Source organism: Diceros bicornis, unplaced genomic scaffold (genome assembly GCF_020826845.1).
Source record: "Diceros bicornis minor isolate mBicDic1 unplaced genomic scaffold, mDicBic1.mat.cur scaffold_55_ctg1, whole genome shotgun sequence".
Lineage (NCBI taxonomy): Eukaryota > Metazoa > Chordata > Mammalia > Perissodactyla > Rhinocerotidae > Diceros > Diceros bicornis.
Genome location: NW_026691429.1, coordinates 897301 through 1041000, shown reverse-complemented (window position 1 = coordinate 1041000; position 143700 = coordinate 897301). Strand labels below are relative to the sequence as shown.

The window sequence follows — 143700 nt, the reverse complement described above, 5'->3', positions numbered from 1 at the left end:
GCCCCTTCTAGCATCTTCTTACTGAGACACTGAAGCTTCCCAATGGGAGGTTCACTTTGCTGCAGCACATTAATAAACCTAACACTTTGGACATCATATGCATTCCTGGTGGTCCGCAGGCACTGGGATTTATTAATACTTACCCGTGCATTCTTCCTCTTCACGTGTGAAGTTTGACTTTCCCTTACTTGGAGCCAAACCAGGTTGAGGGGTACGAAGGTAGCTTCCAATTGGATAGGTCCAATAATTTTGGGGTGGTCAGTCAGTGGCATTCATCCTCATCTGTGGAATGGAGCAAACAGTTCATAATCAAACCAGCTGAATGTATACGCTCCACCTATCCATTGGTAGTGGTGCCCAAGACGTTTCTGTGGACTCACAGCATCAGAAATATTTAGAGATAATTGTTGAAAATATAAATCCCAAAGTAAATCTCAGACCCAGTAAAATGAATTTCAGAGAAGTTGGGACTCAGAATCTGATGTTTTCAGAAAAACGCTGGGTGATTTCATTCAGCATACAGGTTTGGGAGCCACTGATAAGGACAGCTGGACTGAAGAGATAAGAGATTTTCCTAAGATATTAAGAGCTTAAAAATTATCCGAGTGTATGTTCTTTGGGAGAATTCTTAGCAGTAACAGCCTGCTGTGCACAGAGGCAATAATTCTCCAGTATCATAGAGAGAATCAAAATGGGAATAGAAGACTAACCTGTTCATACAATGTCCACATCTAGGACAGGGACTGGATAAATGGGAAAAGTCAACTGTTATGCTGTTACAATTCCCATTTGTTTCCTGGGTTTTAATTTGATAATGTGCACAGGCTTCTCTATCTGCTTAGTAACGTTTCCAACTATGGATGGCCTTGGGCTTTGATTGAAAACCCTGGTCTATTAGGCTGTTATTGCAGAATGAGTTAAGACTCTAAGGTGTGGACTACTTTCAACATTCACTGTTATTTTTTTAAAGCAACCAATAAAAGAGAAAAATCAATTGTAGGCCTGGTGTCACGTTTCGGTTCTATGACCTGTTTTCTTCCTGGCATCTTTGCTCACTTCGGTAGGTTTTCTCTAGAATTTCACGTCATATTCTAAGGAACTGGTTCAATTTTGCTGCAACTACCTCTGTTCTGATTTTCGAAGGCTGTTACTCTATTTGGACTTACCATTGCAATCTTCTGTGCCATTTGTAAAATTCTCCCTTCCAGGACATGATATAAATCCTGTGTCAGTGGTAGATTCATAACCCTTTGTGATGTTATTGCACGTTGCATTTGGGGGACAAGTAGTGGAGACATTTTCACAGTCACAACAACCGTTAGAGTGGAGGAGAGGATAGGAACTCTGTTTAGACCCTGGGCTGCCTCAAGTCAACTTGAGTCTTGGTTACTTGAATCCTTTTATGTGCTGAGTGTGACACTCGGCAAGTGGTACTCACTTTGTAAACATTTGTTCAATGGATGATCAATGAACATGATTGGTGTTGCCAGCTTATGTTACTAGAAAAAAAAATTTTTCTTTCAGCAGGGACTCAAACTCTTTTGGAAAACATTGGAGCAATCCTCTTGAACTGTCCTACTCAAGGTGTGGTCTCTGGACCAGCAGCATCAGCATCACCCGGGAGCTTGTTACAAATGCAAATTTCCTGGCTCCACCCAAGCCCTACTGAATCTAAGTCTGGGTCCTGGGCTAGGAATCTGTTTGAACAAGCTCCCCAGGGGATGACGATGATGCTCAGGCTTGAGAACCTCTGCATCTCAGCTGCTTCTAGAATAAAAGAGTTCTCTGATGAAAACCCTAAGAATTTTTAATAAGACTTGATTTAGAATTTCTTGACCTTTATTTCATTCTTTTACATCAACTCAGTGAGGTGTCATGAGTCACCCTGTCACTATTTAAAGCCATGGTTTTCCATCAGCCAAAATTCCCAGGTTTATATTGGACTTCTTACACCTCAGATTGTTTTCAACACCAGTTCTATTTCTAGTTCTTCCTTCTTTATCACCTCACCAAACCTATGACTCATTTTCTCTCTCCTCATGAAGCTTTCTCTCTAATCCCCTCCATCTCCTCTCCTTTTCCCAAGATCCAAGTCCCTTTCATATCTTCTTATCCATTGTCCTATCTCACACCCTTTCTCCATGATGTCTGGAAGCAGATGGCTATGATTCAGGGGGCAGATTTATTTGTATAAGATTTAATTTTTAAATTATTTTTAATTTCATTAGTTGTGATATTGAAACTTTTGTATTTAATCCAAATGAGATAAAATTATAAAGAAAGAGATTCATCCTCTAACATATGATAAAGTAAATACAAATTTTTAAAAATGTGTGCCAAAACATGCATCTAAATTGTTCACCTGGGAGATTATGTACTCATTTAAATAAAATCACTCCATCTAATATCTTTTAATTCTTTTCTCTTCATTTTATTTTCCTTTTTATTTTTCTGGTCTTCTTCCTTTTTTCCTCCCTCTTCACACCTATACAATTTGTCCTTGGACTTTATTACTGAGAAAGACAAGAAAATTCACTTCATTTTCACTTTTTCTTCCAAATAGTATTTTTGAAAAGAAATAAAAGACATATCATCTTCAACTGAAGAAGAAACAACACTTTGAATACCATTTTGTATGATTTCTGACATTTCACTTTGACCAACCACCTGGGGAAAGGATGAAATGATCTGAATCCATTGAGCCCCTATGTAAGCCCTGAGTCCTGAACTCACTAATGCATTGCTTCTGCAGGCCTCTGAAGAAGTGTTCTTCATTGCTGGTGTGCAATAGAGAAGTCATCTTATTTCCAACATTATGATCAGTGTTTGAGTCGGAGGAAATAGAAACAACACTTATTGTGCACTTATTCTGCCGAGTACTGAAATAGGCAGTTTACTGGAGTTATCTTACTTAATCATTGAAGCTGGCCTCTTCATACAGTAACTCTTAAAGCCATTTTAGTGACCAGGAAAATGAGGTTCAAAGAAGGGAAGTCACTTGCCCCTGGTCTCCCAGCTGGTAGATTGCAGGACGGATAGAGTCTGGCATACTAGGGAAAAACCTTCATGGAGGCTATTACAGCACCATGTTTCAATGTGCACGCGCATGATTGTGGACACACAACAGCAGTTGTAATGGGGTCTCATTTTAGGTTTTCCCAGGAGAAACTACTGATGGATAATTCTGGTCTTTAGATTCCATGTAATTTTCAAATTATATACAAATATTTTGCACCCTCTTATCTTCCTTAACAGCTATAAATCCATATCCTTTCTGAATCTAAATCAGCTTCCATTTTAGCGAGTAATGGAATACTCAAATGCAAATACCGTAGATTTACTTTCCAATGAAAACCTATACATGCTCATTTGATTAAGGTGTTATTTTTAGGGAAAAAAAGAAGTATATTCAAGTAGACAAAAGAGCCATATATATTCTGCAAAATATTGCAAAAATGTTACCTATTGTAGCTGCCCCTCTATGGCCGCAGGAAGTGAGGAAACAGTGAGATTCCTCTCTTCTGGTTATAAAGAGTGAGTATCAGAAGCATTTGAAGGGTCATGATTTTTACATAATGGAAACAACGGACAAAATGCCATTTTGCATTATTTTGTAATAAAGTTATTTATTAATAAAGGAGTGAAGCAATGTGCCTTCTCTCATTTTGCCATTAAGAATCTAGTTAAATGAAGCTTTGATTAAAATAACGCCTATCACTACTAAGCATTTATCACACATAAGGCATCCCACAAAATGACATTCAGATGTTCTATTTATTTTATTGCATTTCCTCAAAATAGCCATAGCATGTAAATATTATCATTCCCATAGCAAGTTGAGGAAGAAGCAACCTAGAGAGGTTCTATATTTTCCCCAGGTCATCTCTTGGTATCTATGGGAGCAGAGGTTCAAACTCACGATTGTCTACCTGTAGATCAAATAGCATTGGCCTCCATTCTCTGTGTGATATTCTCTTCATTACTTAAGAAGCTCACTTACCATCTCTATGCCACACTTTCTCCATCGGAAACAGGTTGAGGACAATGTTTGTCTTTCTTACCTCCAAATGGTTGTAGGATAATATAAAATCACACACAGGGACTGTGTTGAAAACCCAGTGCTGTAGAACTGCAAGAGATACTAACCACTTCCTTCACCATCAACAAACCTTGGGTTGAACACTTTTGAATCTCAATGAAAGCAAGAAAGCAGTAGAGTCCTGAGAGAGAACAAAGATAATTTAGGTTAATAGCTGGCATCCACAAATGCCTTCTGGGTCTTGGAGTCGGCCTGGGGTTGACCTTTTTTGCCATCCTGCGCATTGCAGAGTTCAGTACTGTCTCTTAGTTTCCGCCAAACCAGGTGCAGAAGGTCAATTAGGGAAATACAGTGTGCCACTGGCATAACTCCAAGATTTCCACTCTAGCCAACGGCCTTTCACATTTTTGATCGTGGAGAGACCATTATAAGAGTGGATAATTGGCCCTTGGAAATCAGATTCGATGTTTATTAAGGGACTGTTTCCTAGGAGTTTCATTCTTTAGAAAATAAAGTATTGCCAAAAAAAAAGCAAAACACGAAAGTTGGACAGAAACTCAAGAGTGAAACAGAGTCAACAATTAGAGGTGTATTCTTATTTAGTTGGGATTGTCACCAATGTCACATTTTAATGACACAGGATTTTAAGGTGCATGTAAGATTAAGTCTGGTGGCTAGTACTTGTGAAGTCTCAATTTTATGATGCCATCTTTGCCATTATTATTTCCTTGACCTTTTCCCTCCCCTCACCTTTACCTCGACACAAACACATACACACACACACAACCACCACCACCATCAACAACAGGGGCGCATGGATGACACAGGATGGATAAGGCGATGCTGCAGCTTAGCAGACTAAAAGAAGATGAGATGATAACAGTGATCTGAAGACAACTGTCTTTTAGGTTCAGCAGTTTATCTGCAGGCTTGAACTGCACGTTAGATCATTTTCTCCTTGGAGAGGGAATAAGCTGTTTAAGCCCTTACCCCAGAAAAGCAGCACTCCTCTTGTAGCCAGAGATTTGAGCGCTGTTTCCTGACAAAAGTCAGAGACACACTTGATCCCTTATTTCTCCCACCTGTTTCATAGAATCTTCAGCGATGATGGTCTAGTCATGTAAAACAATACACAATTTTCCTTATTACCAAAATTGCATGATCATTTTAGCGAAAATCAGGTAAGCAAAGAGAAAAAAAAATGAAAACTGAGTCAACTGTAAGTTCATCTTTCAAAGATATTCCCTATTCATATTTTGGTGCTTTGTCTTCCAGCCAATTTTCCTCTTATGTAGATAAACATAAAAATTGCATTTCACAACGTTGGTATCCTATAATAGCTAAACTTAGTTTTTGCTCAAAAAATAGACTCCGATTTGATTTTTAATGTCTAGAGTACTTAATTTGAATTTATTATAATAGCTTTAACCAGCATCCTATTAACAGACACTTAAGAGTTTGGAAAATTTTCAATATTATAAATCAGCTTACATGGAAGTTCTTCTTTGGTTCATCATGAATTGGACAAGGTCCCATTTTTCTCAGACAACAGTGGGGAAGGGCAAGTCGGACCTGATTCCAATAACCTTGTGACGGCCTTTTCCCCGGTTAAGGACTCTTGAATCACAAATATCTCCAAAATTTCCAGCATAATAGTTAGAGCTCCGCATACCACTATCTCTGTCTCCTCAAACAGCCCAACATCTTCACCAGCTCCTGTGGCCCCAGAAAAACCACAGTGACACCAGGGACCTCTGCTACAGCAACCAGTTTTTCTGGAAACCACTCCAACCTGGAAGGAAGAGAATAAATCCCCCTTTTTCTGCCTCTGTTTTATGTTTCCTGTGTGACATGAGCTCTGCCATTTATACTTGTATGACTTTCCAGGGCTGCTGTAACAAAATAGCACAAAGTGGGTGACTTAAAACAAAAGAAATTCAATCTCTCCCAGTTCTGAGGCCTAGAAATCTGATATCAAAGTAGCAGCAGGCGCTTCCTTGACTCCCCCAGCTTGCGGTGGTGGCCGCTAATCATTGGTGTTCATTGGCTGCAGCTGCAACAGTCCAATCTCTGCCTCTGTCATGAAATGCTGTTTCCTCTCCAACCAGTCATATTGGATTAGAGTCCACACTAAGGACCTCATCTTAACTTGATCTCATCTGCAAAGACCCTCTTCCCAAATAAGGTCACATTCACAGCTTCCAGGGATTAGAACATCAGCATATCTTTTGGGAGACACAATTCAACCCATAGCAATAGCCTTGTTCCAAGTCAGGAGAGGTGGGTTTGAGTGTGGGAGACAATAAGTTTAAGAGGTGGTTGCAAAACCTAGAAGACTCTGCCTCAGCCAGAGTCTTGTGTGTGTGTGTAGTTGTGCATCTTGCAATTCCCAAGTCAGTAGCCATGTAAGCCTTTCATTTTTTTATCTTAATATATTTTATTTAACCCAACATCTCCAAAGAATTATCATCTCAACATGTAGTTAATATATAATTATCATTGAGGTATTATACATTCACATTTTTATATAAAAGCTTTGAAACCCATTGTGTATTTTACACTTACAGCACATCTCAATTTGGACTAGCCCCATTTTAAATGCTCGATGGTGACATGCAGCTAGAGTCTACCAGATAGGAAAATATGGTTTAAAAAAATAGATTTTATTTCTTATAACGTTTTACAGTTATAGGTTTATCATTTTAGGTTTACAGAAAAATTAAGTGGAAATTATAGAGAGTTCCTATATATACCCTAATCCCCCCCAACATAGTTTCCCTATTATTAACATCTCATTAGTAATCTATATAACTTATATAACATTATTACTGTAACATTATTAACTACAAATTATTAACTTTAGTGTGGTACATTTGTTATAATTCCTGAACCAGTCCAGATACCTTATAATTAATGAAAGTCCATAGTTGGAATTAGGGTCACTCTTTGTGTTGTACATTCTACGGGTTTTGACAAATGCATAGTAATATGTATCCGCCATTACAGAATCATATAGAACTATGGTTTCACTGCCCTAAAATCCCCTTTGCTCCAGGGCCATAGAGGTGTGTAAGTGTGACCTTTGTCTTAGTCATAGATGTTTGGGGTGATGGGGAATACAGGGGCTCCTTCCAGCTAGTATCCTCAGCTTTAGGGTGAGGAAAGGGAGGAATTTCTCACAACAGCATTAATAATGGAGGAAACCAATGTTGAGGGTGCAGAAGTGGATCATCACAACATATTGATTCCGGAATTAACATGGTTAAAAGAACTGAGGAAAAGGAAAGGAGGTCAATTTTTAGAAAATCAAAATGCAACATTATTTCTGCATTGATCTTGAGTTACTGATTTGGAATCTTATAAATTCAGCATGACTATTGATTCCCCAGGCAGGGACTCATGGATTTGTGGTGTTTCTGCACTCATGATTGGTGTGCAGCCATGCATGGGTCACACACAGAATGTTCTGTGGCTGCCCTGGGCCCTGGGTGTGTGAGTCTGTCCCTCCCTATCTTGCACTTTGGAGGCATTGATGCTGGATTGTTCTTGTCTGAGCCCTGAGTGGCATGGGCCCTGTCTGTCACCTTCACCTTACACCTGACATCGCCTCCTCTGATGCAGTTCATTTGCATCACTGCAGAGGTTGTTCATGCAAATGGCTTGTTGACTCAGGCTTGGGACCCAATCTAGCCAAGAGCAGATGGTCCCTGGAACCTTGTTATCAATGGACATGGATGAAATCATAGAGTTTAGGGATACCAAATAAAGGAAATGTGCATACCTCACTAAGACTCTATACACTCGTCCTTGGAGATTACATCCTGTGAGAGATGCATAAACACAGTCTCCTCCTTTCTTCCTTTTCAGGCACCTGAGAATGGCATCAAAGTAGACATGGTTTCATGTCTCCCCATCCCACACAGCCTTACCTGTGGAAATTTGTACAGTTCCAGCAGTGTTCCAATCTGGGCAGAAATTGCACATGTTGTTCCAGTAAGGGCTGCTAGAGACTTGCTCTCTCTCCTACAGGTGTAATTTGGGATGTCGTTGCCCAGCCCTGAAAGCCAACTGAGTGAACTCTCCAATGTCCTCTGTTCATAGTGCAGGACATTATAGAGATCAACTCCCAAAGATATGTTGGGTAAAAAATGGTGGTTTCTGTTGATTTCCTCAATGGCAAAAACCAAGGCCACAACATACTTATAGTTCTTGTACTGAAACCTGCTGAGACGGATGGGGCTCCTTAGGGAAAAGACTCAAACCACAATTATCTTCAAATCCAATGTAATCACTTAATTAAGGAAGAATGCCAAGCCAACTCATTCCATCTGTGGCAACAGCTCTCCTGAAGCCTTAGAATTTATAGCTAAATCAAGTAACATCACCTGGGCTCTGGAACATCCTTACTGAATTCCACACACATGGAGAAAAGTGATGAAGTTTATGAGAAAAGTTTAATGAATGGAAAAGCAGATCACATTCAGAGTGCGTTTTGTAAATGGTTCTTTGGTTCAGGATCCAAAATGCTTGTTCATTTGAACACATCATCAAATGCTTCAGAGAACAGCAATAATATCAACATGAGATTGGAGATAGCCCTGGGGAGGAAGAGTAATTACAACTGAAGGCTCTGGGACAAGCAGAGAAGCACGGCATCTGTGGGTTGAGAATGGTGCAGCAGAAGGCTGGCAATCAAACTGCCTAAACTTCTGCCCCATGAAACTCGTGTATCTGCCACTGTCAACAACAAGGCAGCTAGGAAGAGCTTCAGAGCTCCCATGAAGAAGGAATCACCGTAAGGCAGGAACATCTGGGAGAAGTTTGAAGGAGTTAAAACTGAAAACACTTAGGAGTCTAAGAGACACAGCCTTGTACAGTTTAAAAATTGAAAATGTGATTACCAAAACTGACTCAAATAGAAAATAAAGAGAGAATATTATACAAATGTGGCCATGTGGTTTCAAGAGAACATTTGAGAAAAAAATTCCAAATATCCACCAGGCCTGGAAGAATTTACATGGGTCGTTGCCTGCACGCCAACTTGGCCAGGAACAAGGTCTCCTGAGCTGGTGTGAATGGAGAGCAGAGGGCGAGAAGAAAAGCATTCAGCCTTTCGTCCTGCAATGAGAACAAGCTCTCCCTCCAGCATCCAGGTGCCTGAAGCTGCGGGGACACATGAGTTGAGCTTGACTTCTGCCCCCAGGAGACTTACCCCAGACCTTCCCTGACAACACACGTGTCATTATAAATAACATGTCAGTACATTTGAACATTTAGATGAAATTGACAAATTGCCAGGAAAATGAAAGTTACCAAAACTGTCTCAAGAAGAAATGAGAAATCTGAATAGTCCCGTATCGAAAGAAGAAACTGAATCCATAGTTTAAAACATTCCCACATTTCATCGTGGCCAACACCGCTGCCGGCAAATTCCACCAAACATTCAGGAGAGAAATAATACACATTGACTCTAGCTCTTCCACAGAACAGGAAAAATGGAAAAACTTTTTGATTTATTTTATGAGAATAGCTTAACTTTGCTACAAAAATCTTACAAGGTCATTACAGGAAAGGAAATTTACAAGCCTCTTTTTTTCTGGAACTAAACTCATGTATTCCTAAAAAAAATTAACCTTCCAAATCCAGCTACATATTTGAAGAAGGCCACATCATGACCAAATTTGCTTTAAGCATTGCCATTCAGTGTGCTACTTCCTGAAAAAGGAGAAATAATAATCTGGGTAACTGCGGTTATTATCTATTATATACATCATGTATAATCTACTATAAACAGAACTGGTCATGTTCTGTTTGTTGGCCTGGGTGGTGTTAACACATGTGTACACTTTTTGATAACTTATCAGTCTTTACACTTGGGTTTGTGCTCTATTCTGATTGCATGTCATATTTCAACATATATGTTTATTAAAAAGAGAAAATGAAAGCACAACAACGAATGAAAACCATAACAGTTATCCAATTGAGAAGTGTCCAGAGGACTAACCAGAAAGTTGGGGGAAAACAAACCGAAACAGACCTAACAAGTTAAAATGCAGAGTTATTTAGAGTCAATACAAACCGGAAATTTACCTTATTGAAGGTGAAATTGTAGAGATATACACATGTGCATGTGAGTATTCTATCATGTATACATACATGTATGTGATATACATAGATACATGCATTATATATATGTATGAGTGTTTGTGGACACACACGCACATATGCTTCTCTCTATATATAGAACTTATAGGGGGAATATTTATCTGTGTGTGTGTGTATCTATACATATACATATGGCTGCTCTGGAGACGGAGGGAGGGACAGATGTTTACTGACCACCTACAAGGTTTCTCAAACTTAATTTTTCCAACATTTGAAATGTCATTTTTTAAAACTTAATATATGTTTCAATAATACATTTGTATTTTAATGTGTTATACCAGTATAATCCCAGCATTTTTAATTTGTTCATTAATGGCAGAATTCTCCAGCTTGTATGCATTCTCTTGATGCTGTGATGTAATAGGCTGGGCGCTGACAGCCTCCCTTTTGTATTCCACAAACCTCAAGTTTGTGGTCTCTCTCTGGCCTGCGGATTTGGACCAAGTTTCTGCACGTGCTCACTAGCTGTCCTCCAAAATTCACTCTAACCACCACTGTTGGGAGCATACACAGGGAAGAAGCCCTAGGGTGGAGGCGTGTGTATGTGAGGCACGCAGAGCACTGGGGGTGCCTAAGGGCCAGCTGGGGAGATGCATGGGTGAGGCATACCCCACAAGTCGTGGGAGACTTCTTGATGGAGTGCTCAGTGCAGTTACAGGATCCACATCCTTTAAAGCCCTCTAAGAGTACCTAGCTGCCAATGCCCCCAAACTCTTCAACCCATCCACACTCATATTTTTGTGCTCCAACAGAGGGCTGGAACTTCTCTTCTTGAAACCTGGACTTCCACAAAGGCCCTCTCCTCTGTGTGTCATGATATAAGACAGTGTTTTCAGGGGTTTCCATGCAGCAGCTGAAAGGAGCTTGAGCTGGTTCACGGGCCACTGCAGGGTCCAGAGCTGGGAACGAGGTCTGTCTGCCTATTACCAGATGCATGGCTGGGTGAGACTCCCTCTGTGTCCCTTGGCATATGGTGCTGGATCCCACTTCTCCCACAAAGGCACTTTTGTCTATGGATGGATGCCAAAGCATTGTTAGTGCAGGAGTAGAAAAACAGGAGGTATCTTATTCCACCATGATGCTGATATCACTCTCCTTTGAATTACAGAGATTCAAATTTGACTCAGTTTTTCAGGAGCCTGCTATTTGCCTACAATTCTCTACAACCTCAGACCCTCCCAGATCCACTCTATGAAGGACATAGAAAGAATGTTCTCAGATCTACTTACAAGGGCCAGGCAAATAAAAGCCAACAAATTGGTTCTGGTCATTCTGCTGGGAACAGAGGGCAGTGGACGTCTCATACATTCTGGTTTGGAAGCAAGACTTCTTGTTCTCTGTGGATGAATAAACAACAAGAAAAGAGAGCTTGTGGTAGGTAAATACATGCTTGATTCATCTGAAAAGTTCATTTCCTCCCCTTCAACTTGAAGGTTAGTGTAGGGCGAGAGCACGGGTAGTTTCCACTGTTCACCTTCTCCCTTAATATTCGGAACAGATAATCAGTTTTATTTTGGGTGGCAATTCAACAAACTAAAAGATAAAATTCCTAACCTTCTTGCAGATAAGAGTGACCAGACCAAATTCAGGCCAATGATGTGTGACAAAAAGTATGGAGTGGGGGTTTGTGGAAGCTGCACAGATGGAACAGACATAGATGGGAGGGCCTGCATTAGACACATGTGACACCAGCCCACAGGTGTTGTAGGTATTGCCTCATATACACCTGACGATGTTCCTAGAAAGCTGTTTTTAGCACCATCCCCACTGTGCAGGTTGGGAGACTGGGGAGATCTTGAGAGGCACAGTGGCTTTTCCAGGACACAGAACTGGTAGGATAAAAGAGGTGTGACTTCAGCTCTGTCTCCTCAAAGCTGGCCACTGGTTCCACTCCCAAGGAGCTGTGGGGAGGGTGGTGATGGATATTTGTGTACAGTGATGGAGATGACATGGGCAAGGAGGGAGAGTAGCCAACAGCCTAGCGGGGGATTGGGTGGGTCTGATTGAAGGAAGGGGCCAAGTAATAGAACCTTCAAGAAGTGACCTCACTTCCTTGGTGACAGCCCCCAACAGAACTTAGAACTCTGGTTACCAGGCACCCACACTGTAACCACAGCCTCCTGTCCAGTTCATTTGAGTGGAGACACTCGACACAGCAGGATGTTCTCGTGTTGTCCCGTGACTTTCCGAGGCTCTGGCCTCCAGAAAGCCAAGAATGAGAGCATATTAAGTCGCTTTAGACATTGGCTCAGCCCTCACCTCGAATGTCTGTGGCCTTTTGGCAGGAGGAACCATCAGGTAACAGCGTAGCCCAGGGCAGGCCACTCTAGGTCAGGCCACAACTGTGATCCCAAATGGACAGCCCCACACCCCTTGACCCTCACTGTGTGTGTGTGTGTGTGTGTGTGTGTGTATGTGGGAGGTGGAGTTAGAGAAGGTAGTATGAGGAGGAACCACCCTGAGCAGGAGCAGGTAGCTAAATGGTGGAGATCTGGTTGTGTGTCATGTTCACACTGAAGATCTTGGCTGCAGGAGAGGATGGTGAGTGCTGGGGACCAAGCTCTTCTACCCACATGTGAATCCCAGGCCATTGAGGTGTTCACATTCCTTCCCTGATGGAGACTATGCAGATGCCCCTCTGTGCCTGAACTGTGGTGGGGTTTCCCTCTGTGGCGAAGTCCAGGCAGGCCCCTGATGCCTCCTGGCCTGACTTCTGGGCACTGTCACTGCAGAGCTGCACCCAAGTGATAGTTGAGGAGCTGGTAGATGGTTTCCAGTTCGCCATCTCCCTGGAGAGGACACAGGTGCACCAGTCCATCAATGAAGAGGGCTGGTCTGAGGTGAGTGTGGGTGCAGAGGGGTCTTCATACCCAGGACTCTGAGATGACCAAGGCACTACTAGAATGCAGACTCAAATCTGAGTCTCCCCTGGAACCCCCCAGGGTTTTCTCATTAGAGTGCTCCACAGTCCCACTCCCAAAGGAATCTGGACCCCGACTCCTTCCCACCAGCTACACAGGAGGGTAGAAAGTCACCTCAATCCTCCCGCTGGTTCACCATGATGTCATTGAGTGTATGTCCCTCCTCCTCTCCCTCAGTGTGAGGATGAGTCCACCGTGAATTTAAATGAGGCCGGCAGGATGCGGGCCCTCCAGACAGGCATGATGGAGAAGCTGACAGAGTCCATCGCACCAGCTTTCCTGAGTAGGAACATCTCTAGCTTCACCACCTTCATGGTCAACTACTCGGCCTTAGACACATCCCACCAGGTCCTGGACCAGCTGTTTACTAGGTGAGTGGCCACTCCCTCCTCAGCACAGTGGTGACTCTGACACCTGCCAGCTGTGTGTCCTGGGAGTGTCAGCAAATCTCTCTGAGCCTCAGTTTGCTCCTCTGAAAAGTAGGGTGGGAAAGGAAAAATTTCATGGGGATCTTGTAGGAACTCATGGGATCAGCCATGGCGGGTGCTTACCTGGTGCCTGGCTCTGCAGAGAGGGCTGTGGACGTGCTGTGGTTGTTCATGGTGTTTATTTCTCTCTTCCCCGTGAAAAGTAGTCTGCCTCACCCATCTCTGAGATGCGGCCTTTCTGAGTTTGGAAAAGCACATGGAAACCACCCTGTCAAGGAGTTGGAGATTCCATCCTGCTGGTCCTGGTCCTTTTCCTTGGGGTAGCCAATCAAGGATCTCTGGGGCAGCAGAGAGGCCCTAGGCCCACTCAGGTGTCTGGGATGGTTCTGGGTGGACTACATTCATTCAACCATGTAGATTAAGCACCTACTGCATGCAGGACATTTGGAGACAGTAAACTCAGTGAAAGAAGGAGACACAATGCGTGGCCTCAATTTCCGTCTGAGAGTCAGACATTGACATTAGACATCATTCGCAGGTCTTGTCATCCACCGTCCATCCCAAGGGATGCCCTCATAGCCTCCTTTACATCTGGAGGCATCTCCCCTTATTCCAGCCAGGAGGGCAGAGCGCAGGACCACCTAAAAAAGTGAGTGGTCTTTGGGTCCAGAAGGACGGCCTCCTGTCTCTAAAGAACAAGCTGTGGGGGGAGAGATGGAGGCTGTGGCTGAGGGGAGCCTGTCAGAAGCTGCATCTCACGCATCTTTTGATTCCCATGGGAAGGCAGAGGCCCGGTGGCTTCCAGTCCAGGAGGACAGGAGTCAAAGAGCTATGGATGGGTGCCAGGACCCCTGGGAACCAGAGGGGTGGCTGGGCTGCGTTCTCCCCTAGAAACCCATTCCCACTACAGACCCATTTTAACCTGCCTCCCCTTCTCCACATCTACCTCTTCTGACCACCGCCTCCAGGCCCAGAACAGGAGGTGTGTGAGCAACCTGGTCACAAATCGGTCTCAGTGCTCAATCCAGTTGCACAAGTGCATGGAGGGCCGGGGTGGGCTGTGTCCCAGACCTTCAGGAGAAGAGTGTCAGTGGGAAGAGAGTCACAACAGACTCTGTGTCAACCTGCTGGATAAGCAGGCCTGCCACTGCCAGGACAGCCTCACAGGGGTCAGGGCTGCCATGTGGCTCTCACCTGGATGGAGAGGGGCAGGCATAGGGTCCAGTCCCAAGCCAGGGTGTCTTGGGTGAGAAGTGTGGAGGGAAAGGCCAGGCCTCTGACTCTGTTGCCCAATTGCCTCCCCCAGTGCCATCTCTTCTCTGGTGGGAACCTGCCTGGACCCAGGGCAGGATTTCTGGGAGCTCCTGCACTATCCCTGCTTCAGCATGAAGCTGGCCTCTCTGCATCTCAGCTTGCCTGGCACGGGGCTGCAGGGCCACTCCTACCTTCTCCAGGTGCAGCTGGAGCATCCACGGCCCATTGAGGCAGAGCTGGAAGGTGAGGCGACTGCAGTCTGGGATGACAATTTGCAGAGTGTTCGGAGGCTTGGTTCACTTCAAGGCAGTGGGGTCTTCCCTGGCTTTGACAGGCACAGGGGAAGTCAGCTACTTGAGTGACACTGTTTCTTTCTCCTGCTGCAGTACCATCTCCAGAGCTCCCTCCAGCTCCAGCACCAGAGCAAGGGCCAGCTCCCTGGCTAGATCCAGCTCCAGCTCTAGTTCCACCACCTGTGCTAGAGCTGGAGTTAGTGTCACCTCCATCAGTCCCTCCAGGGCCAGAGCCACCACCAACATCAGCTCCAGCCCCAGTGCCAGCTCCTGAGCTGGAGCCAGCTGGACCATTGGCTCCAGGGAGAATCCTCCCTCCACCTGGAGAGATAACAGCAGAGCCAGATCCAGTCCCAGAGCCCACCTGCCCCTGGGACGTGACCACCAAGAACCTGCTGAGGGAGGAGAAGCCTGACTTCTTGGAGTTCCCTCCCCGGCTGGTGGCAGAGCAGTTGACACTGATGGATGTGGTGAGCAGCGGGGCTCTCAGGGCAGTTGGGGCCGGCCTTCCCTGTGCCGTGAGCTGCCCCAGACCTGCCATTTCCTGATCCAGAATCCCATGATCTCGGTCCAACCTCTTGCTTCCCCACTTACCCTCATGTGACCTGAGCAGCCTTCTTAACTCCCAAGCCTTTGCTGTCCTCATGTGGACAGTAGGGATGGACTTTGAGAGCAGCTGCCATGCAGAGTGGCTGTGCAGATGGATGAGGTGGAGCAGAGAGGAAGTTGGGCAGAGTCTGCGCTTTGGTGGGGGAGGGGAGCACACTGAAGCGCTGTCTCGTCCTTGGGTAGTTCACTCATTTGCCCAGGAGGCCTCAACAGCCTCAACACTAATTAGGCACTTAATGTGTACATGACTACAAGGCAGACAAACAAAGCCCGTGGTTGTTGCTGCCTTGGGGGAATGTGCATCTGAAAGAGGAGTCAGACCCCAGGATGGTCAGAATGGGTGGAAGATGCCCCTAGAGATGGTCATGCAGGAGCTGAGTTCTGGTGCTTGGAGGAAGTGAGACTGGGCGACGAGCAAATGCCACTTCCCTGCGCCACAGTATCGGTTCCTGGGTCATCCTGTGCTGGGTGCCCTCAGGGGACACAGGCAACACCCAGGGACTCCCACAAGCCTCAGGTCGCATTCTCAGATTCCTGAGCTCCAGCTCTCACCACTGACCTGGCCTGGGACTGGGGGCTGTGGATGCTGAGCTGGGCTGTGGCAGGGCTGGGTGACAATCCCTGTCCTCCCCAGGAGCTCTTCAAGACAGTGAGGCCCGACGACTTCCTGGACTCCATCTGGTCCCAGTGTGACAACAGGGGCAATGAGCACCTGGCACCGACCATCCATGCCACCGTGACCCACTTTAACAGAGTGGTCGAATGTATCATCACCACCTGCATTGGGGACCCGAGCATGACGGCCCAGGACAGGGCCAGGGTGGTGGAGTTCTGGATCCAGGTGGCCAAGGTAAGATGTGGGAGGCCCTGGGAGCCCCTCTCTGGAGTCGGGGGAACTGCCCCTTCTCCTTTATCAGCTCTCATGTTTGAAGTCCGTGGTCTGAGCCTTTGCACAATCCTTAGGCCCCTCCTGCCAGGCCTCGATGACCTGACTCCTGGTCCCAGTGGTAGGAAGCTCACCCCTTCCTGGGCTCCTTTCTTGGCTTGAGCTGAAATCCTCCTACCTGGAAGTATTCCTCATCAGGTTCCAGCTATGCCTTTCCCGGGTTCCCTGAGCTGCTGTCTCATCCAGGACAGGAGACGTCAATGAGGCGACAGAAGCCAGAGGAAGCAGGGCTCCAGCTCCCCCTCACAGCTCATTCTCTTCCCTTCCCCAGGAATGCCAAGGCCTGAGGAACCTTTCTGCTCTCCATGCGATCCTCTGGGCTCTGGAGGGCCCCTCCATTCAACGTTTAAAAGAGATGTTGAGACAGGTGTCCAGGTGGGTAGGCCTCTCTCCATGCGAGCACCACCTGGGTGGACCAGACACCCCCCACAGGGCTGGCATTGCCCTTCAGTCAGTTGGGACCTCCTGGGAGACAGCAAAGCCTGGGGATAGGGTCTGACCTGGTTGGCAGGCTTGAAGTCTTTCTGAAAACTTAGGCCAGTGGTTCTGCTTCAGGAATCAGTTTCCCTAAGTGACAGATCATGGCTTGAACCAAATTGAAGATTTTCAAGTGTTTGCAGCAACAGAACTCTCTGTCCACGTGAAATTAAGACTGTTTAAAACACATCTGCTGAGAAAATAAGAGAATGGAGGCCCCAGGTGACAACAGGAGAGCCCCCTTCCCAGTCCCAGACACCTCAGGGCTCAGACAACACAGTGAAAATGCTCATCCAGGCTGTCTGGACCTTCTGGGTTTTCAAACAAAAGGGATTTACCCTCAAACCACTCCACAGTGTTTCTTTCCTTTTTTCCCTCCTCAGGAAGAACTGGCAAATACTGAAAAACATCATCGAAACATGCCACCAGGAGAGCAGGAAGCTTCTCAAGGAGGTGAGTGGAGGCTGGAGATCTGGAAGGACGGGAGGTGAGGTGGGGAGGGACCAGGCAGGATGTGCTTTGGTAAGTTTTTCACTTAAGGTTCCCCGAGAAATAACGGTCTGTCTTGTCCAGCTGGACAGGAAGCGGGGGGTGTGAGCTGCAGGGGCAGGTGGGGACTGTTTGGGGCAGGAGGCCTTGGTCACGGGATACAGTGGTGTCACCTGGACTGTTCCAAGAGGTGAGGAGCTGGCAGAATGAGCAGGTGTCTGGCTTCCATGCGGACCCATCGGCTGGCCCTCATCATCCTCCAGGCTGGCGGGTGGATGGAGTGGGTGGGGGTTCCTTTCTTCCTAAAGCAGCCCAGTCTGTCCTCAGGAAGCCAGGCCCCTGCTGCTCCTTCTGTCTTCACTGCACCTCGCAGGGGAGGGCACTCTGCCTGTCCCAGGGATGGGCACTGTGAGGTCACACAGGCCTTGTGGACACAGGGGCTGCCCAGCCTTGGGCCAAATGGTGGATCTGGGACAGAACTGTGTGCTCTCTGGGACTGTGCAGTCTAGCCCGATAGTGGTCACTGCTGACAAACCAGTGAGTCTCCCCCGGTGCCTTGTCGACAAGGATACGCCCCAGATGGCAATGAGAATTATCGAGGAACCTACAGATTCTTAATGGACCTTCCTGACAGATACTTAATGGCCTCCATCGAGGCCCTGGCAGGAGGTGCCTAAGGATTGTGCAAAGGCTCAGACCACAGACTTCAAACATGAGACCTGAGAAAAGAGAAGGGACATTAGAAGTTTCCAAGTGAAAAAGGATGCAAATGTCACCATTACACAGTGCCGTGTTCAACTCCTACACTGTCACTCAGATGTGGCACACGGGGGTTCCCTTCCTGAGTGAGTGAAGGAGGAGTTCTGTGCAGGGACCATCCTGAGGGGATCCTAGGGAGCTGAGGACTTTGGCATGGCCTCAGGTCCAGCCTGGTGTCAGAGAATCCCAGGGGGCTGGAAAACACAGCAGCCACTTGCATGGGACCCCAAGACACCTTGTGCCTCTCCATCCATGGCTCAGGTTGACCGAGGGCCTCAACACACCCCGAGAGTCCAGAGGACAGGACCTTGGTCCGAGGTGTGTCTGGAGGAGGAGTGAAGGCCAGGGGCCAGGGCCTCTGGCTGGGAGGGGGAGCGGTCTCCTCTGTGGGCCCCTGAGCAAGTAACTGCCCCTCTGTGGGCCTCGGTCTCCTCATCTGGGAAATGGAGGGAGATGATCTGTGGTGCAGGCCTCACAGGGGTGATGAGGTACAAGGGGGAGAGGAATGTGCAGGAGCTTTGTGCTCCTCCTCCTCGAGGGGGGAGGGGACAGCACTGGTGACAGTCAGATGATACTGAGTCCTCAGGGGACCCTGGGATGCATGGGGAGTCCTCCTCACACTTTCCTGATGAGGAGAGAGGCTTAGGGGCCTGGGGAGGCCTGAGGGCACAGAGAAGGGAGTGTTGGAGCTGGGAGTGATCTAGAATCAGGGCACCCTGGAATGGGAGCAGCCATAGACACCAGATGTCCAGGGTCCAAGATCAGGGGCCTGGGAGACATGGGGAAGGGAACATGGCCTCCCTGAGCCTGTCCTTGACCCTGCAGGAGGTGTCATCTGTGAGGGCCACCCTGCAGATGGACCCCCAGGGAGCCCAGGAGAGACAGCAGCAGGTGAGGTGGCCTGAGGGGGAGGGTCTAGGTGTCAGAGGAGGGGTCACTCACCTCACGGCTGGAGGCCTCCCTAAGAGAGGGGTCCCTCCTCCTCCAGCCCAGCTCCAGGAGCCCAAGAGCCTGAAATGCCTGCCCTGGAAGTGACCAGGAGGAGGCCTGGAAGGGCTGGGCCCAGGATGGGTTAGGGAGGGGAGGGGCAGGGACCACATACCCTGGGATTTGCCAAAAGCCGCCCCTGGGAGGTGACTGGGGAAGTTGGGTGGTCCTGGAGGGGGCAACTGGGGGGAGGCCGCTGAGGGTCCTAGGCTGTTCTCTGCGGGAGTCTGTGGTGGGCAGGAGGCTGGGGTGAAGGGATTTGGGGGAGGGTCCATGGGGGCACCTGAGAGGTGAGACTCATCTCACCACTCCCACCCTGATTTCACAGGGTGTCGTCCCCTTCCTGGGCATGTTCCTCTATCACCTGAAGCTGCTGGACATTGGGATGGAGGATGATCTGGAAGTGAGTGAGCCTGGAGGTGGGGCCAGAGAGCAGGATCCTGAGGTTTGGGAGGCGAGAGCCCTGCACTGGGACCTGAGCTCTCAGTACCTGGCAAACCTCCTCTCATGAGAGCCCCATGGCCACCCCTGGGAGTTGGGGAGTCAGGCCCATCTTAGCAATGCGTGAATAGACGCTCCGCATAAGCCCCCCACCAGTCTACCTGGGCTGGTGAAGCTCATAGCTGCCTGCCTGCAGAGCTGCAGGAGGCTGTGTCTGAGATGGATTCAGCCTCCCCCTCGGGTCCTGCCCCTGGGGGAGTGCCATCAGCCCCTGCAAGTGAGGAAGCACTTCTGTGTTCCAGCTGTCCCTTCCTCCCTGAGGCCTCAGTCTCCCCGTCTGTCATCAGAGAGGGTGTGCTACATAAGGTCTCTGGCCTCAGCTCCCCTGTCCCTCCTGCTCTGGAGCCCAGAGCCTGGCCCAGTGTCAAGTTCTCTTTGTGGAAGGTCTGCCCTCTGCTGGGCCCTGACATTCCTGCAGCCTGAGAAGGGGTGGGATGGGGGTTGGTTCTGGGCTTAGGGGGCTGTTTCTGATGGACATTGGCTGTCTCCCTTCCAGGGAAATCGGGTCAACTTTCAGAAATGGTGTGACGTGAGCAGCTATGGGGAGGGTGGGGATGTGGAAATCAGAGGCCTCGCCTGGCAAGACTTTCTCTTCCTCATCCCTTGGGTCTTACATTTATTGGGAGAGTCAGATCCACAAAGCTGGGCATCCCATCACGTTGGCGGGTGCGGGAGGGGCTGGCATCAAGGACACCTTCCTGGATGAGGAAGTAATTCAAGCCAACTGTGAGGACAGGCAAGTCCTGAATGGAGTGGGAAGGAAGGAGGGTTCCCGAGTGAGCACAGACCCCAGACCAGATCCTCACTCCGCACAAGTCCCTGGCAGCGTTCCCCATCCAAGCCCTGTCTGCATCCTGTCCTTCCTCCCAGAAATACAAACTCATCAGGAGGATCCAGCTGCTCCAGCAGGCTGCAAATGCATATGACCTGGAGCCCGACGAGCGATTTGGGGCCTGGTTCCAGGCCATGGAGCCCATCAGTGTCCATGAGAGGTGAGGAGGACAGGAGTTGGGTGAGGGCAGGCCAGACTCTCTCTGATGGCCAGCTCCAGAGCCTGTGGCCTGGCTCGCTGATCAGCCACGGAACTCGTAGCGTGGTGACCCATGGGGCACCAGGACTCAGCTGCTGGCAGGCTCTGGGAGGGGCACCTGAGGTGTGGCTCCTGGTAGCTCACAGGTCCACTCTTTCCTGTAGCTACTGGGTCTCCTGCCAGCTGGAGCCCGCACACCAGAAGGCGAGCAAAATGCGGCTCTTCAGGAGAAAGAGGAACCGGACATCCTCCAGTTCAGGGCCGAGTGAGTGTTGGGACCAGGAGCGACTGAATCCAGGGGCTCAGTACAGCTTCGGGCTAAGCATGGGCCTCGATCCCAGCTCCACTGCTGAGCAGGCCTGGGACAGGCCGCTCCCCTCTCCTCTCTGGGATTCAGTTGCATCCTCTGAAATGGGTGATGCTAAATGATGCCTCCTGCATCAGGGACAAAGGAGGTGCTGTTGATGGACTGAGCACTCGGTACAGGGTTTGGATCAGAGTGCAGGGGAACAGGGAGTTGTGCCATGAAGCTCAGGAAGGATCCCCAAAATAGTCTGTTTCTTCTCTTCAGCCACCATGCCCTTGGTGATGAGCCGTCACACTCTGGAGACCACAACTGCAGCTCCTCCTGACCAGCAGGGACACTGGCGCCCTCGGGGTGCACCGGGCCAGCTCTTCCCACCTTGAGTGAACGAGGACATCCTAAGACTTTCCCTGGTTTCCCCTAAATCCCGAGAGGGAGGGCACCACCCCCTCCCTCTCCCTGACATCATGACGCCAGCCACTGTTAACCCATTGGGGAGGAGTGATATTATTTCTTTAATAGTAAATGGTAGATTTGACTCTTACATTATATCCTGTTTCTTTCACAGCCTGGGTGTTGTGGTGTGGTTCTTTCACTTCTTATGCTCATGTAAATGAGACACAGAATCTCACTTTCCTCCTTGAATGAAGAACTTGTGTATGGTCACAGCTTATTGTATGTGGGAGAATGGAGGAGGGCCAGCCTCCTCCCTGGCTACTGAATGAAACCCTTAAGTCCCCCTTCCTCAGAGGACAGGTGCATTTCAGTGTGTTTCACCTGGGCCAGGAGCAGAGACAGCCCCTCAGATCTCCCTGGATCTAGAGGTTGGAGGGACTTTCCCAGGCAGAGCAACAACCACTGAAATGTGGGTGTCTTTCAAATAGCACTTACCAGGACCATGTCCTTCCCCAGGACAGCGGCTGTCTTTCTACAGCTTTCCAGGAAGAAGGAATGTTTTTTGCTTCTCTTGTTGATGTTTCTTTGATCAGATATTGGAAATTGCCGTTTTCTAACCAGTCTCTGGATTTGCATCAACACTAAATGAGGAAAAATGTAAAAAGATAAAAGTTTGCATGTGGAACAGACAAAGCCAAAGGAACACCATGTGCAGATGGACTAAGGGCCAACAGGACATCCCCATCAGGCCGCCTCTAGTCCTCCCTGTTCACCCTTCGCCTAGACTGGAAACCTGGGATCCTGGCCCATGCCCTAGGAACTCCTTTTCCCGCTTGTTTCATATCCAGAGGGAAAGATTCATGATGCAGCTTTCAAAGCTACAACAGGACTTTGTTCCGTAAACCTCACTGCTCCCTGTGAACTAGGATTTCCAGCATCCCCGCACATCCTTGTATGATTCTTTTTGGGCAGAAATTCCCTAGAAGGCCCCCACCCTCTCTGTCAGGTACATCGTGGCCATTCCTCCCTGGCTGGGCCTGATGGATCAGTGGTGAGCTCTGGCTTGCCAGGACAATAGACCTTAATCCTGTCCACTGAATGACCCACACCGTCCCTTGCTGCCCCGGGTGACATCTGGGCCCATGTGGTTCTGAGGTCCATGGTCTTAGACAATCACTCGTTTACATACTCAGTCGTGTTGTTACTGACTTGTCCCAAAGTGGCAGCTGGGCCTGAGCGAATAGAGCACTTAGTCCCTGGGACTGCTGTGTTCTTTTCCCCAGTCTGTGCTGAGGATATGTGGATTTGTGTTACAGGGATGTGAAACTTTCCTGTTGGGAGTTTTGAAAGATGAGGCAGGAGAGGGGCAGGTATAGAAGTGGGTCCAGCAGGGGAATGCCACCAATCTCAGACACCACAGACACAACAGACACAACCTTACCAATTAAAATACTGAAATGCTCCCCACGTGGGTGGTGAACAGACACAGCTCAGAGCTCATGCTGAGAATCCACCCAACGACGTGGAGCTAAAGTCTTAGCACCTGGCATTTTGAACATCATGCCCTGGAAATACCCTGTAAGACAAGGGCCATTGTCTTGAATTCCTTGGTACTTCTTCCCCCTCCTTTCTGAAGGCTGCAAGTGTCACCCACGGATGCCTTTTCAGTTCAGCCTGAAGCAGAGTAGAAATCCTGGTTCCCACAGCCCAGGTCCTTCCTTTCAGGACACTGCCATCCAGGAAAGAAAGAGTTCACGCATCGGTGTAGACACACAAACACACACACTCATATCCCACCCAAATCCCCAGATGCATGAACTACTAAGAGATTAAAAGTGACTTCAGAAACAGATCAACCAATTGCAAAAGAAGGGTTTCATGAAGATCCTGACTCAAATAAAATGTAAAACCAGGAAATAACCTTGACAAAACTGGGAGACTTGGGATACTGACTGGACAGTTGATTATCCGAATGACATTTTTATTTTTGTGTGTGATAATATTATTGTGTTTGTGTTCCAAAATCCCTCATCTGTAAGAGAAACGGAAATATTTACAGCTGAAATGATGTGCTCTCAGCCATCTCTTCTGGTTAATTCTTGGGGACTTGGTGTGAGGATAAACAAAGCCAGATGGTATACGAGTTGACAATCTTTGAAGCAAGTAACAGGTTCACAGAGATTGATTTTTCTCTACTCTGAGATTTAGAGATTTTTGAAAACCTTCAGAACACAATTTTGATAAATGTAGTATAGTTGTTTTTCATATTACAATGTTACAAATTAAAACCTCACAAATATAAAGGAATGCTTCTCCTTCCTGACCTAAGGAAGCTCTCTCTCAGTCTGGCTTCTGTGAATGACCTGATGATCCCACCAGTTATTCACTTATCACGTGTTTGTTGAGTAATTCCTTTGTGCTCTGTGCTGTGTGCAAGGCGAACCCATTTCCACGACTCTGGATCTAGTGTGGGAAGGAAGGCAAGGAGCCTGCTGCAAGCTTCTCTTAAGTGGAGAATAATGCCCCCAGGGGGTATGCTCATTTTTAATATTCCAAAATCAAAGCTACACAAGTTTGCCAGGTAACAGATAAGAGATACTTAATTCATGATATTGAAATCACCTATGTCTGAATTACCATGTGACAATGAAGAGAAGATTGATGGATTTTATGTTATAATTAGATGCACCATCATAGTGCTGGCCCCTGGCCAGGTGGTTAAAGTTTGGCATGTTCTGCTTTGGTGGCCCAGGTTCAGTTACCAGGCACGGACCTACAATAATCATTAGCAGCCATGCCGTGACGGTGACCCACACACAAAGTAGAGGAAGATTGGCAACAGATGTTAGCTCACGGTGAATCTTTCTCAGCAAAAAAAAAAAACAAATTAGATGCAAAATCATAATAAACATTTATGGCATCGGGTTTAATATACATTAAAAGACAAATCTCATTCAAGTAGGTATCATCTCTTCATTGAGTGTCAGTTCTAGACCAAACAAATCTAAGTTCAAAACACTAATTCCTCAGCTACAATTATCCTATCAATTTTAATATAAAAAGGAGAAAACTCATGGTAAATAAAAATTGAGGTTTAACACGAAACGTCAAGATCACGATGGATGTTACAAAGAGATGCTGTGAGAGTCAAGCCTGTCTCATGCGGAATTTCTCAACAGCACCACTCTCCTTTTCTTCAGCACCGATGTTGCCTTCCTCACTGTGTTTTCAGGATGCCTTTCTTGGCTCCTTGCTCTCTCTGGCTCCCCGGCAATCTCGTCTGTCCTCGAGGCCACAGTCAGTCTCTCCCATGCTTTTCTTCACTTTCTGTGTCTGTCTCCTGATATCTCTAGAAGATGCCCGTTGCCTGCAGAGGGGCTGTGAGTGGCCCAGACCCATCCCTGGACTCATCTCTGCCCAATATGGACAGTGGCCCTGGTGGGCTCAGGGCTGGTGTGCAGATCCCTCGGCCCCAGCATGGTCCAGAGATTCACATGGACCAGCCTGTGCGACTGTTTCAAAGGTATTTGCGACTCCAAAGAACTTAAGAGTTCTCCTTCACTGCTGCAGGCCTGGAGTCCCTGCAGTCGACTGTATCCACAGACTTGCTGGGGCTTCTCCAAGGTCTCCTCCCACTGACTGCATCTGACCTCACTGCCAGGATGGGAAGTTAGTCCAGTAACTGGCCTCTGGAATATGCAGCTACTTAGGATTCAGGGTGCGTAGAACTTTAGTTTTCTGATTGGGTTTATTTTCTTGGTCTTACTGTTTCCACTATGAAGTCTGGGCATATTTTTTGAGCTTTCTCTTTCAGAACAAAATAAAATGTGAAATTTGAACAAAATGGAGGATGAAGACTACCATCCACAGAGAACGTTCTCAGCTCACGTGGATATTCCACCCTCCTTCTCTCCCTGGACACATGTGTCTCAAATTGCACTGTGCATCACAATCATTGGAGGGTTTTTAAAACTCAGAGTGCTGGACCTCAACCCAAGTAGGACTGGGGAAGAAACGGAGAATCGTCATTTCTAAGAGGTGATGTTGATGCTGCTGGTACAGGGACCACACGTGGAGAACAGGATTCAGTGACACCATCAAGCTGATGTGAGACAAGGACAGAAAGCTCAAGGTCATTATCCAGTGTCAAATCCAGACCAACTTCCCTCCACCATCTTGCTTCAGGATGTTCCTCTCCTCCTCTCTCTGTCATGGTCAAATACACACATGCCGGTGCCCCACAGCCCACTGTTATTGGGACACAGAGTTCCAAGGACTCCACAGCTCCTTTACGGCTTCATCTCTAATGAAATTATTCACTATTCCATCCTTAGTCATTCACTTCCACACCCTGATCCTATCTTCACCCAAAATTCTCCTGCTCCCAAATCAGTAACTCAGAAACACCATATTCCCACCACAAATTTCCACATTTCCACTTTTGACACAAAGAACTCCCCTCTAAGTAACCGTTCTTCGAGAAAGTATATTACTCCAGTAAGCATATCTTCACAACCCTCTTGCTTCTCTTCTCCTACTCCTCTCTATTAATCCTGCATTCCACAGTCCATCATTTCAATCATCCACTGACCATACTCGCAGATTCCTTATTGCCATTATATCTGCATTGCAAGCCGCCCACTTCAGATGATTCCAAATACCTGCCATGCCATGTTGACACTTGCACTGAAGAGAGAATGCACCAGGAGCCTGTGGATCCCAACAGAGAATCACAGCCACCAATGGACCTATATGCATTTCTCTAATGCTTCCTGAATGCTCTGTCAATTTCTTTCCATTTCTTGAGTTCCATAAATCTCTATTTTCTCCTGACCTACTCTATATTTCACACATAACTTGTTAACCATCAAACAAGAACTATTTCACTCTCTAGTCATCAGATCTACAAATATTCCTCATAAGGAATTGATTTATCACACGTTTTCTGTTGCTATATCCAACGAAATTTCTTTCTTGCGGAAACCACTCTGATTTTTATCTCATTCTTCAATTTCAGTGACATTATGCCCTCCACATTTGTTGCACTTTCCATCACTTCCCTACTGCAATCATCCCTCAGGTTTCAAATATGCACAAATCTCTACCATCTACAAACCAATCCCTCATCCAGCATTCCTAACAGTCCTCACCCCCCATGCCCCTCCTCTTGTCCTCCTGCCAGGGATCCGCTGTGAAAAGTTCACATATATCCAAATGCCTCTGTTTGCACAGTGCACACTCAAGCCCATTCCCATTCTGTGGATTTTTCTCTTGCTAACCTCACAAGCCATGTCTCTTACCAATCCACTGGGGACTTTTCATGATTTGTCTGACATGCTCTGCAGTAGCATGTGACCTTGTGGACTTCAACGTCATTTTAAAAGCCTATTTGTCCTTGGGATCCACCACCCTACACTGTCCTGCTCTTGCCTGTCTGAACTTCCTGAGGCACTTTTTGGCTTCTCTTTATGACCACCCCACAATGACTGATCCTTCCCGGAAGTCAGCCCTGCTCAGACACCTGTTGCCCATCTGCACCCTCCTGGGGCAACACCATACATTTCCCTTGCTTCAAATACCACTAATGAGCCAAATATGTCCAAAGAATCAGCAGAAACCTAACTCTGACCCCCAGACCCATTTATCTACCTGCACACTCACGGCATCAGTGATGACTCAACTCACAATGACCAGGTCCCAAGTTGAGCAAATCACTTCCCCAAAATAATTTGCTTCTCTCTCAGTGTTCCCAAACTCACTTGTTTGTGCTAATAATGCGTCTAGCCCTGGGTGTCACTCTGGACACCCTGGCACCCCACACTCACATATCAATGAACTACCCATCCACCCTCCTGAATCTACCTACAGGTTATCCACTTTTGAATTATTTCTAATCATCTTTCAGATTTCATACAAAATATCATTTCCACACAGTGAACTCTCCTACTCTACTAAGCCAATTTATAAAACTCCATTTTTCCTCTTTGTTGATTTTTTTTTCTATTTTAGTTATATGTGCATTATTATCTATTTCTTTCAAGATTTAGTTCTTTCTCACTAAACTGGATACTCCATGAAGACAAGACCAATATGGATTTTCCAAATTTTCCCACAAGAGTGTTCACATATGGCTTTGCACACATAAAGGGCTCACATATATTATGTGTACAATATATATTTTATATTTATATACATATAAAATTGAAACATTAAAAATTCACTTCCTGAAATATTTTAAATCCATCCACTTAACTACTCTTATGCAAAGACACCACCTTTAGAGTGGTACACTGCAGTAAATTAGCAAGAATAGTTTAAGATTCCAAATCCTTTCTCCTCGTAATAAAATCATGAGATTCTAGTCACAGTGATCTGTTTAAAATGCAAAAGTGATCAGTTCATCTTAACTTTTAAATCCCCCATTTCTGTCTTCAGCACATATTTCTCCTGTTGTCTTATCATAATTATTAATACTACCCTTTTCATTCCCTGATATGTTTCAGTTTGGAGGGAAAACTATTTGGTCATTCTATTTTTAGAGCACTTACTACATGCAAACCTTTGGTATGAAACCTGTGATCTACAAAATAACTAAACAGACAGACTGCTCCTGTTTGATTTAGTCTTAGTGGGAGGAAAGAGATAATAAATGGCAAAGGATGTATAACATGCCATGTAGAAATCACTGCTGTGATAAACAATAAGGCAGAGAGTGAAAGTTTGAGCTTGAGCACATTTTCAAATTACTTGTGTTTGTGTGTGTGTGTGTGTGTGTGTGTGAGCGCTCATGTGTGTTGCCTGGATGGGAAGAGTTGCTTCCTCCCGCGGGGTTGGAGGAGCCTCCTATGCCTTGGGAAATGTCCTCCATGTGCACTTAATATGCACTTTGTTATCCATGTGTATTAGTCAGGATTCTCTAGAGAAATAGAACCATAGAATATATATAAACATATAGAAGTGGAGATTTATTGTAGGAATTGGCTCACAAGGTTATGGAGTTGAGAAGTCCCACAATCTGCCATCTGCAAGCTGGAGAACAAGAAAAACCAGTGATATAATTCAGTCAAAGTCTGAAGGCCTGACAACCAGGACCTCTGATGTCCAAGTGCAGGAAAAGATGGATATCCCAGGTCAGGAAGAGACAGTGGACTCAGCCTTTCTTTGCTTTTTGTTCTATTGAGCCCTCAACAGATTAGATGATGCCCACCCACACTAGTGAGGGTGGGTTTGTTTAGGTAGACCATGGAATCAAATGCTAATCTCTTCCAGAAACCTCCTCACAGACACACCCAGAAATAATGCTTCACAGTCCAGCTGGGCACCCCTGCAGCCAGTCAAGCTGACACCTAAAATTAACCATCACATCATGGCTTTATCCAACCAAGACCAACAGAGATATCACAATGTGACCTATGTCATTTCAATTTTCCAGAACACATGTTAAAGAAAGTAAATACAAACAGATGAAACTGGATTTTATAACATTTTTATTTAACCCAAGAAATCTAAATATTATCATTTCAAAAGGTAGTCCACATCAGTACAAAGAACAAGATACTCAGGTTTTATGCTCCCTCTGTCTTACTGTTGAATTTCAATGAATACTGGCTACTCATACAACTTAATATGATCCAATTTATAATTTTCTCCTATCTATTTTAGCTTTATTGTATCAAAAGGAAATCATTTTCTCCTTATTGTCAAACTGCTCTGCTAGCTCTTTTTTAAAAAATTAAAGCTGTATATTGTGTTTATGTTAGAAATGAAATTAAAAAATTAAGTAATTAAGAAGGATTTGATTCCAGCAAAAGGCTGGTTTACTAAAACGGAAGACTGTTCAAGAGCAAATCTTCCAAGAAAACCACAGGGTCAATGACATTGGAAAATTCAGGGTAGAATTAGAATACACATGGGATGTGATTAAAAGGGGAGTAGTGAGAATGTGGAGAGGAATTGATATCAGAAGTGAAAATACACAAGCATGTTCCAAGTTGATGAAAGACATCAATCTACAGATTCAATTAATTCAACATTCCCTAAGCAGAGTGCATACACAGGAAATATTAATGAACTGAACTATGGTCTAAAAACCAAAGTTAACGTAAAGGATTTTAGGGACTATAGATGCCAAATAAGCAAGAAAAAGGCCAACTGGTGATTTCTAACCATAAATAAAATAAGATAGACATCAACAGAGCAGTATTTTTTAAATGCTAAAAGAAATCTCATGTCAAACCAGAATTCTACACCCAGCAGCAACAGTGCCCCAAATAAAGATGTCCTAGAAAAACTTAAAGTGAAACTTTTGATTGTCAGCAGCCTTGAATTAGACAAAATACTGGAGTGAGTTATCACACCCAAAGGAATATAATCTCAGGTAGAAAACCAGGAACGGAGGAAGGACTGAAGAGGAAAGGAAAGGATAATTTATAGATAAATATAAATGAATTTTATTTTGTGAAGTAATTCTAGAAATCTCTCATGGAGATTAAAATATATGTAGAATAAAATGCATGAAAACAGTAATACAAATGTCAGGAAGGTTAAAAATAGAATTGAAAGTGTTTAAGTTATTAGCATTTGAGGGAGGTGGTAAAAGTAATTATTCTCATTAGACTGTATTAAAGATTCAGGATTTAGCCATTAGTGCAATTACACAAAGATTTCTATATGATTTCAACTAATAAGTTTATAGACAAAATAACGGAATAATAAAAGAGTTAAGTCAACATCAGTGAAGTAAAGAGAGTAAAGGAACGTTAATTATTCAGGTCAAAGGGAAGGGAAAGAGTAAGACGGTTGAAATAATTACAAGTTTACTGGTAATTACCTGAGATGTAAATGCACAAAGTACTAATTTATTTTTAATGGCTGTGTGATCTATTCTAGAGACTTATTAATAAATATTTTGGACATTCTTTTATTGATAAATGTTTACACATTCTCTATTTTTTCCTATTAAAACATATGTTGTATGGACATTTTTGTACATATAAACTTCCATTCCTATTTTTACAGAAAATATCTATAGTGGAAGACAAAGGAAATATTAAAATGTTGATAGAAACTGCAAATACCACCTCCCCACACAACTGTATTAAATTTTTTCATCTACCAACAGTATCTGACAGTGTCAATAACCGCACATTTCTCTGTTTATGTATAAAGCTTTAGGAATCGCTCAAATCCCATCGATAAGAGACAGGAAGTCTCCTCTGGATTATCCACTGATTGGATTATCCACTCCCTCCATAAAAGGGGAATCAGAGGCAGAACTCACTGAATTTTCCAGCAATCCACGGGCTGTCTGCACATCAGGAGTGGGGTCAGCAGGACAACTCTGCAGCCATGGAGGAACCTGCATCGGCCTATTTTCCAAGCCAGCCTGTTCTGGTGAGTGTGGAATCCATAGGGACAGCAAGAGTGTCCATTTATACACTTGGTCCTTCTGTGAAACCTCTTTAAGTGAGCAGGCAGTAGCTGTTACTACAAGAAGATACCTTATTGAAAGTTGTTTCCCAGGTGTCAATGTTTGTTAAGTAATGTTCAAGGTATTGTACTTATTTGTATAGAGAGCTTTCTTGGGATAATAGGCCAGACCTTTGTTTTGTTTTGTTTTTACCCAACAACATCACTGGGAAGTGGAAGTAGTATTCGGCTCTGCACTGTTTACATTGTTCCCTTCTCTGGAAAAATTTTTACCCACAATGTGATTGGTCTTTTTTAAAAAATATTCAGTTCTGTGCTCAAATATCACCTCATCAGTTAGTCCTTCCCTAACCTCTTCATCATCAATAATTGTAGGTGGGCCGGGCCCGTGGTGTAGGGGTTAAGTTCACGCACTTTGCTGCTGGTGGCCTGGGTTTGGATCCCGGGCGCGCACCAAGGCCCCACTTGCCAGGCCATGCTGTGGCGGCGTCCCATATAAAGTTGAGGAAGATGGGCACAGATGATGGCACAGGGCTAGTCTTCCTCAGCAAAAAAAAAAAAAAAAAGAGAGAGAGAGAAGGATTGGCATGGATCTTAGCTCAGGGATGATCTTCCTCACAAAAAAATAAATTAATAAAATAATTGTAGATAATTTCCTTCCCCTTTATCCCTCCTTACCGTTCTTCCTCCATCTCTCCCTCTGTCTCTCTATCTCTGTGTAGCCCTTACTGTTTATCACAGGATCTAATTATACCTAACACTATATTAGACATTCATTAGTCTCTTTATTAACTCATTCCTCTCACCAAGATTAAAATAAACAGAGGCAGTCATGTTTTTAAGTTAAATTCTGGATCATGGGTTTTAGTACATAACTTGGCTTATAATAGGTGCTCTATAAATGGGAGGATCAAATAATTTTCCCTCCAAACTGGGACTTGTTGGAGAATGAAAGGGATCGTATTAATAATTATGGCAGGACAATAGGAATGAAGTGAGATTTATGACTTCACTTTTAAAAAGGATCTGAAGACAGAAATGAGTGATTGTAAAGGAAAGGTGCACTGATTAGGTTTACATTTCAAATAGATTATTGTGACTAGAGTTTTATAATGGATTACAGAGAGAAAGGATTTGCAATCGTAGTGATAATTTATTGCAGTATATCACAAAAGAGATTATATGCTTGTATAATTGTAGTTGAGGGAATTTGTTTGAAAACTTTAGAAAGTATCTTTTGGAGTTTGAATAATTTCTTTCGATAAATATATTGAGCGTCTTCTAAGGGCAAAGCAATGAGTGAATACGGCAGTGTAACACATTACAGTCCACATTAGTCTTCAGTTCATGGAGTATCCAATTTAGTGAGAAAAACACTATGAGAGAAATAGATGATAATACACATACAATTAAAAAATTTAAAAATTAACACAGAGAAAATGTGACATTAATTTTGATGGCTGGATCAGGAAAAGTCACTCTGTGGAAATGTATTTTGTAGGAATCTGAAAGGTGCTCAGGAATTATTCAAAAGGGGAGAATATTTAGCTGGATTTAGTAGGGTGGATGGATGGTTCATTGATGTACGAGTGTTGGGTGGCAGGGTGTCCAGAATGACGCTCAGGTGTAGACAGGATATTAGCACCAACAAGTGAGATTAGGGGACCCTGAGATATGGGTGATTATTTGGAGAACTGCTTGGATCAACTTGGTACCTGCTCATTGCAAGCTGGTCATCGAGTTATCACTGATATGGTGAGTGGGCAGATGGGTATTTGGGTCTCAGCGTTCAAGCCAGATCTGTCTGATTCTATGGGCATTTCGAGTTCATTAATGGTATGTGAAGCCAGGGAAATTGATGGGCTGGCCTAGAAGAGGGTGTGGATGTGTAACAAATGTGAGAGCAGGACTGACTTCTAAGAAGCATCAATTGTGTTAAGTCAGATGGTGGAGCCCAGATTAACAGGGAGGAGTAGGAGGAGAGAGGAAGAGTCAGGGGAGGAAAAATGGTTACTTACAGTGGATAGAACTATGTGATGGGAATATGGCGTGTGTGAGCTATTTACGTATGTACAGGAGAATATTTGAGTGAAGATGGGACATGGGTGTGCAAGTGAAGTGAGCATCAAATTGTTGAGAGGAACGTGATTTCATTAGAGATGAGGCACTGAATTACTATGCTCTGGGCACACAAGCATCTAAAAATAGTCCTTTCTGTCCGTGACTCATATCAGTTTGGCGTCCCAGAATCTAGTTCTCAGTGTGAGGTGCCTGTGCCGGCAGCATCAGCATCATGCGGGAACACTTAGAAGTGCAAATTCTTGGCCCTCCGCAGGCCTACTTGGGTTGAGGTCCAGCAATCTGTGTTTTAACAACCCTCCAGATGATTGTGATGCACAGGGCAGTTTGAGAGATATTTCTCCAGGATACAGGAGGGTGGAAGACCCAAATGAGGTGAGAAAATTCATGACTGGCAGTCTGCATCCCACATTTTATTCAAATTTCACATTTCATTTTGTTTTCAAAGGGAAAGCACAAAAGAAATATGATTCCCCAGACTGCAGAGAAGAAAAGACAGGTCCATTTAGCCAAGACCAAGCGGAGACATCGGGAAAGGTCTACACTTCCTATAAGACTCACCAGCTGCATTTTCAAGAGGCCAGTTACAAGGATAACTTCCCACCCTGGCAATGAGGTCAGGTACAGTCAACGGGAGGAGACCTTGCAGAAGCCCCAGCAAATCTGTGCATACAGGAGACTGCAGGGTCTCCAGGCCCACAGCAGTGAAGGAGAACTTTTAAGTACTTTTGATATCACAAATACCTTAAATATAATTGCACCAGGTGGTCCAGGTCAATCCCTGGGCTGTGTTGGTGCTGGGTCTCTAGACCCCAGCCTCAAGCCCACTGCCACACAGTCTTCAGACTGGGCGGAGATGATCCCAGGAGTGGGTCTCGGTCTCCCCCACCCACTCTACAGACAGCCCGTAACCTATGGAGACATCCGCAGACAGAGTCAGAAAGTGAAAAAAGCAAGGGAGAGACTGGCTGAGGCCCTGAGGGCAGACAGTTTTGCCAGGGAGGTAGAGAGAGCAAGGAGCCAAGAAGGATGTTCTGAGACCTGATGGAAAATAGGAGAAGGTCATGTGGAAGAAGCCAAGAAGTGTGGCCCTGGGGAAGTGGTTCCCCATGAACAGCCCCCAGTTTCACTCGCCTCATTTAATGTCAACCCCACTTCTTGCTCTGGACTGTGATGCTTTGTCATTTTATAATTGTACTTCATTAAACTCTTTTGAGAGACATAAATGTGAAGAGTAGACTGTTGTGTGGGTGAGAGATTGTGTTTCATGTGACAGGAAAGAAGATCTTTACTTGTCCTGGTTTACTGCAATTTCTGCTTACCATGATTTTTATTCACTTCTATATTAAAGGTAATTTGGCCTAAGGGATCATTTAGTGTTTTTACTTATATTTTTTTAGAATACTTGCACTCAGGAAAAGAGAATACCTACTGTAAAGAGCTTATTTTTTAACGTTAAATTAATTTGATTCCATAAAAGTCTTACTTTACTAAGCTTGATTTTATATCTCATTCTAACATAAGTTGTATCCTTTTTTTTTCCAAATACTAACTCAAATATAAGACATTTTTATATAATTTAAGTAGCCCTTAGACTACCTGTTACAGCCTTATCTGTTACCTAAAATGACCTCGGTGATTTTTTAAAATAGAGTTCACCTTAGATTCCTAACAAGGAAAATGCTGTCTGGGAGCATTTAGCGCTGAGAGAATCTTGGCAGCAGGCTTGCTGCCTTCGCCTTGACACTAGGTCCTGAGTCAACGAAACTTGTCCACCTGCTCACAGAGTCGGGCACATCGTAATTATTCAACAAATATGTGATGAACAATATTTGGTGGAAAAAAGGGTCAAGTTACAGTAGTCTGATGGTAGGACTCTTACTGGGTCAGGAGGGGAAAGGACTGATGTGGTTTTGGAAGGATCTGGAATTTTCTGGACTTTCTTGAAGAGCTTTGATAGAGCAGTCTTAGCAGTCATGGGCAAGGAAGCCTATTTCAGAGGGTCAAAGAGTGACTGAGAAACAGAAGGGCAGAGAGGGAGTGGAGGTGGACAGCTGTGCCTTGTGCCTCCTGACAATGGCCTCTGGATTTAACACAGTGATGGCTTCCTCCCAGAGCACACAGCTTGGTGTGGGGCTGACTCCTCCCTAGGACTAGGGTGTTCTAATTCCTCAGTGTGAGCTACTCTGCATATTCCAAACCCCCGATGTCCTAGGACAGGGGGTGTCAAATGGCCCTCTCTGACCCTACAGGATCCAGGCACAGGACCCTTTATGGAACAGGAAGAGGATCCGGGTATACACGGGGTTCTTACCTGCCAGACCTGGAGTTATGGGGAGTGGAGCTGAGTGAGGTCACAGCGTAGGAGCCGCTGACAGGGTCTGAGTCCACCTGGGAGGAGAACAGAGTAAGAGTGGCTGAGGGGGATGGTCAGGACAAGACCTGCCCCCTCATTTGTATGCTGCATCTCTGTGCTTGGTCACAATCTACTCCTCAAGTCTCATTAACATGAGCTGATCTCTTCCCTCATTGCATCATTTCTTCCCTCGTACATTCTGTTAAATTGTTTTAGGTTAACGTCAGTTGGGTTTTTGCTCCAATATCTTTAAATTATTCCTGACGAATTCGTAGATGTAGACCATGATTTCAATGAGTTACATTGAAAAATGAAGGTGTTCACATGTGATAATTGCAGACCTGAGAAATTTAAATGATGGCATCGGGTGTGGTCCATGAACCACAGGACATCCATATGAGCCACGTGACAATCAGAATTTTTAAGACAAGGGACCATTAGGTTTTGATGGTTTGAGTGAGAACAAAGGGGAGCCCTACAATTGCTTCACAGTTTATCAGCAGCAGAGAACCCTCCCTCACCTCTTCCAGCTCCTGGGGGTTCCTGCTTCCCTGTCTGGTGGCAGCAGATCTCCAATCTCTGCCTACGTTTTTCACGTAATCTTCTTCCCTCCATGTCTCTGGGTCCTCTCTTCTTCTTATAAAGACACCAGTCGTTGAATTGAGGGCCCCCCCTAAATCCAGGATGAGTTCATCTGCGGATCTTTAATCACATCTGCAAAGACTCTGTTTCCAAATAAGGTCACATTCTAAGGTTCTGGGTGAACTTGAATCTTTGGGAGACATTATTCAACCGACTACATCACCTACCCTCAAGTTGAGGTTGGGAGCTGGCTCAGGCAGATCTGAACATTAACAATATTAAAGGAGTTGTTTTCACCAACAATATTGGAGTTGTTTTCCTCAAAAGTACTTGATTCAATGTAATAAACTTAAAAATCATAATTATTTGAAATCGTGATGGTGATTCTTAAATCATATGCAAGAGAAAGTTTACAAAATGAAAGAAGAATTTTTGAGAACCAACCACCAAACAAAATAAACAAGATTGAGAAAAAGGACAAAGTGACATATCAAAACATTTCCCCAGTTCCGTTAAGAAAATCAGCAAATTAACGTACTCACAGAACCAGTCTCTCCACTGAAGCAACCATTCAGTTGAATCAAGTGTTTCAGAAATCGGAAATATAATAAAAAACTTACAGCATCCAGAGGAGTGATTAATGAAGGAAAATGGGGCTGGATTTGGGTAAGAAAGCACTGTGGTGTTTTTGGTTAATGCCTACCCGCTGACATTCTCTGGGACAGCGGAGGATGTGAAGATGGGAGCCAGAATCCTTGCACGGCTCCCTCATGCCAGGAGACAAATACTAACCTGCTTCTTCAAATAGGGTGATTCTGTGACTGGGTGGTAGTGATCTGTCTTTTGGGTCCCTGAGGGACCAGCACAGAAGTTGACAGGTATTTCTCCCCCTCAGGGTGGAGGGACTTTCCAAGTGTTGTCATTGTTTGATGAAAGACTTAAAGATCTATGCTACCGGTAGATGCCTGCGCCAATGGCTGGGGGAGGAGACAGACATAAAAATCTGGAAAGGAGGCATCTGAGGAGGAAGTTTTTTGGGGAATGAAAGCTTAGAAGGGCCACTGCATCTACCAGGGAAGCTGGAGTGCAATGTGCACGCCCAGGATTGGACGTGTGCTCAGACAAGACCTGAGAAGACCTGGGGTTGCACCTCTGGCAGATTTGTGGGCTCCATGCAGGTAGGGGGTGAAGTCTAAGGTAGAGCTACAGGGGACCAGCTGCAAACACTGGAGAAATTTTAATTTTTTCTTTTTTTAAAATGTGTTCTTTTGGATACTTGCATTTAAAGACATCTCTGTCAGTTCACTTGCTGATTGTTAAGATAACTGAAAAGAGATTTCAGTGACCACACACATCAAAAAACATAGTTTTTGTAAAAATAGTTTGAAAAGTCACTAAACAAAAGGATGACTGCAGCTCATAAAAAGCCACAACAGCAAAACCTGGAGAGCGAGGAGAATCTGATTCTCACAACGACAACACTGTAATACGGAAAATGTCCAGTTACCACTACAAAATTACAAATGATATGAAGCTACAGGAAAGTATAGCCGGTTCATATGGAATAGAAGGAATTTGACAGAAGTTTTTCCTGAGGAAGCCCAGGCATCGGGCTCATGAGACAAGGACTTTAAAACAACTCTCTTATATATGCTCAAAGGGCTAAAGGAAAGTAGGGATAAAGGACCAAGGAAAATGAAAAGAATGATGTCTCAATTCAGAGAGAATATCAATAAAGAGATAGAAATTGTAAAAAGAGCCAAATAGAAATAATTGAGTATTACCCCTGCACTTCTCCCACCTCCAACCTTAAACAACCACGAATTTACTTGCCTGTATTTGACATTCCATGTAAATGGAATCATATAATAAGTAGTCTTCTTTGACTAGATGCTTTCACTTCGCAGAAGGTCTTCAAGGTGCATCCCTGGTCTAGCACGTGTCCTTCATATCTTTATGGCTGAAGAACATGCAATGTACAGAAACACGGATCACATTGTGTTTATACATTCATCAGATGATGGATATTTGGGTTGCTCTGGTCCAGCTTTTGCTGGTCCCACTCTCACCTTCAGTGGCCCAACATCAGTGTCTTGGCATTTGTGTTGGAAGTGGGGAGACGGTCAGGAGGGGCCCACAGTTCGCATTCCAGCCTCCGTCTAGGATGGGGGCCTCTTCCCAGACCCCCGGTCATCCGGCGCGGTCACTGCCCCCCAGCGGCTTCCCCAGGGGCTGGGTCCGCGGGCTCAGCGCGGGTCAGAGGCTGCACCCCCGGGGTCAGTCCCCGCGCGGACACCGGCGCCAGACTCCACGCGGCCATCACGTCCGGAGGACGCAGCCGCGGGGACACGCGCGTCCTCGTCGTGGGCGGAGGACACGCCGCTGTCCGGCCAGAGCGCCCCGCGCCGTGGGCAGCGGCGGGGCCGGAGGAGCGGGGAGGAGGGCAGTGGGGACCGGGTCCACGACCCTCCGTGGGGGCGCTCGGGGCGGCTCGTGCGCGTGGAAGGCTCCGGACTTTACATCCAGGGCCCCATGCAGCGCGGTCCCCTTCATCGTCGCCGGCCTCGCCTCCGCTTCCTTCTGAGGCGCCAACCGCCTGTTCTCGCTTCACCGCCCACGACCTGTCAGCTCTTCCCCGCGGCCCCGGGGCTCGGCTCTCTCCGCCGCCTCTCGCCGCTTTTCGGCTGGGCTCGGCTCCTCTAACCAGGCGTCGGGCCCTTCCGCCTGGCCTCCGCTGTGTCTTCACATCTTCGGCTCTTTCCGTTTATCTTCGTCTCTCTCCGCCTGGTTTCGGCTCCCTCCGCCTGTCCCCGCCGCTCCTCGGCTCAGTGGTTCGGGTTCGTCTCTCTCCGTCTGGTTTCGGCTTTCTCCGATTTCACTGCCACAGTTCGGCTCTTTCCGTCTCTCCCCGCCAAGTCCCGGGCTTCGCTGGTTGTTCAAGTTCACCCCGTCTTCACTGTGCTGTCGGAGTGTCACTTTCTCTACATCCTAATAGATCAACATATTAAACAAACAGTAAGTGTTCCTAATCTGATAAATAAAAACAAGAATTTTGGTGTTTTACTTATCTTTCCTTTGGTGGGCGAAGTTGAGAATCGTCTCTTATACTGAGAGCATTCTCTATTTTCTGTGAACTGTTCTTCGCCATTTGTCCATTTCTCCAACGGATTCTTGGGCTTTTTTGGTTGGTAAGAGTTCCTTAATATTAAAAAATTAGCTTTTTGTGATGAGTTGCCAACATCCTCCTCTTTTCCTTTTTTTGTTTTTGCCTCTAGTTGTTGCTGCCATGCAGATTTTTTGAAAGGAAATCAAACGTGTTAATTTCGGTTCTTGTTTTGTTATAGTTTTAAAAGACCATCTCTTCTCTGAGATTATATATAAAATACTTATCCTTTGGTTTTTTATAGGACTTTCACAGCTTTAATCTGTACCTTTAAATCTATGATAATCCCTATTCCACAGAACAACTGGGGGTTCCAACATGATTTTTTTGTTAACAATTCATTTTTTTCTTTCCTGCCTTAGCACACCACCTGCACCCACTTTATTAGGAAAAATGTTCAGGCAGGGAGATAATTTGAAAGAGTTTTGCAGTGAACAGTCACGTTATGGACAGAATTCTGTCCCCTCAACAGTCATGTGTTGAAGCCCAAATCCCTAGTACCTCTTATTGTAACTTTATTTGGAGCTTGTGACTTAAAGAAAGTAACTGAGATAAAATAGGGCCATTAGGGTGGACCCTAATCCAATTTGACCAGTGTCCTTATAAGATGAGATTAGGACACACAGACCAAGAGACGCCAGGGGCACGCATGCACAGAGGGATGACAACGTGAAGAGGCAGCTAGACGATGGTCATCTGGAAGCCAAAGAGAGAGGACTTAGGGGAAACCAATCCTGCAGGCACCTTGATCTTGGACTTCCAGCCTCCAGAATTATGAGAAAGTAAATTTCTGCTGTTTAAGCCACCCTGTCTGTGGTACTTTACTACAGCAGCCCTAATGAAGACAGTCCACCACCTAGATTCCATCAGTTACAATTTACTATGTTTACTTTGCCACCTCCATCCATTTATCACCCAAGAATCCATCTCTGTTTAATGCATTTTGAAGTACGTTGCAAACAACAGTAGACTTCACTCCTAAACATGTTAGCATACATAGTCATTAAAGTTCAAAATTTGGCTGAGGCTGGAAGATCTTCCCAGGTGGCTCACTGAATGGTGAGCACTTGGTGCTGGCAAGTTGGTTCCTCTCCACGTGGACCTCCCCACAGGGCTACTGGAGCATCCTCATGGCATGGTGGATGGCTTCCCCTAGAGAGGGAGCAATCTAAGAGACCAAGGAGGCAGCTTCAGTGTGGTTTATGATGTAGCCTCAGATGTCAGACACTGTCATTTCTGCAGCACTGTATTGACCACTTGTGTTCATGACAATTCACGGCTAATCGAATGTAGGAGGGGGCTGCACAGGGCATAAACATAGGTGGAAGTTACCATTGGTGGCTATCTTGGCTGCTAGCCTACACACCCCCCTTTCCTCCAGGCCCCCTCTCCTCATAAGCCCAGAATTCCTTTTCTTCTGCTCCTGCTCACCCCTGAGAACCTGGTTTGATTGGAGCTGTTTGGGGCCTCTGGAATTCATGGCTGTGTTTGGGACAACATGGAAGGTCTCATCTTTCCCTTTACTCTTACTCCTCTCCCCTCTCTATCCTTCTCAGCCTCTCCCCCAGCTCCAGCCTTTCTTGGCTCCTAGTGACTCTTTTAGCAGTAGAAGTTATTCTGAAGGTCAGCAGGATGTGCAACAGATAAGAGGGGTTTGGTGGAGCAGGAAATGTTGGGGGAAAGTTTGTTTCCTGGGCTCCTGTCACCTTCTGTAGAAGGGGAGCTTGGGGGTTGTTGGTGGCTTGTCAGGACAACTACTGTGTTTCTTATTCTGAGACTGGGTCCTCAACATTCCCCAGGGCAGGGGATTTTAGGTTGAATGGGGTTCTATCTATCCACTACAGTTGGGGACAGAGACATTTACACAGCAAGAGGAAGCTGACGAGTTGCCAGCTGGGGCTCAGAATGTTCCTTGTGTTTGGGATTAGGGAGGATTCCCCACAGGGGCAGTCATCTCCTGTTGGGAGGGACTTGAGGGACTTGCATTGTGGTCTCCTCTCATTTGTGTTGAGTACTGCTTGCTGATGCTTCTATAGACTCTTATCTTTTGATAATGGGAAGAGAGGGAGTTTTCTGAGGATCTGTTTGACACTTACACTGGAGAACCTGGTGTGTTGCCTAGTGAGACTCTGGTCATTGCTTTTCTGGGGGGAGACTGGGTTACTCCTTGCTGGGTATACTCATATCTAGTCTTAGTAGTCAAGAGGCGAGCTGGGCTTTGTGTTGGGTGAAAATGGTGTGGTATTGGTTGGGGCTCCTTTCTTCTTGGTGTAGAGGGGGTTGTAAGTTGGTTTTTGGGGTTTCCAACATCTCTAATCTTGCAGGAATATGAGGGAGCACTTGCTGAAGCTTCCGTCATTTGATGGAGCCCTCGTTATTTTGGGGATAACTGGGAGGCATGAGACTGAGGTTCCTGTTGTATCTGGTGCTTGGAGACTGGAGGACCACTGCTTGTACGAGGATCCCACCTTTCAAGTGTTGGGGTGACAGGGAGGGGTCACTTCATGGAGGGCCATTGTCTCTAATTCAGGGAGAGGATTGGGTTAATTGCATGAGATTCCATGTATCTTTAGTCAGGGGGCTCTGGAGAGGTCTTTATAGAACTTTTTTCTAGTGTTGGGGGAGATCGGAAGTCTACTTTCCGGGTCTGCCCTTGTCTGTACTGTTGGCATAGACTGGGTGGGTCACTGGGCTGGGCCTTCCCATTGTCTAGTGTTGAGGAGCAGCTAAGGGTGTTACTTATGGGACTGCTGTCATTTCTAGAATTGGAAGTGACTAGGGGGTGCTTGCTGGAGTCCCATAATTTCTAGTTTTGGGGGAATGGAGGTGTTGATGCTCAGACTCCAGCATTTGTGTTTGTGGATGACAGTTGTTATCTGAGGTCTGGTTGCCTCTAATTTTGGAAGGAACTGGTGATGTCTCTCTAGGGCTTCTGTCACATCTGCTGTTGGATGCAGATTGTGAGCACCATTTGCTGGGGCTTCATAATCTGTAGTCTTGCGAGGTGGAGTGAAGATTTTCTTGGAGGTGCTTCCATCATCGCTATTTTTTGGGTATCAGTTCAACATGTTTTTAAAAGCATTATATTTTGAAAATGTTTAAACTTACATAAAAGTTGTAAAAGTATACAGGGTTATTTTATTCAGTCAATATTCATTATATTTACATACATTTCCTTCCTGCTGATGATCATTCCTAACATTATGTGTCTTTGTGTGGAATTCTTTTCCTTCAGCCTGAAAATTCTCTTTAGAGTTTCTTGAATTTCAGTTCTGCTGCTGTTTAATTGTTCTAGCTTGTTTTTTTAAACCCCATTTGAAAAATATCTTTAATTTGTCTGCATTTTTGAAGAATATTTTACTTAAGTCAGAGAATTTTAAATTGGCAGCTTTTTTCCCCCCTCCCATTCAACCCTTTAGCTGTCAGATGTCATTCATGTCTTCTGCTTCCAAAGTTTCTTTTGAAAAGTTTCCAGACTTACTATTGCTCTTTTGAAAGAAACATGTCCTTTTTCTTTGGTTGCTGTAAAGATTTCTAGTTTGTCTTTCATTTTCTACAATTGTTCATGTTTCTTTCCTTTTATTCATAGTTATTTTGAAGTCCTTGTCTGCTAACTCAGGTATCTGGATTGTCTCTGGGTCTGCTTCTACTGATTTATATATTCATAATTGAGAGCATTTTCCTGCTGCTCTGCGTGTCTATTAAGCTTTTATTGTGTGCTGGATCTTGTGAACAATACCTCGTAGAAGGTCTTAATCATGTTGCCTTCCTCTAATGATTAGGTTTCTAGTACGAATGGATCACCCTGAGCCTCTGAAGCCTAGGTTTTAGACCCTAAAAGGACATATATATTTCAGTTTTGCACTGACTCCCAAGATGTAGTCCTTACTCTTAGTGTGTGGCACTGACTCTCAGGCTGTGACATTTCTAGGGTCATAATTGAAAGCTAGGGCTTTTTTTTCTTTTATCAAGGTCATTCCACTCCAGATGAATCCAAAAGCCAACCTCCCACTCCTGACATGTGTGATCTCCGAAATTTCTGCACAATATTCCGTTTTCAGTGGCTTTTCTCTTCTAAGTCTCCTAGATTCGTTCCCTGCACGTGCGCAAGTTAGGTGTTATTCAAGGACCTGAAGGGGGATTTTTAGTCAGATTTTGGGGGTTTCCTTTTGTGAATCTTTATTTTACACTAGAATATCCTTCAGAGATATTTCAGGGTCAGGTTGTGTTTCCTCTACCATAGCCCTGGAATCCAGTATTCCTCAAGAGAGCCCTGGTTCCTTCCTTTTTCTTTAGAATAGTATCTTAGTAACCAATTTCTGGGTGGTTGATAGGTATTCTCATTATTACTGGTGTATCGTTCTTCTAGGCCTTCTGAGCTGTCAGGCCTTGGAAAAATATGAATCTATACTGTCCTCTACATACATACATTAACTATCTATCTCTCTATCTATCTATGTATCTATGTATCTATCTATTATCTGTCTATGTATCTATCTATCTATCTATCTACCCATCCATCCGTGAAAAGCATGAACTGATAATGGTAGCTCTTATTCCAATCCAACACCTCAGTTGGATTGGAATAAGAGCCAGCCTTCTCTCTTTCCTTGTTTATAACATCTTTCTTTGACTGTGATACACTGGCTCTCATCATCTACAATATATTTACTTAGTTGTTCATGTCTAGTGTATGCATAAATTAGTTTCAGAATTGCTAACTGATATCCTTCTGAGAAACATTTTTTATGAACTAGACTGCAGGATTTCTGGTCAGTTCTTTTGATCCAGGCTTACAGCATCTGGTAAAACATAAGTTTCCAAAGTAATTTTGGTTTCCTTTTCATAGCCTTCATTGTGGCTATGTTATTCATTTGCAATACATTTAGATTCATTTGTTATAGCTTGTTTTCCATTTTATGTTCCCTTCACTAGCTGGTGCATTAATTTTTTTAACCTACAGTAATATCCACTCTGGGATGTACTGTTCTATGGGTCTTGGCAAATGCATAGAGTTGTGTATCCGTCAACACAGTCATGATCTAACATGATACACACATGAACAGTCTTGATAGGACAGTTCCATCACTCCCAAATTCCTTTGTGCTGTCCCTTTGTAGTCATCCCCCTCTCTTACTCTTTGCCCCACAAACCATTGATTTCTTGTCCTTCCCTACAGTTTTGCCTTTCCCCAAATGGCGTACAATGGAATTTACAATAAATGGCTTTTCATCTCTGGCTTCTTTCACTTAGGAAAATGAATCTGATTTTAATGGAGGCATATGTTACACATAGCACAAAGCATAGATCTTAGGTGTAGAACTGAATGCATTTTGACAAATGCATACACCTATATAACCTATACTCCTTTCAAGATATAGAACATTCTCCTCAACCCATAAAGTTCCTCCATGTCCTTTCTCAGTCAATCCTTGCTCCTGCCTCACCCCTTCTCCACAATCGGAGGTTAGATGCAACCACTGTTCTGATTATTTTTCCTACCACAGATTATTTTTTGACTGTTCTTGGAATTCATACAAATAGAATCATACAATATTTACTCTTTTTTGTGTGTGGCTCATTTTGCTCAGTATAATCCTGCAATGGATTTTAATTAATTCACAATAAAAGATGAAATATATAATGTTTCCTATATACTGGGAGTCTCATAAATGTTTTACATATATTAGCTGATTGAATCCTTAATACAAGTCTGTGAAGTAGTCAATCTCATTGTTCTCATTATACAGATGAAGAAACTTTGGCATAAAAAGTTTGTTACTTGCTTGAGGTAACCATCTCTAAAGAAGAGAACTGAGATTAGGCAGAAGAAATTGAACTGTGATAAGTTAAAAATGGAGACCACAGTTGATCCCAATGGGAGCACTGGAGCTGAGGTGGCCCTTCTGGAGTCTCTCAAATTGAGGCAAAGGAATTGGGCCTTTGTATCCACCCCTCTCCCCCCATGAACCAGTGATTGGAAGCGGGCTGCTATTCGGAGTGGTCACAATCTTAGGTGTGGCACTTTCCTTTGGCCCAAGGAAATTCCCAGAGAGGTTGGCAGTATGAGCCCTTAGAATAATTTCTGCAGCTACAAGAGCGAGTGACTTAGTCCTGAAATAAGAATCTAGAAAATATACCACTGCCTCCATTATGGTCCACCACTTATGCCACTCAGATGCACTTGCTTCTTACAGTCAGTGCACTAGGATTCTGGTTGGTCTTCTTGACTGGGGAAACTTAGAACAGGAAGATCAGTGGGACAAATTACAGACAGCTCTTGACTGCACCTTTTATTCATGCTACAATTGATACTTACAATCCCACTTCTCCTACTGTCCCATTTAGATTCCCCTCACCCTTGACATGCACCTCTGGTGGTCTGGGTGGCTTACCTGGAGAGAGGATCCAGATCCTCATCCCTGAGTCATCTGAACACCTGATAACCACATCCTTCACAGGATAGAGCTCCTACACTTAATTATTGGGGAAAGAATATCAAAAGACATCCCAATGGATTACTTGAAGGCCAAATGTCTTCTTTGCCCTCACTGTATAACAGAAGCCCCTTGTCCTCTGGATGAATTACTTGTGCCAGAGGCCATAGTGACTTCTTTCATTCTGTTGGCGTCATAAGCAGTAGTAAAGTTCAATGGGACTCTGACTTTGTCTCCTGGTAGAAGTGTCCACCTCTGGGAACCAGGACCTGTTGGTTAATTATGGTTTGCAATTCTTCCCAAGAACCTCATAACCCATCTTACATGAAGAACACCTGCAATGGCAACTATTTTAGACTACACATGGGAATATCAATGCTTGGATTGCACCTAGGACAGGACAGTAGCTGATGGGATTCCTGGGCAGGGGTATGAACTTCCCACCCAGGTGATTGACAAGAGTACATTCTCAGGCAAAAAAGGGCTGCACAGTTCAGAATATCTTCCATTTGCCCCAGTAGATCCACCTTCTCTATCTTGCTGTACCCAGGAAGGTTAGTGAAGATGAACTACGTCAGCGGGCTTTCTTGCTTTATGGCTTTTGGCTGGGTTTGGTCAATGGGGAGCCTAGATATGAAATCAGAAGGATGAAAGAGAGTGACATCTGTTCCTGGCTATTTCTTGCAGGAGAACCTGGGGCTGGATGCTACCCCTGACCTCCTTTCAGCTTCTGGAATGCATTACCTCATCTCTTGTTTCTAGAATTGATAATTTTTCACTATCCTTACGCCTTCAGGCTTAGGGGTGTTAGTAGAGCCCTACACTTACCATCTCACTGGGTACCAACCACCTTTTGTGGTCTTCTTACATCCTGTCTGCAACTCCGAGAAGCCCCTTTATGAAAACTCTACTTGAATCATCCTAGTCTCAGTGTGTCCTTTGTTTCCTGCTGAGATTCCAACTGATATGTCAACTCATTGATAGCAGAAGGAAAAGACCTAATAGTGAACCATAAAACCCAACAACATCAGGACCGACCAAGTCTCTGACCACATCACCTTCTACCACTCCCTCACTGTCCCCAACTTGATCTACTCCAGTCACACTGGCCTCTGTCTTCCAGACCTTTGCATGAATATATTGCTTTAGTCACACAAATTCGTATGACTCACTGTCCCAACTTGTTATGCTATCTGTTCAAGTGCTCCTTAACTAAGAGTTTATCCCTTCCTATTCTATGCAAATAAGCAAGATCTCAATCCCTCTTAACTATCTTAAAATGCTTTCTACATTTTCTACATGACACTTATAATAACATGTTTTCTTGATTTCTCTCTAGTCTGTCTTTCCCCAATTAGAACCTAAGCGCTCCAATAGCAAAAGTGGAATTTCATTCAATGCTACAGACACCAGTGTCTCCAAAAGTGCTAGACATATAGAATGTACTCAAGGAATATGCTGGTGGTTAAGAGTGTCTACTGTCTGGGCTCAAATTCAGGCTGTACCATTTTCTAGCCAAAGAGCTCAGGCAAGTAACATGCCAGTTTTCTCACATCTGAAGTGGGAATGATAGTACTGGACACTTCTTAAGTTTATATTTAGTACTCTGTAAGTTAATATTCATAAGGCATTTAGAAGAGTGGTCTATCAGAAAAAATGTTTGATCATTTATTAATGTAGTGAAATACTTCGCTATGAAAAAATAAGACCCCTTCATGAAAAGGAACAATTCACAAGAAAAGACCTAATCCTGTATGTACTTATTTACATTACACCCAAATATATAACGAAAAAATGACAGAATAACAAATAAGAATCTGTTTCTCTATAACCGTAGTAGAAGACTTCAGTACACCTCTATCACTAGATAAGTTTGAGAAAATAATCTGAATGTAACACTATATTCAAAAACAAAATTAGCTTGAGTTTATGAGAAAGTAGTGTCCTAAGGATAGAGCAGTCAGCCGGGTCAAATGATGCTGCGTGCTGAAGTAAAAAAAAAGAGTAAAGAATGACCACTGGATTGGGCCTCGTAGAAGCTGCTGATGTTCTTGACGAGAACAGATTGAGTGACATACGTGGACAGACCTGATTGAAGTGAGTTGAAAAGAATGGGAATTGAGGAAGAGGAATATTTGAATACTAACAACACTTGCAAATGTTTGCCTTGAAGATTAGCAGAGAAATGGCAAAAGAGTTGTTGAGAGAGACTTTGGGTTTAGGAGAGACAGACTTTAAATGGAATGTACTGGAACATGTAGTAACTAAGTACTGGAGTCCTAGCACAGGACATAGGTCTAAGGAAGAGGTTAGGTGTAAATATATGTGAATTTAGACTTCATTTCATGGGAAACTGATATGAACTGGATAATGGATATCCATTTCCTGAACTGTGCATGAGACCAGTTCTTCAGACATTGGTCAGATAGACCTAAGGGTGAGGTTGGTGATATAGGCTGTAAATTACCATTGAGGCTTACCCAAGGCATGGTCAGTGACCTCATCCTTGGGTATCACAGGAATCATGCTGGGCTATTTTTGCCGATTGCAATACCAGCCCTTTCTGATGTTGTGTTTTGATGGTTGCAACACCACTCAGTCAATTGCAAGAAACAGAATGTTTGCCTGGGAAAGAAAAAATCCAATCTCAGAATGGGGTAGTTCCCAGAGCCTTGCTGACCCCCATCCCTGATGAAATCTCTGGCACCTTCAGTGGAAGATGTTGCCCAAACGTATTTTTCACCTTTGTCTTTACCAGGGCACAGCGTGCCAGGTGCAGAGCCCCAGGGCAGGGAGGACCCCAGAGCTCCTTACTGAGAGCAGTGAGCAGTTAGGCCTGGACTGGGGGAGTGACAGAAAGAGGACACCGGAAGCAACTCTGACCCACAGTGACATTGAGGGAAGATCTGAGCCAGTATATATTGCTCTTGAAAATGCCCTAGTTCTGATTAATAACAAATCTTCTTTCCATGGTCTTGAATGGCAGAGCACTTTTAGACACGTGTACCATGCACAGGAGTAAAATTTCCCTGCAGAAGGCTACACTGCAGGTCTGTTTCCATCTCTGCGCCCTCAGTCACCACTGACTAGAGGCCTTGCCTCAAACTGTTAAGTCAGCTGAGATGTTCTTTCTGCTTCTTCTGCCCCTCCTTGGGAAATTTCCACATTCCATGTGCCTGATGAGTTATTCGAGCGGCTTTGATTACATAAGGCCCAGTGTCTACAAGGAAGGGAACTTGGTGGTCAGTGGGTTTTCCCCCTTCTATACATTGACCCAGGATTCAGAAATGCAATGGAAATTTCTTTGTGACTTGTCCAAGCAAAGATGTCACATTTTGCGTGTAAGTTCCTGTGTGTGTGTGAATCCCTCTGACAGTTATGAAAGTTGAATATAAAAGCTGTGTTGAGATTCTCCCGTAAACTATGAATCATCAGCTCCTTTCTTTTCCTTCAATAATTATTTGTGGCATCCTTTCTTTTTCCCTTCTGGAATATTTTTCTTCCAAACAGAAGACAGAAATAAGCATCTTTTATTTTCCCCTGCCTTGGAATAATCTCCATTAGTGATTATTTTCTGAAAGCCTAAAGGATGCAAATTGTAGGGAAAAAACACCAAGATCCTACTGCAGTGATCCACAAGCCACCCTGCTCCTGACCCATATTGTGGGAGGGGAGGGAATCTTTGGGCAAACCATACCTTGGCTAGAAGTTAGTACTAAGAGAAAGTCTCATCATAATGTATAGATTATTCAAAAACGAACTACTTATTGAGATGATATTTATTTTTCTTCAAAATGCATTTACTCAGTATCCTTTATGGTCTAAAATAATTTGGTGTATTCTCTGAAAAAGATGTGGTTTTTTTCCAGTTTTATTGAGATATTATTGATGCTCATCACTGTATAAATTTAAGGTGTACTGCATAATGGTTTGACTTATATATTTGGTAAAATGATTACCACAATAAATTTAGTTAGCATCTATCATCTCATATAAATATAATAAAACAGAAAAAGCGAAAAAAGAAAAGAATATTTTTTTCCTCTTGATGAGAACTCAGGATTTAGTATCTTAACATTCATATGTATCATACAGCGGTGTTAACTATAGTCGTGTTGTACATTTGATCCCTAGTACTGGATCAAAGATCAAGTGTTTAACATATATATACATATATATATATAAAATGGAATTTTCTAGATCTTTTTATTAATTGCTAGCCTAATGATACTGTGGTCAGAGAATGCATTGTGTATAATTTCAATGTTCAAAGGCTTACTTGATGGCCCAGTGTCTGGTCAAATGTATGTATATTCTTTGGGGTTCATAATATACCAGCCTTATTTACATTTATATGTAAATATCTGTTAAGCTTAAGTCTTCCATAACTTTGCATATTTTTTTTGTCTTTAATTTGACCATTTCTAAGAGGATATGTTAAATCTCCAAATCTGGTTGTTCATATATGTACTTATGCACATGGGTCTATAAATAATAGCTTTTTTTCACTTTGGGGGGATATATATAATGACTGTTAGTACTCAATCTTCTCTTCCTTTCACCACATATGGTCACCACATATGTCACATATGACATATGGTCACCACCTTTGATATTTCACATGATTTTTGCTTTGAACTCGGATTTTATCAGATATTAACAAGGATACCCATGCTTTCTTTTGGTTCATATTTAAATGGAATATCATTTCTACCTATTTTAACCTCTTCTGTGTTTTGCTTCAAGTATTGGAAAGCATGTAGTTGGGTCCTGTGGTAGGTGGAATGTGCCCCCAAAGGTGACCAATTCCTAATCCTTCGAATCTGTGAATATGTTACCTCACATAGAAAGGAGACTTTGCAAGTGTGAAGAAGTCAAGGATCTTGAGATGAGGAGATAATCCTGAATTATCTGGATGTGTCCAATATAATCACAAGGGTCCTTACAAGTGAAAGAATAAGTCAAGAGTCAGAGTCAGAGAAGGAGTTATGACAATGGAAACAGAGATTGAAGTGATATGAGGATGTTACCTAGGAATGTGAGCAGCCTCTAGAAGCTAGAAAATGCAAGGAAATGGACTCTTCTCTAGAGCCTCCAGAAGGAATGCATTCCTGCTGACACCTGTATTTTAGCCAGTGAGACTCATTTTAGATTTCTCTCCTCCCAAAGTATAAGATAATAAATTTTGTGTTATTTTAGGCCTCTAAATCTGTGGTAGTTTCTCAGAGTAGCAATAGGAAATGAATACAAGTCTTATTTGTAATCCAATCTGAGTGTTTCTGTGTGACTCAGAATTACAGCATCCCAACATTTTGGTTTTTAAAGCTGTATTCACCAATGAAAATAATATTTTAATGTTAGAGCACCAAAAGCCTATGTTCTGCTGTGCAATCTTCTGGAATTGCATGTTGTACCTTGTCAATTAAATTGTTTGAAAATTAACGTTAGACTGAACTTAGATGTGTAAGAGAGGAATCAACCCAAAGATAAGCTGTAAAGCCCACTGCTTATGATGGTTTTCTAATCTGTAAAGAAATAGATGAAAAGCTGCAAGTTTACACTGCTCCTCGGACTCTGAATTGTTTTTACTCTTTTAGAAAAACATAGAGTCATAAATTGCTTCTTCCTCTTTATTTTCTCCCTAAGACTATCTCCTTATTTATTATGGTACAATTTCCCTGCTTCTGGTAGTATGTGTTTCCTAAGTCTGTGAGGCAGGCAGTTTTAGAAAGGTATATTGCAGAAGTTTTGATGATACCATTCTGTACTCGACTTGCCCTTCCTTCAAGTTTTTCTTATGCACTTCCCTGTCCTACCTAGTTTCTTTAATGGATTATAAACTTTTGCTTCATCTCACTATACCTGCACATGCCCATGACCAACCTCATGTTGGTGCCACTGTATGAAATAGTGTTTGACTTGTAAACAAACATGCAAATGGGTTCTTTCCCCTTAAGCATCCTTTGCGCCTCTTCTTTCCACTAATTCATTTTAGGATATTGATCTATCTCTTTTGAGTCCAGAGTTGTAGGGCTTGATCTTCCAAGGCTTTGGGAACATCTTGTGCGTGTGCTCCAGGTTCCAAAGTCATGAAGAGACAGCCATTGCTCTGGAATGAACAAGTTGCTTAAGTCAAAATGCCACCCTTTACTCTTTTTTTTCCCCACATGAGTTATGCCTGAAGTGCATGACTTGATCTTTATTTTTAATACTATGGCTTGGTACAGGTTGAACTTCAAAAACTATCATTATGTCCTGGTCTTTGTTTTTGCCAACGAGGAGATCAACAGGAGCCCCCAGCTGCTCCCCACCCTGTCTCTGGGTTTCCATGTCTACAATTCCTTCCACAGTGATGTCAGCACCTTGGTGAGCACCCTGAGGTGGTTATCGGGAAGGGGTCAGATGATCCCTAATTACACCTGCCAGGCACAGAACAAGAATGTGGCTGTCACTGCAGGAACGACACCAGCATTCTCTGCCCACATTGGGACACTGTTGGAGCTCTACAAAATACCACAGATATGAGCGTGGTGGAGGGATGGATCTGGAGGGACTGAAGTTTTCCTCCTTGGTGAAATTCTGTGGCCACTCATGTGGAAAAGAAGAAAGTGGTTTTGCATGCCTCCCTAAGGAAAAAACCTACCACAGATAGTTCTTGAAATAGTGGATTCATTATTTTGGTGTGTGAATCTGAGAGAGGGATGAAGTAGCCTGAGGCTAGCATCACTGTCTAAAGCAGACCACAGGAGCTTCTGGAAGTGTGGTTGCCCAAATTCTCTCAAAGGAGTGGAAGCTAGATATTCTGAAATAATCATACCCTAGTTATTTATCAAATAGTTAATAAAATTTTATATGTAAACATGTACTTAAAACCACTTTACACTCTTCAAATGCTTTACAAATAGTCACAAATTTAATCCTAATATAAGACAATGAATAGGTAACGTTATTATGGGACTTTTTAGAGATATAGAAACTAAGATGGATAGAGGTTATTTAACCTTCTCAAGTGCGTTAAGCTAGTCACATTAGAGTCAGGATTTGAACCCAGGCAGTCTGGCTTCAACGCCAAGCTTCCCCTCAATCACTTCTACCATCAGATAATATTGCTTCATACTCACAGTGTTAGCACCAAGAATGTAAGTTTAGCTAACTGATCATATGAATTTTGTTGAAATTCTGTTTATTTTTCTTCCAGAGAACTCAATATGGAACACTTTTTCTCTTTTGATTCAGACAACCTATGGAGATTTTGATCCTGTACTGAAAGGTAAGGACTAGTTTTCCTCTCTCTATCAGATAGCTCACAAGGACACATCTCTAGTCTTCAGAATGGTCTCATTGTTGACACATTTTGGCTGGACCTGGGTAGGAATCTTAGTATCAGTTGATAAAAAAGGTGAGCAGTTCCTCTGGGAACTTAGAAGAGAGATGACTATGAACGGTGCCTGCCTGTGACTAAGATACCTGTGAGCAAGAGGACGTACACTTCAAAAGATTGGACATGCATAGCCAGAAGCACAGACTCATCAGCCAACGTGTTTATCATTTATGGTGACACAAGTAGATTAATAAATGTGAGCATTGCAGGAAACCATTATTTAACCACTAAGAAGGTGTGGATCACTACACCACAGTGGGATGCTTCTTTTATTCCATGTCACCACTTTTTCGATACCTACCATGGGAGTCTTTCCTTTGCACACCAGAACTTTGACATATCTGGATTTAAACACTCTCTATGGACAGTTAGCCCCTCTAAATACCAAGAAGACTTTTTCTTTACCAAATGATGCCTTGAACATTTCAACTGCTCATTTGCAGGAACTGAATGTGGAAATTTTTGGAGTGTCCATTCAATGCCTCCCTGGAGTCTCTGCCAAAGGAAACATTAGACACGACTCTGTCTGGATCCAGCTACTACATCTATGATGCTGTGGATGTGGTGGCCTGAGCCCTCCATGAAATACTTTTTATAAAAGCAGAACAGGGGTCCATAATGGATGCAGGCCAGCTCATGTTTCTCCCTTAGCAGGTAAAATTCTCCCTTAAATAGGATTCTGATTATTGTTCTTTTAGGATCCGAGAGTTATTTTATTTGGGTATCGAATTGTGATTGTCACATTGTCACAGATCAGCAGTGACTTGTGCATAATGAATTACTGTTCTTTCTTACAGGTTGCAAGTAAACCTCTAATGATTGTAGGGTCTAATTAGCAACAGTGTCAACTCTTTTAACTAGAAATAATTGATTAAAAACTTTCACTGTGAGAGGTAAGTGTTCAAGAGAAAACAATGACAATTCATCCCAGGGAATTAAAAAATTCAGGGATTTCCAAAATCTAGTTCTGGCCCTATCCCTTGATATCTTAAATGCTTCTGGGGAAAGGACAATTTATTTGAACTTCCTGCATTTTTCTAGAAAGGCTACTGATAGCTAAATAAATATTTCCCCATTGAAATTTAAAATGACTTTTGGAAGCAAGGAGTTTGATCCCCTTTTTACAGATCAGAACCCCAATACTATGAAATATATTTTAATTCCCCAAGTCCTTATCAATTCTACTTAGATGAATTTGTACATGAACCTAGACTTATATAAATCCAAAACCTATGAATAATGTGTCATGAAACTCTTGCTTTCAGGTATGAGGAAGTGAATGTCATGTCAGATCTAAATACACACATTTGTTGTGAATATATATTTGTTCATGTATATATACAACCATATATATAGTTATGTATTATACAAATATCAGTTGTACATTTATATAGAAATTATATCAATTAATGCGTGAAGATTCTGTACTAGGAGCTTTCATCTCTTCTCTCTCATTTAATAAAATATTTTGTTCAAAGGTAGGAAGAAGCAGGCTGTCTTTCTTTGTCTCTTCTTGAGCTCGAGGAAACTCCCTAGCACCCCTAAAGCAAACCTCATTGCTCAAGGTGCAGCTCAGGTTTAGCCCCACAGCACTCCCTGGACGTGGAATCTTCAGGAATGGTTTAAACCTCACCATGTGCTCTCTGAGGGCAGACAAGAATGCCTGCTTCCTTAAGCGTGCAGAATAGTAAACACTCCCCAAATTGAACTTATTCAGAGGATGACTAATATAGAGGGGAAAAAATCTAATTGCTGGGCAACTCAGTATCCCCACCAGTTCGAATCTGGGTTTTCTGCCTTCAATTTCCATGCTCATTTCATTTCCCAATTATGTCTCCCTTTTAGCTCCACCCATTCCTAAGAAACACCCAATTTAAAAAAAGCACTGGAGCTCACGTGTCACTGGATGAGAAAAGAAACTCTGTGTCACAGCATGTAATTCTGAACTATATGATTTTCCTAAAGGTCTTGGACTTCAGGTGAAAGTAAGGGAGTTTGTTCCCCAGGAACCACGTGGTCAAGGTTTCATCATACATGAGGAGCTGATAGACTGGGCCATGCGATTCAAAAAGGTTGCAGACAAGTCAATCTTGGATTAATCATCTACATCACAAGATAGAGAGCATATATGAAAATAATGGTGAAATCATTTAACTCATAACAAAATTCTCATTTGTTGATATAATTTTTCTTACTGTCCAAGAGATATTGAAAGGACACTTGTAATTAAAGAGATATTCCGGAATTTTGAAATGCTTTATACATTACAGCAGGACAGTGAGGCTACCAATTTAATAGGATGAGCTGATAAAAAATTGATTGAATTCCCATTTAAGCTGAAAAAGTGTCAATCTCATGTGCTTGCAAATTTATTGCTCTGCATGCATTGTGCCCTGAAGATATAACAGATGCTGACGACCTAGACTTTTGATGATTTAAAGATACAATTCAAATTGTCTTTTGCCATACGCTTTTCTTCCAGAAAACAAATTTTATTCTCTTTAACGAAAATCAAAAGAATTGACATTGAGGGTTTTTTTTAATATTTCAATATTTTATTAATTTTCCTTATATTTCCATCTCTTCATCCCAACTTTATACATTCTTGTAGAAAAATTCACCATCAGAAAAAAAGATTCTTTTGGCTCCCAAGGAACTGCATTCTTCCTCTTCTTCAGATTTCCCTTTAGAACTCAGTCTTGTAAGCCATCCCTCAAGATGCTATATTATATCATTCAAGCCTGTCCCTGTGTCTTTGGTGTATAATCTACCTGACATTAAATACATTACTAAATAAATTCAATAATTACAATTTGTACTAATCAAACAATTCTCATATAAATGCATTGTATGAATTAAAATATTATTTTTTATTAAGGTAAAATCTGCTTATAGTTCAAAAAAGTAATCCTGGAATACCATATTCAGAATCACATTTGTTATTGCCAGATGCCCCATTCCATAAAACAAACAAGTGTCCTAGTCATTGAGATGGAAAATTTTTTAAATCAGTACGTATTTTCGTGTTGGGAACTCTTTTCTGCAGATTGACCTTGATTTTATTTTGCTTTCCCTGGGTGCATCAATCATGTCAAATCTTATAGGTGATCTCTAAGATAAGTTTTGAGATAATTTAAACAATATTATCAATTATTCAATATTATTAAATAAAAAGATATTATCCAATTATATAGTATTGTTCAGTATCATCAATAATTCTCTTCTTTCAAACTCCCCACTCTGGGTGTAGGACGTTCTGTCAGCCAGGATTCAGGAACATCCCTCAGGAAGAGAGAGCTACCTGCTGCTTTGTCTGTGTATTGTGCCCAGAGAGAGAAATATGTAATCAGACAGGTATGAACTGGCAAAATTACACAATCACTTTCTCTCACCTCTTCTTTGTCTCCAAATAAAATGTAAAGGATCTGAGAGTAACCAATAGCATCACATTTCTTCATTATTTTCTATTATTTCATTCACTCATTCAATACATTCATTTAGGAAATCAATACATCGTTTCCATGTTGGGAGTTACCTTGATCTGGCTTCCTTATACTCACATTGTTAGGTTCTGCTGAAGCAGCTCTTCTCAAGGGAATACAACCCTTAAACCACATGATGTGTTAGGCAAACACTTAGAGATTCCGTAGCACCGTATACTCATCTTGATCACAGAATAACACACATGGAATTATGATGGAAGTAAGTGTGGGTGTCTTTAGCACATGCCTCCTATTCATATCTTTACACCCAAGGTGGCGAGCACTATGCCTTACACATAGTAGGTGTGCAAAAACCAGAACTAAAGATTCAATAAATGAATGGACATATTATATTATTATTACTCTAGTAGAAGACATAAACAATGAATTGAGCATGCAAACTTGATAAGATAAAGGCTCTGCTTTCCAAGAAATCATAGTGAGGTACATGTGAAAAAGAATAGCAGGGCAATTTGAAAAGTGCCAAAATAAAGGTAGTTAGAGGTTAGCAGAGTCAACAAGAGTAGATAGTGTTACTTGGATAAATCAGATAATTCTTCATGGAAAGCTTATGTTTGAGTTGAGCTTTTAAAAATATGGGGGGATTTTTCAGTTAAAGATGAAGAGGGCCTCTTGGCAATAGATGTTTGAGCAACAAAAGTTATGCAAGATTAATAAGTTCTGGAGACCTACCATCCAACATGGGCCGATAGTTCACAATACTGTACTGTAGACTTAAAAATTTACTAGGAGGGTAGATTTATGTTAAGTATTCCTACCTCAAAAGAAAAAAAGTATTTTAAAAAAGGAAGTTAAATAAAAAAATTAAAGAGGACAGGAGGAAACATTTGGGGGTGATGAATAGGTTAAGGACTTGAGTAGTGATGGTTTCACGGGTGTATATTATCTCCGAACACATTAAGTTGTATACATTAAATATGTACAGCTTTTTGTATGTCAGTCATACCTCAATAAAGTTTTTTTTAAATGTTTTCATGTGGCATATTCAGACATTCAGAATATGACTAATATGACTGGAATGAGATGATAAAAGACTGATCATGGATGATGATGGAATAGGTAAATAATGAAAAAAAATCCCATCATATTTAAAGTACAATATTCCAGTCTTACCAAACAAAACAGCAAACAATTCATATATACTTATTACCAAAGTTGTCTCTACATTGCTAAATGTTCTGTCCAGTAAGATAATTCATGAAATAACATATTACAGAAATAATAATGGGCTGGAGGAGAGAGCATGTTTACAAATTATGTTTGTTGTTAGAATGCATCTGGCTATAAATTAAAAAGAAAAAAATCTAAAAGTGTCTTTTAAAAAATATTTATTATATCCCATAAAAAAGACCAGAGTAATTTACTACGATGATTCTTTGTGCCAGAAAAAATAAAAGCACAATTGTTGCATTATAAAGATGGAGAAGGAAATAGGTTTCATTCCATTTGTTATTTACTTGATGAATGATGTCATAGATATCACTTTTTACAAAAAAATAGTGAAAGAATTAAAAAAAAGGCCATGATAGAATGACTCCAGGTTTAGGGAAAGGAATGAAGAAAAGCTATTCAACATCCAGCTACCTGTACAGTCTAGGGGTGCACGGAAAGCATCACCTCCAGCCCCGCCCCTGGAGCTGATTTCCTCCCACTGTGAAGTCGGCCTGACTTATTCCAGCCCCACCCCCGCCTCTTCCCGCCCCTGGAACTGGTCTCCGCGGACAACCTCCTGGCCTGGTTCCGCCCGCAGCCTGGTCCCGGCTCATTGCCCCGCCCGCACCCTTGTCCCCCCGACCCCCGGGCCTGGTGTCACTCACACCCTTGTGCCCGCCCACAGCCCGCCCCTAGAACTGGTTCCCGCCCCTAGATTCCGTCCCTGTCCCTGGTGCTGACCCAGCCCGCGGCCCAGCTTCGCACTCACTCTAGACACGGGAGACCTCCCCCGAGGCTGGGGTGCGCGGCCCCGCCCCGCCCGCCGCCTCAACCCGGAGCCCCCAAACGTCCGTCCTCCCAGAACGCCCGCCCGAGACCGGAAGCGGAAGCGCGGGCGGCGCCGTGGATGGAGCGGGAGGTCTGCGCGGTGTGTCCAGTCTTCTCGGCGCGGACCGCATTCCCGTGGACCTTCGGCCGAAGGGGCGAGGCGCGGTAAGCGGCGGGCGGTCCCGTCTCCGGTCGCGGTCCAGGGAGGGGCCTGGGCCGCGGGCAGCCCCGTCAGGGCCCGGCGTCCCTCCGTCCCCCCGGAGCCCCGTTTCCCCGGGCTGTTCGCTCAGGGCGCCGGAGGCTGCTGTTCCTCCCGGCTCCGGGTGCCGCCGGCCCCTCCTCAGAGTCCCCGTCACCGTCCTCCGTGTGATTTTGTCCCCAGGGGGCTTATCCGCGTCTGGAGGCGGTGTTTGGGTTGTTACTAATGGGGCGCTCCTGGCATCTAGAGGGGGAGGCAGGGATGCTGCTCAGCGTCCTCCAGGGCCCAGGACGGCCCGACAGAGAATCATCCGGCCCCAGATGTCAATGGTGCGGAGGTTGGGAAACCTGCTCCAGGGCCTGAAAATCTCCTGAGCCCTGAATGAAGTGTGGGAATTGTTTACCAGTCAGCGAGCCACTTACAGGGGCCATAAATGACAAGCTTGTTTAAAGGGTCCGGAGTCACCAAAAAGTCTCTGTCCAGCCAAGTGAGTTGAGCGACTCAAGTGCACACAGCACGGAGCTGCTTCTCCCATCTTGGGGAGCAGGTGACTGGATAGGAATCGGGAAAATCCAGTCTCAGCCAACAGTTACAGTTAAATCAGTAAATACGAAAAAGAAAAGTAAGTGTGGTGGGCTTTCCTTCCATCACCTGTATTACTCCCTGTAAAAGGCCTCAAAAGCAGTCTTTGTTTTTTTTTTCCGTTAGAAAAGAAAAGTGTCTGTGGGGCTCAAGTTTGAGTTGAAACCAGGCTCAGGGTCCACCTGTCCTCGCTGATCCGTGGATTTCTGTGTGACCAGGTGAGTACCCTGTGGACCTCGTACCAACAGGTTCCAGCAGCCTCCGCTGTGCAGAAGACCTGCCAGTGGGCTTTCCTGGGCTCAGGTTGTCAGCACAAGGACTCACTGAGAGTGAGGGTATCATGAGGAAAATTATTTATGTTTGATGGATTATATTCAAGGGAAAGATGGTAAGGTTTGTGAGGCTCTGTGTGTGTAAATAATTCAGAAAATACAGTTATTTGCAAAGAAGAACACATTAAACAAATATATGTAAATAAGTGTAAATATGTGTAACAGTAAAGAAATATAGACTTACCTGCATTCCGAATTCTCAAAAGTCAGGATTTCATATATAAATATAAATATATAAATGTTTTACGTGTATATGTAGTATTACAAGACATCTCATTAAATATTAGCAGGGATGCTCAGCAACATTCCTCAGGCCTATTCAATTTGACTTCTAAAGACCTGTAAATGCTCCACAAAGATTCAAAATCTTACAGACACCTGGAGAAAAATATGATTTGAACTTCTTTATGTTAGTAACAGAAATGTAAAGTTAAATTGACCAGCAGCTGGATTTATTTTCAGCATATTGTTGTTGTTTATGAGATTTCAAATCATTTGGAGGAATATTAAGCAACACCTTTTAGATAGAAGGGTAGGGCACTAGTCTCCAAAAAGATTGTCCTCTCCACCTCACATTCTAAAGGGAATTAACTTTGCTTCTTGAATCCTTTCTGAAATAACAGTCTGGTGATTCACGTTGAAGACAATCTTGTTAAGTAATTTTATATATAATTGTTGGCCTCTCCTAATTGTGTGTGTATGTCTGTGTGCCTTTTTCATTCTAGCATTCCTGGGACGTTCTTGAGGGAATGTGTGCTTGTCATGCAGTAGATATTCTTTGAGTGCACAATTTATGGTGACCCACCATCCTCATTTATTCAGAACAGAGGGGTTTTCCAGGACACAGGACATTTAGCGTTCAGACCAGGATGGTTCCTCATCTGATGAGCCAGGCCCTGGGCCAGATGCGTGGGGACCTGGAGAACCAAACAGACCTTGTCCCACCTCCATGGGATTTATATTCTGTTAGGGAATTTGGATTGTAGACAGTTCATGATGAGAGTGATTTGGGAGTTTGGCACAAGGGGACTAAACCTGAGGGGGCAGGGAAGCGCTCTTGAGAAGGACTGATATTTAGCTTGAGAGCTGGAGTTGGGACTGGATTTAGGTGGTTGGAGGGTTAGACTGGAGTGAGGGTGTGGGAGTGTGTTCAAGAGAGCGTTTCAGGCAGAGGGACCCGCAGGAGGACACCCCTGAAGCAGAGAGCCTGGTGTGTCCATGACCTGAAAGAGGGATGGCTGAGCCGAGTCAACACAGGGGGAGGGGTGTGAGCCAGACCAGCGAGGGGAACAGGCTGGACCAGGTCAGGCGTGACTTTGGACTCTGTTCTAAGACCAGTGGGAAGACACTGGAGAGGTGCGAGCAGATGGGTGATGTGATTGGCATTTGGTCTAAGCACGTGGGTTAAAATGGACTTGAGGCTTAAGAATGAAGACTTAAGAGGCAGATAGGAGGTGTTGGGAAGAAGGTTACGAATAAGGTGATTGTTCCCTAGGCCTGGGTGATGGCTGTGGAGTAGGAAAGAAGTAGAAAGAGAAGACCTTGGAGTGTAGAACTGCGAGAAGGTAACGGTACTTTCTTGCTTGGATCTGTCAGATGGCACAGGGCACTGACTGTGCTCCTCGCTGCTGTCCGTGCAGACCTGCAGGCGCCCCCTCACCCAGGTCTGTGTGTTCACCCCACTTAGCCACTCACAGGCCTCCCTCCACATCTTAAAGGAAGTCAGGCCTTACTTGTGAGGGGGTTGTCTCAGACGGGAGACACCGAGGAGAGCCCCTCCAGGCATCAGGGCAGCCCCTTCAGCCTCTCCCTCAGCCTCCTCCCCCTCCACTCTCTCGCTTTCCACCCTCAGAAGGACCCCTGCTCAGTATTCCACGTCCCCATGTTCTACCTCCCTTAGGCTTGAGAAGGTTGGGCAGCCAGTGGGGTGGACATTGTCTGTACCTTCCACTCTGACCCCCGCAGGTCCCGGGCTGAACAGAGAGCGACTCTACTGGGAGCTGAGCCATGAGAGCCAGGGCGTCCCCCACCTGGGCTCCTTCATCCTGGATGGGGACAGCCTCTATGTCAGTGTTGAGGGGCTTGGCTACAGCCGTGCTTTCTGTCCCTATCATAGTTCTGTGTTGCCTCCATTGCTCTAAAGTGAGCTGTGATCCATCTCTGTCTCCTTCTGGTCGGGGTGCAGTCTTCTGGGGTGATGACTGGGGCCAGCCACCTTCCATCTCGTTTCATCCCCCCTGAACACCCCTCCCCTCTTCCCCTCTGCTTTTCCCTAAGCTTTTCCCACAAAGCTCCCTACATCCTCCCTCTCCCTTAATCCTTTATGTTCACCCCAGCTCTTGCTCAGCTCCTCTCACCTTCTCTCCACAGCTGACACCTATGGAGCTGTGGCCCTGACTACTACCAGTGAGTATTCCTGGCCCTCATCTCCTGGGTTCCATCCCCATTTGGGGTTGGGGAGCAGTGGTTCTCCTGCACCCACTGTCCTTGGTGAGAGAAGGACCTGGAAGGGCCCTAACTCATCCCTTCTCTCTCTCCCGTGTTCTGGTGGAGAGTTCCAGCCCAGGGTGAGAAAGCCTTAGTGACAGACGTGTTCTCCACCACATTTAAACCAATTAAAGTGGTTTTCACTTTAATTCTCCTAAAGCCTCGCGCTTGGTCCTCCTTTTCCAGGTATCCCGTATGTCTGTCCATTGTTCTGCCCGTCCGTGTGTCTCTCCTCCGAGTTCAGTCTCTCTTGTTCACCTATCTCTCTCTCTTGGGCTCCTCTCATCCACAGGCTTGCTCATCCCTCTACTCACACAGTCACCCCTCCCCTCACTCTCATTTATGCTTCACCTGTGAATGGTGGTCCTGGCACAGCCACTGCTGGAGCCCGGGTGAGCCTGGGGGCTCCTCCCACTCTGTCCCTCCCTGAGACAGCCCTCGCCACAGCTCCCGAGCCAGCCACCACGTCCCTGCATACTTGATCATCACCTGTGCCACCAGAAGCCACCACAGGTGTCTGGGGGCCCCTTTTCCTTCCCAAGAGAAGCTCTCCAGCCCCACACCTCCACCAGCCAGTTGTGATCCAGGAGCTGGGCAGCCACAGTGTGAGATTCTGGTTTTGAGGAAATGGTGCTGATCACAAAGATTATACCAATGATTCAGTCTGAGGCCAGCCCTCAGAGAGCCCCTAGCCTTGTGAAATTAACACACCATTATAGTACAATGTGGGAGGTTTCGGGAAGAGGCACCTGGCATAGTTTGCAGAGGAAGAGCTTGCTAGAGAAAGTTTCATCTGAATAGAGTCTTCAAGAATGAGCAGGAGGGACCCAGGCAGGTAGAGGATGAAGAGTTTTTCTGGCAGAGAGGATTCCATGAGCAAAGGCTTGCACCAGAAACAATACGCCATATGCGGAGAATTGAAATGAATTTGGGTTGCGTGAAGCATAAAGTTTAACCCGCAGTAGATGGATAAAATGAGACTGAAAGGTCAGCAGGAGCCAGATTGAGTAGAGCCTTGAGTGCCAGGTCAAGAAGGTTGAACTAAACACTGAAGGCCATAGGGAGCCATGGGTGGTACTAGAGCAGTGGTGGCCCTAGTGAGGTATTCATTTCAGAAAGATTCTTCTAGTGGTCCATGTAGAACATCCTTTAGACAGAGCATCCAGTGAGCCTGCTGGGGTGTTGATCCGGGTGAAGGAAGTTAAGTCCCCTGAGCTGGGACAGGGATGGAGAGGGAGTGTATGTGAGGACCAGTGTTCAAGGTGAATGGGTGTTACTGGGAGGGAGGAGGAGCTGAGCAGATGTGCTGGTTCTGACTTGGGTGACCACACGGGTGGGTGGTGGTGCCCCTGGGAGAGAAGACGCCAGATGATAATAAGTGCAGGACTCTGGTCTGGTCTCAGGCCAGCTCTCAGTGATGGCCATCGCTCTCCCTCTCGTCTTGCAGCTTTGGGACACAACCTGAAGACCCTCACAGTCACCTTCCCCATCTCCACCCTCCAGTATTCATCAGACAGGAGCAATGGCTCAGCCACGTTCCACTCCACTGAGAGGGTCCTGCAGAGCCTGGTGAGACCCTGGTTCCAGCAGCTCCTGGTGGGTTAAATCCCACCCAGCCCCTCCCCCAATCCCTGTCCCTCCTGCTCATCCTCCTCCTCCTTCCTCCCCAGCTGGATCCTTGTTCAAGGAGAGCAGCCGGGGCCCCTTCTACACGTTTCAGACCGGTCTCCCTCAGGTAAGACCCTCCCCTGAGCATTTGCCCCTAATGACCACTTTTGTGACCACCCCTCTCTCAGTCTCCCCACTGACCTCCCATTTCCTCCTTCCTGTTCTGGCCCCCACTCCAGAGGTTTCAGGACCTCTCTCTAGATTCCCCACGTACCTCTCTCCCCAGGCCTGAGAAGGATGGGGAAGCCACCGGTGTGGACGCTGTCTGCACCCACCGCCGTGACCCCGTGGGCCACCATGCCTCTCTGGTGGGAGCTGACAGTCTCCACGTGTCTGCTCTTCCTCTCGGTGGCTCCAGGCTCTGCACCCTGGAGTTTATGCATGCAGAGAGAACACCAGCTGCATTTCCCCAGCATCAGCTGGAACCTCAGCAACCCGGAGCCCACATCCTCGGAGTACACCGCCCTGCTGAGGGACACCCAGGACCAGGTGGGTTCTCCCCTGTCCCATCTCTCCTTGCCCTGAAGGCACCCTCATTCCTCCATCTGACTTACATCTGTTACATGGTTGTTTCAGTCCTTCACTTTCCCTGCGTGTCTGGGTTCTCTCAGTTTCCAGAGGTGATGTCCTAGCTGCCTTCCCCATTTCTCACATGGGTAAACTGAAACTCAGAAAAGGGAGTATTGTGCCTAAGGTCACACAATGAGTTAGGGGCAGAGCCAGGATTTGAAGTCAGGTCTCCCTTGCCCCAAGGTCTGTGATCTTTCACCGGCTCCAGTGGCCCCCTGCGTCTCCAGGAGACCTCCATCTCTCCCATTCTCCCTCGCGTTTGTTCTAGGTCACCAAGCTCTACAGAGGCAGCCAGCTGTGAGACATATTCCACTCCTGCCTGGTCACCGACTTGATGTAGGTTGAGGATATTGGAAGCATTGGCTGAGCTGGTGGCTGATGGCTCTGAGCTCCCGTGACACATCCTTGATCTGGAAGTCACTGACATGGTGCCCATTCTCCCCCACATCCCTGTCAGCTAATCCTACCATCTCCTTCCATAGGTTTTCGGGGGTTGAGAAAAGCATTAACATTTGGGGCCACCAACCTCCAGCATCCTCCTCCTCCTCCTCTTTTGGAGACTTTCAACAAATATCAGCAGTCTAACTGTGCTCTCCAATAGTGGAGCCACTAACCACATGGGGCAATTTAAATTTTTTATACACCTCTTGGGATACGATTCACATATTGTGTGTTGGGGGGGGGCTGTATTTTTTAGGTTTTTCTATATACAATATCTTCACCTCTGCAAAACAAATAGTTTTACCATTTCCCTTCCAATCTGGGTTTCTTTTATTCCTTTTTCTTGCCTAATTGCCCTCATTAGAAACTCTAGTACCTGTGATTAACATATCAGATGAGGGAAGACATCATGGTCTTGTCCCTGGTCTTAGGGGGAAATTTTCAGTCTTTCCGCATTGCATATGGTGTTAGCTGTGGGTTTTTCATTGACGCTATTTATAGGTTGAGAAAGTTTTTTTCTATTCCTAATTTGTTGAGTGTTTTCTTTTTTAGACATGAAGGGTGTTGTATTTTGTGAAATTCTTTTCTATGTATATGGTCGAGATTACGTGGTATTGGCCGTTATTCTATTAATATGGTGTATTACATAATCAAGTTTTCAGATATTAAGCCACCGCTCCAACTAGAGGTGAGAGATTCAGACGTTCTCAAGTCTGTCCTGGGCATGCCACATCCCTGAGCCCTTGTGGCCTTCTAGATGCCCGCAAATACCCTGGAGATTTTCAAAGCCCCCTGTGGACATCTCATTCCCCCAATTTTTCTTCTAAGTTGTTGGCTCACCTCTTGCCTGCCTCTCCTGGTGTCACTCCCTCAGGCAACTACAATAGAAAACAATTAGCCCTGATTGTTTTTAGCAAGTGCCCTGGGGACAGACTTTCCTCCCTGGGCAAGCTCTGAGTCTAGTAACAACAAGCCCTGAACATGGGGCGTTTTCGGGGAGCTGCCAGGCAGGTCAGCTAGTTGCAGTTGGGTGGGGAGGGGTCTTTTCAGAGCTCCACACCCATTATGGCTGCTGTGCTGCGGGTTGTCTCAGCCACCATGGTTCTGAGACTGACGGTTTTCAAAGTTATGGAGGATATTGTGAGAGCAGGATGGGAATAGTGCAAGTTATAGTGCCACGAAGTTTGCTCCCTTTATCAAGATTCCACCGTGTGTCTTCACTAAACCCTCCTCAGAGTCTTACAAGCCTTTGATTAATTTCTAGACTTCTGAAAAGTTGATTTCGACCATTTTTACCAGTGTTCTCATTGTTTTTATGCATTTGCAGAAGTCCTTACTCCAAAGTTTCAAAAATGTTCTCCCTGTGGTTATTTATTTATAAATTAATTACTTGAAATGAAATTACATGGGAAATTCAGTTCCTCACTCACACACACTAGCCACATTTTAAGTGCTCAATAACAACGTGGGGCTAATAATGAGTGTATTTGGTAGTGCAGGCAAATGTTTACATTATTGCAGAAAGTTCTCTTGAACAGGACCCAGAAGCAGGGAATCTAGATTCAGGGTAGAATTCCAGACACCCTTGTTCATCCCTTGTGTCCTTCCAGGTCTGTCCCCCACAGTAACCACACTGGAGTGGACTCCCTGTGTACCTTGTCGCCTTGGCACAGAGACTGGACAGAGTTGCCATCTATGAGGAATTCCTGCAGCTGAGCCAGAATGGTACCCAGCTGCAGAACTTGACCCTGGACAGGAAGAGTGTCCTTGGGGATGGTAAGGCTCCCTGGTCATTGGGAAAGGAAGTGAGGCCTTTCTGGGGACTCTGGATGCCTGGGGCTGAGAGAGCATTGAACCTTCTCAGGCTGGCAGGAGGTGGCATAGTCCCCCAGTCTTTACCCACCGTTGAGAGAGAGAAAAGGACACCAGTGTAATATAGGAGGCCCTCACTTTCTCCTAGACAGCTCTGTGACCTCATAGTAGTCACCTCCCTTCTCTGGACTTTTGTTTCCTCATCTCTGCACTGAAAACCACTGGGCCAGATGGTCAGTGAGGGCCTCCAGCTGTGTGTGAAACAGACTTACAGGTTTGGGGGTCATGTGGTTACTGATCCACAGGCTATAGTTTGCCAAGTCCCGCTCTAGATGAGCACCAATGTGCTAGAACTTTCTGCAGTGGTGGAATGTTCTATATCTGTGCTGTCCAGTGCATAGCCACATATTGCTGTTGAGTGCTCGAAGGACGGTATTGGGACTGGTCTTTATTGTTACTGAGTTTTAATATTACTGAGGTACCAGAATTTTTATTTTATTTAACTAAAATTAATTTTAATTCAAAAAGAGACTTGTTGCTGCTCCATATCAGACAGCACACCTCTAAGAGGTTGTCTGGCTAGAGGTACAAGAAGGGGGACATGCATCCTCCCCCCAAGCCCACTGGGTGCTGTGTGTCCTACCCTCCTGGAGTTTATGTTGTAGCTGGCAATAACAAGAATAGAGAATTGAAAATTATCAATTAATTGATGTGAAAAAACTCATACTTGCAGGCGGAAATAAGAGAAGTCTTCCCGCAGGATATTACATTGTAGGTTAATCCTAGAAAATGAATATTAAGCAAATAGATAAAGGAGAAGGGGATGAATGTGTTTCTAGGCAGGGAAGAACACTTTTGAGTGGGAATTTACAAATTTAGAGAGATCCCATAGGCTTGCCAACTGTGATGACCCATTCTCCCCCCGGCCATCATAAGAAAGTCCAGCTCAAATTCAATCCTCTGTGCCCAGAGTTATGAATTTGGTTTAATTTACTAAACTTTTGTTCTGTGATAATGGTCTTGGATTTTGTAGGAATGTGTGGTCACGTTTTAGAGATGGAAACTAAAATGGGGTGAAACATGATGATGTCTACTTGACTTTAATATTTCATTGAAAACATGGGATGAATCAAGGTTGGCAAGTGTTAATAATTTATACATTGATAAAATATTGTTTTAATTGGATGGAATATACATGGTTAAATCTAGATGATGAATGTTTATGAGACTGTTCCCTTTATTTTTCTGTGTCTAAAAAGTTCTGTTAAAAAGAGTGAACCACACTCACATGCATTCTCCATTTGATTCACTTCCAGAATATTCTCCCAACAGAGATGACACCTTGACTGAGAAGCCTGGTAAACCTGCAGGAAGCCCCAGCCCACGGTAGGGGGCGAGTATCTTGATGCTGTGCCTCATTGAAGAGAACCATGCGCACAGGGTCTTGGATGATGAGGAAAGTTGGCCAACCCTTGTCAAGGACAGTTGAGGCACAGTGGGGTCAGCAGGAGCCCTGGGGCGATGACAGGAGGTGGCTCACCCCACCATTTGTCTCCCCAGACCTCCCCTTCTGGGCCCTCATCCTCATCTGCCTCCCGGGAATCCTGGTGCTCATCACAGGCCTGATCTGCTGTCTCCTGGTAAGCCATGACGTGCTGCTTGTCTTCTTACTATTGGGTTATAAGAGCTCTTTATATATTATAAATACACGTCCTTTTCTAGGGATATGTTTTGCAGATGTTTTCTCCCAGTCTGTGCGTGGCTCGCCTTCTCCTTCACAACATGAGTCATTGGGGAAATGAAAGTGACAGTCATCATGAGATTCCACCACACTTGAGGATGGCTAAAAGTAAAAAGACTGACTATAGCAAGTGTTGTTGAAGATTTCAAGTCACTGAAACTCTCATCGAGTGCTGGTGAAAAATAGCTTGGATGCGTCTTTAATAATTACATAAGTCTACCCAGCCATTCCTGCCCTAGGAATCTATCCAAGGGAAATAAACCCGTAGGTCTATACACAGACTTGTACACACATGTAGATAACAACCTATTTATAGTATACAAAAACAGAAAACAACCCAAATGTCCATCTACTGGTGAACGGATACACAAAGTGTGGTATTTCCCCACAGTGGAATACTATATAACCATAAAAACGGATGAATTATTATTTTTTTCTTTTTTAATTATTTTATTGAAATTATAAAGGGTTTTAACATTGTGTAATTTCAGGTGTTCATTATTATTTGTGAATTTCTGTATAGACTGCATGGTGCTCACCAACAGTAGTCTAACTTTTATCCATCACCATGCATATGTGCCCCTTTAACTCTTTCACTCAACCCCCAGCCACCATCCCCTCTGGTAACCACTAATCTGTTCTCTTTATCCCTGTGTATGTTTATCTTCTACATATGAGTGAAATAATGCATATTTGTCTTTGTCTGGCTTATTTCATTTAACATCTTACCCTCCATGTCCATCCAGGTTGTTGCAAACAGGACGATCTTGTCTTTTGTTTCTGGCTGAGTTGTATTCCATTGTATATAATACATACCACATCTTCTTTATCCATTCATCTGTAGCAGGGCACTTGGGTTGCTTCCATGTCTTGGCTATTGTGAATAATGCCTCAGTGAACACAGGGGTGCATAAATCTCTTTGAATTGTTGATTTCAATTTCTTTTGGTGAATACCCAGTAGTGGGATAGCTCAAAAGTATGGTATTTCTATTTTTAATTTTTTGAGAAATCTCCATACTGTTTTCCCTGGTGGCTGCACCAGTTTGCATTCCCACCAGCAGTGTGTGAGGGTGCCCTTTTCTCCTTATCCTCTCCAACGTTTGTTATTTTTTGTCTTGGGAATTATAGCCATTCTGATAGGTGTAAGGTGATCTCTCATTATAGTTTTGATTTGAATATCCCTAATAATTAGTGATGTTATACATCTTTTCATGTGTCTGTTGGCCTTCTCTATATCTTCTTTGGAAAAATGTCTGTTCATATCCTCTGCCCATTTTTAGATTGGATTGTCTGTTTGTTTCTTGTTGGGTTGTATGAGTTGTTTATATATTTTGGAAATCAATCCCTTGTCAGATATGTGATTTGCAAATATTTTCTCCCAGTTGGTGGGTTTTCTTTTCATTTTTTTTTTTTTGTGAGGAAGATCAGCCCTGTGCTAACATCCGTGCTAATCCTCCTCTTTTTTTTCTGAGGAAGACCGGCTCTGAGCTAACATCTATTGCCAATCCTCCTCCTTTTTTTTTCCCCCAAAGTCCTAGTTGATGGTTGTATGTCATAATTGCAGATCCTTCTAGTTGCTGTATGTGGGACGCAGCCTCAGCATGGCCGGACAAGGGGTGCGTCTGTGCGCGTCCAGGATCCGAACCTGGGCCGCCAGTAGCGGAGCGCACGCAATTAACCACTAAGCCATAGGGCTGGCCCTGTCTTTTCATTTTGTTCATTGTTTCTTTTGCCTTGCAGAAGCCTTTTAGTCTCATGTAGTCCCATTTGTATATTTTTTATTTTCTTTCCCTTGCCTGAGTAGACATGGTATTGGGAAGGGTGCTGCTAAGACCGATGTCAAAGACTGTACTGCGTATATTTTCTTCTAGGAGTTTTATGGTTTCAAGTGTTAGATTCAAGTCTTTTATCCATTTCGAGTTAATTTTTGTGTATGGTGGAAGATAATGATCTACTTTCATTCTTTTGCATGTGGCTGTCCAGTTTTCCCAATAGCATTTATTGAAGAGACTTTCCTTTCTCCATTGTATGATCTTGGCTCCTTTGTCAGAGATTAACTGACCACAGATGTGTGGTTTTCTTTCTGGGCTTTCAGTTCTGTTCCATTGATCTATGAGTCTGCTTTTGTGCCAGTACTATGCCATTTTGATTACTGTAGCTATGTAATATATTTTCAAGTTAGGATTGTGATGCCTCCAGCTTTGTTCTTTCTTCTCAGAATTGCTTTGGTTGTTCGAGGTCTTTTGTTATTCCATGTATATTTTAGGATTCTGTGTTCCATTTCTATGAAGAAGGTCATTGAGATTCTGATTGGGATTGCATTGAATCTGTAGATTACTTTAGGTAATATGGACATTTTAACTGTGTTTATTCTTCCAATCCATGTGCATGGAATATCTTCCAATTACTTCAGGTCATCATTGATTTCTTTCAATCATGTCTTATAGTTTTCATTGTATAGGTCTTTAACCTCTTTGGTTAAATTTATCCCTAGACACTTTTTTCTTTTTGTTGCAATTGTAAATGGGATTGTATTCTTGAGTTCTCTATCTGTTAGTTCATTATTAAAGTATAGAATTGCAACTGATTTGGTAAGTTGATTTTGTATGCTGCAACTTTGCTGTAGTTGTTGATTATTTCTAATAGTTTTCTGATGGATTCTTTAGGGTTTTCTGTAATTACAATCATGTCATCTGCAAACAGCAAGAGTTTCATTTCTTCCTTTCCAATTTGGATTCCTTTTATTTCTTTTTCCGGCCTAATTGCTCTGGCCAAAACCTCCAGTACTATGTTGAATGGGAGTGGCGATAATGGGCACCTTTGTCTTCTTCCTGTTCTCAGAGGAATGGCTTTAAGTTTTTCACCATTAAGTATGATGTTGGCTGTGGGTTTGTGATATATGGCCTTTATTGTGTTGAGGTACTTTCCTTCTATACCCATTTTATTGAGAGTTATTATCATAAATGTATGTTGGATCTTGTCAAATCCTTTCTCTGCATCTGTGGAGAGGATCATGTGACTTTTATTCCTCATTTTGTTAATGTGGTGTATCACATTGATTGATTTGCGGATGTTGAACCATCCCTGCATCCTTGGTATAATTTCCACTTGATCATGGTATATGATCCTTTTAATACATTGCTGTGTTCGATTTGCTGATATTTAGTTGAGGATTTTTGCATCTGTGTTCATCAGTGATATTGGCCTGTAATATTCCTTCTTTGTGCTATCCTTATCTGCTTTTGCTGTCAGGGTGATGTTGGCCTCATAGAATGAATTAGGAAGTGTTCCATCTTCTTCAACTGTTTGGAATAGTTTGAGAAGCATGGGTATTAAATCTTGTTTGAATATTTGGTACAATTCTCCAGAGAAGCCATCTGGTCCTGGACTTTTGTTTTTTGGGAGGTTTTTGATGAGCATTTTGATCTCTTTACTTGTGATTGGTCTGTTCATTTACTCTATTTCTTCTTGATTCAGTTTTGGGAGGTTGTAGGAATCTAAGAATTTATCTATTTCTTTTAGGTTATCCTGTTTGGTGGCATGTAAGTTGTTCAGTGTATTCTCTAACTGTCTTTGGATTTCTGTGGTATCTGTTGTAATTTCTCCTCTTTCATTTCTAATTTTATGTCTTTGAGCCTTTTCTCTTTTTTTCTTAGTGAGTCTGGCTAAGGGTCTGTCAATTTTGTTTCAATCTTCTCAAAGAACCAGCTCTTTGTTTCATTGATCCTTTCTACTGTTTTTTTAGTCTTTATTTCATTTATTTCTGCTCTAATTTTTATTATTTCCCTCATTCTGCTGACTTTGGACTTCATTTGTTCTTCATTTTCTGGTTCTATTAGGTGTAGTTTAAGGTTACTTATTTGGTATTTTTCTTGTTTGTTGAGGTGCGCTTGTATTGCTATGAATTTCCTTCTTAGAACTGCTTTTGCTGCATCCTGTAAGAGTTCTTTTGTTGTCTTTTCATTTTCATTTGTCTTCAGGTATTTTTTGATTTCTCCTTTGATTTGTTCATTGATCCAATGGTTCTTCAGTCACGTGTTCTTTAGTCTCCACGTATTTGTGACTTCCCCATCTTTTTTCTTGTAGTTGATTTCTAGTGTCATAGCATTGTGGTCAGAAAAGAGGCTTGATATGATTTCAATCTTAAATTTATTCAGGCTTGCCTTGTTTCACAACATATGGTCTATCTTTGAGAATGTTCCATGTGCACTTAAGAAGAACATGTATTCTGCTGTTTTAGGAGGGTATGCCCTATATATATCAATTAAGTTCATCTGATCATATGTTTCATTTAATTCCACTATTTACTTGTTGCCTTTCTCTGCATGATCTATCCATGGATGTAAGTGGGTTGTTCAGGTCCCCTGTTATTATTGTGTTGCTGTTAATTTCTCCCTTTAGGTCTATTAATAGTTGCTTTATATTCTTTTGTGCTGCTGTGTTAGGTGCATATATCTTTATAAGTGTTATGTCCTCTGGGTGGAAAGTCCCCTTTATCATTATATACTGCCCCTCTTTGTCTCTCATAGTCTTTTTTATCTTGAAGTCTGCTTTGTCTGGTATAAGTATGGCAACACCTAGTTTCTTTTATTTGCCATTTGCCTGGAGTATTGTCTCCCATCCCTTCATTCTGAGCCTGTTTGTTTTTAGAGCTGAGATGTGTTTCCTGGAGGCAGCATATTGTTGGGTCTTGTTTTCTAATCCACCCCAGCACTCTGTGTCTGTTGATTGGAGAATGCAATCAATTTACATTTAGAGTGATTATTGATACATGAGGGCTTAATCCCACCTAATCTATATTTCCATTGTTTCTCTTCCTTTGTGTTTCTGACTACCATTTCATTTTGGGGGTTTTCTGTGGAGGTTTCTCTCTCTTTTTTTTTTTAATTGATGTTTTAATGGTTTCTAAAATTGTGAAATATTGGGTTGTACATTTTTGTTTGTCGATCACCATATATATGACTCCCTTCACCCCTTGTGCCCACCCCCCACCCCCACTGCCCCTGGTAACCACAGTCCAGTTTTCTCTGTCCATGTGTTGGTTTATATTCCACATATGAGTGAGATCATACAGTGTTTGTCTTTCTCTTTCTGGCTTATTTCACTTAACATATTACGCTCCAGGCCCATCCATGTTGTTGCAAATGGGACGATTTTGTCTTTTTTTATGGCTGAGTAGTATTCCATTGTATATATATACCACATTTTCTTAATCCAATTGTCAGTCGAGGGACACTTAGGTTGCTTCCACTTCTTGGCTATGGTGAATAATGCTGCAATGAACATAGGGGTGCATAAGCCTCTTTGGATTGTTGATTTCAGGTTCGTTGGATAGATTCCCAGTAGTGGGATGGCTGGATCATAGGGCATCTCTATTTTTAATTCTTTGAGGAATCTCCATACCGTTTTCCATAGAGGTTGCACCAATTTGCATTCCCACCAGCTGTGTATGAGGGTTCCTGTTTCTCCACATCCTCTCCAACATTTGTTGTTTTTTGTCTTGGTGATTAGACAGAGTTTTTTGAAATGCCTAAAACCAGTAAGTTTCACAGTCTTTGCCAAGGGGCTTTGAGTGTGTCTTCGGGCACACCTTCAGCCCTCATCCAGGCAGTTTACAATTCCACCTTGACCTTTACTAAGTGCTTGCACAGAGCCTCCGGGCAAGCCTGAGGTGAGAGCTTAGGCCCTTTTCAGGACTTTTCCTGAGCATGCCCAAGGCCTGAGCGTGCAGGTGGCCATCTGGATTTCCAGGAGTGTGTTGGAGCTTTTCAAAGCCCCCTGTGGACATCTTGTTAACCAGCTTTTCCTTTTAAGGTTTTTAGTTAGCCTGTTGTTTGCCCAACTGTTATCTACTGCCCAACTTTTATATACAGCTTTGATGTTAAACAATTGTCTCTGATTTTTTTTTTTTTTTTTTTTTTTTTGTGAGGGAGATCAGCCCTGAGCTAACATCTGATGCCAATCCTCCTCTTTTTTCTGAGGAAGACTGGCGCTGAGCTAACATCCGTGCTCATCTTCCTCCACTTTATATGGGACGCCGCCACAGCATGGCTCGACAAGCAGTGCGTCGGTGCATGCTGGGGATCCGAACCGGCGAACCCCGGGCTGCCGCAGCAGAGTGCGTGCACTTAACCGCCTGCGCCACTGGGCCGGCCCCTGTCTCTGATTATTTTTGACAAATACCCCCAAGGAGAAGGCTTTTTGCACTGTGTGAGCTTCAAGTCAAGTCAAAAAAAGACAGTCTTGTGAGTGTAGCCTTCCAGGAAACCACCAGATAAGTCACGTAATGACAGTTCTCTGAGAATGGGGTGTTGAAGGAATTCCATCTCTTTTCCACTCTTTCCAGTAGCTGTTAGACTGCTGGGTTACAGGCTGTGGATTTTCAAAGTTACCGCAGACCTGAAGAGGGGGAAATGAGAATAGGACAAGATAAAGCACCATAAAGTGTACTGTTCCTACCAAGATTCAGTTGTTTTTCTTGAGTAAATGCTCCCCTGATTGCTGCAAGCCTGTGGTTAATCTCCAGAATTCTAAGTTATTTTCCAGTGTCGAAGATGTTTTCCAGTGTCACTGTTTCTTTTATGAAACATAGAATTTTGAGAGGTTCTTATTCTACCATTTTCTCTGACATCTCTGTTCATTTGTTTTTAACATCAAAGTTGTTTCTTTTATTTTTTGGAATAGAAGAGATGGTATATTTGAAGAGAAGCAACACCTGATTCTGTTTCAGCTGTGTTTATGGCATTTTCTGTCTGAACATTTGGGCCTCAGTTTTTCCATATGCAGAAAAGGGGTGCAAATATGTCTCCCCATCTATTCTGTAGGGCTCTGTGAACTAAATGCTACTGTATATGTGGAGATGCTTTGGTCTCTTTGGAAGAAAAGCACTTAAATTCCTCAAGGCTTCAGGGTTGTTACTTCCAGTTCTGCTTCCCACTGTGCGTCCTTGATCAAGCCACTGAACCAATTGCTTCTGTTTCTTTTTCCACCTCTCCCCTCCCCTCTCTCTTTTCAAGGAAGAGACAATGTTCATTCTCCTGATAGACGTGCCAGTAAATTTAAATTGCTTTAAATGTATTTAAAATTATTTGAAAATGTTCAGGAAAAACTGTTGTTGTTATTTGAGGTTGACTAGAAATTATGGCTGTTTGCACATATGCAGAATATTATAATGCAATCTTGAATGTTATTATTGGAGGGTTTTTTATATTACACATATTACCAGAAATAGAGTTTTGAAACCTCTGGTAGTCCTTTGTATGCATCTCTTTCTCTCCCTCTCCCTTTTTTTTTTTTTTCCATCAGGTACCTTCCTAGCTCCATCAAATCTGAGCATCTCTGAGGAAAGTGGCTAGAACTCACAGCTTTTTTTTTTTTGCTTGTGCTAAAATATACATAACATAAAATTTACCATCTTAACCACATTTAAGTGTACAATTCAGTGGCGTTAAGTACATTCACATAGTTGTGCAATGTATGCATTTCTTTTTGAAAAATATAGATTCCATAGTTCCTTGACAATATTTGCTTTGTGAACCAACACTGTTTTTAAAATTAAAGAGTATGGACTATACCAGTTTTTTGCTCATTCATTTTGTAGGAAGCCATGAGTTTTATAAACATGGTAGCTGTTGATTTCAATGGTGATGCTTCCTTTTCCTCATTTCATTTCTGAAAACAACCTAAACAACCTAATTGTTCATACACAATACATTTAACTCACGTCTCTTTTGGTGCTGCAGGTTGCAATGCAGGCAGGGATTAACTTGGGGACAGCTGTGTCAAGAGGATTGTATCAACCAGCAACAATCTTTATGGGCCGCCAGATGTCAGCCATCTCAAGCGCTGGAGATGTTAGTACAGAGCAGAAATCTCCCCAACCCACGAAGAACTTCAGAACAATTCTTGACCCACGTTCACAGCAACAGACAGCCCAGAGCAGTGATGTGACAGACAGCTATGTAGTCTGCACTAATAGTGGCACACAGTGCTTAAATAAGTCTGACAAAATAGATGGAAGGACATCTCTTCAGATTGGTGAGAAAACGCCAGTCACAGCCAGCCCATTGTCTGAGGAGGAACAGACTCATTGCTTGGAGATAGGAAGCAACTCACGTCACGGCAAGAGTAATTTATCTGAAAGCAAAAAGTCTGCTGAACTCCATTCCCTGTTACGGGGAAGATTACGTCCAGGAAGCAGAACCACTGATTTAAAGTGTGACAGTTCCAGCAGATCAGGGGCATCAGAGGGAGAAATACTGACACGGGAACATATTGAAGTCAAGGAAGACAGTGCCAGACTACCAGTCGCTCCGATATCAGTCTCAGAATACTGTGCATCTGAAAGTAAGTGTTCTCAAGAGAAGCATTCTGCTCAGGAAGGTTTCTCAGGTGGGGTGAGAGGCTGAGATTGTTTGCTGATTTTTGTTGGTATTTAGTTTTTCTGGGTGGTAGTGGTCTTATGTAAGAACAAAGTGTACTCTCTAATTTTATCTTTTGTCAAAAAACAAAGTACAGTGGTGACTTTGCCAACAAATTCCATTCTAATGAATTCTTAAATATGTATGTGGAAATATTCTTACAAGCGAATTCTCTGATTTTTAAACTCATTGTTATATTTTTAATATATTTAATAAAATATTTTTAATGAGTTTTTAAATACTGTAATTAATCATGTATTGTTTCTACATGTTTTAACTGATGAATAATCCCATTCTGTGAGGTGGAACGTCTTACCTCGCTTCTCCCTGCACTTAGTGATCAGTAGTCTCTTCATATCCCCTCTTCCAGATCATCCTCCTCACGGGGACCCCGAGGCACAGAAGCCCTTCAGGAAAATGCAGCAACAGCAGGAAGAGGAAAGTCTGAGCAGCAGCAGTGACCTCACAGTTGCCGTAAGTGAAGATGGTCTGATTTTAGAGAGTCCAGAACCACAGCCAGATCCGAGTGACAAGATGGAGGGAGAAGATGGAATAGAGGCCTTAAAATTAATCCACTCTGAGCAAGAAAGAGGTGCCCTATCCACCGAAAAACATAATTGTATTTTGCAAACTCTAAGCTCTCCTGATTCAAAAAAGGAATCCTCCACTAACTCACCAACAAGAGAGTAAGCCATTGAATTTTTTTTTACTATTCTGTTTTTAATTATAGACGTTTTTAGAGATCATTCCACTGGGAATGTATTGTCGAACACTCAGTCATGAATGTATAAGTTCCTTACTCATAAATAATCTCTTAGCAAAGGTCTAATTTGCTTTCTTTTCTTTTTTTATAAAATAGCTTTAAAAGTCTGAATATCATTGAAATCATGGTGATTTGCAGTTTATAATTATATCCAAACAATCCCTGGTTAATTCATAAGTCATTCCCCCCACCCCTACCCTCCAGCCTTTTAAGAAAACAAATCATTTTGAAGTTGTGGTAACACAGAAGGTGACAAACGGTTAAACTTACTAGGAATTCAGCTTTAGAGGCTAGGAACTTTGTATCTAATTAATTTGCTTAATCCTAATATCCCTTGTCATGGTGTCATTTTTGTCATACGATTAAATATGAGTTAATAAGTTCTTCTAAGTGTATATCTAAGCCAGCTTTCCTTTTCTGAATGTAAATATGAGGACACTGGAATCTTTAATGTTAAATAGGAACAACATCAGTGTTATACATTTTGAGCACTTATTATAATATCCAACTCATGAAAGCTCATGTATAATTTTTTATTATTGATTGGAGGTACTAGGTGGAATTGTGTAGAAAACATGGAAACTGTTGAAAACCAATTCTGCAATGAAAAATAACTCTAATAGCATCAAATCTCTTTTAGGAGTGGAAGGAACCTACGTAACAAACTAAGGTAGATCTCACCTTTTAAAAATGAGGAAATCAAGGCTAGGGGCATAGGAATGACACGGAGGCCGTTGGGGCAGACCTTCCATACAGCCTGCCTCCCCAACCCACATGCCACCACTAGAATTTTCTGTTACACTGTGATGCCATCACTCTTTCTTTCCAACAGTCCCAGCAACAGTGAAAAGCCAAGTGGGCATCCTTGTATATGAGGGGATATGTTCTCTTTTAGAGCAGCGTTGCACCTTTAATGTATTGCCTCTTACCATTCATTATCTACTTATGGTGAAAATTTTAATTTATAGTCTGATTGACTTTAAAGTGATGTTCAAGAAATATTTATTAATAGCACATCCAAGTACAAAGTACTTGTACTGTGGATGGAAGAACCAACATGGTTCCTGTCATTGGGAAATTTGATTTATTAGAGTGGCAAGCCAAATGGATTTTTTTGTGTGTGTGTGAGGAAGATCGGCCCTGAGGTAACATCTGCCAATCCTCCTCTTTTTGCTGAGGAAGACTAGCCCTGGGCTAACATCCATGGCCATCTTCCTCCACTTTATATGGGACGCCGCCACAGCATGGCTTGACAAGTGGTGCGTCAGTGCGCGCCCGGGATCCAAACCAGCGAACCCCGGGCCGCCGCAGCGGAGCGCATGCACTTAACCGCTTGTGCCCCCGGGCTGGCCCCCCATTGGATTTTTCTAGTAAGAATACTTCTCTCGTCAAAGAGGTACAGGTATTATATACTACATCATCAGAAACTTTATTACTAGAGATAGAATGTATCTGTTTTGGGTTTCGTATTTGTAGGCTTCTTTTTATAGCAATTCATTGGACAAGTAAGTAGTTTGGTGGATTAACTGGGGGACTAGCGTACTTACCCAGGACTCAGGCTTTTTCTGAGATGAAAAAAGTTGGGTATGTGTATAGAATTAAGAATGTTCTCTCTCTCCTTCTCCTATATGACTGACTTTTTCCTATGATCTTAAAGCCAAGTTCCTCAGAATTTTGGGATATAGTTTTCCAAAATTTGTTAGAAAATATGGGCATTTGGGGAATTTTTGAATAGTTTGTCCTAATGGAATGGTCCCAGGATGAAAGGTCAGTCAGCAATGGTTGTTTTCTGTCTGTTACCAAATTTGAGCCCATTGATTTTTCTGTGGTAAAAGTACTACCCAGGGGCCGGCCCTGTGGCTTAGCGGTTAAGTGCGCGCACTCCGCTGCTGGCGGCCCAGGTTCGGATCCCAGGCGCACACTGACGCACCGCTTCTCGGGCCATGCTGAGGCCGTGTCCCACATACAGCAACTAGAAGGATTTGCATCTATGACATACAGCTATCTACTGGGGCTTTGGGGGAAAAAATAAATAAATAAATAAACAAAACAAAAAAAAAAGTACTACCCAGGAATAGGTTGAAGGTGGTTTAAATGATCCTGGTTAAACTGCTGACATCCTCACCGCTTTTGAGGCGCTGCGTTCTCTTATTTCCTCTTTAGCATGAGCTCTTCTCCTTGCTCTGAGGGTTAATTATTCATCTGAGACTATAGTGTCATATTTACAGAGCTAATACTATGACCTCAAAGGTTCATTATCTCAGTTTACTTTAGGGTCTGTTGGGGGCCTGGAGAAAAGTCACTTGAATGAATTTTAGTTAACAAAGATCGAGAGATGGGACAAAGGAAGACACATAGAAGGATCTGAACAGGAAAGCGGAACCTCTGATTTGATGAGAATGATGATAGATACTATGTTTGAGCACATCTATGTGCCAGCTGAGTTGCTGACCTTGAACATAAAACTTGGTCTTAAGCTTCCTGGCAGTGAAGGGAAAATAGATGTGCAGTATGCAGCGTAGTTTCCATCTGAGGAGAAAAGTGAAATCAAGGGTGACTTTTGGTGGTGTTTTCTCTTGTTTTTTGTTTGTTTTATTTAAAAAAACTTTTTAACAGCTTTATTGAGATATAATTCACGTACCATACAATCCACCCATTTAAAGTGTATAATTCAAGAGTTTTTGGCATATTATATTATTAATATTTAAATGCTGTGTTAAAATGTATATAACATAAAATTTTCCATTTTTAAGTGTACAATTTAGTGACGTTAATTATGTTCATGATATTGTACAACCATCACCACTACCTATTTCCAAAACTTTTTTGTCCCCCTTATATATTTGTCCTTTTGGTCTATTTCAATTCACATAACATTTTCAAGATTCATCCATGTTGTAGCAGGTATCAGAACTTCATTCCTTTTTAGGCTAAATAATATTCCAGTGTATGGATATACCACATTTTGTTTATCCATTCATCTGTTGATGGACATATGGATTGCTTCTCTGTTTAAAAGCCAAGCATCTTTGAGAAGGTTCATGACCCACCCCCATGGATATTTCCAGATAATTGAAGACCAGCTTGTGCTTCCTGCACAGTTCCTTCATTGCAAGCTATAATTCACATTTCTCACAAGGAAGCATATTAGAATGAAGCTGAGTAAAAGCAATGTTGTTAAAAAGGAGGACCTTGAATCTCATTGTTAAAGAGTAGTTTGCTGCAAACATTGGTACAAAGCTTCATGACCTAAAACACCAGACATTTATTATTTTTCAGGTGCCAGGTGGTTGGCCCAGTGTCATTTGGGGCTACAAGAATTATTTGGCCAGGTGTCCCTTATCGTCCAGTAGAGTAGTCCAACCTCAGTCACCTGGTGGTGGTAGCAGGGTTCCCAGCACAGCAAGAGGGCAAGCCCCAGTGCACAAATGCTTTAAAGTGTCTGCTTGTGTCAGGTTTGCTCATGTCCCATTGGCTAAAGAAAGTCACAGGACCCAGCCTAGAGTCAAGAGGTGAAAAAATATAATCCACCTCTTGATGGGATGAGTGGCAAAGTCACATTGCAAATGATTGCACACAGGAATGGGAAGATTACGGTTGCTTTTTGCAATCCACCACAGTACTTGAGGACAAATTCAAATGAAGATAACCTCAGTGTGAGTCAAAAGGGTCAGGAAAGGTTTTATCCCGGGGTGTTGATGCAGCATCTTGAAGGCTGTAAAGGCTTGAATAAGAAGGAGGAGGGAAAGGAGTGAATGAGGTCTGGAGGAAGAGTGCAAGAAGGAATGCAGATACAGAGAACACAAAGGGCGTGGGAGGGCAGAGCAAAGCGTGTGACTAAGGGCTCATTGAGCAGGGCTTGTTGGAGTAAAGGTTTAAAATGTTGCCTGGGTCATGTTTGAGAAAGACCTTGAATATCAGGGTAAAGAATTTAAAGTTCCTTCTCTGTGTTTTCCAGAACTATTGAAGGTTATTTTAAGAGAAGAGTGGTATGGTGAGTAACTTGATTTAGGAGAATTAATCTGACATCATTAGTTTCATCAGGATTAATTGTATACACTGGTGGGCAGAATTCTGAGATGGCCCCTGAGGTTCCTGCCCCCTGATGTACACTCTGTATAATCCCCTCACTTTGCGTGTGGGCAGGACTGTGAGTTTGAAGGATTTCCTTTCTGTGATTAGGCTATGTTACGTGACAGAGGTAAAGAATTTTGCAAACATAATGAAAGTCCCCAAATCAGTTGACTTTGAGGTAATCAAAAAGGAATTGTTCGGGGTGGGCCAGACCTAAACAGATCAACCTTTAAAAGGGACTGGGCACTTACTGAAATCAGATTCAAAGCAGCTGAGATACTCTCCTGTTCACCTGAAGAAGCAAACTTGCCATCTTATGATGAAGGCCACGTGGCAGACGATGGTATGTGCCCTGTGGGAGCTGAGGGCCTCAGTCCTATAGCCACGAGGACCTGAATTCTGCCAACAACCAGTGAACTTGGAAGAGGACCCTGAGCTTTAAATGAGATTGCCTATGAGGAGATGATAAAGATTAAATGAGATCATAAGGGTGAAGCCGTTATCCAATAGGGCTGGTCTCTTAAAAGAAGAGGAAGAGACACCAGAGCTTTCTTTCTCTGCCATGTGAGGACACAGTGAGAGGTGGCCATCTGCAAGTCTCACTAGGAACCAAATCAGCTGACACCTTGATCTTGGACTTCCCTGCCTCTAGAATTGCAAAAAATAAATTTTTGTTGTCTAAATCACCCAATTTGTGATATTTTGTTATGGCAACCTGAGCAGACTAATAAACCTGGCTAGAGGTTTATCCATTTTGTTGGGTTTTTCCCCAGAGAACCAGCTTTTTGTCTTTTGATTTTCTTTATTGTTTGCCTATTTTCAATTTCATTGGTTTCTGCTCTAAATTTTATTACTTCTTTTCTTCTGCTCACTTTGAATTTAATTTGCTCTTCTCTTTTCTAGTTTCCTAAGGTGGGAGCTTTGATTATTGACTTTTAGAGCTTTCTTCTTTTCTAATGTGTGCATTCAGTGCTATAAATTTCCCTGGAAGCACTGCTTTCACTGCATCCCACAAATTTTGATAAGTTGTATTTTCATTTTCGTTCAGTTCAAAATATTTTTAAATTTCTTCTGAGACTTCCTCTTTTACCCATGTGTTTAGGAGTGTGTTGTTTAATCTCCAAATATTTTGAGATTTCCTAGCTATATTTCTGTTATTGATCTCAGTTTAATTCTGTTGTGGTCTGAGAACATACTTTCTATGACTTCTGTTCTTGTAACTTTGTTGAGGTGTGTTTTATGGCCCAGAATGTGGTTTGTCTTAGCAAACGTTCCATGTGACCATGTGTATTTTGCTGTTGTTGGATGAAGTATCTTATAAATGTCGATTAGATCCAATTTAATGGTGCTATTCAGTTTAGCTATATCCTTGCTGCTTTTTACCTGCTGGATATGTTAGTCACCGACAGAGGTGACTAAATATTCAACTATAATAGTGGCTTTATCTATTTCTCCTTGCAGTTCTATCACTTTTTGCCTGTGTATTTCAATGCTCTGTTGTTAGGTGCATATACTTTAAGGATTTTTGTGATATTCCTAGGTGTAGATTTTTTGGGTAATTATCCTACTTGGTGTTCTCTGAGCTTCCTGGATCTGTAGTTTGGTGGTATATGTTGTTAACTTCGGAAAATTCTTAGCCATTATTACTTCAAATATTCCTTCTGCTCCTTTCTCTCTTTCTCCTCCTTCTGGTATTCCCATTACTTGTATGTTACACCCTTTGTAATTATCCTACAATTCTTGGATGTTCTGTCCCATTTTTTTTTCATTCTTCCTTCTCTTTGCATTTCAGTTTGGGAAATTTGTACTGACATATCCTCAAGCTCACTGATTCTTTCCTCAGCTATGTCCAGTCTATTGGTGAGCCCCTCATAGATGGTCTGTTTTGAGTTTGATGTTTAGTTTTTTGGTTTTGAAATTATGTAGACCATTTAAAATTAATTATTTTTTATAACCCCCTGTATTAAAGAACCAAACTGTTCTCTCTTCTAGTTATAGTACCTTAGTTGAAAATCCCATTTTGTAATTCCATTTTGAGTCAACCAAAGTTTCCTGAATACCTAGTAGGCCCAAAGCTCTGTACTGTGAGGTATGGGGTTGTAGCAATCTGAAATATGGCTGCAAATTCTTCAACACTCCTCTTATTAAAAGATGGGATCTCTCTCCCCTTCCCTTGAATATGGATGGGCTTATGACTGCTTCAACCAAATAGAGCATGGTAGAATTGATCCTCTATGACTTCCAAAGTTGAGTTATAAAAGGCCGTGCAGTTGCCACTCTTTTTGCTGGAACATGTGTTCTTGGAACCCTGAACCACCATGTAAGAAGTCTGACTATTCTGAGACTGCTGTGGTAAAGAAATTATGTGTAGGTGCTCTAGACTGTGGTCCCAGCTGTGCCCATCCTTGCAGCTATCCCCTCCAAAGTACCAGACATGTAGGCGAAGCCTTCTTGGACCCTCTACCAAGTGCATCCACCAGCTGATATCACTGAATAACCTCTCTCAATAATACCTAAAACAGAAGAATCCACTCAGCCAAGCCCTGACTGATTTTCTGATCCACAAAGTCATTAGATAGAATAAAATGGTGGTGTTTTTTTTTTTTATTATTGTTTTGTGTGTGTGTGTGTGTGTGTGTGTGTGTGTGTAAGGAAGATCAGCCCTGAGCTAACATCCATGCCAATCCTCCTCTTTTTGCTGAGGAAGACTGGCCCTGAGCTAACATGCATGCCCATCTTCCTCTACTTTATATGGGATGCCGCCACAGCATGGCCTGACAAGTGGTGCGTGGTGCCCACCCGGGATCCAAACCCAGGCTGCCAGCAGCGGAGAGCGCACACTTAACCACTACACCACGGGGCCGGCCCCAAAATGGTTGTTGTTTTAAGCTACAAAGCTTTGGGGTAGTTTGTTACGAGTCTATAGATAGCTAGTATAGGACTTTGTTCATTTAACATTAAATATTTACTGAGTGCCTACTCTGTCCCAGGCACTACTCTTGCTCTTATGGTATTTATGATCATGCGTGTGGAGGGGAGGAAGAAAACACAAACCAATAAACAATCTGTGTGAAAATATTATGACAAAGAACGAGCAGGTTAAGTGCATAGAGAATGCATAGATGCAATTTAGTGTAGGATACTCAGGGAAAGTCTCTGTGGTGATTTGACATTTGAGAGGAGATCTAAAGTGAGTGAGAGTAAGCCACATTAAATTGTACCCATGCCTTCTCTGTCTATTTAACCTGCTTTATTCTTTGTTACCTTAATTTTCACCCTGGTATATTTGTTTGTTTATCAATTTATGTTTCATTTCTCTCCTTCAGTGTCTTGGAGATGAGTGGGATATATCTTGAGGACGAGAATACCATGCAGCAGGAACAGCAAGTACAGAGGCCCTCTAGTGGCAGCATACGTGGTGTTTCTAGGAACAGCAAAGAAGCCAGTGCAGCTGGACCACAACAGGTGAGTGAGGAAGGTAGGAGATGGAGTGAGAGAAATATCAGTGGGCCACATCACAAAGGGTCTTGTAGGCTGTAGGAAGAACTTTGGATTGTGCTTCAAGGGAGGTGAAGAACCACTCTGGCTGCTTAATGGAAAATGAACTGTAGGGGACAGGGTGGGAGCAAGGAGACCTGTTTAGAGAATATTACAGTAATCTAGGGAGTAGGTGGTGGCGCCTTGGGCCAGGGTGGCAGCAGTGAGAAGTGTCAAATTCTGGATATACATATATTTTTTGTGTTTAAAAAAAAACACAGGGCCGGCCCCGTGGCTTAGCGGTTAAGTGCGCGCGCTCCGCTGCTGGCGGCCCAGGTTCAGATCCCGGGCGCGCACCGACGCACCGCTTCTCCGGCCATGCTGAGGCCGCGTCCCACGTACAGCAACTAGAAGGATGTGCAACTATGACATACAACTATCTACTGGGGCTTAGGGGGGGAAAAATAAATAAATAAAATAAAATAAAATAATACATAACATGAGATCTATCCTCTTAACATTTTTTAAGACTTTATTTTTTGGAACAGTTTTAGGTTCACAATAAAATTAAGAATTAGGTACAGAGATTTCCTATATACCGCCTGCCCCTACACATACATAGCCTCCCCCATCATCAATATCCTACACCAGAGTGGTACATTTGTTACAACTGATGAACCTGCATTGACACATCATAATCACCCAAAGTCCACAATTTATATTACAATTCACCCTTGGTATTGTACATTCTATGAGTTTGAACAATGTATAATGACATGTATCCATCATTATAGTATCATAAAGAGTATTTTCACTGCCCTAAAAATCCTGTGTGCTCTACCTATTCATACCCCCACCCCCACCCCCTGCTAACTACTGATCCTTTTACAGTTTATAGTTTTGGCTTTTCCAGAATGTCATATTCTTGAAATCGTATAGTATGTAGCCTTTTCAGATTGGGTTCTTTCACTTAGTAATATGCCTTTGAGGTTCCTCCATGTCTTTTTGCGGCTTGATAGATCATTTCTTTTTAGTGCTGAATAATATTATGTTGTCTTGATGTACTGCAGTTTATCCATTCACCTACTGGAGGACATCTTTGTGACTTCCACATTGTTGGCAATTATGAATAAAGCTGCTGTAGACATCCATGTGCAGGTTTTTGTGTGGATGTAAGTTTTCAGTTCATTTGGGTAAATACCGAAGAGTGCAATTGCTGGATTGTTTGGTAAGACTATGTTTAGTTTTATAAGAGGCTCCCAAACTGTCTCCCAAAGTGGCTGTACCATTTTGCATTCCCATCAGCAATGAATGAGAGTTCTTGTTTCTATAATCCTTGTTAGCATTTGTTATTGTCAGTTTTTTTGGATTTTAGCCATTCTAATAGGTATGTAATGATATCTTCTTGTTTTAATTTGCTGTTCCCTAATGACATATGATGTTGAGTATCTTTTCATATGCTTATTTACCATCTGTATATCTTCTTTGGTGAGGTGTCTGTTCAGATCTTTTCCCGTTTTTTAATTGGGTTATTCGTTTTCTTATTGTTGAGTTTTAAAGAGCTCTTTGTATATTTTGGATATAAGTCCTTTATCAGATGTGTCTTTTGCAAATATTTTCTCCCAGTCTGTGGCTTGTCTTCTCATTCTCTTGATGTTATCTTTTGCAGAGCATAAGTTTTTTAATTTTAACGAAGTCTAGCTTATTAGTTATTTTGTTCGTGGATCATGTCTTTAGTGTTGTGTCTAAAAAGTCATCACCAGGGCCGGGCCCGTGGCTTAGCGGTTAAGTGCGCGCACTCCGCTACTGGCGGCCCGGGTTCAGATCCCGGGCGTGCACTGACGCACTGCTTCTCTGGCCATGCTGAGGCTGCGTCCCACATACAGCAACTAGAAGGATGTGCAACTATAACATACAACTATCTACTGGGGCTTTGGGGAAAAAAAAAAAAAAAGGAGGAGGATTGGCAATAGACGTTAGCGCAGAGCCGGTCGTCCTCAGCAAAAAGAGGAGGATTAGCGTGGATGTTAGCTCAGGGTTGATCTTCCTCAGAAAAAAATAAAAAATAAATAAACAAATAAAAAGTTATCACCATACCCAAAGTCATCTAGACTTTCTCCTATGTTATCTTCTAGGAGTTTTATAGTTTTATATTTTACATTTAGGTCTGTGATCCATTTTGAGTTAATTTTTGTGAAGGGTATAAGATCTGTGTCTAGATTCATTTTTGTTCATGTGGATATCCCGTTCCAGCACCATTTATTGAAAAGTTAACATTTTTACATGTACAGTACAATATTGTTAACTGTAAGCACACTGTTGTATACCATATCCCTAGAACTTTTTCATCTTGAACGACTGAAACGTCATACTCATTGAACAGTAAATCCTCATTTCCCTCTTCCCCCAGCCCCTGGCAACCGCCATTCTACTTTCTACTTCTATGAATTTGACTACTTCAGATATCTCATATAAGTGGAACCAACCAGTGTTTGTCCTTCTGTGACTGACTTATTTCGTGTAGCATGATGTCCTCAAGGTTCATCCATGTTGTAGCATCTGACAGGATTTCCTTCTTTTTATGGCTAAATAATATTCCATTGCATGTATATACTACATTTTCTTTATCCATTCATCTGTCGATGACATTTAGTTTGTTTCCCCCTCTTGGCTATAATGCTGCAGTGAATAATGCTGCAGTGAACATGGGAGTGCGGCTGTGTCTCTGAGATCCTGATTTCAGTTCTTTTGGATAAATACCCAGAGTGAGATTGCTGGATCATATGGTAGTTCTATTTTTAATTTTTTGAGGAACTTCCATGCTGTTTTCCATAGCGGCTGCAACATTTTACACTCCCACTAATAGTGCACAGGGTTCCAGTTTTTCCACATCCTCAACAATACTTGTTCTTTTCTTTTCTTTCCTTTTTTTTTTAATAATGGCCATCCTAACAAGTATGAAGTGATATCTCATTGTGGTTTTGATTTGCATTTCCCCGATGATAAGTAATGTTAAGCATCTTTTCATATACCTGTTGGCCATTTATATATCGTCTTTTGAGAAATATCTATTCAAATCCTTTCTCCATTTTTTAATCAGGTTATTTGGTTTTTTGCAGTTGAGTTGTTAGAGTTCCTTTTGTATTTTGGATGTTAACCTCTTATCAGATATATGGTTTGCAGATATTTTTCCCATTCTGTAGGTTGCCTTTTCACTCTGTTGATTGTTTCCTTTGCTGTGTAGAAATTTTCTAGTTTGATGTAGGCCCACTTATCTATTTTTGCTTTTGTTGCCTGTGCTTTTGATGTCATATTTAAGAAATCATTGCTAAGACCAATGTCAGGCAGCTTTTCCCCTATGTTTTCTTCTAGGAGTTTTACAGTTTCAGGTCTTACGTTTAAGTTGATTTTTAAGTCTATTTTGAGTTGATTTTTGTGTATAGTGTAAGATAAGGGTCCAGTTTTATTCTTTTGCACGTGAATAACAGCACCATTTGTTGAAGAGACTATCTTTTCCCCATTGTGCCTCCTTGATGCCTTTGTCAAAGATCAGTTGACTATATATATGTGGATTTATTTCTGGGTTTCTATTCTGTTCCATTTGTCTGTGTGTCTGTGTTTATGCCAGTACCATACTGTTTTGATTATTGTAGCTTTGTAATATGTTTTGCAATCAGTAGATGTGACTCCTCCAGCTTTGTTCATTTTCTCCATGTTATTTTGGCTATTCAGAGTCCTTTGTGGTTCCATATGAATTTTAGGATTGGTTTTTCTATTTCTGTGAAAAATGCCATTGGGATTTTGATAGGGATTGCATTGAATGTGTAGCTCACTTTGGATAGTGTGAACATTTTAACAATATTAAATCTTCCAATCCATGAATATGAGATATCTCTCCATTTGTCTGTCTCTCCTTTAATTTCTTTCAGCTATGTTTTGTAGTTTTTAATGTACAAGTCTTTTGCCTCCTTGGTTAAATTTATTCCTAAGTATTTTATTCTTTTTGATACTATTGTAAATGGGATTGTTTTCTTTGGATTGTTATATAGAAATGCAACTGATTTTTGTATGTTGATTTTGTATCCTGCAACTTTACTGAATCATCAGAGTATAAATGCACTTTAAAGCCGTGGACCCTGAGAAGAACATTAGGCAATGAGTGTGAATAGGAAAGCAGCCCAAGGCCTGGCTCCACATTCAAGGTCAGGAAAATGAGAAGGAAACAGCAAAGGAGTTTGAGGCGAAGCTGCAGGGAAGAATCAAGAGAACCAAGAAGAAGTTGTGCTGCAGATGCCAAGTGGAGTATTTCAAGTGAGGTTTAGAAGGATTAAATAACCTTAGAGGTGCAGCTAGCGTTCGAACTGACCGCCGGATGCCAGAATTCATGCTCTTAATTTCTGTGCTCTACCATGCAAATCACAATCATAATGGTGATATACCCTTCAATAGCACCCACTCTGTGCCAGGCACTGTTCTGAAGAGCTTTGTTTATAATAATCCATTTATTCCTATCATCATTACCCTTTTACAAAGGAGAAAACTGAGACACAGAGAAGTTATGTTCAAAGTCACAAAGTGGCTCAGTGTACTTTGAGCTCGGCCGTCTGGGTCCAGAGTCTGTATTCTTAACTGATACCCTGGGCTGGTTCCCAGTAACTCTCTACTGCCTAAAAAACTGGAATATCAGAGATAATATTTCATTAGGTTGAATAAGGAAGCTCCAGAAGCAAATGAGATTATTTAATTAGGAAAAGAAAAGAAAACTAAGCGGTGGCAATTTGAGCTTTTGCTCTGTCCGTATTGATTTTTGTGCCTTCCAGCCTCAAATAAGCTGAGGAAGTGCTGTGTGCCTTTCTTCAAGCCTGAGCAAAGTACTCGCAGAGTTGCTTTGTTCCTTCCCCCCTGGAGTATGGCTGACAGCAAAACGTAATGCTGCCTTTTACACTAAATAAATGAAAGCCTTGGTTTCTCAGGGTCATAAAAATGTGATCACATGAAGTGAATCTCCTCTAGTGATTTTAATTTAGCCCCTCTTCAAAGTTAAATATGGGAAGGAGGTTCTTGCATCTGAAATTCTTGCATAAAACTGTGTTTCTTGTAGAATTTACCCGCAAGTCACTCTAAGCGGAGCTGGAAGCATGTTTATGGATTCAGTGTTCCTTCAGATGTGATGATGCCTTCAGGTGTCTGCTTCACTTGCTTTTTTTCTTCACCACTGTCTCTTGTTTCTCCTGGACCTGACCTCTGCCCCTCAGCAAGTGGCCCCCTGAGCTTTTTCTTGCTGCCCCACAGATGATTGCTTTTGTTCCCAAAGTAAGGTTGTGCATTACACTTTTGAAAAGATAACCTGGTGCCAGCAGGTGGGGCTGTCAGTGTATCCCCTTCCTGTTCTGCCTGGCACTTCATGCCCCAGTCTTGCCTGTGCCTCTCCTGTTAGCTCACCTACTTTGATCTGAAAAATCTAAGACTTTCCTTATCTTTATTTTGGTTTAAATTTTTACAAGTCCAGAACCAGGCTTCCAAGAGGGCAGCAGTCCTCAGACCAGATGGTCAGCGAAGTAGGCATTAACTGTCACTCAGTGTCTGTACGGGAGATGTTAAAAGAAGTCTCCATTGACCGACCTGAACCTGGTTCCCCAGCCTTTCCCACCCTTCTCACCATAGGCTTCTGGCCTCAGTCAGAAGAGGTGGGTGCCCTAGAGCAAAGGCAGGAGTCGGGGATACCGAGAACACTCGCAGAGGTTAAAACCAGAGGGACTTGTAACATTTCTTGCAAGACAGGTGCACTGATGAAAATTCTCTCAATTTTTGTCTGCTTTTTGCATTTCTTAAATGCTTATACGTATATTGATGTTTTCATTCATCTTGAGTCAATTTTGAAAATGTAGAGTGTACTAGAAAAATTTTCTAGTTTCTTAATACTTTTTTAAGTTTTCAAATTTGTGGGCAGCTTTTATATTTTACAATTTTTTTCTTTTTTTCTTTTTTTTTTTTTCTGAGGAAGATCATCCCTGAGCTAACATCTGTTGCCAGTCTTCCTGTATTTTGGGTGTGGGTCACCACCACAGCATGGCTGCCGACAAGTGGTGTAGGTCCACGCCCGGGAACTGAACCTGGGCCGCCAAAGCAGAGCATGCCAAACTTAACCACTAGGGCACGGGGCTGGACCCTATATTTTAGAATTTTTACCGTGTCAATAATTATGTTTCTTTTTCATTCATAATTTTATGTCTGCCCAACTTTTTTCATCAATCAATCCTGCGTGAGATTTGTCTATTTTATTAATTTCTCCAAATAATCAGATTTCATCCCGTCTGTTGCTTTTTAAAAATCTCGTTTGTTTCTGTTATTATCTTTATTATTCCCTTTTTACTTTGCTTGGTTTTACCATGTGGTTTTTTTCTAACTGAGTTGAATGCCTAATTTTCAATCTTTCCCATTTTAGAACATATACTTCTGAGGCTTTAAATTTCCATGTAAGTACTGCTTGACTTGCACCCCACTGGTTTTGACAAATAATGCTATCACTCCCATTCAGTTTTAAGTATTTTAATTTAAGTATCTAAATGTTTATAATTATTATATCTTTTTCTTTGACATAGGTATTATGTAAAATGATTTTTGGTTGTTTCTAAACATATTAGGGGAAAAGAGGATTCTCTTTTCATTATAGATTTCCAATTTTATCACATTGTTGGCAGAGAATGTGTTCTGAACAACATCTGTCCTTTGGTCTTTGTTGATTGGCCATAGTAATGGCCAATTTTTATAAATGCCCATAATGCAAAAACATGTATATTCACTCTTCATTGGGTAGGGTTCTGTATGTTTCCGTTAGCTCGAGCTTAATAATTACATGATTCTAATCACCTATATATTTACTAATTTTTGTTTCATCTATAAGTTTCTGACCTTTCAAAATCTGTTGTTAATTAATATTTTTACTTTCTTTCCAGACAGTATAAGTACCTTAGAGACTGGATCTCCATTTCTTCCCCATGGGTCTGCTTCTGTTTTCTTTTCTTTCTCTCGCTTTTTAATCACTCTTGTCTTGTTTTTCTCAAATCTCTGGCAATTTTTGAATGGATATTGTGTAGGAGCATTTTGGGAGTGATTTGAGGACAAGGAAGTTTTCCTCCTCTAAAGAGGATTTGCATTTGCTTCTGGCAGGTGCCTGGGGCAGAAGTGATCCTGGGTCCCTTTCATCCAGGTTGAAGAATTGAGACAGTGTGAAGCCAGGCCTTGGTCCCTTTGAGGGCCAGACTCAGTTTCACCGTTATCCACAGGAAGCAGCCCTTTGAAGTTCCAGTTCAAAGTGTGGGTGATTTATTAAGGTTCCCCTTCGTTGGTAGACCTGGACTTCAGTTTTTATTCTCCCACTCTGTGGGATTGCCTGGAGCTCCACTCAGCTTCTCAGACTCTCAGCTGCCTTTTCTGGAATTGGCACATGCCCTTCAAAGAAAAATTGCCCCAGATGTTAGGCTTATCTCTCTGAATTTCCTTTTTTTCTAGGTTTTGATCCTGTAATTCATCACTGCCTTATCTCTCTAAGCTATCAAAGAGATATTTTTTATACTTTTTTTTGTTCTTAGTGCAAGGATTGGCCTGCATTACCTAGGATGCCTTTACAAGAAGCAGAAGTCCTTGTCATGTGCTCTTTTTAAAATGAATTTTATTATTGAAGTATAGCCTACATACTAGTGAACAAATCATGAGTGTACTGCTCCATTAATTATCACAGAGTGAACACAGCTGGTAACCCCCACCCAGTCAAGAAATAGTATCAGCACCCTGAAGCCTACCTGGTGTCTCTTCTTCCCTTCTCCCTCATAGTCGCTTCCACTTGGCTGCTGCTTCCTTTCTGAAGGCCGGGGAAACCAGATATCGTTTGGCCACTTTCAGTTTTAGTTATGAAATGCATAGCTTTGACAAAGTCATTTCTAATTTAGTTTTTCTTTTACCTTTTAAATCTATTGGTGGAACAGTTTTCTCCCCTTCCATTTCATCTTTCTTTCCTTGTGATGAGCCCTCCCAAGTCTTTTAACAATTTGTCCTTTTAAATTATACACAGTACTTTCTTATTTTATTATGTGTGGTTACTAGAAAGCCTTCCAAACTCATAACCGTCTGCTGACATGGAGAATATGCGATTTCAGAATATTATGTTTTGTACACATTTATGAAAAATTATCCAGAATATGAACCTGTTCCCTTTTATTTCTCCTGTCAGGCTAGCCCTGTCCCTAATTCCCTTTCTTTAACTAGAGATGATCACAAGAAACAAATCAGGAACTTAGTGATTTGTTTGGAATGTTCTCTTTCTCTTTCCCTGCTCTAGACCACAGGAAGACTGGCAGAGCCATGACCTTTTGTGATTATAGTCTTGGATCTCCTTTTGACCAGTATCATCTTTTGACTAATTAAATTTGACTTCAAAGTTCTAGTTTACTATCTTCATCAGATTGATTTTTTCAGCTAAAGCACCTGGTACAGTGACTGGCACATGTTGGCATTTGATAGTTAATGGTAATCTGATAGTGTGGTTCTGGAAGTCAAGATGCAGGGACATACATGACATATAAAGGGAATGGCCAACCTCTTTTTTTTTTTTTAAGTCAGAAATGAACTTGGCTTCTGTCTCTCCTACTCTGACTCTTAGCAATTTGATAAATTTAATTTCTAGCATCAAAGAATCAGAATCCTGACAAAATGGACAGTTTGTTTTATTTAGCCCTTTTCACTGAGAAGTGTTGGGTATGATGCACCGTAAGTAGAGCTTGTGCTTAGCATCAGTACATGAGGTCACCAGCGAGGCTCCAGAAGTCTGCGAGTTCAACCAGGAAATCATCATCCAATTGGGTGTGATCAGAAGTTTTCCTAAAACCTGAGATACCTTCCAGAAACAAGATAATCAGGGTGGAAAATTGATCATAAAGGAAAATCGTAGACCAGGGAGCTGTAAGAGGCTCTCTGAAGCAAGGATGTGTGAGCAGCTGGAAAAGGGTCAGCCTGCAGCTGGGGAAAGGGAAGGCGAGAGGCAGAATTGAGCAATTATGTACTGGGTAGTACTGTTCTGCGGAGAAGGGTGCTGAGTCCGGGGTGGACAACTTGGGAAATGTCCTCTGGAGTGGGACAGTGGTGTTTTACCACACTTCACTGTGGCCTAACTGAAATCTTTAATCTTTTGTTAGAGTTAGGCTTAAGGTTGTTATATAAACTTGATATGCTAATGTTTATAATAATGGTAATAATTTCGATCATCTTTGAGTGCTTACTGTGTACCCGATGCTGTGCCAGCTGCTTTACATACATTATCTCATCTGCTGCCGCAGCCCTATGCAGTGGAGGTGTCGTTACCTGCGCTTTACTGATAAAGAGACCTGGAATCTTTTCTGGGCCTATGTCTGGTGAGAGGAGTTCTCCTGCACTCAGGCGGGGCAGGTGGGCCAGGCTGGCTTTCCTAGTTTTATGGCTCCAGAGCTCCCTCTTCTGTTGTTCTCCCAGAATGTTTGTATGTGGCCTCTTACTTTCTTAGATCCCTTGGCTCTTTTCCCCTCCTCCACTTGAAATGGAAAGATTCTTCCTCTGCCGTTATTGTCCCAGTTAAGTTCAATTTAGAGTTCACTCCCAGCAGCTTCTCCTCAGTGCAGAGCTCTGCTGAAACGGCACTTAGACTGGTAAGGTTCTGGAGTGGTAGGGCCCGGATTGCTCCTGCACCTACCGCAGTCCCTCTGTTCTAACCCTTGAAATGGACCTGCAGCCCCCTTGCAGATGGGCTGCCCTTCTCACCTCAGCCTGCCAGTGAGTACCGCTTGACGATGTGGAGGTTCTTGCATTCTCAGGAACGTCATTCATACTTTTGCTGTCCCTCCACTTCCTTCTGTACAATTGCAGATATAATGGGGGTTTAGTTGCTATCAGTAGTTTGTTCCACTCACTCATATTTTGTCACATAATTTTGTCATAGATATTATGCATGAATTTTTGGTTTGCTCTCCTAGTTGTTCTATCATTTTTTTATATTTATATAAGGGAATTCAGGGAGATTTTTAAAAATAAAGGCTGTGCTGCCACTGTTTTCCTAGAATCCCTCTTATCATTTGATGTTTAAGTGAGTTACAACATTTTTGGGGAGATGTCTCAATGAAGTGTTAAGAGGCCCTATTCCAGCACTCCGGGAGCCAAATAAGAGATGTAGAGGGAGGGGAGGGAGGAGGCGATTGGGGAGAGGGAGAAAGGGAGGGCAGGGGGAAAGAGAGACTAGGGAGGCTGATGAGAGAATATAGCAGGCCTGCATCTCTGCTAGGGAGGGAACCAGCAGGCCACATTCCACGAGGGCTGCAGAAAAATTAGACCTCTTTCAATACAAATTTGAGATCTAAAAGTAGTTTATTCTGAGTGGAACAAGTTTACCTATGGTTTCAAAAGTTGGAGAGGAGACTCTAGGGGTCAAGTCTTGGTTGTTTAAGATTCAAATAAGGTAGGAGAGACTGGAATATGGCCAGGTTTCCAAGAAAGTGGGGCTAACAACAAACAAGCCTCAGGGAGAGGCCGTGTGTCAGTGTTGCAGTCAGCAGGCCCAGCTGAGCCTGAATTTAGTCCAGCCCAGGCTCCAGATGTGAGTGTAGAAGCCTCCAGATAATTCCAGTCACCTGTGTTCCACATCACCCCGTGATATTCAGACTGAGGTCCCTGACATTGCAGAGCAGAGACAAGCCACCTGCCCTGTGCCCTGTCCAAATTCCTGACCCGCAGAAGCCATGAGCATAACAAAAAGTTGTCGATTGTTGTTTTACACCACTAAATTCAGGTTAGCTATTACAAGCAATAGAAAACCAGAATAGCCATGGTGATTGGTTTGGCTGATGAAAGGAGATTAGCCATTCCAGATTTTAAGAGAGGAATGGCTGGAGCACAGGCCTGGAGACAGACCAGCATGGCCCATGTCTAGGGAACTGTTGGTCACTCCAGCTGAAGGAGTGGCTCATGTGGCAGAGTATAGCACCACTGCAGGCCAGGGGAACACATTCAGGGGCTACAGGGGTCTTGTTCTTATCCCTCCACACCCAGCACATGAACAGCCCCTCGATCCTGCTTTGTGCTGGCCCAGCCACACCAAGAGCAAAGATTCTGCTGTTACTGGTATTTATAAAAAGGAGACATGGTAGGGGAGCAGAGTGACAGGGGTAGGATCATCATTTTAAGATACCTCCCTTAAATTCTTTTCAATGAAATGTAAATTTGAATTATGGAAAAGCCATCCATCAGAGTTCTTTTTTCAAACTTGGCTTTCTGGCCTTGTTGAACATTTACCTATTAATTATCTTGATATACCAGGCTACAAATAACGGGAACACTGTCTCGAACTGCCTTAAACAATAAACACATTTTTGTTTATTTCTGGAAGTCCGGGAGTAAAGCAGGCCCTGGGATTGGTTGATACTGCCCTTCACTTTTGTCATCAAAGACCCAGGTCCTTTCCGTTTCCCTGCTCTGTCATCCTCAGTGCTGACCTCATCCTTAGGCCAGGAACAAGATGGTGGCAGCGGTGTTCTTATGGACTGAGTTGTGTCCCTGCAGAATTCATATGTTGAAGCCTGAACCCCCAATGTGATGGTATTTGGAGATGGGCCCTTAGTGGGTAATTAAGGTTAGATGAGGTTATGAGGGTCAGGCCCTCGTGATGGGATTAGTGCCCTTATGAGAAGAGACCTGAGAGAGCTCTCCTCCTCTCTCTGCCCTGTGAGGACACAACAAGAAGGCAGCCGTCTGCAAGCTAGGAAGTGGGCCCTCACCAGGAACCAAGCCAGCCAGCACCTTGATCTTAGACTTGATCAGTTCCTTATGGCTCATCTTCCCTTTTATTCTCTTAAACTTATATTTCTCACCTTTTGAAGAGCAGTTGTTGAGCTATTGGTGATAGGCTTCTAGAAAAACGAAACTTATTTTAAGCTGGGATTTGATAAGGAACATTTGAGCTTGATAACTGAGTGGGAAAGCTTGCATTCAGTGAGGGCTTTTGTGAGGGAATCTGTGCAGATAGGCCAAGCAGATAAGAAAAACTCAAAAAGCAATAAGTGAGACCTTGATATGTTTTCTTGTGCTTTTGTACTGAATCTCACTATTTTGAGTCCCAGTTAGGAGACTTACAGTATTACTTTAACCTACAAGAGAGATGTGAGGAGCACTTCTGAACACCTTGTGTTTAATGGCCTTCAACTAGTTGTCTAACTTTTTTCTATTTTCCTTTGTCAGTGTAAATTCATTTTAATTTGCTTGTCATTTTTGTGGACTGGAAGTGTGTTTGAATCTGCTGCTTAAAACAATGCTAGATTCGTTTTCTTTAGTGCAGTGATTCTCAGATATATTCCAGTAGAATTCTCCTGCTATTGAGTCAAGTGGTCTTTTCCAATTTTTAGGAAAATAAATCTTTGTAATTTTGAGAACTTCCTCAAAATTATTTTAATAAAACTTTGGTTACCTGCTATAGCTTGCCTACTGGAAGAGAAAATGAATGAGAGTACCAAATGAATAATAATGAAAAATGTGAAATCAGCTGATCCTGTTAGGTTTGATAGATTGGTTTTTCATCATGGGTATTTGTGTTAGTGGTTTGATTTTTATGTTGTATACATATATTCATTGTCCGCTAGTAAAAATGGTCCTAATTTGTGTGATGAAATGACGTATATCAGTACTTCATGATATTTTACAGAAAGTTCTAAGAATTCCAGGTGTTCTGCCACCTTAAACATTGAAAAGCACAACTTTCTAGGATAATTGAATCCCTAAAAGAATTTCCAGTGCTGGGTCTGGGATTGATGGTGCTTGCTGATCAGATGTTATATATTACATGGATGTATGCTGGACATGGTTGTTTTGGAGCATTATTACATCTGTAATCATGGGCACAGCTGAAACTGGTTTCTGCTGTTTTGAAAGGTGTACTTACCTGGAATTGGGGATGTGCTTGTCTTACATCCCCTGAACTTCCACACTGACGAGAAGCCTTTTCACCTGGCTCCCAGGGTCTACCCAGGAGGGCATTATTTCCTAGCTTGCATCCCGCCTGCCTTTCCTCCCGGTTAATCCCCTTTATTCATTCATAATGATGGTTTGTTATCATTCACTTTCTTGTTTCTTTTGGCTTCCTTTTAGCAGCTTCTTAGGTGAATGAGCATTTGAATAATAAATTGATTCAGCTTCTTCATTTTAATACAGTATTGGCCCTCTGAAGGAGCCAGCAGAAAACCAGCACAATTTTGTCAGTAATTCTGTCTTTGATTTCTACCATACTCACATAGCAGGAGGCAATCGTTAATAGCCAAGTGTTCAGTCTCCTTCCTGCTGGTGCCCTCCCAGGGTGCTGCCACTCCCATCTCATTGTCATCATGGAGGTGGGCCCCGAACAATGAACAATGAGTCAGAACCCAGGGAGGGACCTGCCCTACAGGTCTGAGCTCTCCCTCAGTGGAGGGTGACTGCCCTAGACCCCATTCCCATTCATCAGAGTTAATTGGCTTCTAAGGAGACTCACTTATCCCAGAGAAGTGACATACTAACTTATTTCAGAGTCTGAACGTTGCCTGAGCCCTCAGTAAGCCCATCCACCATCCCATCATGCCTTCTGATTTGCCTTCTCCCTGGATCCCCTCACGTAGCATAATCTTTGCCAGCCCAGTCTGGTCCTCCTTGTCTCTTCTCTTACAGACGCACGTACACCTGCACATGCACATACACACATGTGGAGACAGATGGAGAGCCGTGTAACAGCAAAAGTCTGGTGTTTTGTTTTATGATCCTCTGTTAGTCCTTAAGCTCCAGCAAAGATGATTCTACCCTGAAAATATCAGATGCCCTTTTACAAAAAGCGCCCTCTAGAGTTTAATTATAGAACCAATTATGATAATGTCTAATAAAAAAATTTATTATGTTCATAGTATTCTTTAAATTTAGTCAAAATACAAGGCCTGATTGTATTACATTTCTGAAAGGTGTCGGGGGAAGAGGGGGAATCTCCCTCTGCCCTTTTCCTTAAGGTTCTTATGGCTGACCAAATAACAAGACAGGTTAGCAGGAGAAAATAATACCAAGTTTAATAACATGTATACATGGGAGAAAGCAGGGACACTGCGTTTCTCAACACAATAGCAGAGATTCTCGTCTTAAATACCATGTCCAACCAAAGACAAGGAGGATGTTGGGGGTGGGGGGTGTCAGTTACAGGAGATTATCACTAAAGCACTGTAAACAAGAGTAAGGCTTATTATGCAGTTTTAAGGCCTCACCTTCTACATTGATAAGTCTCTAGAAATGAGGTCATCCCCTCTCTTCCCAATACAGAGAGGGAGATACCTTTACAAATGGAGACTTCCCTTGTAAATGATTGTCTGGTAACCCCTCGCAGGGCCATCTAGAGCATGTGGCCAGAGAGACAGAACTTCCGATAAGATGGGCTTGTTGGTGCCTTTTCTATTGTAACCTCTATCCTACATTATCTTTATAGCAGTCATGATAATAACTCCTTCCTGAAACAGATCTTTTGTTTTAAATTCTTTAGGCAGTTTGGGAGGGGCAACTCAAATATTCTTCCTGAGTTCTCTGAGTCCTTATTGTCTTCAGCTCGAAATAATCTGCATACCAGAGTGGTGCTTCCTGGGGTAGCTTGCCCTGAGCACTATCAAAGGCATAAAGTTGTATGATAAGACATTTACCCTCTATGTTCTTTTTTGCAGCAGATATTTAAAGCCAGGTCACTTTAGGTGACTGGCTCCATAAATCTGTTGTGTGCACCTCAGATTGGAGGGTGCAGCCAGCACCCTAATGACAACACCCCTCTGGCGACACATCTGTGCTGATTTAAAGGAAATCCAGGGAGCAAGAGTAAATGTTTCCAGTGTTCACCTTCCCAGCAAAGAGGATTTTTATCAACTCAGGTGTTAAGTTTGGGATCCACAGACCTATCAAAGAGCAAATTAAGAACACATCCATTTCAGGGCCAGCCCCGTGGCTTGGCGGTTAAGTGCTCACGCTCCGCTGCTGGTGGCCTGGGTTCGGATCCCGGGCGCGCACCGACGCACCGCTTCTCTGGCCATGCTGAGGCCGTGTCCCACGTACAGCAACTAGAGGGATGTGCATCTATGACATGCAACTATCTACTGGGGCTTTGGGGTAAAAAATAAATAATAAAAAAAAAAAAAGAACACATCCGTTTCATAAAGGAACCATCCTTTATGCAGCCATCGCTAATGACTCGGCTGCTAAAATCTCATTATGGGTTCAGGCTGGTTATCTCTGTTTAAGGGTAGAGGGAAACACCCTATTATAAATTCTCTCAGGCCTCCCAGCACCTCATTAAGCAACTTAAAAAACAAAAAAAGGAAAGGTGATATGGGAGAAGGAGTAGTTCTGAAAATTAAAATGGAACAGAATGATGTTTTGAAGCCAAAGAGGGGGAAAAGGCAAGGGTTTTGCTTGTGAGGCCTCTGCTACAATAAAGAGGACCTTAACGCAGGCAGACCGTACCCTACAAAATGCAGCCCATAATTCAAGCTGTCAGCTTAATCACGCTGTTTCCAGGTATGGAGAAGGAGCCCTTGTTTCCTGGGTCCAGAGAGAGAGCCTTGTTTGCTGACCCCTAGCTGCAGCCTGCCGCTGCAGACCGCCCCGCTCTGTTGGCCTTTGTGTTGCTGTCCCCTCCTTCCCTCATTTTTGGCATTGTGTTCCCTTCAAGTGGCCCCCTGGAAGGGACCACCCAGGGGGCTGCACAATGGGGACCAAGGGAGCCACCAAAACATAGGTTTTGTAAGACAGCCCGTTAAAAGAAAAATACTCTTTAACTATGTATGTGTTTGTCCTTTCTACAACTGTTTTGTGTGGCAAACAAAACCCCGTATACAGACTTCTCTGTGGCCGCACATACAGCTGTTCCAGCCATTGGGTGTCAGGCTTGAGATAGTTCCTCCCAGTTTATTTTCCCAGGGCACTAATTCTTGATGTGGTTTATATTTACATGTTTGGATTTATGGTCAGGAAACTTGATATCAGAGTAAACAAATTGCACTGGCTTTATGAAACTATTTTATCAATAGTCTTCAGAATTGGTGGCAATACTCTTGGGTGAAACTTGTCTGTAATGCTACTTAACAAAAGCTAGCAGCCGGAATTCAGTTCTCAATAGCCATTTACACCTCTGTAAAAGGATTAGCTCTCGCCAATTGTTACACTGTTTAAATCTTAATTTGCATCTTTATGGAGGTAGGGCTTCTACAGACCTCTCTGGTTCTCTGATGTATTTGTGTACCTGTGGGTGGGAGGTCACTGGAGGTTTTCTCTTATTGGTGAAGGTGCTAAATTGCTTCAGGATGACCAGTAAGCTACACAAATTGAATTAGCATATCAGGGTTTGACTGACAACAGCCCGCTTTGGTTCGTTAGTTATATTTTGTAGCAGTTGTGGTCTTTGAGTGTTGGGTGCATGAATGCATTCTGTTACTTCTGTTTAGACTTAACAATTCTCATGGGTCTTAGGAGGATTTTAAATGTTGTTGATTGTAATCAACAAATTTCCTTGGGAATTAAAGTGAAAAACAGAACCAGAACATGATCAAGTGATGGTTTTATTTATTTATTTTTTTAATAGAGATAAAATATGCAACTAAGACTTTATTTATTTATTTATTTATTTATTTATTTATTGGTGAGGAAGATTGTTCCTGAGCTAACATCTGTGCCAGTCTTCCTCTATGTTGTATGTGGGATGCCACCACAGCATGGCTTGATGAGCGGTGTGTAGGTCCGTACCCGGGATCAGAACCTGAGAACCCTGGGCTGCCGAAGCAGAGCGCTCCAACTTAACTACTATGCCACCGGGCCAGCCCCAAAGTGATGGTTTTAAAAGTAATCTTTTCTATCCAGGCCATGTGTTCTTAGTTTAAAGATCAAAACCTTCTTATGTTTTGGAAGGAGGGTAGGGTCAAACCCATGAGAAGGAAGAAGTTGAGTGTGCAGGCCAGTGTTCTGCAGGCACTGGAATGGGAAGCAAAGGCCGGTCGTGTTGCCCTTTGCCCACCGTTCTGTATATGGGCTGTTCCTAAACCCCACACTCAGAACTACAGACCACCTCTGCAGATGATGCCTTTTTGTCGTTGCTCATTTAGCAATACAATTTCCTTCCCCAAAACGTTGTTCTGGATGTGACCAACTATGGTGCTTTATTATTCTTCAGTCTCATTAAAAATACAGTAAATGTATTTTATAAAACTTTTTAAAAGTAACATTATATTATGTAAATTATGAAGTAAACTCATTACTAGTTATGGGCAGTGATTACCACACCATTTTGAGACTGTTGTTCCCTAGAGAAAATAAAACCTGAAAGTCATGCCTTTAGTGCTGCAACTGAAACATGTCCACTCTGATATAACACCCACGGGAATGTGTGGAAGTTACCTGGTGGGGTTAAGGAAAAGTTTATTTTCTACAGCCCTCATACAGGGTCATTTTTGCCAAAAAGTAATTCTCAGTTTGCAGTACTGAAAGGAAAAGCATGGCACTTTTTCTCTCTTCCTTGCTTCCAAAAAAAATTGTACCTTCCTTTGAGTGTTCCCATTAGCCTGGAGTGGAGTTGTTTTCTTTTAAATTATCTCTTAAATTCTGTGTGACTGAAAGATGAAAATGAAGCTAGAAAGCAATTACTTTAAATTTGGCCAAAAATATTTATTTATTATCTGCCTGCACTGTTGGGTAAAATAAAATATACCTCTTTAAAGTGCTTTTTGTGCTTCTAGAGATTACTTGTCATCCATCACGTTTGTCCACTTGCTGGAGTTCACAGAGACAAACTGATGGTAAGGCCCAGTGTGTTAGTGCCAGGTCCGTCTACATATTCCCCAGGAAGGACTGGGCATGGGCTGGTCAGACTGATGCCCCTTCAGTTGGAATTATTTTGATGGGAATGCAAATAGAAGACATGAAAGAAATTGAGGTCTTGAATTCTAGGATAGTGTTTTTTATAACACATAGTCTTTAATCTTTAGCTCCATAGTGTTTGAATTCTTTAATAGAGATTTTTTCAGCAAAGGACTGATGAATATTTTGTAAGCTAAAGTCAGGTATCACGTGGAGAAATAACTACTAGAAACCCTAAGCACAGACCAACTTGTCTTTTAGCCAGAGAATGTTCTGAGTTAATCGAGAGTAGACCATAAGCTCTGTGCAGACAGTACTTGTGGCCGTCTTATTGATCGCTCGTTGCCAAGCCATGGACGCCATGGAAGCCCTGGACTGGTCTAACAGCAACCATATAAAAACATACTGTAAAAATAGGTGTCATGGATTTCTCTAATCTAGGTTTAAATCTTGGCCTGTCATTCAACTCGTGGTGTTAAGTATGTCTTCAGTATTGTGCTGAGTGCGACATGAAACTTCAAGTAAGATAAAAATTCAGAAGTCCAATTGTTGTTCTCAACAAGCTTTTGGTCTTGTTGAGAAGACTAGACAGACATGACATAACTAGAGAACAGTACAATGTAGGATGTTGTCTGTATTGTGCTAAAGGAATTCAGGGATAAGAAAGATCCCTGTGAATGAGGTAGTCAGAGAAGCTCCTAGACAAGTATGAGAAGAGCTAGTCTAAGTAAGCCTGATATTTGGATTGATCAGATTGGAAAAGAACAAAGGTTATCTGGCATCTGTCCTGACTGGACAATCAGGTATTATTTAGCACTGGCATACCGTGGTGGGGTGGGGGGTGGGCATACTGGCAACAAAGGGTGCATTGTCTGTAGAGCATTTATAAACAGTAATAAAACCACTAAAACTGTTTTCTCTTATCACCATTCCTAAGAATGGGGGAGATAAAATACTCCTCCCTGGAGGGAGGCTGCTCCCACCCGAACACCCTGCCTATACCCCACTGTGGTACCCCAGCATTGGTGAGCATCTGCTAACTTCCGCCATTGTACCAGCATTTCAGAGGAGGTGCAGAAACATCAAGCCCTGGTCCTTGCTCAGGGTCTACCACCTGGGGTGGGAGGTGAGACTAGAGGCAGTCTAAGCTGGAGACCCCAAGCCTGCAGACCAGCTCTGTTTGTCCAGCATAGTATTTAACCTCCTTTTGAATTAGCTGCCAGATTTTTAAATTTGAGAGATGTCACGTAAAAATAAAACTAGCAATTGTGAATTTCCAGCTTCTCTTGAAAACTAGGAAGATCGACGTCACTGAGACACATTCCGCTGCGGGAGCTGAGAGTGACTGGCCCTTTGAGTGAGGCACACACCCCAGTTTTTCGCGAGCCCACCCCACCAGCTGTGGGCGTTGACTTCCCCCCAGCTGAGCCGTGAATGACTGTTCTCCCTCTCTGCCACCCCCACCACTGCTCTCCCACTTACACACTCTTCCCCTGCCATCTAGAGCACAAGTTCAGTCTCCTGGCTGTGGTCTGGGTCTCGTGTCTGTCCCCTCACCAACTGCATCTGTGCACGGCTGCCAGGCTAACCCTCTCAAAAACACTGCTTTCAAGAAACCAGCCATAGCTCAGAAATCCGCAAGATTTATTACTATTTTCTCACCCGAGTTTCATATTGAATTTTATTTCCCATTACTATCTTATCACCACAAACAGCAACCCCCACCTGGCCAGACTTGTGTCCTTGCTGGTCCCGACACCCCTCCTACCCTGGCATTTCCTCACATCTTTGCCTGTGCCGCCCCTTAGCTTAAAGGGTCATCTCCCCTTCTGTCTAAATCTTGCCCAGCTGAAGTTCCTCCTCCATAGTCAAGCCCTTGTGATGCCAAGGAGCTCTCTGTCTCTCTACTGCCTCACAACTCCTGATTGCCTTCCCAGTGATTATGTGCTCTCCTTTACTGCTCTGAAATTGGCTTACCTCCGATGGGCCTGTCTTCCTTTTCTTAAGGGCAGGTGTTATTTTGTGAATTGAGTGGTGACGAGATAAAGCCTTCCAGGAAGAATTAGGACCCAGATTTTGCCAAAGGAAAAAGAAGTATTATAGGTACTATAAGTCATATAGGCCAGGAGTCTGGAAGGTTTTTTGTTTGTTTGTTTTTTAATTTATTTTTTAAATTATTTTATTGAGGTCATATTGGCATATAACATTGTATAAATTTCAGGTATACAATATCATATATCAGTTTCTGTATAGATTGCTTTGTGTTCACCACCAATAGTCTAGTTTTTATCTGTGACCATACATATGTGCCCCTTTACTCCTTTCACTTTCCGCCTACTCCCTTCCTCTCTGGTAACCACTAATCTGTTCTCCTTATCCACGTGTTTATCTTCCACATATGAGTGAAATCATACGGTGTTTATCTTTCTCTGTCTGGCTTATTTTGCCTGGTGTAATACCCTCAAGGTCCATCTATTTTGTCACAAATGGCATGATTTTGTCTTTTTTATGGCTGAGTAGTATTCCACTGTATCTATATACCATGTCTTCTTTATCCATTCATCCGTTGATGGGCACTTGGGTTGCTTCCATGTCTTGGCTGTTGTGAATATTGCTGTGATGAACGTAGGGATGCATAAATCTCTTTGAATTGTTGCTTTCATGTTTTTGGATGAACACTCAGTAGTGGGATATCTGGATCATATGGTATTTCTATTTTTAATTTTATAAGAAATCTCCATACTGTTTTCCATAGTGGCTGCACCAGTTTGCATTTGCACCAGTTATGTATGAGGGTTCCCTTTTCTCCACATCCTCTCCAATATTTGTTATTTCTTGTCTTGTTAATTATAGCCATTCTGATGGATGTAAGGTGAAATCGCATTGTAGTTTTGATTTGCATTTCCCTGATAATTAGTGATGTTGAACATCTTGTCATATGCCTGTTGGCCATTCATGAACAAAATGAAAAAACAACCCACCAACTAGGAGAAAATATTTGCAAATCATATATCCAACAGAGGGTTAATTTCCGAAATATATAAAGAACTCATACAACTCAACAACAAAAAACAAAACAACCCCATCAAAAAATGGAAGGTTTTTGGCAGCAGAGCTCAGAGGTGAAGGATCCAACACAGGATGTAGCCCAGAGGGACTAAGAATCTTAGGCTTAGAGTTTAGACAAGAGCTTGAGACACGGCAAGGAACTGGAGTGCCCATAGGGTGGCCTAGGGTCCAGAATAGGGCTTGAATGAGAGGTGGGGGGGTGGGGGGGGTGGACATGACACGACATTTATATTTCCTGCCCAGGATAAAAGCCTGCTTCAGAGTCAGGGTGCCTGAGCCTACACTTGTCACTCGCCCTCTAATAGACAAACAGAGCACATCTCTTTCATCCTTTTGATATTAGGCACATGGCCATCAAATGGATCCAGTAACTTAACCCACTGTTGTACTAACTACAAGTTAGTAAGACGTTGCTAATTAACACATTGCTTTACAAGTTGCTTCATTTTCTTTTTGGAGTACATGTTGAATATTCCCAACTACGTATGTCATCAGCTTCTTTAAAGTAGAAATACTGTTTTGTCTTTGATATCTTCTCCTATAGCTTTTTAGAATCATGCTTTCCCCCAAATGGACATGTTTTTAAAGGAAGTTTCTAACCAGTCTCTTTGGAAGCTACTATGATACCGTGACAGACCTAACCTAAAACAGTGGCCAAATTGTTAGACTAGACCAGTCCCCCAGTAGACTGGAAATAGATAATGAAGGCTAAATCCCTCTTTCCCTCCCTTCCTCTTCTTACTAAAAATAAAGAAAATTGTATTGCAGTGGGATCTGAATGGAGAAATAATAGTCATTTTTCTGCGTTCAGAAATAGAGGACGTAACCAATATCCAGCCAGCAGTTTTCGATTTCTTAGCAGTGACGATTTAAGTAAATTTCACATGAGTTGTGGAGATCTAACTTTGTTATGATTGACAATAGAAAATTAGCCTTTTCTGCCGTTAAGATTATCTAGCATTCCTATCAGTCAGGTGGAATGTGGAATGAGATGGCACAGCTGTCGATTTGAAGGTCATTAAAGTCTTCAAAGGGTTAAAAGTTACTTCCACTGATGGATTTAAAACTGCCACATACACACAAACAAGGTTTTCAAAATGCCCCATTTTACATCTTTGTCGAGAGATAGTCTAGTTGCTGCATTTTTGTGTCTAGATTATATTACAGATATATTTCAATAAACCACGAAGAACCTCCGTAGATTCTAGAAGCTGGGCCATCTGTGCTTAAATAAACATCTCATGCAGCACCTGTTTTATTTTATAGGCTCTATAATCACAGTGACATTCTGAAAGAAGACCTTGAAGCCTGTGGAACAGCTGTCCTTCACCAGCCTCCGAGACTCTTACCTGGAGGTGGCAGCCATGAAAAGCAAGTCAGGTATTATTGGGATGAAATTGCTGCTGTGGAAGGATGGCCATTCTTGTTCCCAGATGCTTCCAAATGAAAACAAAACACTAGTCCACACGGTCACCACTGGGATAGACACTTGTAGTTGTCAGTTTAACTGTTTTATGGACTTGACCATTAACTTCTTTGTAAATGTATTTGTTTCTAATTGTTAATTGGATATATCCACTCAATCCCTACTCATAACAATGTTTTAAGGGCTTACTTGGGGGGAGGGAGCACAGGTAGCCTTCATCTGGTATATTAGCATACCTTCGTGAACAACCCAGGATATAATCTAGTCTAGCCACCACCCTAGAGGGATGTCATTGGCAAGTCCAAACCCCAGATGGATTCCTCAATTTCCAAGGTCATGCTGGTGATACAGGCCCCCAATCTAGAAGATACAGGCCCCCAATCTGCAAGTATGGTCTCTGGACCAGCAGCATCAACAAGACCTGGGAACACGTTTTCCCCGCCCAGGCCTCACTGAATCAGGAATCTGGGGGTAAGACCCAGCCACCTGGGTTTTAATGAGCCCTTAAGGGAACTACCCTCCCTCAGGTTTGAGAGCCACCACTTCAAGGATATCCCTTAAAGGCCATAAAGCTAGGATGAGAGAGATAGGGGGTTAATTATTTGCAGGGTAGTTGGCCATGTGAACCATGATTCTTGTACATCCTTCCTGAGTCAATCAGAAATCTGTTCTGTACCCTCTACCCACCTTTTAGGTAGTGTGGGTTTCTTTTCATGGCCCCAGAAGCTTTGTGGCATCTGAGCGACTTATTGAGGTCATAGAATTACATATGTGTAATTTGTGTAATGGTTTGTCCGGTGTTGGTACCTGGTCGGTGCCTAATTCATGTTGCATAATTGTTGCCAGTGACCTAACTCTGATTTTTATTTTGGGGACTGACTATATTTCCTTTTATTAAAATATATCCCCACTATTTACTAGCAGAGAACAAATTATTTCTCGAGCATGGTCAGCAGATGAGTGTCTGTGAAAGCCCACCTGAAAGGACCTTGTTTCGCTGAGAGTGAGAGGGGCTTTGGGTCTGGTTATCTTATATCTAACATCATTTTCTCTACCTTCAGTGTGCCACATAGGCTGTTTTATGTTAATGATTTTCTTCAGAGTAGAATTCAGCATAAATCCCACGAAAGCGTGAGAAGTCAAGATGATGGTTTCTAAAAGGACCTTGGCACAAGAAGACTTGGCCAATCATATGTTCCATTTAACAGAGCACAAGATGAGGTTCACAAGTCCTGAAAGTGTATACATTACCTTCTGCATCTGTACTAGTGATCTCCAAACTGTGGAAAATGCTGGAAATGACCTTCCTGGTCAGTAACTTTTCAACCTGAAGCAGTAAAGGGCAATGCAAGAAAATCCTTTTTCCTGTTTTTTGTTCTTTGTTTTTTTTGTGAGGAAGATCAGCCCTGAGCTAACATTCATGCCAATCCTCCTCTTTTTGCTGAGGAAGACCAGCTCTGAGCTAACATCTATTGCCAATCCTCCTCCTTTTTTTCCCCAAAGCCCCAGTAGATAGTTGTATTTCATAGTTGCACATCCTTCTAGTTGCTGTATGTGGTACGCAGCCTCAGCATGGCCGTTCAAGCGGTACGTCAGTGGGCGCCGGGATCCGAACCTGGGCCGCCAGTAGCGGAGCGCGCGCACTTAACTGCTAACCCACGGGGCCGGCTCCCCCTCTTTCCTGTTGTTTTATCATGCAAGATAAAAAACAGCAGTCTTAAATACTCCTTTACAAGGCGGTGGAAGAAGCTGTCTGGGGCGGAGTCTTTCTGCACTCTGTAGGTCATTTGGTGATTATGTGTTGTGAGGCTCTGTAACCAGGCCCCTGTTTCTTTCTCACTGCTTTTTGTATCTGTTGATATACTATTTTGCATAAACCACAGTTGTGGTATGTGGCATAGAAAGCATATATGCATTTATAATTCTCTGTGCAAACTGACTTGTTAGACTAAATGATTCATTGCGTGACTCTCTCAACCTACGCTGCCAAACTGTGATTGTGGGTGATGAGATAAAATATCTACATCTACTAGACTAGAGATTTGTATAGTTTCTCAACATGCATAATAGAGCATTGATTTCCATTATGAAAGGTTGCATTTTGCATGACTGTTGGTCTACAGTTATGTATAAATCAGCTTTCCCTAAGAAATGATCCTTCTTTATGACCAACACAAATTTTAAAATTAATATCTGGAGGCTGCAAGACTGCTTCTTTACCACAATCATTTTTTTAAGCCAGATAAAGAAGTCAGGAATGATTACTAATGTCAGTGTTATGTTCTGTTACGATTAGGATTGCCCTTTTATGCCCCATTGTGTGTTGTGACTGGGGGTGCTGTTTAATGCACACTGATTGTCACTGGTTCACTGTCTAGCCTTGGAAAAAGTGCCAAGTGTTTATATGACCTTTGAGAGATAAGCAGTCAGGTCTTTAAATACAGATTCTTTCTAAAGAGTTTTATTTATTTATTTATTTTTGCTGAAGAAGATTAGCCATGAGCTAACATCTGTTGCCAGTCTTCCTCTTTTTTTGCTTGAGGAAGTTTAGCCCTGAGCTAACATCTGTGCTAATCCTCCTCTATCTTGTATGTGGGTCACTGCCACAGCATGGCTGATGAGTGAGTGGTGTGGATTCACACCTGGGATCCGAACCCGTGAAGCAGGGCTGCCAAAGTGGAGCACGCCAAACTCAACCACTAGGTCACCAGGCCAGCCCCTCTAACAAGTTTTAATCATGGCATCGGGCTCCTTGCTGCTCTTCTTGCTCTAGCCACCCTCTGTGCCCCTCAGCACCCAGGAATTATTGTTGGACACTCCCCTAAGTGATATATTCCCATCTGCTTTGAGATCTCCCCTGGACCAAAGCAGTCAACTGGTCAACTTGATAAACTATTTCAGAAACACAGATTTGGAGAGAATGATCTACTTTTGTTCCTTAATTGTTAATGACACTGATGTCATTAGAATTCTAAGCCAGGCAGAGTAGGAAGGCTCTAATGGGTTATGAACTCCTTAAAGCCTGTTGAAGAGAACTGTGTTTGGTGTGGCGGCAGCCCTGCTTGTGCCCCTGACCCAACCATGGCTGTCGAGGTCTATCTCTTTACTATAATCTCATCTGCAAAATGGGGTACCTGCCCCACAGCGTACTCTAAAAGATAGTGAGAAGACTTCTGAATTCCTGCTCACAAAGTGAAGCATCTTAAAAGGAAAAAGAACAAAACCGTTCCTATCATCATTATTGATTTTTGTTATATCAGGGATTAAGTGTTCAAAGACCTTCATATGAAAGGTTTACTGTTATTAGGTGGAAGACCAAGTTGTTATTTTAGACAATCGTGAATTATTAAAATATAATTCATGTCATTTGGGGTAATTGATAAAAAATTTGTTCATTATTGCCTTCTGGAAAACATATTTTAACATAAAAATGATTACTTAAGTAATTTTATCGTATATGAAATCCATATTGAGAGTACTCATTATTTTATTTTTTTTCCAGGTGCAACTAATTAATTGTCTCTTGTTAGTGGCTACTTTCAGATACAGTTGCCCAATTGTGCTCCCAAACTCATGCTGAAAAATTGAGTCAGCTTTATATTATTTGGATTACAGTATGTAAAAACCTCTTTATTTTATTCTGCCTATTATGTTCAGAATAAAATTCAGGGTACTTACTATTTTGTCTGCATTTAAAACTTTGGTCAAGTTACCAATCTGTTGTAAATCAGTTGTAATTAGGAAATGTTGGTACATTTACTTAAATTGCAGTTTTCTGATTGGAAGCCATTCCAAGTGTATGAAGTTAATTATAGACTGTTTAAAATCTATTCTTTTATTATCTTTTTAATTAAAGGAGTATATAATTTAGCTGACATTGAACTTTGTTTTTTCTCTGTGGCATTGATGTTATAAATTTTCCAATGTAAAGTAGACGAAAGAGAAAAAAAAAACTCCTTTAAATCCTTTGTACCTTGGGCCGGCCCAGTGGCACAAGCGGTTAAGTGCTCGCGCTCCTCTGTGGCAGCCCGGGGTTCGCTGGCCCGGATCCCAGGTGCACACCAGCGCACCGCTTGTCAGGCCATGCTGTGGCGGTGTCCCATATAAAGTAGAGGAAGATGGGCACAGATGTTAGCTGAGGGCCAGTCTTCCTCAGCAAAAAAGAGGAGGATTGGCATTGGATGTTAGCTCAGGGCTGGTCTTCCTCACACACACACACACAAAATCCTTTGTACCACTTTGCAAATTTTCTGATTTGGTGTGTTTATGTAGAAACATGGGCAAGACTCCATGCAAGGAGAGCCATGGCTGTTGTACTCCTCACCCAATTTGTCCTGAAATCAATCTGCATGAAAGCCTGGTTTTGTGCTGTAAGTGTTGGCTTAACTGTTCAGAAGTCACAGAGTCTAGATGCTGTACCTCCTTCCATAGCTCATTTGCTATTTGACCCCATGCAAGTCAATTAATGGGTTTTGTCCTTTTGTGAGGTATGTATAATAATTATAGGAAACCTTAGCTAGTTCTTTCATACCAGAGCCCAAAGGATGGTTACAGTTGGTGGGGACATTAGTAGCCTCTTGCCTTGGCTTTGCCTCTGCAGAAGTCACGTGTATCAGTCACCAGCGAGACGGTCTCTGATAATTCAGTCCATCCCAACTACTTGAACTAACTTAATTCACCCTACTTCAACTTGTTTCCAGGTTTAACTCAACCTAAGTAAACATCTTTTCAGACCAGAAGCACAATTGATTTACTCATTATGAGAAATGAAACGGCTGAATGGACTAGAATTTGCTGGTAGCCTGTGATTGCATTTTCCCGGTAGGGAAATCTCTTGTGAAACCAAATGTAGAAAAAGGTTGCTTCATTTACATAGAAACAGAACAAAGGAATTGGGTGCATTATGACATTGGTGAGGTCTAGACAGAACCAAGAAAGGCAAGTTGCTGAAGGGGCTTTCTACCAAACCAGCCAGAAACCTTAGAATCATTCTGGGAAGTTTTTAAATAAGTTCAAGGATTCCGATGACCCATCCCACTTTATTCAACTCTTGGGAAAAACTAGAGTTAGGTCAGGCAAAGATTATAACAATTAAGATTTATTAAAGAAGGTTCTGAATTGTACCTAGACTTACTTTTTTTCCAAATATTTTCTTATGAAAATTTCCAAACATACAGAAAAGTAAAAGGAACTGTGTAATGAGCATCCATATACCCACCACCCAGATTCTACCATTGACATTTGATTGCACTCCCATATGTGTGTCTCTTCATATTTCCATCCATCCATCAGTCACAATCTCTTATTTTTATGCATTTCCAAGTAAGTTGCAGACATTAGTATACTGTTTTTTAACTTTTTACTTTGAAATTTTTAAAACATTCACAAAAGCCGCTATAATAACATAATGAAGTCCCATGTACCCCTCACCCAGATCCACCAGTTGTCAACATTTTGCTAGTCTTGTTTTATCTTTCCCTCATCCACACTTTTTTCTTTGAGTAGTTTAAAAGAGACAACATATTTTACTTATAAATACTCACAAATACTTATATCTCTAACATATAAGGATGTAATACATTACCATTTACCAAGATTCTTTACTTTATCTGATACCTATTTCTTGTGAGTTTGTCTTGATTATCTCAAAAAAGTCATTTTACATTTGCTTTGTTTGTATCAGGATCGAAATGCTATCACCTGTAAACTGCTGGTTCAATCCAGATACATGATGATACTCCAGCCCAGTTATTTTGGCAAGACAATGTCATAGGTGGTGCTTGTACTTCGTTTTTTTTTTTTTTTTTGGTGAGGAAGATCAGCGCTGAGCTAACATCCGATGCCAGTCCTCCTCTTTTTTTTTTTTTGCTGAGGAAGATTGGCCTTGAGCTAACATCCATGCCCATCTTCCTCTACTTTATACGGGATGCCGCCACAGCATGGCTTGACAAGCGGTGCGTTGGTGCACGCCCGGGATCCGAACCTGCGAACCCCAGGCCACCAAAGCGGAGTGCGTGCACTTAACTACTGCGCCACCAGGCTGCCCCAGTGCTTGTACTTCTTATTACACCCCCCTCAGGCCGCATGTGATGTCTGGTTGTCATGTTGTTAGGAAGACTGGTCTGTGGGTTTGAACATTGATAGACTGATGCTTCAGTATAAAATTTACTGTTATGCATTTTCCACAAAATTATGATCATTTCCTAGATGCATTCATTAATTTGGACTTACAAAATGGTGACTTTTCTAATTTGTTAATTTCTTCTGCATTTATTAGTTGGAAGAACTTTTCCCATCAACTACTTGTTAATTGTGAAATGCATTTTTTGACCACAAAGGCAGGATAAATGCTTGATTCTCTCCCTTTACTTACCAATTTTCAGAATATCAAGTTGTTTCCCTAGCAGCCTCCAAAGGTTTGTTTATTTGTTTATATTTTTAATTTTGGTGAAACACACATGACATAAAATTTACCATCTTAACCATTTTTGAGTGTACAGCTCAGTAGTGTTAAGTACATTCACATTGTTCTGCAACAGATCTCTAGAACTTTTTCGTCTTACAAAACTGAAACTCATATCCATTAAATAGCTCTCCATTTCTCCCTCTCCCAGCACCTAGCATCACCATTCTGCTTTCTGTTTCTGTGAATGTGACTGCTCTAGGTGTCTTATGTAAGTGGAATCATGCAGTCTTTGTCTTTTTGTGACTGGCTTATTGTACTTAGCATAGTGTCCTTAAGATTCATCCATGTTGTAGAATGTGACAGGATTTCCTTCCTTTTTGAGGCTGAATCCAAAGATTTTTTATTATTTTTAAAACTTTTTATTATTTATTTTTTAAATGAACTTGTAGATTTTTATATATTTGCTGTGTTTAAGTCCATTGCACTCATTGTTCTTTTTGGTGCTCAAATTGTCCCGTCCTTGGCCAGCAGGAACCCTTTCAAGATGGCCTCTGAGGCCTTTTGACATGACTCAGTGGTCTTTGATAGCTTCCGTACTTTCTGGTATGACAAGGTTTTCCAGGCTCGTCTTGTACATTTCCTGCCCCAGAACTAGAACAGGGCATTTCCCTAAGGGAACCTGGTTCCTTTTAGTATCTAAATACCGTAGTCTAGGCAGCAATATAGGCTTCCCTTTAACTCTTTCCTAATAATATCTTAATTTTTAAAAAATTTCATAGTAAGTATATAACAGGAATCAACTGTTGTTGAGATGGAAATGTGATCTGTTTCTCTTAACTACACTTAAGAGGAGGGTGACTATCTGTGCAGTGATTTGAAACCATGGCCGCGCATTAGAATCGCTCTGTGAGCCTTAAAAAATCCCAATGGCTGGACCACACCTCAGGCCAATTTTACTAGACTCTGTAGGGGTGGCATTAGGCACCTGGATTTTGCAAACCTCCCCAGGTAGTTCCAGTATGCAGCCAAAGTTGAGAATGCTCATCTAGCAATGAAATCATAACCAAAATAAAATTAAAAAAGAAATACCAAGACTCTGGAAATTCCCTTAGTCCAGAATATATTAGGTTCTAGACTTTTCTGGATGAACTATCTTCTACCAACTTGATTAAGGGGCCTTTGAAAATATGGGAATCTCATAAGTAACCCAATACTACAAATTTCTAATGTGTCTCCTATTTCTGTGTTATAGATCTGAACAAGCGTCAGCCTCAGGCTTGTTGAGGGCACAGTTGGGTCAGCACATGGCCACCTTGAAAGAACGTGATAATTCTATCACAGAAGAGGTAGCTAAGAAGTCTGAAGTTTTCCAGTCAAAAACGTGGACCAGAGGACAGGGGTTAGTAATTTTTATTTTTTTTAATAAGTTTCAAGATGTACAAATTATTCATTTAAGGAAATAGTCATGTTCTTAGCAATGGTTAACATATTTGAAAAAAGATTAAATAATAGTGAGGTTTTATGGTTGGTTTTAACTTTCTGCTCTCAGGCCTTTTGCATAGTGTTTTATGTAGGAATCTCAACTCCTTACATAACGTTGATTCAGGTTTTGGAGCTAACCTAATTAAGCATATCTACCACAGCATTTTCCAAGGAACTTAGAAGCCTCTTGTGGCATCCTGGTTTTCTTTCTCCACTCCATCCAGACCCGGGAAACAGAGCCGTCTTCCGTGGCTGACGTGTGGGCTGGGGGCGAGAAGGTCCGAGGGAGTGGAGCCTTGCTGTGCCGGGTCCAGCCTAGGCCAAGGAGTTGGTGTTTATTGAGTAGATTCTGAAAAGCCGGTAGAGCTTTGCGAGCGGGGCTGTCATGAGGTCTCTGCTGCGCCTTGGGGAGTTCTGTCTGCTTGGAGTGGGACTGAGGCGGGGAGGAGCGGGCCCTGCTGTGGGCCAGACAAGACAGCGAGGGGCCTGACTCAGGAGCTGGCGCAGAGGGGAGCGTGAGCTGCTGAAGAGACCAGGGAACCCATGGAGCAGACTCCCAAGGAAGGCAGGAGGGGCCTGACTCAGGAGCTGGCGCAGAGGGGAGCGTGAGCTGCTGAAGAGACCAGGGAACCCATGGAGCAGACTCCCAAGGAAGGCAGGAGGGGCCTGACTCAGGAGCTGGCGCAGAGGGGAGCGTGAGCTGCTGAAGAGACCAGGGAACCCATGGAGCAGACTCCCAAGGAAGGCAGGAGGGGCCTGACTCAGGAGCTGGCGCAGAGGGGAGCGTGAGCTGCTGAAGAGACCAGGGAACCCATGGAGCAGACTCCCAAGGAAGGCAGGAGGGGCCTGACTCAGGAGCTGGCGCAGAGGGGAGCGTGAGCTGCTGAAGAGACCAGGGAACCCATGGAGCAGACTCCCAAGGAAGGCAGGAGGGGCCTGACTCAGGAGCTGGCGCAGAGGGGAGCGTGAGCTGCTGAAGAGACCAGGGAACCCATGGAGCAGACTCCCAAGGAAGGCAGGAGGGGCCTGACTCAGGAGCTGGCGCAGAGGGGAGCGTGAGCTGCTGAAGAGACCAGGGAACCCATGGAGCAGACTCCCAAGGAAGGCAGGAGGGGCCTGACTCAGGAGCTGGCGCAGAGGGGAGTGTGAGCTGCTGAAGAGACCAGGGAACCCATGGAGCAGACTCCCAAGGAAGGCAGGAGGGGCCTGACTCAGGAGCTGGCGCAGAGGGGAGCGTGAGCTGCTGAAGAGACCAGGGAACCCATGGAGCAGACTCCCAAGGAAGGCAGGAGGGGCTCCAGCCCAGGAGCCAGATTTAGAGCGTTCCCGTCGTGGTCCTCGTCATTCCCTGGAGAAGCCATACACTCAGAGAGATGGCCTTTCCTTTCCTAAATTTAATGTCTTGTGCACGTGTCTAGTTTCATGTATGTTTTCTCATCCTTACATGTAATATAGGGTTTTCTGGCTTTGATCCTTTTTATTTTTATCGTGCGCAAAGTTCGAGGATTCTGCATGTGCCCCTCCCGGAGGCGCGGCTTGCCGTCTCTGCACTGAAGTCACACACCTGTGTCGCTGTGCGGTCCAGAGCCTCTGCCATCACCCCTCAAGCCTCTCAGAGCACCTTCAGTCCTTCTCAAGCCCCCCTTTCTTTGCCCCTTTGATTAAAAGAGAGTAGAAGTACTTTTTTTAAGCATTTCAAACATACAAACATAGAGTGATAAAATGAACCCAGGAATCCCATGCCTCCCAGCCCAGACTCAATGTGTTGTTACCATTGCACCCTATTTATTTCAGACCTGCTCCTCCTCTTCCTTCTCCTCATCTTCCTACCCCTCCTCCTTTTCCCCCTCCCTCTTGGCTTTTCTCTCTCCCCCTTTCACACACCTTCCCTCCCTTCTTCTGCTCTTTCTCTCCTCTTCTTCTCCCCTCCTTTTCTCCTTCTCCTCGTCTCCCTCCTCTAACCTCCTTCCTCCCCAATTTCTTTCTCCTGAAATAAATTATTATGGAGATACAGCCCCTGTGCGCTTCTCCTCAAGCCCATGCCCCTTTTCGGAGGTAATCTTGTGCTATCCTTCCCACACATATTTTCATTTCACTGCACTTCCTGTGACTCAATAAATAACCTATAGTTTTGTTTTGTTTGAGGTATGATACCAGTTGTGTGAATGTTCTTTGAGAAAGAACCATGTTCTTGAGGAAAAACCTGTGTTTTTTAGATCCGTTCCACACCTATTGATAAATGTAGATCTTTTTTTTTTTTTCTTTCTTTTTTTTTTTTAGGTCAGGAAGATTAGCCCTGAGCTAACATCTGTTGCCAATCCTCCTCTTTTTACTGAGGAAGATTGGCCCTGGGCTAACATCCATGCCCATCTTCCTCTACTTTATATGTGGGATGCCTGCCACAGTATGGCTTGATGCACCTGCCATGCATATGTCCACGCCTGGGATCCCAACTTGTAAACCCTGGGCCGCTGAAGCGGAGCAGGGAAACTTAACCACTATGCCACTGGGCTGGCCCAATAAATGTAGATCCTAAGAAGGATTTGTTTTCCGGTTTTGTTGTCCATTTTATCTAGTACCATTTTGTAACAACATTGTACTCCATTCTTGTTCACTCAGGTAGGTCACATCTCAGCCGTGTCAAGGGTGAAGTAAGTAGTGGTCTACTGCCCTTTCCTATCTAGTCATCTTTTTTTAAAAAGGTGTCGTTTATATTAGAAAACGTATTCCCACTTCCAGACAACCAATCCACTCATAATTTTACAAATAATAACTCCATTATTTTTTTTTTAAAGGATCTCTCAGTGTTGCTTGGTTTTTTGTTTTTGTTTTTTTAATTTTATTTATTTATTTTTTCCCCCAAAGCCCCAGTAGATAGTTGTGTCATAGTTGCACATCCTTCCAGTTGCTGTATGTGGGACGCGGCCTCAGCATGGCCAGAGAAGCGGTGCGTCGGTGCGCGCCCAGGATCCGAACCCGGGCCGCCAGCAGCGGAGCACGCGCACCCAACCGCCAAGCCACAGGGCCGGCCCAATATCTCCATTATTAATGAGAAGGGGCTACCCAATTAATAACTTATGAATCAAGTGCTATTCTGCCTCCCCTCGTAGGTTTTTTGTTCCCTTTTAAATCATCCTGATCTCATCTTAGTGACAATCATAAAAATTACCAATAAATTAATCACAAAATCTGTCCTTAAAAATCGAAGTAAGCAGGCAGTTTCTGAAACGGTTAGGTTGTGACTGAAGAAATGCACAGCCGTAAAGAACAATGTTACCAAAATGACGTGGGCAGGGCAAGCCTTGCGAACTTTAGAACAAAATGCTTTTGTGAGTTCTAGGACTGTTTTGATTTACATGTCATGCTTTTACTATTAGCAAAATCAAGTATCTTTGGTTGTTTCCCTGTATTGAAACAATATACACCTTTAGTAAATAGCATGAGTTACATATTTCTCTGTAGATAAAAATCTTAAAAATAAGAGATTTTCAAAATTTAAGAAAGTTCTACTAAAAATTACTTGGCTAAGAGTCTAATGAAGCTCAGAAATATTTACTTTGATCTCTTGGGTAAATGGCTAATTAAACAGTCACATGTAAATGATGTTTACCTGTGGGTCCCCTTGCTGTCAGCTAGAGTCAATCCTGTCTCTTGAGTAAATACATCATTAAAGCCGCTGAAACTCGGATTATGTCCCCTTGAGACCAGATAAGATCCACAGCACCCGCATACCCTATTAGGCAATTACATAATTGAGCTGCAGGCTTTTAAATCAGAAAAATTTATAATTACTTTATGTGGAAAAAAAAATGAGTTGGGTGCTTCATTAAAACACAAAGTGCCTTAATACTCCTTCTCTCCTAAGTGATGTCTGTTTCCACCCAGGAGAACTTCTCCAGGGAAAGCAGAGTGGCTTACTGGTGGCACTCATAGAGTGCCCCCACCACACATACCAGAAAGACACATGACTAGTCACAGAAATCCCTTCATCTCTCCCTAAGGATCGACTGTTCTCTTGATCTTCTCTCTTGAATACTCATTTGCTGGCTCATATGAATACTTTCCCCTTTCTTTTAATTGCTGCACAGATAAAATCCCCTTCGTATAACTTAGACATACCTTAGGTGATGATGCTTGCATTTCTCTTTAAACATTGAAAAATTACTTCTGGTGTGCAAGAGGAAGGTTCTTGAGGAAAAAGTCAGTTAAATCTGTGTATTAGGGGAGATTGTCATCTACTGTCTACATCCGTGGTTTTTAATTCTCTTGCTTTTCTGTATCTGCGTTAACAGCACTGATTTACATACAGAAGGAAATGTAATTTTATTAAATGCTTTCACATTCGCTTCTGTTTGTATTTGTACCATCCGTCGCAGAAATCAGATTCCTTTGGAGCTAGCATGTGTTTGTCTTAAAAAACTAGCAGGAAAAAAAAGAAAACCAAACTTGGAATATTAAGGTAAACAAAAAGGAGAAAATAAAATTGCCCGTTGACGTTGTGGTGTATGGTTTTTAATATTTAATATATTGGCAAACATGGGTTGTACTGTTTGTGTCCATAGCTTCTTTTTTTCCCACTTGTCACAAGTGAACTTCCTTTCATACCATCACATCTTCTTCTACATCATTCCCAACAGCTGTGCAGAGACCGCTGTGTGGCTATTCCACTGTCCCTTTAACCAGCCTCCTGTTCAACATTTAAGTTGTTTTTAATTTTTCCTGTAGTAAAAAAATTTCAAAGAACATCTGAGCAATTCAGTTTGTACAAATATCCATGCTATTTCCTTAGAATGAATTCCTAGATGTAGAGTTGTTAGGTCGAAGGGAATGTGTGTCTTTCAGCCTTTTGCTCTGCACTGCCAGATCTCACTCTGGAGGGGTCATCAAAGTCACAAGGAATGGAGGAAAATATATATATATATAATCTGAGCACTTTATGAAACTGGGTGCTATCAACTTTTTTTTTTTTGAGCACCAAATTGAGAAGTGCAAATGACATCCAATTTTTTTGTTCATTTGACCTTTATATTACCATTGAGGTCAAACTTTTCCCCTACCTATTTGTGAGCCCTTTGTGGTTCTTCTTTTATAATTTGCCAGTTCGTGTCCTTTGCTCATTTTTCTATTAGGTAATGTTTTTTCTTGTTGACTTGTAAGAATTGTTTTTATGTAAATTCGTACAATTTGTTGCAATATTTTGAGCAGTTTGATTTTTGCCTTTCATTTTTCTTAATGATATTTTGGACACAAAGTCTTTTCCATTATTATCTTCATCTGTCTATTTAGGCATTTGAATAATCACAGTTAAGTTTCTGGATATAAATTAAGAGGCAGCCTAGATGACTCTTGGGGTTCTAGACCTAGCAGGAACCGTAACTGACCTTTGAGAAAAATTCTGGTAGAATTGAGCTGGTAATTCTAAGTGTCCTGCTAAGTGTAAATCATAGGACGATGTGTCTTTCTAAGATCTGAAATATGACCATCAGTCATTCTACAAATAGTGTGTGCCTTGGCATTGAATTTCTAAGCCTTTTCTCCTGGTTCCTGGAAAGGCAGAAAAGTGAGGAACTAGTTTGTTCTATTGACTTAGGCTCCAGACTGCTGAGAACACTGAGACAGTCCCCAGTCTCCCTCCTGGGCTCCAAATGTATGAAATCAAAGAGAGCCTTTATTAGCTAACAGATAAGTTGACACCCAAGCATAGTCTATTCATAAGCACCATCAGGAGGCCCATGGTAAAACTGTTGTCTGGTGGCATTTTTCAGATAGAGAGCTCCAATTTGCAGAGCCCATTCAGTCCCAGCATGAGCTGTGTAAAGCAGCTTGTTCCCTCTTCTCTGGGCTTTTGTTTCTTTGTAGGTATGGGTTATTGTTGTCAGTTTCAGACTGCACGCCCCTTCAAATTGGGGGCTTCCTTAGAAATATGCCTGGCTAAAGCATCTGCAAACAGTACATCCTGAGAATGTATTACAGATGTTTTTCCTGACTCTGCAGAAGTTGTTTTTGACTAGAAACCTCTAACCATTCCTTGTCTGAGATTGACTTTTGTTTCTGTCCCTGCTTATCATTATTACCTGCTTATTAGGGATTTATATTGTGGGTTCCCTTATGAATGACCCGTTGGGCAGATCTGCTGCTCTCTTTGTTGGCTCTGTGGTCCAGTAAAGTGAAGCCAACCATTCTCATGTAATTTGACCATCCATCAAAATCCTTATAAAATAAAAGACTCATCTTTGAGAAATTATCTCTAGGATTATCTTAAAAGATGAGTCCTTTTATAAACATCTCTATCAAAAAAGTAAGAGAAATCCTAGAGATAAGAGTATTGAGTAGTGAAGATAAATGGGATAAAATATATGAAATAAGTGAAAACCTGCAGTATGCCCACTACTTTATTTACCTCACCCTGGTAAAAAAAAAAAAAAAAAAAAGAGGGCAGAGTGTAGAACTAGTAGCAGTGGTGGTATTCTTATCAAGCATACAAGGACTTATTAGAAAGACATTTGCAGGATTATTATAGCATTTTATTGTGTTCTTTTGAAACCCAGTTGGAACCCAGCTAAAGCAAAAGAGGGTCTTAATATGAAAGGGGTGCACAAAACAGTGAGATAAATTGTGTGTCATCATTGAGGGCCCAGTTACAAGTAATCTGAGTCATTGACAATCCAAAACAGTTTCCATTATCTGCAAATTCTACAGTAAAAAGTGTAGAAAGTCCTTTAACAATTTTATTCTTAAAATATGTGTTAAAACAGTGGCTATTACGAAGTCATGCCAAGAAATTATTAGTTACAGCTATTGCATAAGGTAATACGACGAAGAAATACATATTTGAGGCTCTCTCAGAATGTTTGAATTATTTTAGGAAAAGAAAATTATAACTTTCACTTCAGAATTTGGGTCAGTTCTTTTTGTTCATATTCTAAAATGCTTTTCATAGATCCAGGATGATTGGGCACACAGAATAGGAGCTTATCTCCCTGTGGAAGCAGACAGACTAGAGCAGGAGAGGTGGAGATCTGGAAATGAGACAGGCCACAGTGGCTCAGCTTGCGTACTGACAACTGAGAGATGGCAGGTCAAGGAGGTGACACTATTCTTCACACCTGTCTTCCTGGACAGATTCTGGAAGCAGGTGCAGTACAGTGGTCCATGTAGGCAGCTGGGATTGAGGCATTACGGCAGCCAGTGATGGGAATCAGCCCTGGCCTGAGCTTCAAGGGCAGGACTCTACACCTGAACCCCAGTGTGCAGAAACAGGGATACAATGCAGGTCATCCCAACAGAGAATTATCACAACTCGAGTAAAAGTCAGGGACTACTTTATGTAAATAGAGGAAGAGCTACCTCTTCCTCTAGAACTGGTTACTAGAACTGGACCACAGACAGGTGCTGGCTACAAGGCTAACTTGACACCAAGTCCTTCGGCCGAGGAGACTAGAATTCCTTAAATCCCCTGAAATCAGCTGCTCCGGCCCCTAGGATAGGCCGTGGATCCAGGTGGCCAGCTGGTCCAGGGGAGGGCAGAGGGCCGGAGCCTTGCAGGGATATCAAGGCCGATGGCAGTGGCCTTGTATGTTCAAAGCCAAACTTACAAGGCAAGATCTTCCATATTCTGCCTCTGTGATTCTTCCTGTCAGGGCATCTTCATGAGGAGAGATGATTATCTTCCCCCTTGTTCACTAGAGAATTATGTTGTTACCACTTCGCTCTCAAACTAAAGATGACCTATGAGGCTTTGTCCAGTTTTGCTCTTCATATTAACTTGTAGAGTCTCGTGTCCATTCTACAGGTTGAGTTGGACATTTCCTTGTATTTACTACTGTTGCCAGAGACCAGGGAAAGGTCAGCACCACCACCGAGATTTCCTCTCCCCGCCGCCTGGGCAAATCACCACTTCCAAGTAGGAAATGAGAGAGAAACACACTCTGGCAGCGGGACAATGTCATCATTGGTTGTTTAACTCTTGTTACCAGTATAGTTTTATTTCTTGGGGGAAGAGTGTTGACCTAGAAATTAAGAGACATGGGTATTTACCTGTCCTGTTAATTTTGACTTTTTCTCTGCCTCTCAAGTTGGCTGTGATAAAATCTGTGCCCACCTCCCTGCCCAGGACACATGAGGCGATATGGGTAAGACAATTTGGTGCCCTTTGAAAACAGATAGGCAGTGTGGCTAGTAAGTTTCCTGAGCTCCCCAGCAGACTTAGCAGCAAAGTGCAGAGTGTGTTTATCCTTGATTGACAATTATGCTTTAAAATAAGGGCAATTCTCTTTTTGCTTAGTGTCTCCTTCTCAGCCACCAAGTTTTTCTACAGTCTTCTCATTTGGGGGAAGTTCAGGGGTCATTTCTGGAAGGATGGGGATACTGCAAGGTCACATTTTTCCAGATCTCTTTCTCAATCCAAACCAACAGCATTCATGCAATGAGAGAGTCGATCTTGGATAAACCAGCCCAGCTTCACAAGAGTGGTCACATTTCACATACGTACTTCACAAGTAGAACACTTCAGCATGACATAAGATTCAGGCCACAAAAAAATGTATTATTACAAGTGTAAGTTGTTGTAAAGAATTAAATTATGCTGCAAAATAATCAGATGTTATTTTATCTTGAAGACATTTTAATTTCAGTTAAATGTTAGGAAGCAAATTAAATCCAAAGTAAAGCTTAACCTAAAATTATGTCTGAAGGCTGGGTCTTTGAGACCAACGGGAATGTGGCTAGAGTTTATTTTTATTTCTTTTAAACACTGTAGGCAGCAGCGTTATTGAAAAAAGCCCCTACAGAAGAGTGTGACGATAGTTCGGCCGTTCTGAATCATCTTGCAGCTTGCCATCTATTCTGAATGACAGTAGTGGAATAAAGGAAGCGAAACCCACTCTGTGGCTCAACAGTGTTCTTACAAGGGAACAAGGTAACTGTTGTTAAAGGGTCTGTCCACAGCAAAAACGCATTCAGAGTCAACGCAAACACCCTTTCTCAAGGTGTACCTATAAAATAAAGCAGACTCAAGAACACTTCTAATTTTAATATGTATAATATGTTATTTGTTTTATACCACCTTCCAATAAATATATGTTTTCATTTAGTCTAACAGGAATAGGAAACCTAATTGTCGATCTGCTGTCCTGCTGAATTTCCAATAAAATAAGTTTTTATAAATTGAAATCTTAACAGAACTAACAGCACTTGGCAGTAGATAATTATTATCATCCCACAAAGATGAAGATGATTCTATGAAAGTGAGTCCATCAAGTACTTCACATAGAGTACTGTGAAATTTTTGATATCACTTAATAGAATTTACTCATAATTGGTAAACATTCTTTTTAATTCTATTAGAACCTTTTATAAGTTTAAACAGATGATCAAGAATCAGAGTTTATGCCCCCCAAAACTTAATAACCAATTTTTAGTATCCAGAAATTGTGATTATTATTTTTTTTTAAAGATTTTATTTATTTATTTTCTTCCCCCCAAAGCCCCAGTAGATAGTTGTATGTCATAGCTGCACAGCCTTCTAGTTGCTGTATGTGGGACGCGGCCTCAGCATGGCCGGAGAAGCGATGCGTCGGTGCGCGCCCAGAATCCGAACCCGGGCCGCCAGCAGCGGAGCGCGCGCACTTAACCGCTAAGCCCTGGGGCCGGCCCGAAAATTGTGATTATTTTAACGTTATTGTTAAGACATGCCAATAAACCGCTATAATGTATTCCCAAGAGAGCTATGAGTTGCTCAGGATATATTCAGAAGTTGATATACATGCACAGGATTTGAGGCTTGCTTGTTTTAAGCCCCAGTCAAATTTGATAGATGTCAGGCTAAATCATTTTGCATGAAAGCAACATAGAGATACCTTAGTTTTGGAATAGGTTTCTTTTTAGGAACAGTACTATTTCAGACAAGAAATAAACTAAGCAAAGAAAGGAGGTGGGGAAGCAGTGAAAATAAAAGGAATGGCAGTTAAGAAAAAAAAAAAGCAAAGGCCTATTCCGTAAATATAACCTTGAAATACACTTTTATTATCGTGTGTTTGATTTTTAGACATTTCAAGTGGCTGCGGAGACGAGAGCAAGGAAGAGAGCATGGCAGCAAAGATTCCAATCACAGGTAAAGTTATGGTTGCCTAAGAGTTTCAAACACAGGATTCAACCTTGTTTTATAATCAGAACATTCTAGGTTAGTGGTGTGTGGACTCTGCTAAGAGCAAGTATATTCAACTACTACGTGCTGGAGGGGACGATTAATTGTAAGAGCATGACATGTGCGCTTACATTAACATAAACTGAGGTGGAAAATAACCATGCCTATTGAATTCTTCATGATCATGTTACACAGTTACACGTGTGAGCACCCCATCACATAGCCTTTCAGCACCTGCGTCTGTGTGACAAGGTCAGTCTCCATGGGGAACACCAGTCATTGTGTGGCCAACTACAGCTGTTTCTGATTTTACTCTTTTCTTTCCTGTGATAATTGAATGTGTCTCATTAAAATAAGAGCAGGAAAAAAAAAATGCCAGACAAGAAGCTTGCTTGTGCCTCAGTTACAAAGCCCATGTGATAATTTAAAAATTTTAGCAGTAACGTTTCATCAAGACCTATTAAGATTTCTGCACATGTATTACGCTTGTTTAGCTGGAATCTGAATATCATTACGTTTTTAGTTTTAGAATATCAACAGCAGCAATGAGTATTCTGAACAGAGTTCTATTTGTCATACATCTAAATTTACTAGGATCTCATTTTGTAAAGTGGTACACTACTTCATTATAAATTCAAAGGTCTGACTTTAAATATTTATACAAGTAACCGTACCACTGCACTGCGGTACTGAGACATGCATCTGCACATGTGGTCGTTTTGTTGTTTATAAGCGGAAAAGAATGGCTTTCTTTTATGACAATGCAATTCATAGCCTGATGATTAATTTTTTAAACTCATGTTTCTGTGATGAACTCTGGTTTTGAAAAAAGAGTTTATAGTAGAGCAATTATTGTATATATTCTGCATCAGATAATATTTCATTCCGAAATACAGAGGTTTTCTTTTCTTTTAAACATTTTCCCAGTGATATGTTTATTGCATTTTTATTCTTCATTTTGAGAAAACTCTGGTAGCGTTCCCTCTTTATTTTTTTATTAGTAGAAGTGTAGATGATCCCAAATTGCAGATAATCAAGAAGTCATTTGGAGACTTTTCTCTTGCATTTACCTTTGAATGCAGAAGTATCTAATGACCTCTGAATTTATTTCAGTTAAAATTATAAAGACTTATTGGAGAGAAACCAGGAAGTGATCTCGTTGCCCTTTCTTGCTTCTCTTTTCAGTATTCTTTCCAGTCATTCCTTGCTGTGAGCAGATGACTGTCCTCAAAATTAGTGCAAACGTTATTTTCTCATAGACTTTCTTTATAGGAGAAGAGATAGTCAAGTACTGGAGTTTCAAATCTTTCTTTTTTTCTTGCAGAAAGAGGTGTGATGTGCCTAGAAATAATAAGGGCTATTTACCATTAAGATTTTTAAAGAAATTTTAATTCCAACAACCTGCCATCAGTCAATTAATAGTTGGCAGTTTTAAAAAAATGCTTTGTGGGGCCAGCTCGGTGGCGTAGTGGTTAAGTTTGCACGCTCTGCTTTGGCGGCCCGGGGTTCATGGGTTCAGATCCTGGGTGCGGACCTACACCCTGCTCATCAAGCCATGCTATGGAGGCATCCTACATACAAAATAGAGGAAGATTGAGAAAGATGTTAGCTCAGAGACAATCTTCCTCAAACAAAAAGAGGAAGATTGGCAACAGATGTTAGCTCAGGGCCAATCTTCCTCACCAAAAAAAAAAAAAAGAAGAAATAAAGAAAAAAATGCTTTGTGCCTGTTGCATGCCAAAGTTTTAGACATATAAAATAACTTGGGAGATATAAAAATAAACTTTCAAAGCCATTTACTTTGAGCATTTCCATTCTGCCCTCGCCACCATACTCTCTTTCTTCTTTGCTCCCCACCCACTGGACTTCCCATGAAATTAATGTTTGAGGGCCTCATGTGCCTTGACTCTTTAATGCTGTTGTCATGTCTGTCATTGAAACTACTTTGATCTCTAAGTTCTTTTTTCCCCAGTTTTTTAAATTGAGATATAATTGACATATAACATTGTATTAGTTTAATCTCTAAGTTCTTGACCATTATCTCTTTATTAAATCTTTGTGTCTTTGGCATAATTATTTGGAGATTTGGCCTTGGTAGAGTAAAGCAGGTATATAGTTTGATTTAAGATAGAGTCTGGGGCCAGCCCGGTGGCGCCAGTGGTTAAGTATGCGCGCTCCGCTGTGGCAGCCCAGGGTTCTCAGGTTCAGATCCCGGGAGTGTACCGATGCACTGCTTGTCAAGCCATGCTGTGGCAGCATCCCATATAAAGTAGAGGAAGATGGGCACGGATGTTAGCTCAGGGCCAATCTTCCTCAGCAAAAAAAAGAGAAGGATTGATATGGGATGTTAGCTCAGGGCTGAGCTTCCTCACAAAGAAAAAAAAAAAGGGATAGACTCTGCCTCCCCCTTTATAATAGTTTTATTGAGACTTTCCTGTTTTATGGGCTGCATTCCTTCTAGAATGTTCCAAAGAAAAGGAATATTCCAGAGGTTGTTCTCAGGGTTGAGGGGATGTTGCAATTGAGCCTGGGCTTTGGCATCAGCCGTCAGTGTCAGCATTTTACTCCCTGCTCTATTTCTCCACCTCTCTGAGCCTCTGTACTGGGAAAGCAGACATACCACCTGGCAAGATGGTCTTAAAGTTTACATGAGATCATGTGTGTGCAAGTGCCAGGCGTGTACTAGACACTCAATACATGTAAGCTGCGATTCATAATAATAATATTCATGTGAATGTTAGTAGTAGTATTGATCTTCTGCACTGGCCCCACAGTCCCCAGTTTTTCAAGCCAATGCCATCTAGTTAAAAGGAATCTCACAAAGCAAACTCAAAGAGGAAAAGAAGCAGGGGGCTGGGGGTGCAGTGCCATAGAAAGCATAATCCTGAGACGAGTCTTGGAAAGGCATCTGAACACCACCTCCTGAATTGCGGTAGCCACTTGGGACCAAGACTCGCCCAAGCCCTGTGCTGCCATAATTCCTCCTAGACAGTGCTTCCCAGGGGTACCGCTAAATTAGTTTCTGCAAGAAATTTCCGCTTAAGAACTCAATTGATGATTTGAATCCAGAAGGATATTTACCCTATCAAAAAGGAATCTTGAGGAGAGTTGCATGATATTTTTGGAACTTCTAATTAGTCCCGTGGAGAAACCCTTAGAGAAGAATCACAACAACCTGGTGCAGTGGCTCCTGGGGATCTCACTGGTCAAGGCCCAGCATCTCTGCCTGTGAGTGCCTGTGTGCCATAACTCTTACAGGCTCACAGGTGAGGGCGTTGCAGGGCACATGGTTCCCAGGCGACAGTCCTCCCCTGCTGTGCCGCCTCACCGTGTGGATGGGCGGATGCAGCGTTTCCCCAAGCGTGTTCTGTGCAGGCTCCACCCCGAAAATGCTTCAGGGAATACACATTCTCTGACCAAATCCCGCATAATCGCTCTCTCCCTCTGCAACATGCACAGTGCAGGGAGCACGTTGAAAACTTTTAGACTTTCAGTAAATGACCCATTTAAAGGTGGCAACTTAAAGTTTCAAATAATTATCTTCTATTTGAAAATGGAATCCTTCCGATGAACAGCCAACAGAATATTCTGTGGAACATGTTTTGGGAAATATACACAGATATACACAGAATGTTTTTTAAAACCTTGAGTCTAATGAGGGCACCAGTATTCTTAATACACTAAAATTATCATCAACATTTTCCCATGAGTCCTTTTTGTGGGAATCTCCCTTGTGGATGAGATTGCTTTATAATGAAGCTTTGGCTACTTTAGTGTAACTAAACCCAGTTGATGTTATGATTGAAAGTTATTTGTTAAAGCTGCTTTCTGAATTGATGTATTGACGACCAGCATGTTCCAGTAGTGAGTTTGGACAGTCCAGATGTGCTCTTCTTTAGTGTGGGTCCTTCTGCGTGACTATTTGCTTTACAGCCGTCTCAGAGGAGATGTAGTAGAGAAAGACACCGAAGTGAACCCAGGAAGGCACCAGGAGTTTGGGCAGAATGGAGGGGAAGCTCTGAAGTTAGACCACTTTCAGAATGATGAGGGCCCTGGGGAAGTTTAACCTGAGAAGGGTACAAAAGCTATCTTTAAATATTTGCGAGGCCTCCACGTACAAGACAGAACGTTGATCAAGCGTAATTTTAGAGTCTAACTCAGGGGGCTCTGTGTGTGAGTGGTGCAGGGAAGGAATTCACAGCTCAGTAATGGAAGAACTTTCTAGCTCTTCTTTGAGGCAAAACCAAGCTGAGTGTCTTCCAGGTATAAGATTCTGTGCTGGGTGCTTGAACCATGGCAGGAACCTACTCTCTAGAGGGACACTGTGGAAAGAATTCTTGTTTCTGGAACTGACATTCCTTCTAATGCTAAGAGACTGTGATTCTCATTGCATATGAAAGAAATCAAATGTGCCAATATTCTCATTTCTTTATTTCCCTTTCTTATTTGCTTATCACTTCCAAACATAGGTCTCCTTGGCAGAGGGGCTCATCCTTAAAGAGTTTGCTGTCACTCTGAAGGCATCTGCTTTGTTAATCATTTGCAGAGTGTTGGTTTCATAACTTGAGCTCCTGCAATCTGTGCTAAGATTTACATAGAAACCCTCCCGTACACAGACCCACACACACAACCAGAATAAGTATTCCCACAGCCTGTATGATCTGTTGTTGTTAACACAATCTACCCCTTTTATTAGTCTGGTTGTTCACACTGAAGAATTAAGGTAGAAATCAAAGAATAATTTTGATATCTATGAATGTGTGGTTTTCTCCCTATAATAGGTAGTATATCATTTGCATGTATATTACACCTTTACTTTGGCTAAGTCCTGGGAATAAGACTGGGTCCTTGCCCCTCCTAAGTCTTCATCATCTCTGATCCTCACAACAGTCCTATGGGGTAAACATTAGGGACCCATTCTACAGTCAGTCCAGCAGAAACTTAGGAAGGTTGAGTCCTGCTCAAGGCCATATAGCTAGGGTGTTGGATCTTGAATCGAACTCAAACTTCAGGATTTAATCCCTGAACTCCTTCTCTTCCACCAGCCTGCTGCTTTCATTTTACAAGAGAGGCGACTGCATCAAGGTGTCTGGATTAATTAATCAGTGTATATCATCACAAAAGATGAGCTCCACAAGATGCTTTGCGAGTGATGATGAGCGAAGCTGTACCTTTCCTTCCTCTTGTGTTAGGCCTAGAGAGGTGGGCGCTTGCAAGGATTTCCGAGTATGGATTTTACCAAGAGGTGTGTGTGCCCTTTATAAAGCGGGGCGAGCCTGAGTACACACGCAGGACTAGAATACTCAGGTCAGTGCTTCCCTGGAACACTTAGACCAGGATTAAAGCCATGCTTATCCAGATTATGAGGGAAAATCTCATCTGAACTACTTATACCCCCAAGTGAAATTTCCCACGTTGGCAATTTTATTTGTATTCATACTGAATTTACCTCTGAGAGTGAAGTGAGTTTTAGTTTTAGCAAGTGACACAGGTTATGCTAAATGTCATAGAAACCCATCACCTGACACAGTATCTGGCACACAACACAGTGGGCACTCAGTTTGTCAAACGAATGAATAAAAACGAGTTGGAATCCAAAAATTAAGGAGTTTCCTTAAATGCTTGTTGATTCAGGCCAGAACGCTGTCTCTTTCACTCAGTCACTCTACCAATACTTTCCCCACCCCACGTGCCCATCCTGGCAAACTCATCTCCTTAAGCTCCATGTGAAAAGAGCTCTCAGCTTTTATCTCAAGAGGATTAAGCCTCTAAGAATGTCCATTCAGCCTCTCATTCTTTTGACTCCTATTCTCTCGGTCAAGCTGTGTTGAAAGTGGTTGCCTGACAGTGCCATTTCTCACTGATATTCTTTGGCAAGCTGAAATATTCAATGTCATACTAAGGTATGTCCATTTAGAAGCTGTGAGGGACGTCAGCCACTTGGGGTTCTGGGCAGTGCTTCTCAAAACGTTATTGCTTGAGTTTTACATCAAATTGGAAAAGGCTGGGAACATACAATAGCCAGGTTGTCATTGGTGACTGGATTTACCCTGGGAGAGAAGACTGTGGTGACAACGTTGGACGCCAGAGTACAGTGGCGTAACACTCCACTAAGGAGACTTTACTAAGAATGTGTCTCACCTGTCCTGTCCCAGAAATGCATGAGAATCAGGCAAGACGTGTTACCTGCCAAGCCTGGGAGCCCCAACTCGTGCAAAACCAGGGGAACCATCTCATGCTGCTGGATTGTCCATTGCAGTCCCTGTGGCCCTGTCTCTGTGGTAGATGTCAGGCTGCTGGGGCTTCCCCTTTGCTGCTACAGCAAAGCGTCTTCATTCATGACATTGCAGGGCGGTGGTGTTTGTTTAACATGGTCAGTAAAGAATGAAAGGCACCTTTCTGAAGAGTGTTTTCGATTGGTTGCTCCTGCATTCAAGGAAATTAATTCATAAATGCCTAGAGAAATTCTCCTTGGTCGTTGACAGTAGAATCCTGGGTGGATACCTATGCCCCAGCCACACCCTTGACCAGTTACATCAGAACCTCTAGGGGTGGGGCTCAGGCATCAGTCTTTTATAGCACCCCCAGGTGACTCCCCAGGTTTGAGAACCATGGAGCAGGGGGTCTCAAAGCTGAAAGAGCCTTTGTAGGTCATGTTGTGAAACACCTTCATTTTATACAAGAGATTCAAGTGGGGAGAGAAGAGGTTGGGCTTCAGATATTTTAATAAAATCGAGGATCAGGAAGTGTATTATTTTCCTAGGGCTGTTGTAACAAAGTACCACAAACTTAAAACAACAGAAATGTATTCTCTCCCAGTTCTGGATGCCAGAAGTCTAAACCAAAGGCCAGCAGTGCCGTGCTCTTGAAGGCTCTAGGGGAGAAGGCTTCCTTGCCTGTTGCAGCTTCTGGTGGCTCTCAGTTTGTGACAGCTTGACTTCAGTCTCTGCCTCCATCAGCACATCACCTTCTTTTCTGTCTCTGTGTCCACTCTTCCTGTCAGGATGCCTGTCATTGGATTTAGGGCCCACCACAAATCTAGGATGATTTCATCTTGAGATCCTTAACTAATTACATCTGCAAAGAACCTATTTCCAAATAAGGTCACATTCTGAGGTTCTGGGTGGACATGAATTTTAGGGGAGACATCATTCAACCCACTGTAGGGGGTGAAGAGAGATTTCTTCATATTTTACATTTCTAACATCTAGTTCATCTTATACATTGATTATTCCTGACCCTACTATAATGCTAATGATAATATTATTGTCTTTATTTCTGATTCTTCTCATTATATAAATCATTGAATGCAAATTGCTAAAAATATTGTTTTTAAAAATATTTAATTATGCCAATAAAATATAGCTTCCTGATCAAGATTACTCAATCTTTGAAAAGTTCAAGATTGCATGACTTGGAGAGTTAAAAATTCCCCTCCCATGGCTGAACAATGTTAAGTGGCAGGCACTATGGTTATAAATTTACATATGAAGTAATACCAGCGGGACTGTTCAGTTCAGTTTTGGAACATTCATTAAAGTTCAGTTACAAGCCTGACATTTATTTTCAAGTGTAATTGTTGAATTACTCCGTAGAAATTAAGAATGTGATGTAAATTTTTTTTTTTTAACTGAGGAAGATTCACCCTGAGCTAACATCTGTTGCCAATCTTCCTCTTGTTTTTGCTTGAGGAAGGCTAGCCCTAGGCTAACATCTGTGCCAGTCTTCCTCTATTTTGTATGTGGGTCGCCGCCACAGCATGGCTGACAAGTTGTATAGGTTGGTACCCAGGATCCGAGCCTGCGAACCCAGGCTGCTGAAGCGGAGCATGCCGAACTTAACCACTATGCCATAGGGCTGGCCCCTAAATATTTATTTTCTGAAGCAGCTTCAGGCAACTCATGTGAAGTAGGAGTTTCTCTTCTCTGTACATCAGCAGTCTCTGAGAGCACAGAGAAACCTTGGCAATAGATTTACAGGCCCACGACACTGGGGGAGTGGAGTTTATTGCAGAAAGTCTGGACATGAAAAGTGATTCTGGTCATGGATCCAACCTATGTATTTCAGGTTCACATTGACTTATGGCCTTTGAAAAAAATCCTAAATATAGATGAGTTTTCTGTATTTTCAGAATTGTGAAGGCACCCATATCCTAATATTTTCTTGTTTTCATTTGAGCAGATTACTAGACAAATGACTTCTGGATTTTCAGTGATAATATTTATCTTTAGAATTAATTTTAGAAATATATGTCACAATTTTTATTTTATTTTACAAAAATGACTATGTTTGCTGCATCAGCAACACATCTAGTAAAATGTGTGGAAAAAAATTTGCGTGGGTGTAGAAATATGTGAAAAGTAACAGCACTGGGAAACTCAGTGGACAGAAAATACTTTTCAAATTTAATTTTTAAATTTCTACATACTTCCTATAGGAATAGTAATTCCACTTCCTTACTCAAAGATGCCCAGTTCTTTGTTGGTTCAAGGTTGTTTTTCTATTTGTAGTGATGGTATTGTTTGCATCTCCCTTTGTTACTCCTTTTCCGGGCCCAACTTTTCTTTCTTTGATTAGGGATTTCTGCGCAAGCCAGAGGCAGATTCTCTGCCTGGAGACACCCCTAGAGGCTGGTGAACCCTGCCTCTCTCTGGTTCTTGTAATGAGTTGTTAAAAGCACTTGTTCATCAGATATTTTCTTTTTCTTTTTATTTCTAGATTTAGAAGTATTTTAGCAGGTGTACATTTGCATATAAAAGAGAATAAAAGATAAGAAGTTGAGGCTTTTTCTTTCTTCCCTCCTCAACATCATCTCTCTCCTATCTCCCTTTATTCAGCATGTTTTCGCTTTCCTTCTCTGGCTGTTTCCATTTTCTAGACACGAAATGCATATCAAAAAAAAAAAAACAATCTCAGTGATTCTTCACCACTTTGTAGGAAGATAGATGATTGGGTTTGGCTGGCTTATGTAACAAAGTAGAGAAAAACATATTTATCTCTTTGTGTCATCAGTCTGGAATTAATAGCCAAGGATGGATTTTAACCCCCTGGACTCCTTTATTTTATGTTTTAAATTGCAATATTTTCTACTTTTTAAATTAAATCTTGACACAGATTTGAGTGTATAATAGATGCTTGACTGAGAGATCCAGAACTGAAAGCTTGAGCATGCAGATATATTTGTTTCTGTGTGTACCAGAACATTCTAATTGACAATAATTGTATTCTTTAGAAATATTTGTTTTATCTAATTATACGCACTTCTCAATAATTTTCTGAGAGTTTGACATGACTAATGAGCGGAAACGTTTCTCTGGAGTTCTCAGTCACAGGCTGGAAAGTAAAGCCTTAAGGGGCTACCTAGTCCTCGAATTTGCAGACTTAGGGTTTACTTGCAGTTGAGAAGACTCAAGTCTTTTCTCCTTGGAACTGGAGGAACTCGGCCCCCACTTGTCTATAGCAGGCTGATTTGAACTCTAGACTTGTTACTTTTGCTCTTTTGTTCGTTCATTCATTTCGTAACTATAAATCTGCAGGGCAATACAGTGCAGCTTTGAACTGCTTGATTCTTCACTATCCTTCTTCCTTCTAGGAGAGCCTGGGCCTGAGTTACCAGAAACTTCACGCCCGTAGCTTTGCCTACTTGACTTATGAAGTTGGCGTCCTGGCCAAGACCTCTAGGCTTTTCCAGGAGGAGGTCTGAATTGTTCGAGTGCCCCTAGCAAGACGTAGACTCTTGCCTCCAAAGAGTCTGAAGCCTGGTCTATTTGATACAAGCAGCTACTTAAAAACCTCCACACAGCTCTTGCAGCCTGCCTTGATAGTGTGTTCCCGGGTCTCTCAGCTCTGTCAACTACGGAAGCTTTTGCTAACATCTAGCTTATATCCCTTGGCTGAAGTTTCTCTCCGAGTGTTCTTGTGCCACTTTTAGGGAACACAGAAAAAATTGCTCACCACCATCTAGTTTCGAGGTTTCCAGTGTGTTCTGTTTGGCCTGTGCAGTGTTGTATTTTTTTTTTTAAGAAAGGCAGGAGTCTGGCAAGACTAGGCCCACTTTCCCACCTGGCAGCAGTTGGCTGTAGCCGGAGAACAGCTGTCCCCCCTGGCCAGGCATGTGCTCTCCAGCTGGCCAGACTCACTTCTCTGTGCTACCTGCTTGGCCCCAGAGCATCTGCATTTATAATCCTGCCCTGTCCAATCTATGCAATTTCTGTTCTTAAACCCTCTTCCCTTGTTTCTACGCAGGCTATGTAGCCTTTATCCTCTCATTGTTATTTTTTAACCAAACCTTAATTTTGTTTTTCCTTTTTGGGTTGTTTCCCAGTCCTTCAAATGTTTTGTGCAGCTCTTCTGACTAAAACAGGGGTGACTGAGGGTGTGATACATGCCATGGGAGAATGACCACAGCTCTGAGCATCTGCTGCCCGACACAGACCTCCTGTTAGACAGCAGCACCTGCCGCCTGCTCCAACCCCTCTGGCTGGTTTGGTGTCTTGGTCCTGCCTCAGTTAGTGTTTCTTCCTCCAAGTGAATACACTTAATCCTTTCACCTTTTAAACTTCACTTTGCCCTTAAACCACACGAGGAAGCATGCATCGGGGATGGAAGCAGGCCATGTGCCCAGCAGTCCTCAGCTTGATTTTGCCAACCCTTTATTACTTAGGTCAGGGCGGCTATGTCCCACATAAAAATTGTCCGGGTGAGCTTCACTGACTTTCCGCTTAGAGAAGGGCTACAGAATGTTTAAAGATCAAATACCAGTAAGGAGCTATGGCTGGGAAGCGAGGTGGGCTCTGGGAGAACGAGACTGGAGAGACAAGCTACATCCCTCCAAAACTGTGTACGGTTGAAAGCAGACTCAGGGCAGCCTTGAAGGGAAAGGCCAGTTACAGAGTCCAAGTCCTTCAAGAAGCAAGGGAAGGGTAGATCCTACAATTCCTCACCCACAAGAAAAGAAACTTTGCAACTACGTATGGTGACTGATGTTAACTAACTGTGGTGATCATTTCACAATATGTACAAATATTGGATCATTATGTTGTATACCTGAAACTAATATAATGCTGTATGTCGATTATACTTCAATTAAAAAAAAAGAATAAGAGGAAGGAAGAGAAGGAAACCAGAATGGAAAGTGTGTGGAACATGGAAATGGCCTTTCTTTTCCAGAGTGGTAAAATGGTCCCTTGCTGCTAATGTGAATTCACTTCACATTCCTCCTTTGCTAGACTCAGACCAGTGATAATATCCGTACTGTCCTATATTTGGACAGAATACTTAATCCTCCCAAATGTGAAATTAACTCACAACTACTAGCTTTATATTTTTCACGAAAATCTTCTCCTAAAAATAAAAGGCACGTGTTTTCTGAGGAGCAGGAGAGCCAGCTCACTGGAGTCAGATGATTTACCTCACAACAATAGATGAGAGGAAAGCCTAACTCCAGCTTCCAGCTGCCAGGAGCCTTTGTTTACCAAGAAGCTACTCTTTTTTTCTTTTCCTATTCTTTTTTTTTTTTAACTTTTATCTTTGCTCTCTTTTCCTTGACCAAGTCAGTATAATTGAGTGCAGAAATAGCATATGGTCATTATGATCTGGACTTGTATCCTAAAAGCTGAAAAACTTTTTGGTTGATCTTTATAGAATAAAAACAAAACAGAACATTTTTACCTCTTTTACAGTGATTCCTTACCTTTTTAGAATTCTTTGATTTTATTGATACTTCTCCTCTCCCAAAAGCACCTTACCACAAATCTGAAGTAATATAGGTAGTAGGACTGACAGGAGAGTGTTATGATGCTGTCCTAGGACAGTGGGACTAATCTACAGCAAGAAACACTTTCTGTCCTAGGCCAGTACCCAACACATATACACAAGTTATGCAAAACAGTACTTTCCCCTTCTGCATGCATGACATCTGGTGTTTTCTTTATTAAATTTGTCAAAATACTAGTTCAGGTTTGCCCAACTAATATCACAATCCAGCAATGTTAAAAAGTGTTGCCTTAGGATTTATTATTTTCAGAGTTGAGTCCCTGATCTGTACATATTTTAACTATATAGCATTTAATATTTCAAAATATGATGCTCATTTTAAGTACTTATTTTTATCTTGATTGATTCTCAGTAGGGCAAGATAAGTTACATTTTTATTCGTCAGTGTGACGGTAGTTTTAATCCAGTAATAAGGGGCTCATGGTTAAGTTCTTAAATTGAACTAGCAAAAGCAGGAAAGCAGTGATTGCCAGCCTCCGGTGCTGACAGCAGGACTCCTTTTGTTTGTGGCCCCGTTGGAGATGTGGACGTGGATGCTGTTTTGTTATGTCTGTGCTAAAACTCTATTTCTCCAGCCTCTGTTGCATCCAGGCATCCTTGAGCCTTGAGGTAATGGGAAAGTTGTGTCTCTCAGGTTCTTTACGTGATCATTATTTATTGTTTTTCCCAACAGTCTTCCCCACTTTAACTTACAGCAGACACTGTTAACAGTCCTGCAGGGTAAGGGTGTCCTGTGGGTGCCCAGGCTGCTGCTGACCCCTCTGGGGCACCTGGCTTTGCTCCCTGCAGATGCTCTTCTCTGTCCCTACGATGAGCCTGGTTAGATTTTCTCAGCGGTGGGTCTCCCAGCTCATCCTGCTGCCGCCTCCCCTTCCTGACCTTCCCGCCCCTCACTCAGCCCAGAGACCCCACACTCAAATGTGCAAGCCTGAGGGCCAGGGCAGCGAGTGCTGCAGAGGACCAGCTGAGCAACCAAGGCAGTCAGTTATGTGTCCTCTGATTCATTCCTGTAGCCGCCTCTGCAAGGCCTGGACTGGAGAGGAACCATTTTACTGTGAGTTGAACCTATCCACAGACCCACTCAAAATAACGACTAGAATTTGGCCACCTCAAATAAATTCATACAACTTGACTTCGAGTCTTGAAACCTGGGTTCAACTAAATTGTTTTTTGTTTGTTTGTTTTCAGAGTTTCTAAAAAGGGACAGTTCAAAAAACTAATTTGCATGCATTTGAAAAGTGTTAACATCGTAGGAGGAATTCAAGAAACTTGTTTCTAGGTAGTAGAAAATTCAGTATTTCTGTGTATTTTTTTCACACCTAAAGCAGTTAATAACAATTTAGCAATATCATATATCCAATCAGTGTTCAGTCAGGAGCCAAGCAGATATCTTTTCAGTTGATGTTTTTTGATGAGTAGCCAAACTGTGCCATTGCATTGCATTTGCTTCATATGTCTCTTAAGTAGCATCACCATATAATTTATTGTCTAAATTAGGAAACTTTTGATTAACAAAAGACAACTCTATTAATTATTATGCTGGGACAACAGGCAGAAACCTGAATTGTCATGGACAAATTCTACTTTTTATTTTAATTGTGGTAAAAAATACATAACTTTAAATTTACCATCTTAACTGTTTTTAAGTGTGCAGCTCAGTAGTGTTAAGTATATTCACATTGTTGTGCAACAGATCTCTAGAACTTTTTCATCTTGCAATACTGAAACACTATACCCACTAAACACTAATACTCCCTCCCCCTTCTTCCCAGCCCTTAATAACCACCTTTCCACTTTCTGTTTCTATGATTTTGACCACTTTTGTTACTTCATATGAGTGGAATCATACAGTACTTGGCCTCTTGTGACTGGCTTATTTCGCTTAGTATAAGGTCCTCAGGGTTCATCTACACTGTAGTATGTGACAGGATTTCCTTCTTTTTAAAGGCTGCATAATATTCCATTTTATGTACATGCCACATTTTCTTTATCCATTCAACTATTGATAGACATTTGGGTTGCTTCCACCTCTTGGCCATTGTGGAAAATGCTGTGATGAACAAGGGTGTGCCAATAACTCTTTGAGATCCTGTTTTTAGTTCTTTTGGATATATACCCAGAGTGGATTGCTGGATCATATAGTAATTCTATTTTTAATTTGTTGAGGAAGCTCCATACTGTTTTCCCTAATAGCTACACCCACCAGCAGTGCACAAGAGTTCCGATTTGTCCACATCCTCCACAACGCTGATTTTCTGTTCTTTTGATAGTGGCCATCCTGATGGGTGTGAGGTGATATCTCATTGTGGTTTTGATTTACGTTTCCCTGGTGATTAGTGATTTTGAGCATCTTTTCATGTGCTTATTGACCATTTGTATATGGAGAAATGTCTATTCAAGCACTTTGCCCATTTTTAATCGGGTTATTTGATTTTTGTTATTGTTGTCGAGTGGTAGAAGTTCCTTATATATTCTGGATATTAACCCCTTTTCAAATATATGATTTCAGTTATTTTCTCCCATTGTGTAGGTTGCCTTTTCACTCTGTTGATTGTTTCCTTTGACATGCAAAAGTTAAGTTTGAGATAGTCCTGTGTGTCTATTTTTAATTTTGTTGACTGTGCTTTTGGTGTCATATCCAAGAAATCGTTGCCAAAACCAATGTCCTGAAGCTTTTCTCCTATGTTTTCTTCTGGGAATTTAATAGTTTTCAGTCTTATGTTTAAGTCTTTAACCCTTTTTGAGTTGATTTTGTGTATGGTATAAGGTAAGGGTCCAACTTCATTCTTTTGCATGTGGATATCCAGTTATCTGTGCCTTTTTTTAAATCTGTAGAAACAAAAGCCTACCAGTTGCTGAAGTGGTCTACCCTTCAGGATAATACAAATCAAACTGAAGACAGGTTCCAAAAGGCAGATGCTTCTGCATCACAACTGTCAGGTAAGTGAGCAGATTCAGCACTCACAGCCAGTGTCTAGGTGACCCAAGGCAGCAGCTAGTGCTGTGCTTAGGGAAGGGTGGTCATTCTTTGAAAGTTTCTGGAGTTTGCTTTGTAATAAGCTATCACTGGATCAGAATCAGCCAGTACTTTTTCAGTCCTTAACAAACAAGAATTTGGAAGTCTTCCCTCCTGGATATGTGCCAGCCCTGGCATGGCGATGGTCCTTACAGGCCCTTGGATTATACCTGGCATGTCATGATAGTAACTTGTCGCTAAGTACCACAGGAGACACCCCAAATTCTTTCTTTTCCCACATCTTCCAGTTTCTTAATCATCAATGGGGAACATCATCCTGGGCTATTTTCCCTCACCAGAATGTTGGAAAACTTTGGGTTTTTTAAATGAAAAGACTGTAAATCCCAGTAAAGCTAAATTTTAAGCTTAAGTGTAGTTCCTTCAATCTAGGATTTTTGTTTTAATTGTAATTTTCTTTGTTTTCGTATACTTTATTGCATTTTTCTTATTTTCATTGGTTTTTATTTTATTACACCTTTTTTTAGTATGTCACTTCAGCTCCCTTTGTGAAAATAAATGGATTCATACAGAAGGAAGTACACCTTAGTCACTTCCTTATCCTTACATAAACCACCATTCCATAATTTCACCCATCAGAATGAACAGTGATCTCTTAACATCACATAATTCCCAGGCCATATCCAGATTTCCCAATTGTCTCAAAGATGTCTATATCAGACAGGCATTTTTTCGAGGGACATATGGTGCATTAGACTTAGCTGTCTGTCTTCAGAGAGCTATTTCCTAGATAATATTAGTGTTAGAATTGGTTGCTGCAAAATTCTGTTATTTTGGTTGTTTTGAGGATTCAGTGAGCCACTGCAGGCGAAATGCCCAGCACAGGGCCTGTTAGAGAGCAGCCCTCGGCGACTGCTGGCCGCGGTGGTGCTGGGTGTTATGTGAACTCCGCGAATGTGAGACATTGTAGTTGGCTGAGGTATGAAGCAGGGCCTCTGCCCCGATGGAGGGCTTCATCACTTTGGAAAGATGTAGCACTCGTGAGCCCTTAACCGTTTGCTTTTCACCACTTTCTTCACATTTGAGTCACAGAATTAGAATCCAGAGAGATTTAGAAAGTATTTATCCAACCCCCTCATTTCACAAAAGGAGGCGACAAGAGAGTAGCACCTCCCTCGGAGCCTTACAGCCAGTTAGCAGACACACGTGGTTGGAAGGTGACTCCACACATCTGTGTTTGGTAAGTTTATTTTATATGGATAGTTAATTGGACAAGTTCAAAGGATGAGTAAATTTGACATAAGTTGTAGTCCCTTGGATGTATATCAAAAATGTTGGGGGCCGGCCTCATGGCTTAGCGGTTAAGTGCGCGTGCTCCGCTACTGGCAGCCCGGTTCGCATCCCGGGCACACACCGACGCACCGCTTCTGCAGCCATGCTGAGGCCGCGTCCCACATACAGCAACTAGAAGGATGCGCAACTATGACATACAACTATCTACTGGGGCTTTGGGGGAAAAAAAGAAGGAGGATTGGCAATAGATGTTAGCTCAGAGCCGGTTTTCCTCAGCAAAAAGAGGAGGATTAGCATGGATGTTAGCTCAGGGCTCATCTTCCTCACACACACAAAAAAATGTTGGTACTATTAATATACTAATGATTAATGTATTTGTTTATTAATTTATTCATAAGTGATACTTTATAGGTTGTATAATCAAGCACCCCTAGATTCAGTTCCCTCACTCCACACTCAAATTTACACTATGTGCTTTGCAAGATTCCACATTTTCCTGCGTTGGGATCATAGAAGTCCTTCTGGTGGTGTCAGCCGTCTCTGAGGTCAGATACGGCCTCTGGCGTTTAGTTTACGTGTGGTCACACAATACTTTTCACTCTCACTCTCACTCTCTCGCTCTCACTCTGATCCTGGGGACTTCTCTGAGCTCCAAAGAGAAGCAGGAGGCAGGCTGGCAGGGTGGAGGGAAACGGAAGCCATGTACCCCGTGGTTAGCGTACCCTGCTACTGCTGTTACAGGTAGTGGTGAGGATGGGCACCCTGAACTCAGGAGCCACCCCAAATCTGACTATTGAAGAAGCAGTGCATGTTTCAGTTACTTTCTGCATCAGATGTGTTAGGTCTCTGCCTCTGGACCTGTCACTAAGGAAAGCCACTGCAACCTTGTGCCTTCCTTTCCATGTCTGAAAAGGCCTTATGCTGGTAAGCACATGGAAACCCTCTTCAGGCTGAGCACGGACACATTGTTAAGAGAATGGCTTGGCTGCAGAGGTTACATGCAGGCAAGCAGGTTACAGGATAGAAACTCAGCAAATGCCTTTTGCAGAGACACCCATGCACTCTCTATCCGTGATCTCAGGTGACTGCCAGTTAAGAATCAGACTTGAAGCAGAAACATCCAAGGCTGAAGTCACCCAGGGGGCAGAGGTCAAGGATTGCCCTGCACGCTGATAGCATCATGGGAACAGTCTGGTTCCCCTGGCTCCAGGAAAGAGGTGGATTGTGCATCTTCCCCATCAACTTTTTCAGGCTGGTTAAAGAGTGGCCTTGATGGTTTTCAATGGAGATTCAGTCTCTCCTGGGAGATGGAAAAACAGAGGATTTGGCAGAGGGCTTAAGGGTGGGTGGGGTGGGTAACTGTCATCCAGCGGTGTCAGTTATTTCTGAGACCTGGTTCCCAGCACCCATTATTTTGATGATCCCTTGCTGCCCATGTGTTATAACAAGGTGAATTATCCAGTGCATGGTGCTGTAGTAGAGACCCATGTGCTCACATGTGCATCGTGGTCATTTGGAATAGAGCTCTTCGAATGATTTTATTTTTTATTTTTTGTGGCTTCTAAGTATCAGCGGAAAACGCTCCACTTCCTTTCAGAGTTCTATCAACATGTTCCTTGCCTCAGAAGCTCCCTGCCTTCTGTGGCTTGAGCAGCATCTTCCCCTGTTGACATTTGTTTCACCAAAGTTATTGTGAGCCCTCTTCTTCACTCGTTGCTGCGTGGTGGCTGACACTCCCTCTCCATGTTTGTGCTTCTCACACGTTTGAATATTGGCAGCGGTACATTCAAGACAAAGACAACTAACAAAATCGCTTCGGAAGCTAGTTTTTCATCTAGTGAAGGAAGTCGTTTGTCAAGGTAAAGTCGTGAAAGCCTGTCTAAATAGCGGCAACAAGATGAGAAATGTCGCTACGCAATGAATTAAACTCCGGCCGCGTGTTCTTTTGTTTTGTGACTTGATGGAAGGTTATGGTTTGGGGTTTTGTTTATCTAAAATAACAGTTGAAACTTTAGTCTACCTTTGAAAATATTTGCACCAGAGCCAAGTATTGTTTTGCAGCTGTTGTTTCCTTGGTTTAAGACTCAATTGACACCTCAGTGAACCACGAATTAGCATCTACAGCTGCTCGCAGTAGGGCTGCTTA

At 42.7% G+C, this 143700-nt stretch overlaps 4 protein-coding genes and 2 long non-coding RNA genes across 16 annotated transcripts; all 6 read left to right on the top strand.

Annotated features, from left to right (window-relative positions):
• Positions 1-13353: 13353 nt before the first annotated feature.
• LOC131403187 (uncharacterized) lies at positions 13354-15465 on the top strand. 2 transcript variants are annotated; one of them, XM_058537497.1, is made up of 2 exons: positions 13354-13496; positions 15194-15465. In XM_058537497.1, exons 1-2 carry the CDS (start codon positions 13366-13368, stop codon positions 15372-15374), a joined length of 312 nt encoding a protein of 103 aa, XP_058393480.1. In that variant the 5' UTR covers positions 13354-13365; the 3' UTR covers positions 15375-15465. The 2 variants fall into 2 exon arrangements, 1 of the variants encoding a protein (XP_058393480.1); XR_009219269.1 differs by lacking the exon at positions 13354-13496 and adding an exon at positions 15011-15050.
• A 1949-nt stretch (positions 15466-17414) lies between these two features.
• LOC131403109 (ral guanine nucleotide dissociation stimulator-like) lies at positions 17415-22842 on the top strand. The gene is made up of 6 exons (XM_058537456.1): positions 17415-17585; positions 19206-19271; positions 19696-19770; positions 20739-20860; positions 21063-21318; positions 22819-22842. Exons 1-6 carry the CDS (start codon positions 17418-17420, stop codon positions 22840-22842), a joined length of 711 nt encoding a protein of 236 aa, XP_058393439.1. The 5' UTR covers positions 17415-17417.
• Positions 22843-52388: 29546 nt separating this feature from the next.
• Positions 52389-64176, top strand: LOC131403192 (uncharacterized). Of its 10 annotated transcripts, none has more exons than XR_009219273.1 (8): positions 52389-52914; positions 53469-53679; positions 53823-55010; positions 56276-56379; positions 59416-59507; positions 61992-62027; positions 63556-63704; positions 64135-64176. It is a non-coding gene; the product is annotated as an uncharacterized LOC131403192 (long non-coding RNA). The 10 variants fall into 10 exon arrangements; XR_009219272.1 differs by lacking the exon at positions 64135-64176 and adding an exon at positions 64003-64031; XR_009219276.1 differs by lacking the exons at positions 61992-62027; positions 64135-64176 and adding an exon at positions 64003-64031.
• An 11190-nt stretch (positions 64177-75366) lies between these two features.
• Positions 75367-115251, top strand: LOC131403108 (centrosomal protein kizuna-like). The gene is made up of 5 exons (XM_058537455.1): positions 75367-75393; positions 76084-76687; positions 77132-77235; positions 107321-107434; positions 115139-115251. Exons 1-4 carry the CDS (start codon positions 75367-75369, stop codon positions 107327-107329), a joined length of 744 nt encoding a protein of 247 aa, XP_058393438.1. The 3' UTR covers positions 107330-107434; positions 115139-115251.
• A 6-nt stretch (positions 115252-115257) lies between these two features.
• Positions 115258-124184, top strand: LOC131403195 (uncharacterized). Its single transcript, XR_009219281.1, has 3 exons — positions 115258-115285; positions 123444-123500; positions 124127-124184. It is a non-coding gene; the product is annotated as an uncharacterized LOC131403195 (long non-coding RNA).
• Positions 124185-125422: 1238 nt separating this feature from the next.
• On the top strand, positions 125423-142794 carry LOC131403190 (centrosomal protein kizuna-like). The gene is made up of 4 exons (XM_058537501.1): positions 125423-125479; positions 140123-140227; positions 141411-141501; positions 142636-142794. Exons 1-4 carry the CDS (start codon positions 125455-125457, stop codon positions 142637-142639), a joined length of 225 nt encoding a protein of 74 aa, XP_058393484.1. The 5' UTR covers positions 125423-125454; the 3' UTR covers positions 142640-142794.
• Positions 142795-143700: the final 906 nt, after the last annotated feature.

Excerpts from the sequence above, each read along its gene's own strand:
- LOC131403187 (XM_058537497.1), top strand. The coding sequence starts at position 13,366 with ATGATGGAGAAGCTGACAGAGTCCATCGCACCAGCTTTCCTGAGTAGG. Across the intron at positions 13,497-15,193 it reads CTGGACCAGCTGTTTACTAG|TACCATCTCCAGAGCTCCCT; the intron begins GTGAGTGGCCAC and ends CTCCTGCTGCAG.
- LOC131403109 (XM_058537456.1), top strand. The coding sequence starts at position 17,418 with ATGCTCATCCAGGCTGTCTGGACCTTCTGGGTTTTCAAACAAAAGGGA. Across the intron at positions 17,586-19,205 it reads GCAGGAAGCTTCTCAAGGAG|GAGGTGTCATCTGTGAGGGC; the intron begins GTGAGTGGAGGC and ends TTGACCCTGCAG. Across the intron at positions 20,861-21,062 it reads CCCATCAGTGTCCATGAGAG|CTACTGGGTCTCCTGCCAGC; the intron begins GTGAGGAGGACA and ends TCTTTCCTGTAG.
- LOC131403108 (XM_058537455.1), top strand. The coding sequence starts at position 75,367 with ATGTTCATTCTCCTGATAGACGTGCCA. Across the intron at positions 75,394-76,083 it reads TTCTCCTGATAGACGTGCCA|GTTGCAATGCAGGCAGGGAT; the intron begins GTAAATTTAAAT and ends TTGGTGCTGCAG. Across the intron at positions 76,688-77,131 it reads AGAATACTGTGCATCTGAAA|ATCATCCTCCTCACGGGGAC; the intron begins GTAAGTGTTCTC and ends CCCCTCTTCCAG.
- LOC131403190 (XM_058537501.1), top strand. The coding sequence starts at position 125,455 with ATGGCAGCAAAGATTCCAATCACAG. Across the intron at positions 125,480-140,122 it reads AGCAAAGATTCCAATCACAG|AAACAAAAGCCTACCAGTTG; the intron begins GTAAAGTTATGG and ends TTAAATCTGTAG. Across the intron at positions 140,228-141,410 it reads TTCTGCATCACAACTGTCAG|GAGGCGACAAGAGAGTAGCA; the intron begins GTAAGTGAGCAG and ends ATTTCACAAAAG.